Below are 141325 nucleotides of genomic sequence, written 5' to 3'. Positions count from 1 at the left end.
CAAAATGTCCCGGTGACAGGGACCTTCTCCCAAGATATGCCACCTACAACCTCATTAGGAAAAAATGTCTTTGCAGAGGGCATCGAGGTAAGGATTCCTAAGTGAGCTCATCCTGGATCACAAAGTGGATCCTAAATCCAGTCACTGTTGTCCTTCTAAAGGACAGGACGGGAGAGACAGACAGGAAGAGAGAGCATGTGAGGAGGGAGGTAGACTGGAGGGATGCAGCTACAAGGGACGGAGCAGCGGCAGCCACCAGAGGCTGAGAGGAGCTGGGCAGGCTCCACCCCAGAGCCTTTGGAAGTCCCCCAGCCCTGGCAACACCTTAATTTCAAATTCTGGGCCTCCACACTGTGAGAGATCAACGTTTCTCTGTGAGAGGAACAGTTTGTGCTGGCTGGGCAGACAGACAAGCTGGCTGTCCTGGTGTCCCAGGAGATGTCACGTGGCTAACGGCTGCTTGCCCGGCATGGGTGTCCTCAGAGCCCTGCGCGGGCGCCTGCTGCTTCCATTATTCAGCATCTTTGCATCATTCATGTGCTTTCTTCTGGGGTGACAGCCTCCGGGCGCGGTGGGGGGGGGAGCCCTCAAGCACCCTGGTTTTGAACTCTGGGCCTCCAGACTGTGGGAGGACCGATGAATACAGTCCCCAGTCTCAGAGCCTCGCCAGCCACGCATTTCCAAGGGACACAGCGCTTCCGGCACGGCACTGTCTTCTCACACGGTGGGTGTACAGGGAGCCCCTGCTGTGTGTGTGTGTGCATGTGTGTGTGTGTGCACATGAGCAGGACAGGAGCCCCTGGACAGGAGCAGAACACAGGCCTGAGATGAACCCCAAATTGCCTTTGTCTACACCTTGGCCTCTTGGTGCGCTCTCTCTCTCTCTCACTCTCTCTCGCTCTTGTTGGTTGTGGGGCTTGGACTCAGGGCTTGAGCACTGTCCCTGGCTTCTTTTTGTTCAAGGCTAGCACTCTGCCTCTTGAGCCACAGCGCCACTTCTGGCCGTTTTCCATATATGTGGTACTGGGGAATCGAACCCAGGGCTTCATGCATGCTAGGCGAGCGCTCTGCCACTAGGCCGCATTCCCAGCAGTGGTCAAGTCTTGGCCGGGCACAGTCAAGGCCCCATCAGGGAGGCCCAACGCGGCACACAGCGGCAGGCCCCGGGGGAGATGGCCTTGTGGGTGCCAGCACCCAGCCTGGCCCAGGGCGGGTTCCCGCACAGTCCCTCTCCTCGGGGGGAGGGGGAGGAGGGGGGGTGTCCCCTGCCACCCTAACCCTGCACCCCAGAAGGGGAAGGAAACATCCGCATTACAAAACACCATTCAGGGAGAAGACAAACACGCGCAGGTCCCCAGGGCGGGCTGGCGGGGACGCAGGCCTGTGCGGTCCCCTGGGACAGCCAGCTTGTCCCTGTGCCCCGCCAGAACAAACACACAGGCTCCCAGACGGGCCGCGGAGCCGCCTCCCTCCGCTCCAGCAAATGGCAGCTTGGCTGATGCCACCGGGTGAAACACCGGAGTCCCCGGTCCCCCGGGCCAGCTCCCAGCCTGCCTGCGGCGAGGCTATTTATAGGCCCAGTCGTCTCTCCGGCTCCAGGTTCAGATTGGTTTGTTTGTCCCATGCCAAGATGTCCCCGTGTGTGTGTGTGTGTGTGTGTGTGTGTGTGTGTGTGTGTGTGAGAGAGAGAGAGAGAGAGCGAGCTCTCGAGTGCCTATCTAGAATATATTCTCAACTGTACCTCTTTTCAGAGACAGACATAATGAAGCTTCTTCGATTTTTTGGCTTTTTTTTTGTTTTAGGGGAAGGGCAGTACTGAGATTTGAACCCAGGGTCTGCATTGTCAGGCAGGAGCAATACTAGAACCACACTCCTAGCCCTTACTTTTGCACTTAAAAAAAATAATTACTTTACTTTATTATTAAGGTGTTGTACAGAGAGGGACTACCATTTCCTAAGTCAAGTAAGGAGAACATTCCTTGTTTCGGACAACGCCATCCCTTCCTTTGCTCGTACCCTTCCTCCCTCCCTTTCTGCACCCCTCTTTGTCCCCCCCCCAAAAAAGAATAAAAAACATGGCTGGGAAGGTAGCTTAGCAGTAAAGTGCTTGCCTAGCATGCGTGAAGTCCTGGGTTCGATTCCTCAGCACCACACACACAGAAAAAGCCGGAAGTGGCGCTGTGGCTCAAGTGGTAGAGTGCTAGCCTTGAGCAGAAAGAAGCCAGGGACAGCGCTCAGGCCCTGAGTTCAAGCCCCTGGACTAGCAAAAAAAAGAATGAAAACCAAGTAAAAACAAATACCACCACTACCACCACCACCAGCAACAAAATACATGTTTCCATTTCCTAGAGTTTGTTTCAACAAATAGTATTGTTTTTGTTTTTTGCCGGTCCTGGGCCTTGAACTCTGGGCCTGGGCCCTGTCCCTGAGCTTCTTTTGCTCAAGGCTAGCACTCTACCACAGCACCACCTTTTTTTTTTTTTTTTTTAGTTTAATGGAGATAAATGTCTCATGGACTTTCCTGCCTGTGCTAGTTTTGAATCGAACTCCTCCGATCTCAGCCTCCTGAGTAGCTAGGATGACAGGTGTGAGCCACCCGGTGCCTGGCCATAAAGAATATATTAAATGTTCCGAGAAGTCATGCCTTTGGGCTCCTCCCTCAGGGCACGCTCCTCCGGGGTGTGTGTGTGTGTGTATGCCCGGAGTCCTGCCTCAGTGAGCATGTCCAGTTACACTGTGGATCCAGCTTCCACATACGACAGAAAACACGGGCCCCTTGCCTCTGTGGGCTTGGCTTACCTCACTTAGCACGATTTGTTCCAGGGCCATCATTTCCCCGCCAATGACAACACGTCCCCATAGTTAAAGGACAGGCCTGGCTTCCTGCCCAGGCGTGGACCTAGGCCGTGGCCCATGTGTTTTAGGTTTCCTGTCGCTGTAGCCAGCTCCCTCCAGGGAGATCCTCTTCTTCCCAGACTGTCCCGGAACCTCCATCCTCCTAATCTCAGCTCCCACAGAGCCCAGGCTACAGGTGTGAACACACTTTACCCAATCTTTAATAGGTTTGTTTTCCAGTCCTGGGGCTTGAACTCAGGGCCTGAGCACTGTCCCTGAGCTGAGCCACAGTGCCACTTCTGGCTTTTTCTGTGTATGTGGTGCTGAGGAATCCAACACAAGGCCTCATGCATGCCAGGCAAGCCCTCTACCACTAGGCCATGTTCCCAGCCCTCTTTAATAGTTCTGGAGCTCCACCTTGCTATGGAGTTAGTCCAAGGTTGTACCCAAAGTTATGTCCCAAGTCATGGACAGCTGGGCTTGAACCCAGGACCTGCCACACTCCAGGAGACTTGCCCTTAACCTCTGTGCCGGATGCCCCATTACCCACACTGGCGTTCAGCTGCTGGCAGCTTGCTCTACACGCGGTCCACAGTGGCCTCGAGGTCTTGGTTAATGAGTGAGCAGCGTGGCTAGCCCTGTGCCCACGACTCCCTACGGCGAACCCCAGGCTTGCCACCTCCAGGGTTGTCTACCCCAGTCCCTGACGTCCCGGATGTGATTGGCTCCCCTCCAGGGTGCAGTGTGCGTATCCTGCCCATCCCTCCACGACAGCCCTGCCCCGGCCTCCCCATGCCTGGGCGCCGCCGCCTGCTTTCAAGGAGCCTGCTGTCTACAATCATCCTTGGCTGTGGACAGCAAAGGATCATGGGAAACTCTCAGACTGGTACCCGAGGAGAGCCAGGGCCACCCAGCTGTCCCTGAAAACAGACTTCCAAGCTGCCTGGCGGGACAGGAGATGGGGCATCCCGAAAAGGACCACAGGAGGTGGACACGGTGCCACCCTAGGGGACCGTGTGCACAGCCTTAGACCGTGCACGGCTCCTTCCAGAAAAGACGACGAAGGAGCAGCGAATTCTGCCTGCGTAGAAGAGATGACCGAGAGAGAAATGTAAGCAGGGCTTTGCAGGGTGCGTAGGAGTTTGCTGTGCCAAGAAGGAACCCAGCACGGACAGGTGACCCCTCGGTGTGGCTCCCGGGCGCCTCTTCCCCACAGCGCCCCGGGCTCCTGCAGGCAGGCACGCGAGCCGGGCTAGCTGGTGTCCCGGCCTGGCACAGAGACACCCGGAGTCAGTATTTGCGGTAGGAATGCACGGTAGGGGGGTGGGGAGAGGTGGGAAGGAAGAGGAACGAAGGAAGGGGGGAGCGGGGAGGAGAGGACAGGAGCCACACCCAAGGAGCTGGAGGGGTGGGCGGAGGCGAGGAGGGAGGCCGAGGTGGAGTCGTGGGGGGGAGGGGGCGGGGGGAGGGGGCGGGGGGGCGGGCCGGAAGGGGCGGAGCTGCGGAGCCCCGGGCTGCTGTGGTCTGCGCGGCCCCGGTTCTCACAGGCAGAGACCTTGAAGCCAGGGGCCTGGAACAGCACGGGAAAGAGGACCCAGTGGGCAGGACTGACTGCTGCTCAGAAATGGGGACGTCGTGGGCCATTAGACTGTTATCGCTGCTGCTGCTGCTGCTTTCCCTCCCCCTCCTCCTCCCCCTCCTCCTCCCCCTCCTCCCCCTCCTCCTCCCCCTCCTCCTCCCCCCTCCTCCTCCCCCTCCTCCTCCCCCTCCTCCTCCTCCCCCTCCTCCTCCTCCCCCTCCTCCCCCCGTCCTCCCCCTCCTCCCCCTCCTCCTCCTCCTCCCCCTCCTCCCCCCTCCTCCTCCTCCTCCCCCCTCCTCCTCCTCCTCCTCCTCCTCTCCTCCTCCTCCTCCTCTTTCTTTTTCTTCTTCCTGCGTGTCAGTCCTGGGGCTTGGACTCAGGGCCTGGCCCCCGTCCCTCAGTTTCCCACTCACGGGTGGTGCTCTTCTACTGAGCCACGTCTCCACGTCTGGCTTTTTGCTGCTTGATTGGAGCTAAGAGTCTCATAGATTTCTCCTGCTTTGAATCAAGCCCTGGGATCCGGGCCTCTGGAGTAGCTGGGGTGACAGGCGTCAACCACTGGAGCCTGGCTTGTTTAATTTCTCACGTTCCTGAATCAAACACATTTGAAGGAATGTGACCTGTCTACTTGGCTGCCTTTTTTCTGTCCTTACCTGGCATTGCGGAGGGGGTGGGGGGCGGCTGGGCTCTGCCACCTGTCTCTACCTGAGGCCTCCCTCAAAACCCAGGGAGCGGGGCCCCTTCTTGACTTCCTGCCCCTTGAGGAAGGAGGGGGGGTCCTCCCTACCCAACCCTGCGGCTCGGGCTGGGGCTCCAGGTTGATGGGCTGCCGGGGGTTGCGTGGGGGGGGGCGCATATCGGGTTCTGAGTGTACAATGGGGTCCTTAGTCTCCCACCCTGCCCCCACCAGGGCCGGTGGAAGTCACAGAGATGACCCAGGCTGCTCCCTGGGGAGCAAGGCAGGTCCCTGGAGAGCCCCCCCCCCCCCCCCCCCCGTGGCTCCTGCCGGCTCCACAGTGACCCCTAGTGGCCACGGGGGGGACTGCTCCGGAGGTGCTGGGGTTGGGCCAGGCTGGTCAGGGCCAGGCTGGGGCAAGAGATGGGGTGGGGTGGGGGGCTCCCTCCATCTTACCTGAGTTTTTGCCCCACCCACTGTCCCAAGCACAGAGGTCAACTCCTGGCCTCCCCTCTGTGCTCCTTGGGGGGGATCCCAGGACATACTCCCAAGACAGGAACTCTACCCCTTGAGCTACACCTCCAGCCCTGTTTTTCTGGTACCAGGCTTTGAACTCAGGGGCTCAGAACACTCATTCACAGACAAGTCCTTCAGAGGTGCCCAAGGCTCAGAAGCATACAGACACGTGTCCAGTCTTCTGGGCCATTTGAAAGAGGATGATTTGGTCATTTTTCTCTTGCAATGTCTCAAGTGCATTCTCCTTTTCTTCTTCCTTGCGTGTGTGTGTGTGTGTGTGTGTGTGTGTGTGTTAGTAGGGTTTGAACTCAGGGCCTCACACTTGCTAAGCTGGTGCTCTACCACTTGAGCCACCTCTCTGGCCTGGCTTTTTGCTGGCTACTTTTGGAGATAAGAGTCTAGCAACTAGCCTTGAACCTGTCTTCCAGATCTTAGCCTTCAAAATAGCTAGGAATATAGGTATGAGCCACTGGGGCCTATGTATATATATATTCCCCCCTATGATACAAATAAAAGTACCACAGAGAGTTGAGAAAACTGGGACAAAAAGACACATCAGCCACCTGGGGATCTGATCAAAGCACGTGGCCCAATTTCTTAAATGGCTGCAATCCCTGAACACTTGTAAGGCTAAATTATGTGTTAAAATAGGAAAGCAGATTTCTTTTCTTTTTTTTTTTTTTGGCCAGTCCTGGGGCTTGGACTCAGGGCCTGAGCACTGTCCCTGGCTTCTTTTTGCTCAAGGCTAGCACTCTACCACTTGAGCCACAGCACCACTTCTGGCTTTTTCTGTATATGTGGTGCTGAGGAATCGAACCCAGGGCTTCATGTATACGAGGCAAGCACTCTACCGCTAGGCCATATTCCCAGCCCTACACATTTTAACTTTCACAATGATGAAAACTATCATACTATTCTACATAGCTTATGAAGTCTATGATCTTTAACAATGAAATCATTTCCTCCATTTCGGATTATATATATATATATATAACTTTCCTTTTGTTTAGTAACATCTGTTCCCTCTTTCACTCATTCCTTGGGCCTAAGTTTTAAGGCCAGCCTGGGCAGAAAAGTCTGTGAGACTCTATCTCCAATTAACCAGCAAAAAGCCAGACTAGAGATGTGGCCCAAGTGGTAGAGCACCAGTCATGAGCAAGAAAACTGAATAGGAAGCCTTGAGTCCAAACTCTGGTACTACCCAACTGCCTTTGTCAGTGATTGTTTTCTAATAGATGATATTCCTCCTCCTCCTAATAACAACAACAATAGAGCAGTTTTTCAGATGTAGTAATAGTGTTTTGATCATGTTCAGGAGCCTTTATTTTCATATATGTGCAAATACTCCCAGCTGGGCTAAAATCGTGCTGCCATCTGCGTAACCATATTACAGCATGGGGCGGTGGGGAAAGCCAGCGTAATCTGCACGAGATCTGCCCCATGTGGGTAAAGCTGTTCATTAGGTCAGTCTTCTTATATGCTTGAAAAGCTCCATAAAATAAAGTCTTGGTTTAAAAAACATGACTGAAGTTTTGAGCTTCACCTTACACTTGCTAGGCCAGGGCTCTTCCACTTGAGCCACACACCCAATCCACTGTGATTCAGTTGTTTTTCAAATAGTGTCTCGCACTTTTGCTCGGGCCAGTCTGGACCCGGTCCTCCTCCTTCTGCTTTCGGTGTGGTGGAGATGACCGATGTGCACCATTGCACCTGGGCTGAGCTGACCTCTTGGGAACGTTGTGCCTCAGGCTAGCCTAGAATTGTGATCCTCCCGTTGCTGTTTCACTAATAGCTGGATTCCAAGGTGCAAACCACTGTGCCTTGACTAAAATATAGCTTTTAAACGTTAAAAAAAAAAGGGGGGGTTATGCCAGGGCTTGGGCTGACCTTGACGTGCAGGTCAGCTCTGTGGGCTGGGAGAGAGCTCTGGAACGAGGCCAGCATTTTCCAGACCCGCCACTAGAGGGCGCCCAACACCACATTAACTAACCCAGCCCCCCCCCCCCCCACCTCCTGAGTGAGCTCTGAATTGTCAAGGTGAGGCCAATATTGCGGGAATGTGGCTGAAAATGTGCAGACAAGGGAATCAGCCTTTTTTGTGTTACTTAAAAAAAACAAAAACAAACACCTTTTAATTACTGAGTCACTTTCCAGATGTTTCTGTGGTGTTTTTCAGTCTTCCTCAGGTGAGTATGCGTGTGTGTATGTGTTGTTGAGTTTTATCTCACGTAATACATAATCCACCAGTTCGCAGCATATAATTTGATAGTGTTTGTCATATTCACAGATGTGTGAAATTACACTGCTGTTTGATCTTAGAGCATTTCAAAAAGGAATTGCAGTCCCAGCTGGGCAGTGGCTCACACCTGTAATCCTAGCAACTCAAGAAGCTAGGGTCTGAGGATCCCAGTTCAAACCCAGCCTGGGCAGAGAAGTCCATGAGACTCTTAGCCCCAGTTAAGCAGCAAAGAGCCGGAGGACTGTAATCCTAGCTACTCAGGAGGCTGAGATCTGAAGATTGCGGTTCAAAGCCAGCCCAGGCAGGAAAGTCCATGAGACTCTTATCTCCAATGAATCACAGAAAAATCTGGAAGTGGTGCTGTGGCTCAAGTGGTAGAGTGCTAGCCTTGAGCTGAAGAACTCAGAGACAGCACCCAGGCCCAGAGTTCAACCCCCAGTATCAGCACCAACACACACACACACACACACACACACACACACACACACACACACACCAGTAACAACAACAGAGATGAACACTGGTTCTGTTACCTGCGGTACCAGATGTTGTGTGTGAACATGAAATGTGTCCCTGGCTGGTGGCACTATTTTGGAGGGATTCTGGAAGCTGGAGGGAGGGGTAATTAGTTCTCTGTGCCTCGGCTACGGTGCCGGGAGGCCGATGCAGGCTTCCTGGGAAAGGTGAAACCTTGGGACTTCCGGACCAGGTGGCTTGTGGTCCGGTCGTGTCACCCTGCGGAGCCCGCAGCCACTTCCCCGCGGTGGAACCGTTTTCCGATGTGGCGAAGCCCGTCGGCTCTGGGTGAGAGGCTCTGCTGACATTTCCACGAGCCCTAGGCAGCGGGGGGCGACCAGAGCAGGTGCTCAGGACCGGCTTGGGTCTCCCCACTGCCGAGAGGCTCCAAAGGGAGGGGAAAAGCGGGCCGCGGGGTGGGGAGCAAAACGCAAGCTGGATTCAGGCTCAGACCAAACAGCACTGAGCACGGTCGGTCGTCGGGCCAGCGAGAAGTCCTTGCCCTCGGGGGGATGGACGGCTTCTTCTCCAGGAGGGGGGGATGGGCTTCTTTCCTTCTTTTTTGGCCTCCGTGTCGAGTTCCCACATAACTTTGGAGGGACTTCTGCTGAAAGAGAGCAATGAAAGCGGTGGAGGGCCCGAGGATGCTTCTAGATGAGGGGACAGCTTGGCCTGGGGGCAGACAGGAGTGTGGAAGTCTGGAGCTGGCAGGTGTTCCGGGTCCCGGAAGGAGGGTGGACTGGAGGGGAGTCCGGAGGGTGTGGGGCGGAGAGGCTGCCTGCTTAGGCGAACAATGGCCTCCTGAGGGCCGCAAATCGCCTGCTACCTGCGCGGCTCACGCAGTGCGGTGCGGGGTCAAGGACTTGGGGGGGGGGGGGGCGCCCCGGCTGGGACAGCTTGCCTTCTCTCTCCTCCCTTTCTTTCTTTTCTCCTCCCTCCCTCCCTTCCTCCCTCCCTCCCTTCTTTCTTTTCTCTCTCATTATTATTATTATTACTATTATTATTATTATTTGCTGGTCCTGGGGCTTGAACTCAGGGCCTGAGCACTGTCCCTGAGCCTCTCTGTGCTCAAGGCTAGCACTCCACCACTTGAGCCACAGCGCCACTTCAGGCTGTTTCTGTGTATGTGGTGCTGAGGACTCGAACCCAGGGCTTCATGCACGCTAGGCAAGCACTCTACCACCAGGGCACATTCCCAACCCCCCCCCTTTCTTTCTTTTTTTGGCCAGTCCTGGGCCTTGGACTCAGGGCCTGAGCACTGTCCCTGGCTTCTTTTTGCTCAAGGCTAGCACTCTGCCACTTGAGCCACAGTGCCACTTCTGGCCATTTTCTGTATATGTGGAGCTGGGGAATCGAACCCAGGGCTTCATGTATACGAGGCAAGCGCTCTTGCCACTAGGCCATATCCCCAGCCCCCCTTTCTTTCTTTTCCTCTTTCTCTCTACCTCCCTCTCTCCTTCTTTTCCTCCCTCCCTCCTTCCCTCTGTTGTTTCTTTTTCTTCCTTTCCTTCTCCAGTACTGTGGCTTGAACTCAGAGCCTGGGCACCGTCCTTTAGCTTTTGTGCCCATTCTATCGCTTGAGCCACAGCTCTACTTCCCGCTTTTTGCTGGTTAATTAGGGGTAAGGGTCCAGTGGACTTTCCTGCCCGGGCGGGGTTCAAGTTGTGACCCTCAGATCCCAGCCTCTGAAGCAGAGAGGATTTCAGGCATGAGCGACCAGCGCCTGACCTGTCCATTTGCATCGCAGGCTCTACACGTTAGTTTGGAACCACTGCTGTCGATTCCCAGCCCAGGGCACCGGGCTGTGGACGGGCGCTGGCCCAGGAGCTCAGCCAAGCCAGCAAGCCAGGAGCCGTCCGGGAGCAGATGGACAGGATTGCCGCAGTGTGCGACACCCCTAGGGACCGGACAAGCGGGGACCGGACAAGGGCTGCTTTCAGAGCCCTAGGGGTGGTCAGCCCGTGGGCTTCCGGCTTCCGGCCTCCAGCCGAGCTGAGCATCCTTGATTTGACCAGTTCTTTCCAGGCCATTTTCTTCTGCCTCCCAGGTGGCTTCGTGCCCAGGCCCGCCTTTACCTAGTCATTGTTTCTACTTGACCTGAAGAGCAGGCAGGAATGCTTCAGACCTGAGGTTCACGTTGGGACTAGAGAGAGAACTTGGGGGGCGGGAGGGGTGCCGGACTGGGGCTTGAACTCAGAGCCTCACACTCTCGCTTGGCTTTATTTCCCCTCAAGGCTGCTAGTGCGTTACCACTTGAGCCACACCTGAGCTTTTGACTAGCTACATGGGACCTAGTGTCAGGGGCTTTTCTGCCTGAGCTGCCTTTGAACCGTGGTCCTCCGATCTCAGCCTCCTGGGTAACGAGGTTAAGTGAGAGCCACTGGCACTGGACCTAGAGATGAGAGCCGTTACCCCAGGACTCGTGGGACGGGGAGACGCCCAGGCCTGAGTTGGAAGGTGGGAGACCCAGAGGAGGAAGAGGAGGAGGAAGAAGAGGGCAAGGAGACGGCGGTGGGAAGGACACACGATTCTCAGGAAGCTTCCAGAATGATGTGGGAGCCCCGAAATGGCAAAACAGCATGTGACCAGAACGCAGACCCACGGGGGCCGAGTAACAGGGGCTCAGGCAGTAAAGAGAAGCGCACCCCAGACTCCCGAGTGAGAGGAGAAGGCTCACAGAACTGAGGTCGCATGAAATGAGCCGGAAAGCAAGCAAGGGGCTGGGCCCTGGTGCCTCACACCTGCCACCCTAGGCTGAGATCTGAGGACCGTGGTTCGAAGCCAGCCAGGGCAGTAATGTCTGTGAGAATCTTCTCTCCAGTGAACCACCAGAAAGCTGCAAGTGGAGCTGTGGCTCAAGGGGTAGAGTGGCCAGCTTTGAGTAGAAAAACCTAAGGGACAGCCTCCAGGCTCTGAGTTCAAGTCCCAGTATCGGCATAAAAAAAAACAAATAGGAAACCAACAAGTGTAAGATCAATGAGTTGAATAAAGCGTTTCCCAGCTCCTCAAACGGAAAGACTATTCCTGGAAACACTAATGTCAGAGACTCGATCTCGGCTGGGAATTTCCAAGGGCTCTCAATGTTAGAGGCACTTTGGCCGCGGTCCCTGGGGGCTGTTGCTTGGGGCTGGGGCCCCTGAGAGCATGGGTAGGAGGGAAGGGATGGGGGGGTGGAGGGAGGGCAGGTCTCCGAGGACCAGGGTCCCCCACATCGGGACTGGATCTAAGCCACTCCGTCAATGGTGGGTCCGCAAGGCATCCTGGGAAAGGGAGGTGGGTTCCTGTGGCTGAAGTCTTTGGACGGAGCAGGTCCACAGCAGATCCCGGAAGGTTACACGGGACTCGGGGGAGAAGGAGCCCGCGGGCCTCAGGGTGCCCCAAAGAGACAAGCTGAGCTCCCTGACGGGTTGGGGGGTGGCCCCCCGGGGATGATCGAGAATCTTGTTTTCCTTCTGGTGGTTGTTATTGTTGTCAGCCCTGGGGCTTGAACCCAGGGCCTGGGCGCTGTCCCTGAGCTTTGTCCTCAAGGCTAGCACTCCACCACTGAAGCCACAGCTCCACGGCTGGCTTTTTGGATGCTTTATTGGAGACGAGAGTCTCACAGACTTTCTTGCGCGGGCTGGCTTCGAACCACGACCTCAGATCTCTCTCTTTTTTTTTTTTTTGGACTCTTGGACTCAGGGTCTGAGCACTGTCCCTGGCTTCCTTTTGCTCAAGGCTCTACCACTTGAGTCACAGCACCACTCTGGCCATTTTCTGTATATGTGGTGCTGGGGAATTGAACCCAGGGCCTCATGTATATGAGGCAGGCACTCTTGCCACTAGGCCATATCCCCAGCCCCACGACCTCGGCCTCCCACGTAGCTAGGATCATCGTCGGGCTTGGGCTGTCTTTTGGGAGCTGGCTCCTCCGCAGTCCTGGGGATGGCGGGTGACAGGCGGGCGGGCTGTCCCAGCTTGGCCGGTCCTCCTCTGGGGAGGAGGAGGGAGGGGCACTGCCTGGCCGGGTTCTTGTGTTTGGAGACGTGACATGGCGGCGTGGCCAGTGCCAGTCAGCTTTGGGTAAGCTGCTCAGCGCATGCTGGTGGGGAGGGAGGAGGGGAGAAAAGCCTCCTCCCCCCCCCCCCAGCGGGTGTGGGAGCCTTCCTGTGGGCCACAGCTGACAAGCCAGCAGCACCATGGCGGCCTCCACTGGGGAGGCCCCGGGGGAGGGAGGCCCTGGGGGAGGGAGGCCTGGGGGGGGAGGCCTGGGGGGGAGGGAGGCTCCTGGGGAAGGCGGTCCCAGGGGAGGGAGATGGGGGGGGAGGCAGGTCCCAGGGGAGGGAGGCCTGGGGGAGGGGAGGCAGGTCCCAGGGGAGGGAGGCCTGGTGGGGGGGGGAGGCCCCAGGGGAGGGAGGTCTGGGGGGGGAGGCAGGCCCCAGTGGAGGGAGGTCTGGGGGGAGGCAGGTCCCAGGGGAGGGAGGCCTGGTGGGGGAAGGAGACCCCAGGGGAGGGCCTTCCTCAGTGCAGGCACGGTGAGACACTGGAAGGCAGGCACTGGGCGCTCACATCTGCAATCCTAGCTACTCGGGAAGCTGAGATCGGAGGAGCTGGGTTCAAAGCCAGATCAGGCAGGAAAGGCTGTGAGACTCAGCTCCAATTAGCCACCAAGAAGCTAGACGTGGAGCAGCGGCTCAAGTGGTAGAGCGCTCGCCTTGAGAGGAAAAGGTAAGGGGCAGTGCTCAGGCTCCGAGTTCAAACTCCAGTACCAGGGCACACACACACACACACACACACACACACACACACACACGCCCCACCCCACAACATCTGTATCCTCAAATACAGGAGAGAAGGGCGGCTAGCTACGTTCCCAGATAAAGACTGTCGGTATCCATGTCAATTCTATAGCTGTGAGGAGAACTTGGGGAATGAACTCTTAAAGCTGTACCCCAAGGCATTTCCTTCTTTCATTCATTCATTTGTTCATTCATTCATTCATTCACCAACAAACAGGTTGAGGCCCAAGCACCATGTTGTCAAAAAAAAAAAAAAAAAGTGCCAGGCAGACTTTCCCCTGCGGGGTCCCGTGTGTGAGGAGACACAGACAGATCATTACAAGCGGAGGCCGAGACACACACACACACACAGCTGGGGGCGGCTGGGGGCTCCAGCTTCCAGTGGTGTCAGGTGGGCCAGGGTCAGAAGTGGGGTCTGAGGGCTGGGGATATGGCCTAGTGGCAAGAGTGCCTGACTCGTATACATGAGGCCCTGGGTTCGATTCTCCAGCACCACATATACAGAAAATGGCCAGAAGTGGCGCTGTGGCTCAAGTGGCAGAGTGCTAGCCTTGAGCAAGAAGAAGCCAGGGACAGTGCTCAGGCCCTGAGTCCAAGGCCCAGGACTGGCAAAAACAAAACAAAACAAAACAAAACAAAAGAAGTGGGGTCTGAAAGCCGTACTAGGGGCCAAGTAAGCATGGGGGGGGGGTCTGGTGGGGGTGATGGGAGCATTCGGGGCAGAGGAGACACCAGCGAAGAGTCAAAGGCAGATAGAAGAGGGGCGTGTGGGTGCGTGTATGCGTGTGTGTGTGTGTAATGGGGCCGAGGTATGACAGGAGAGACGGTGGGTACAAGATCCGATGCGAGGGAGGATGGACCCGGTTAGGAAGGCCACGGGTAATGCAGCTGTAGAGCACTGGCCTGGCAAAAGAAAAGCTCCAACTTACATCCCCAGCGCGGCACAGACGGATGGAAAGCCCCGTGTTCCTTGTGAAGAGGCTCCTTCCCCATTCCGTGGATAACGTGAAGCTGTGCGGGCGGTGAGTGAACCAGAGTCACCTTCACCCTAAACACGGACTTATCGCTTTAAATCACAGAAGCCCTGTCTTGCCTCGCTTACGTACCAAAAGACGTTATTGGCTTTCAAAGGTAAAATGTCCAAGGGCATCTGCTTCAGGTAGGGCTGGATCTAGGTGCTATCTCGGTAAGGGTGGGGCTTCACTTTGCTTTTGTCTCATTTCCAGGTAGGGAAGGTAGGAGCTGAGAGGGTGCCTCCGTGTTACAGGACTTGCCCCTGAGTTCCATCCTTGGCCACACAGATAGACACAGACTGAGACAGACAGACACACACACACACACACACTTCAAGTCTGAAAGGGGACTGCCAGTCCTCCAGCCTCCCATCCTGCTTAGTATCAAGCAAACAGGGCATGTCGCTGAACTGGGCAACTCTGGCCTTAGTCTGGGGTCACATGACGGCTTCCCAGCGGATCTGAGTGACTGTTCTGCAAGGCCTGGGACAGCTGCTGGCTCCTGGAGGCACCGGGTCAGGCAGCCTCGTGGATTGAAAGACTCAGGGCTCCACAGGCCGGTGGAGGAGCCGGGGATCCTGCCAGACAGACACGGACTCCACCCACACGAAATGGCAATACCCAGCGTGGTAGCTCCTCGGGAACAGGCACCGGCGGGTGGGCGTCTCGGGCCTGGGAGTGAGCGACGAACAGGGATGGGTGTCCTTCTGCAGGACATGAAAATGTTTCTTAAGTAGATGAAGGCAATCCTAGCTACTCAGGAGGCGGAGAGCTGAAGGTCGCAACTTGAAGCCAGACTGGTCAGAAAAGTCCCAGCGAGACTCATAAAAGGAGGGATGGACGTGTGGCTCGAGGGACTGAGCGACAGCCTTGCAGGGGAGAACCAAATGAGACTGTGCAGTCCTGAGTTCAAGCCCCAGTACTGTCACACACACGCACACACACACACACACACCATAGATGGATGTGATAGCATACATATACAATAGATGGACGTGATAGTTGCACTGAATTGTTGTTATAATCATGCTGATAAAATTATGATTATTATTTTGCAGGCCCCAGGCAAGAGCTCTGAATTGTTCATTTTAGGGTGAAGCTTTGGGTTCGATTCCTCAGGAGCTCAAGCAGTAGAGTAGCTAGCCTTGAGCACAGAGAGGGCTCAGGGACAGTGCGCAGGGCCCGAGTTCAAGCCCTAAAACCAACCAACCAAAGCCCCAAGTGACAGACGGCGGTCCCCAGCCTTGCAGGGACACTCTCTCCTCCCGGGGCCTTTCCTCTGAGTCTGTGTTCTCAGTGAGAGTTTGGAACTCTCCCTAGGTTTTCAGCCCCCGGCTGCGTGGGGGTGGGGAGCAATTCTGGGTGTGGCGTGGCCTACGGCAAGGACGTGGTGAAGTGCCAGACTTTGAAGTCAGGCCCCACTTTACCACGTGAACCCCATTTTACCACGTGAGCCCCATTTTAGAATCGAACCCTGAGCCAATCAGATTTGTACCTGTGTCCTAATCTTGCTTGCTTGAACACCTGATTGTTGTAACTTTGTTTTTGCCTTTATAAGCCCTGTGTAATCACAGCTCGGGGCTCCCTCCTAACCTCCTCTGTGTGGGTGGGTAGGACGAGGCCCGAGTTGCAGCTCGCTTAAATAAAGCCTTGCCTTGCTTTTGCATTTCGGAATGTCTGAGTCTCGGTGGTCTTCTTGGTGGTGGTCTTGCGACTTGGCACAACATTTGGGGGCTCGTCCGGGATGGCCCCAGAGACCCCCCCAAGACCCCAGACTCCGAAGGTAAGAAAATAGCGCTGTTCATTCTGTGTGTCTGTGTCTGTGTGATTTGTAGTTTTGTTTTCTGTTTTGGCCAGCCGCCTGAATCTGAACCTGTAGGTAGTGAAGGACCAGCTGGAGTGGACGTGCTCGTATGGGCAGTCCTGGAGGACTTGGGGGACGCCTCATGCCCTCCACATGGGGCTCAGGCTTCCCACTACCACCCTGAACCTGAAGGACTGGACCGGGAGGCCCTTCTAATGGGCGCCCGTCTAGTCCACTCTATATTCGGGGTTGTCTGGTCCGCTCCTACACAGGAACAGAAGAGAGAAAGCCTCAAGACTGTGTGGTCTGCCCCCTCACAGGGGCAGAAGAGACTCAGTGAGACTGTGTGGTCTGCCCTCTCACAGGGGCAGGAGAGACACAGTGAGACTGTGTGGTCTGCCCCCTCACAGGGGCAGAAGAGACTCAGTGAGACTGTGTGGTCTGCCCCCTCACAGGGGCAGGAGAGACACAGTGAGACTGTGTGGTCTGCCCCCTCACAGGGGCAGGAGAGACACAGTGAGACTGTGTGGTCTGCCCCCTCACAGGGGCAGGAGAGACACAGTCGAACCTGTGAGCCGCGGCTCCCTAAGTCTGTAAGTGTTGTCTGGTCTTTGTGCCTGTGATTATTTTTGTGTGTTTCTTTCTTGTGCTGTGCCTGACTGACAAACGGATGATGGGGAACATTCCTTCCACTCCCCTGGACTTAACTTTAGCTCACTGGAAAGATGTACAGGTGACAGCCCACAATCAGTCAATCAGTGAGAGTGGCCGCAAAAAAGAACTCTAGGGGGACCCCCACCCAGCTTTCTTAAGCAGAAAATTGGTGCGCTAAAATATTTTACGAAGACTAAAAATGTTTTACTAAAACTATCAAGCCCTGGAAAATGAGGCTGGAGAATGCTAAAATCATTTGTTAAAGGTTTTTGTCTTAAAATGTACGGCCGATGCTTATTCCGTGTGCTTTAAGATCTTTTAAATATGTATGTGTGTGTGCATGTGTGAGTGTGAACATGTTCAAGACTGCAGTATGATGCTAAACTAAGTTTAAGTTTAAATTCAAATGGTCATCAAGTTTGGGCATTACCAAATGCTTTAAAGGACTTCTCAGGGTTCTTTAATTAAAATTTTAAAAAAATCAGAGCTAAGTGTCAGAAATTTGGATTTAAAAGGATATGTATATATATATATATATATATTATACTAAACTAATGGGGATAGAAGTAAACTCTCATTAACTCTATGTATGTAGGAAGAAATGGCAAAATGGGCCAATGTTTCTCACTAATATATTGGAAAGCTGAATGGATAAGTATTTCTAATTGTAATTCTTGCATTAAGGAAAAATTCAAAGGTCTTCATGCCATGCAGTAACTGGGACTGAAGAAAAATAAAAAGAGGCTCTTTTGGGGCTGGGGATATGGCCTAGTGGCAAGAGAGCTTGCCTCGTATACATGAGGCCCTGGGTTCGATTCCCCAGCACCACATATACAGAAAATGGTCAGAAGTGGCGCTGTGGCTCAAGTGGCAGAGTGCTAGCCTTGAGCAAAAGGAAGCCAGGGACAGTGCTCAGGCCCTGAGTCCAAGGCCCAGGACTGGCAAAAAAAAAAAAAAAAAAAAAAAAGAGGCTCTTTTGAAACAAGCAGCCCGTAGGCAAAGGGCGGCACCTGGTTTCAGAATGCCTGTGAGCTTCAGTTTTTCTGATGCAGATAAAAGCTAAAATGTTGTGTTAGTGTTAAAAAGGCTTTGGAAATCAAGAATACATTTCTAGATAAGAAATTTGGAAGTAAAATTGTCCTAAATAATTATTGCAAAGTGAGAAAAGGAGAATTGTGGCTACCAAAATGTTTAATTGCCATTCCAGCTTCTTTGTAGGTTTTTTGTAACAGTTTCCAGCAGGCCCACAGAGAAGCACAGGTGATTCCTACAAGTTTGTCAAGATCTAATACTGGCCCTTAATAAGTTCCAGGTAAGAGAGCATGCTTAAAAACTACTTCTGTGTGGACCACCTTGTTGCTTCTAATTGGAGTAAAGTGGCCCCTTATAAGACTCACTGATCTGAATCTGCGGTTCGAAGCCAGCCCGGGCAAAGAAAGGTCCCTGTGAGAGACTTGTCTCTAATTAGCCAGCAGAGTGCTGGGAACGGAGTTGTGTGGAGCTCAAAGTGGTAGGGTGCTAGCCTTGAGCTGGAGAGCTGGGGGACAGCGCTAAAGCCCTGAGTCCAAGTCCAGTGGAAAGTCACTCCTCCTGGGACAAAAGTGATGGAGCAACCAGAGGCAGTAAGCCACTGCTTGGATGGCAGAGATGGTGTCAGATCCTAGAGTCACTACTGTTGGCCTTTCAAAAGTTAATCAAAGCCGGGAAGTCCTTCCAATGCCCATGTCTGTCTACTGGGCAGGAACTTGCCAGTCATCTGTGATAGTGGGTAGTAAGGGTAAGTTTGTCAAATGAGAGGATAGATTAAAATCTCAACCCCCCACATTTACTCAAAGCTCTGACTGGCAGTGAGAATTTTAAGCTGATACATCTGTTTAGGAAAGAAAGCTTGTAGACCTGAGATTGTGTCCTTATTGAGATCTGTTAAAGGCCTGCAAAGGTAACTTTTTAGGTCATCAGAGATCAGTTCCCCAACCAGTCAGGAAAATGCTTTTACAAACTAGAATGTTAAAAGGCACAAATTTGTAAACCTGAAGTCACCCATCTGGGCTTTATATTAAAAGAGAGCAAGCGTTGGCTGTCAGATGCACGTAGACTGTGCTGAAAATCCCTGTGCCTAAATCAGCCAGAAAAGTGAGAGTTCCTGGGAACAGACTTTAGTAGACCCAGGGCCATGAGCTTTGCCTCCTGTGCCCCAGTATTCCCAAGAAGGCTTGGAGTGGATAAAGAAAATTCCCATGGCCCACAAACCCCTGGACAGAGAAGGAAACAATGACTGGTGGAAAACTTGTGAAGGGAAACTTATCCTGCCACAAGGGCTGGGTAAGGGGATCCTTAAGAGAATCTGAGCTTCTCACGTGGGAACCCGAAAAATGCAGGACTTGCTCCGACACTCCAAAGTGAAAATTAGACAAGGAGATCAACTTATTGAAGATATTGTTAAAAATTGTAAGGCCTGTCAGCTCACCAACACCCCCAATCAACCAGTTACTAAAGGAGCTCGCCTCTGTGGGAATAGGCCAGGCGTGTATTGGGAAGTAGATTTCACAGAAATTACAAATATTTGCTAGTTTTTGTAGACACCTTTTCAGGATGGGTTGAAGCCTATCCAACAAAGCATGAGACTGCGAATGTAGTGGCTAAGAAGATCCTGGAAGAAATCCTACCCAGGTATGGCTTCCCATCCACCATTGGGTCGGACAACGGACCGGCCTTCATCTCAAAAGTAAGTCAGGGAATAGCCGCTGCACTGGGGACGGATTGGAAATTGCATTGTGCTTATAGACCCCAGAGTTCAGGACAGGTAGAGAAAATGAATTGGACTCTAAAAGAAACCTTAACTAAACTGGCCTTAGAGACTGGCGCAGACTGGGTGTCACTCCTTCCTTTTGCTCTGCTTAGAGTAAGAAATTCTCCCTATCAGCTTGGCTTTACTCCTTTTGAAATAATGTACGGGTACCCCCAGCCCATTATCCCTAGCCTTCAGACTGAATTGCTTGCTGATTTGGATAATGCTGAATTTTTGTGTAAACTCGATTATTTGCAGCTCGTGTACAAGAATGTGACCCCAACTTAAGGCATTATATGATTCTGCTTCTGTCCCTACCCCCCATTTATGAAGACCAGGGGACTGAAATCCTTAGAACCACGGTGGAAGGAACCCTAGACGGCATCGCCACTTGGGTTCATTGCTTCCACGCCAGGCCAGCTGACCCCTTTGCCCTGGATGATGACTACCGGGTGGAACATGGGAGGTCTCCAAGCACCCAACTCAGCCACTTCGCCTTCGCCTCAAGAAAAGAAAGTTAGACTGAATATTGTTATAATTTTCTTTTTGCCTTCTTTCCTTACTACCCTGGCTAGTGTTGATGTTATTTTGGCAGCTCACTCCAAAGTGAGGTGACCCCCTTATCTTAGGTAGTTTTGGGCTTGCTCAGGAATACGGGTATAGTCACCCGACCCTTAGAGCACAGCTGAGAAGTTTATGTATTATTTTGTTGCTTACATTTGGACACTAAACACTATACAGCTAATGGTAAGTCTGTTTAGCTGAAAGTTAATTTTCAGTTTGCAGTAATCCTGCAGTCCCTTGGTAAAGTAGACTAAGGTTATAGGTTCCTGGCTAGGTAAGGTCAACGCCCCTGAGTCAGCCTGAAGAAGTTACAGAAGATGGACGATCTGCACCCATCAGCCCCCCTTTAAAACCGAGGGACTAGAGTTGTTTTTGGGAAGATGAGGCAGGATAAACTAGAGGCATGCAAAACAGAGGTACAGAGACTGTACTTGTGAGAAATGGTGACAGGCCCTTTGGTTACTACTTTGGGCCCTATTGGCCCATGCCTTACCTCTATATCATCCCCTAGACATGCAAGCCATTGAAATGGACAGAATGGAGCTATGATTGGCTCCCAAAGTACCAAAAAGAAAATGGGGGAAATGAAGTGCCAGACTTTGAAGTCAGGCCCCACTTTACCACGTGAACCCCATTTTACCACGTGAGCCCCATTTTACCACATGAGCCCCATTTTCGAATCGAACCCTGAGCCAATCAGATTTGTACCTGTGTCCTAATCTTGCTTGCTTGAACAGCTGATTGTTGTAACCTTGTTCTTTGCCTTTATAAGCCCTGTGCAATCGCAGCTCGGGGCTTCCTCCTAACCTCTGCTGTGTGGGTGGGTAGGACGAGGCCCGAGTTGCAGCTCGCTTAAATAAAGCCTTGCCTTGCTTTTGCATTTCGGAATGTCTGAGTCTCGGTGGTCTTCTTGGTGGTGGTCTTGCGACTTGGCACAACAGTGGAAACTTCTGGGTGTTTGTCCAGTAGCAGAGTTGCGCATTTTCATGAGACCTGGTGGCCTGGGTCCCCCTGAGATGCCAGGGACGCGGGGTCCCTCGGGGATGTGGTGTGGAGGGGCTGCCGCTACTCGGGGTCCAAGCTGGCTGAGATGACTTGGACTGCTGAGTTGTCCTCCCTGCGTGGCCCCCGGTGCTGGCCTGGGCTACAGAGATGGTGAAGGGGACCCAGGCTTTGCCCTGCTCTTGGAGCCTGTGTTGGGAAGAGTCTGGAGCCTGAGCCTCCTCTGGGAACGGGGCTGGGAGCCGCTGGCTGTCCCGGGGAGGGGGTGGTGGGCATGTGTTATTCAGCCTGAGACTTTCCACTGCTCTTTGTCTCAATGGATGCTTCTGGGTGCTCAGGACAGGGCCCGGGATGTACCTGTACCAAGTCACGCGGGGTTCAGGGCCTTATTTATTTGATTATGGGTGTGAGCGTGTGTGCACACATGCAGGTGCACACATGTGCTTGCATGCACTGATACTAGGGGTAAAACCAGGACACCGTCCCTGAGCTTTTTTCCCCCTTTTTTTTGCCAGTCCTGGGGCTTGAACTCAGGGCCTGAGCACTGTCGCTGGCTTCTTTTTGCTCAAGGCTAGCACTCTGCCACTTGAGCCACAGCGCCACTATCTATGTGGTGCTGGGGAATCGAACCCAGGGCTTCATGTATACGAGGCAAGCACTCTTGCCAGTAGGCCATGTTCCCAGCCCCTCCCTGAGCTTCTGTGCTCGAGGTTCAAGCGCTCCACCACTTGAGCCACAGCGCCACTTCCGGCGTTTTACTAGTGAATGGCACAGGCTGGCTTCACGCGGTGAATCTCTGATCTCAGCCTCCTGAGCCTCTAGCGCGCATGCGTGGCTGCCCGGTGGCTACTCCTTTCTCCGCGGGGGGAACCTATGGCCCTGCACGGGACCCAGGGGTCCCAGGAGTGCCCAGCTCTCCAGCACTGGCCCTGTGTCTCCGTGGATGGAGCCCCGGAGGACAGAGCCACGGGAAGAGCAGCCGGGCGGCTGGAAAGGTCCCTGGCAGCAGGGCCGAGGGCTGAGGGCTCCTGGAGGAATGTTCACCCCTGTGAACCCCGCGAGCAGGCCAATGGCTGCCTGCTGACACACCCCACCCCAGAGGGAGGGCCGCGGTGACCTCATGCTGCTTGTCAGGGGCCCCTCCCAGCCCCGCCCAGGGCTTCAGCCTTGCCCGGAGGGAGCTGTCCTCACCCCACCTCTGCCCAGCTCCTGGACCCCCCCACACCCCGGGGCAGACCTGGGCGCCAAGGCCAGGGCTGGTTTATTATCTGGATGCTTCCAGGCAGCGCAGCGGAAACCCTAGGACGAAAACTGACTGCACATCTGGGGCAGCTGCATGAAGCGATCGCACTGGGAAAAGCTACGGAAGTCGTTCCATTCCCTCCTGCCTCTGCCTAGAAAAATAATGGCTTGCAGATGGGGAAACTGAGGCCCGCAGGCACTGAAGTCTTGCCGCACACCTTGGCATAAGAGTCTGAGGTTTCATCTTAGGCCGAGGGCTGCTCTGCTTTCTTGGAGCAGGCTTCTCATTACTAGGGCTCTGATGAACATCTCAGCTCCTGTGCCCCCTGGTTCCTGGGGGGGGGGGTTAGAGCGAACCTCCAGGCTCTGGCCCAGTACAAGGAACGTTATTAGCTTTCCTGGCTTCCTGGTGGTGCCGGGGGTCGAACCCAGGGCCTTTGCACTTGCTAGGCAAGTGCTCTACCACGGAGCTACACTCCCAGCCCCCAATGACCCAGATTTCTTTGCTTTTATCTCCAGAAAGCTGAGAGCAGTTTATCTCTGTGGGCTCCCTCCGTGCCCGTCCAACCTTCAGACATGGAGAAAACCTCCCCCTGGCGATGGATGGAGATAGTTGCCCGGTGAAAGTGGGCTGGAACTTCAGGATGGGACATTTCATACAGCCTGGATCCCAGAGCCCTCGGGGCCCCTCCAGCCCCTCACTTGTCCTTCATACCCCTGGGAGAGAGCTCCCGTCTTCAGTACAGTTGAGTCAACCCAGTCCCCAGACCTCGATCGGGATCTGGAATGTGGGCAGGGCATGTTGCAGCTCCCTAAGGCTCTTGATTATTTATTTTACCATCATAACTGGAGACCAATATTTAAACATCACCAAGGCAACAGCCCAAATCTCCCAGCCCCTGGATCCCATCCAGCCTCACACGGTCGGGCTGAGGGCAGGAGGGGTGGGAGGGGGGGAAAGCTCGGAAAATGAGTCAGCCATTCCCCACCACCTGGGAAAACACCCCCCCCCCCCCCCCCCGCTGCCGCTTCACTTACAGGCAAGCTGTTCTTGGGCTGTTAAGATGGAGGGCTTTGCATGCTAGTAGGCTCGAGTCGTGCACAGTCTCTGTGCTATTTTATTTTTATTTATTTGTTTGTCAGTGATGGGGCTTGAACTCAGGGCCTGGGCACTGTCCCTGAGCTCTTTCATTCAAGGCTAGCGCTCTACCACTTTGAGCCACAGTGCCACTTACAGCTTTCTGGTGATTCATTGGAGATAAGGAGTCTCACGGACTTTTCTGCCCCGGCTGGCTTTGAACCGTGATCCTCAGATCTCAGCCTCCTGAGTAGCTACCTGGCTTCATATTTTATTTTTGTTGTGGTGGTTAGACCCACAGCTTTTCCCAACTCTTTTAAAAATTGAAGTTTAATATACACAAAGGAAATGTACGAAGTGTTAAGGGTACAACTCACAAACTATGAATTTGCCCAACAGACAGCCCCTGGCCAGTCAGTGCAAGGGCCGGCGCAGGAGCAGCCTCAACAGCCTGGCTTGGCGCTTCGTGACACTGAAGCGGGCGCTCCATCCTCCGTGGGTTGAAAGCAATGGCGTTTCCAGCTCGAGCCCCTCATCTCAAGCCCTCAAGCTTAGGGACACGGGATATGCAGAAGAAGCACTTTCTGACTGGAACCCGTAGGCCAGGTGGGGGACACAACTTCAGCGGATATCTGGAATGGAGGGGGCAGCATCCAACCTGGAAAAATCCTCGTGACTTCTGCCCGTAGCTTGGGCTTCCTTTATCCCGGTCCACCTGTGCCGGGCTGGGGAGAAAGGAGCAAGGCAGAATCGGCCACAAACCCGAGTGGGAGTGTCTTTGGACCCTGAGGCCCTCAGGAGCTCCTGCTTCTCCGGGCAAGATGCTGGGGGCACCCCACCTTCTCTTTGTTGCTCTCTTTCTGTCTCTCTGTTTTGTGCTGGTGCTAGAGCTTGAACTCAGGGCCCGGGCGCTGTCCCTGAGCTTTTTTCTGCTCAAGGCTAGCGCTCTACCACTTTGAGCCACAGCGCCACTTGCAGTTTTCTGGTGGTTTATTGGAGATGAGAGTCTCATGGCATTTCCTGCCCCGGCTGGCTTCGAATCGTGATCCTCAGGTCTCAGCCTCCTGAGTAGCAAGGATCACATGTAGGAGCCATTGACACTGGGCTGAGTTTTTGTTTTGTTTTGAGTTTCCAAGGCTGGTGCTCTACTCCTTGAGCCACAGCTCTACTTCCAGCTTTTTCCATGGTTGATTGACGATAAAAGATTCATGGACGTGCCTGCCTCGTCCGGCGATCCTCAGGTCTCAGCCTCCTGCGTAGGTTAAGATGACAGGCGTGAGACACCGCCCCCTGCTGAGTTGTTCTTTTTTTTTTTTTTTGGCCAGTCCTGGGCCTTGAACTCAGGGCCTGAGCACTGTCCCTGGCTTCTTTTTGCTCAAGGCTAGCACTCTGCCACTTGAGCCACAGCGCCACTTCTGGCTGTTTTCTGTATATGTGGTGCTGGGGAATCGAACCCAGGGCCTCATGTATACGAGGCAAGCACTTGCCACTAGGCCATATTCCCAGCCCCTGCTGAGTTGTTCTTGCTTTGATGTTTCACTGGCTCAGGGCAGGACTCGGGCATCTGGGGTACAAGGTGTCCCTGCATCCCTGGCAAGGCCTGGCTGCTGGGATGTGATTCTTGGGGCTCATGACTCTCATTGTGTAGACTGGCTTTTAAAATCTCCAATCCATCACCGGCTGTTGCTTCTTAAGATGAGCCATTGACTTGATAGACAAAATGGAAGACACAAAAGCCATGTAAGACGTAAGTTTCTATGATTAGCATTATTATAATTATTGTATGTGGCTATTGGGGCTTGAACTCAGGACCTCTACTCAGTGGCTCTTGCTTGGCTATCTTGCTCATGGCTAGTGCTTCACCCTTGAAACATGCCTCTAGCTCAGCATTTGGCTGGTTCCTTGGAGATAGCGACTCATAGACTTTTCTACCTGGAGCCAAGCCTTGAACTGTGTCTTCGAGGTCTCAGCCTCTTAAGTATCTAGAACAGGCCTGAGCCACCAGTACTTGGCTTTATTACTACCATGACTACTGCTACTACTACTACTTTTATTATCTTTGAGGGATACATACTACCTTTCAAAAAGTGTAAGCAGGACAAATCTAAAAGAGGAACAGTCATGTGGAAGTTCGTATGCGTTCACCCCAATGTGTGTGTGCCGGTTGTGAGGCTTTAACTCAAGACCTGGGCTCTGTCCCTGAGGTTTTTTGCTGAAGGCTGGTATTCCACCACTTGAGCCACAGCTCCACTTCCAGCTTTTTGCTGATGAATTGGAGACAAGAGTCTCACGGACTTTCCTGCCTGTGCTGGCTTCAAACTGTGATCCTCAGATCTCAGGCTCTTGAGCAGCTTGGCTGACAGGTAGGAGCCAATGGAACCCGGCTATATGCTCACTTATTTCTGTACTTACTCTACTCAGGCTTCATGGTAACAATTATCGCAGATACCGCCTTCTGCAGTCCCCTTGCTCTGCCCTGGGCTCATCTTGAGGACTCTGAACTTCTACTGGCCATGAACTTCCCGCCTCTCGGAAGTTTGCTTGGACTCTGTCTGTGTGGCTTTAGCCCACGTGTAAAAAGCAGACATCTCTATCCATTACTGCAAGGTCTTTGTACAGGGCTCCAAACACCGAGGCCTTGTTCTGAAGATTTTTCTATTTGACCTCTTTTGGTTGCTTTTATCTTTTTAAAATTCATCAATTCATTTTCCTATCATATGCACGTGTGTGTGTGTGTGTGTATGTGTGCACGTGCATGCCAATCCTGGGGCTTGAACTCAGGGCCTGGGCACTGTCCCTGAGATTTTTTGCTGAAGGTTAGTGCTCTACCACTTGAGCCAGCTTTTGGTTAATTGAGATAAGAGTCTCACAGACTTTGGATTTTCCTGCCTGGGCTGGTTTTAACCTGTGGTCCTTAGATTGTAGCCTCCTAAGTAGCCAGGATTATAGGCGTGAGCCGCCAGCACCTGGCTATGCTGTTTGTGTTCTTGATGATGGGCATTCTGACTAGAGTGACATGGAATCCCAGTGCTGTTTTGCATTTCCTTTATGGCCAAGGATGTTGAGCATTTCTTCATGTACTTATTGGCCATTTTTACTACTTCTGCTGAGATGGATTTATGTAGCTCCTTTGGCCCATTCATTAATTAGGCTGTTGAATCTTTGAGGGCTTAATTTCTTTTTTTAGCTCCTTGTCAATTCTGGTTATGAGATGCTTGTCAGATATGTTTTCTGTTTTGTTTTGTTTTTTGCCAGTCCTGGGGCTTGAACTCGGGGCCTGAGCACTGTCCCTGGCTTCTTTTTGCTCAAGGCTAGCACTCTGCCACTTGAGCCACAGCACCACTTCTGGCCTTTTCTACATATGTGGCGCTGAGGAATCGAACCCAGGGCCTCATGCATATGAGGCGAGTGCTCTACCACTAGGCCACATCCCCAGCCCCGATGATTGTCAGATATACACCAGCAATGACCCTCCATCCCGCAGGCTGCCTGCCTTTGCGGCTTCGTGACTGTCCCATGCTTGGCTTTTCCTCCTTGGAGGGAGAGAGCAGGCTCCGGTAGGAGCTGGATTCGAGAATAACACAAGTGACAGCAGGCCGGGTCCCCCCCTCAGTCCACACCACACCACCTCCATCCGCTTGGCCCGCCCTCTAAGCACTGCACCCTTGTGTCCTGAGTCCTGAGGAGGAGGCGGACGGTCCCGGCCAGGGAGAGGAGGCGGCCCTCGGCCCTCTCCCGGCTTCAGTGTCTCAGGCCTGGGCTCCTCATCCTTCCGTCTTCTCCCCAGGGAACCCTCTCAGGACCCAGGGGAGTGAGCGGCTTTACTTGGCCAGCCAAGGTTACTTCCAGGTTCATAAGCAAGCCACGCCGCCCCTTGGGAGTCTTGGTGCCTCCTATTCCAGAGCGATGGCTACGGTTGCTGGTTCCTCCCTCCTCCGCTCTGCCTCAGTGGCCACCCTCTGTGCCCCCCCCCGCCATGGACCCACACGGGCCCCCAAACAGGTCTTCCTGCTAGGTGGCATGGACACGCGAAGCAAGGAGAGTGGGGTGGGGTGTCCAGCTAGGATGGTATTGATCTGGGCTTCTTCCAGAACACACGGGCGTGGCACCAGTGACATTCACAGTGACAGTCACAGGCGGACACCGAGGGAGAACCCTGGGCACCAGGATTTATGAGCAGCACTGTAGTTGCTGCTAGGCAAGCCTTACTCTCTTTCCCCTTTCCTTCCCTCCTTCTTCTCCCTTTCCCCCCCTTTTTTTAATAAGCTTGACTGCATATTTCCTCTAAACCAAACCATCTGTTTACTAGCTTTTATAAGCAGTCATAAAGACAGCTTTGGGTCCAAGGCCACACCGAGCCACAGGGCCTTTTCTTTTTCTTTTTTTTGCCAGTCCTGGGCCTTGAACTCGGGGCCTGAGCACTGTCCCTGGCTTCCTTTTGCTCTGCCACTTGAGTCACAGCGCCACGTCTGGCCGTTTTCTGTATATGTGGTGCTGGGGAATCGAACCTGGGGCTTCATGTATGCGAGGCGAGCGCTCTTGCCTCTAGGCCACACCCCCAGCCCCGCACAGGGCCTTTTCTGGCTGGCCTGGAGCAGGTCCCCTTGGAGAGGCGTGGCGGGGCTGCGGCCTCGGAGTCACCTGCTCGAGGTGGCCCGGCGCCCGCTGGCTCGGGAGGGCTTGGGAACGAAGCTTGAGAGGTGCTCACTGTGAGGGAATGCGCTGAGCCGGGAGGACGGGGCGAGCCCGGGAAAACAATCTCACAACAATGCCGAGTGCCTAGGTGACAGGCAGAAAAAAAGCACAAGACTGAGGCGGCTGCTTGGGAACAGATTTCCTCATCCCCTTCCAGAGTCTTAGTAATCCGAGCAGCAGTGAGTGGAACATGGACTCGGGGAAGTATGGAAAGTCACATCACCATGTGCTGTGCACGGTCTCCATCATCGGCTCGCTCGGTTCCCCTGTCACCTCATCATGATCACAGACGTGCGGGGCCATCTGGCAGCAGGGTGCCCGCCGCAGCTCAGGTCCCCGCCGAGGGTCCCGGGCGGTCACTGTGCTCAGCACGCAGAGCTCGCCTCTTGCCCCAGAAGGAAGCGGGAGATGGCGTTGCCAGTGACTTCTGAGTCACCCGCCAGGCAGGCCAGAGGCTCACGCGAACCTTGCCTTTGCTTCTGCATTTGGATTCTGTTTCATTTGGGGGTGAAGGAGGGCAGGAAGCAGGAAGGTGAGGGGCCCCGTGAGACGGGTTTGCGTGAAACTGGTGGGGCTCCCAGGCTGTAGGGTTTTTTGGTGCTAACCTCCTCCCCCCAGATCCCCAAGCAAACTGGAGCGAGGTGGCCATTCTGGTGGGGGGGGATGTTCACAGCGTGAGGAAAACCCCCGAGCTCAGTCAACAGCTCGTGGTCGGGCTGTCTTCCCAGCTACTTCAAGAGGCTGGGATCTGAGGTTCAGGGTTCAAGGCCAGTCTGGGCAGGAAAGTCCATGAGACTCTTATTGCAAATAGCTGGAAATGAAGGTGTGGCTTAAGTGGTAGAATGTCAGCTGAGGGAAAGTGCCCAGGCCCTGAGTTCAAGCCCCAGTACTGGCACAGCAACCTGACCGGAGTTGATTCAGGCGAGGGGCGGATTGGGGGTTTGGAGGCTGCCCGGGAAGTGAGCAGGAGTCGGGCGCAGGGGCCCTGAGTGGGTCACAGGTACCAAAGGGCCTGGAGAAGAGGCTCCCCTCCCCCCTCCCCTCCCCCCCGCCCCGCCAGGCAGGGCAATAGCAGTTGGCTGATTTTTAAAGGAATTCTTTGCAAAAGCTCCCCGATTCTGAAGTGCTGGCTCACACAAAGCACACCCAGTGCCGGCCACACACACACACACACACACACACACACACACACACACACACGTGCTCGCCCAGTCAGTCCTCACACAGCCGTTCGGTGGCCGCTGCCTGGGGTTCGAGGCTCGCACAGCCTGCCGCCGTCCCGGCTCGTGGTGCGCTTCCAAGGACAAGAAGCAGATGCATGTTTTTGAGACCGATTGCAGAGTCCGTCCTCACAAGCAGTGTGAACAGCGCGTCCCGAGCTGCTGTGTTTGTCCGTTAACTTGGGAGCTGTAGACACAACACGGCCAGGATGTCAGCTACAGCGGACGGAGCTCAGCAGACATCGTGCTCAGCGGAAGACTCCGGGCGCCAAGGCCGCGTGTTGGCTGAGTCGAGGCGCGTGAAATGTCCAGAGTAGGCAACTTCATAGGGACAGAAAGAAGATCGTGGCTGACAGGGACCAGCTTAGGGCAAGGTGGAGAGTGAACGTTCATGGGGTTTCTTTTCTTTTGTGTAATGCGTTCCAGTAATGGGGCTTGAACTCAGGGCCTCTTGCTCTTGCTGATCTTTTCTGCCCAGGGCTGGCACTTTACCATTTGGGCCATACCTCCACTTTACTGGCTATAAAATTTTTTTAAAATTAATTTTATTAACTATTTGTCAAACCCAGGGCCTCATGAATACTAGGCAAGCACTCTACCACTAAGCCAGATTCCCATCTTAACCTCTGGCTTTTTGTTGGTTAATTGGAGATGAGAGGTTTCTGCAATTGTCTGCCTGGGCTGGCTTTGAACTGTGATCCTCAGAGTGCAGCCTGTTGAGTAGCTAGGGTGACAGGAGGGAGGCACGGTGCTGGCCCTTGTCGGTTCTGGCTACTGCAAGTCCCAGGTCAAGGCTGTTGCAGGTCCTTCAGCTTGTAAGCGGGTTTTCTCCTGATGTCTTCACGTGGTCGGCAGCCCAATCTCTGCTAACGACACCAATATGAGGGGTTAGGGCCCAATAATAAGCTCATTTTTAACTTATTTACCTCAGTCTCAAAAGCAGTCCTATGCTTCCAGCACTTTTCTGCAGATGAAGTTGTCAGCCACAACCATTCTGTGTGGTCAAGTTCACATGGAATTTTAGAAAAAAGCTGAGCTATGGTGGCTCATGCCTGTAATCAGGAGGCTGAGAACTGAGGATCTCGGTTCAAAGCCAGCCTGGGAAAGACAGTCTGTGTGAGACTCTTCTCTAATTACCCACCAGAAAACTAGAAGTGGCACTGTGGCTCGAAGTGGTAGAGGGCTAGCCTTGAGCTGAAGAGCTCCGGGACAGCGCCCCATGAGAGATGATTTTTGTTTTTAAAGAAAATACAAAACACCAATTTACAGCAACAGGAAACAGATTGTGGTTGCCTGGGCTGGGAAGCAGACAGGGTGGAGAGAGGATCTCAGGAGGTTGAGGACATTTTAGAGAATGATAAGTTCCTTGTCCTGACTGTGGAGCTAGGCTGGGAATATGGCCTAGTGGTGAGGTGCTCGCCTCGTATCCATGAAGCCCTGGGTTCGATTCCTCACCACCACATATATAGAAAGGAGCCAGAAGCGGCGCTGTGGCTCAAGTGGCAGAGTGCTAGCCTTGAGCAAAAAGAAGCCAGGGACAGTGCTCAGGCCCTGAGTCCACGCCCCAGGGCTGGCAACAAAAACAAAACAAATAAACTGACTGTGGCGCTGTTTGCACAGGTATATATGTATGTCAGAAGTTATCAACAGAGCCAGGCTGAGATCTGAAGATCACAGTTTGAAGCCAGCTGAGGCATGAAAGTCTGTGAGACTCCTGTCTCCAATTAACCAGCAGGAAGATGCAAGAGGAGTTGTGGCTCAAGTGGTAGAGTATCAGCCTTGGATGAAAAAACTAAGGGATCGCGCCCAGGCCCTGAGTTAAAGTCCCAGTACTCGTACAAAAGAAAGGAAGGAGGAAAGGAAGGAAGGGAGAAAGGGAGGAAGAAGGAGGCAGAGAGAAAGGAGGGAAGGAAGAAGGAAAGAAAGACAAAGAAAGAAGAAAGCTGTGCACCTTGGGCTGTGGTGGGCAGGAGCTGGCGGGTGGAGTTGGTCCTGCTCCCGCCAGGGGGCGCCACACGCCTCCTTTAGTGCCGTCCTGGCGTCTCCAAATTCCAGAGGCCCGTGACCGGGATAGGATGCGCCTTCCAGCCATGGTTCTCCCTCACAGCCTCACCTCGAACTCCTCCTCCTATCCCAGTTCCCTGCTGGCATCCCTATGAATTTATGAGGGGGAAAATGGCTGCTCTTTGCTCTCGATTTGCCGCTGGGAGCTGTCATCCTGGCTCCTCAGGGAGCTGAGATGTGAAGATGATTCTAAACCAAGCCCGGGCAGAAGAGTTTCTGAGACTCTCATCTCCAGTTAACCACCGAGAAAACCGGAAGTAGAGTCGTGGCTCAAGTGGTAGAGAGCCGGCCTTGAGCAAAAAAGCCGAGGAGCGCAGGTCCCGAGTTCAAGTCCCAGTGCTGGCACAGTTTGGTCTTTACAAGGACAGCCTGGGTGGCGGTGGGGGGTGGGGGGAGGGGGAATCTGGACAAGGAGCCGCGCATTTGTTTCTAAGCCTTGCTCCACACCTCTGCCCGCGGATGACAGGAGCTCGCTGACCTCTGAGACTCTGAGGTACCACCGAGTCCTCACGACCCTAGAAAGTCGGTTGCTGGGCGCCCCTGGCTGCTCAGAGGCGGCTCCGGTTCCTTGCAGGTCTCTGAGTCTGGCTTAGCCCTTTGTCCTGGGGTCACCGCTGCCCCAGATGGCACTGTCTCTATGTGCTTGTGTCCCTTGGCCTCCTTTCTGCAAGTTTTGACACCAGTTGGACACGATTTCCACAGCAGGAATTTCACATGAGTGGGACGGCAGGATGACAGGAGGCAGAGCTGGAGGCCGAGACAGCCAAGGAGGCCAGCCTTGCTCTCAAAGGAGGCCAGCCTTGCTCTCAGGGCTGTGCCCACCGCAGCCTGGCTTTTCCAACCCTTTTTGAAGAGTACTGAGTTCAGCTAGTGCATGACCTTCAGATCTGACCACCGCACGTGTGTGTGTGTGTGTGTGTGTGTGTGTGTAACTATACAAGTCCATCTTCCTGATGGTGACCTTGGAGGCCTGGTCTCTGTGTCCTTCTTTCTTCAGCTTCCTCCTCTGATGTCGCGTCCCGGCCCATGACAGATTCTTCCATGTTCCCAGAATGCACCAGCAAGTCTGCCAAACTTCCACCCCCCCCCCCTTTTCCATGCCCTCTGTCTCTCTCCCAGATCTCTCCTGGTCACCCCTTAGTGACAGGTGAGCTTCAGTCTCGCATCTCACCGTGACCACTCCTTCCCTCTTTTTTGTGGGGAATGGGGTATTGGAGCTTGAACTCAGGACCTGGGCACTTTCCCTTAGCTTTTTCACTCAAGGCTAGTGCTCTACCACTTGAGCCAGAACCCTACTTCTCACTTTTTCCTCGTTAATTGCAAATATGTGTCTCTCAGACTTTCCTGATTAGGCTGGCTTTGAACTCAGATCTCAACCTCTTGAGTAGCTAGGATTACAGGCATGAGCCATCAGTACCTGGTCACTGCTTCTGTCTTGATCTCCTACCTTTCCATGGGCCCCAGACCCCACTTTTTGTCATGCTGGTGCTTCCCACATTATTCCTCCTATAACAGCCTTCAGTGGTGGATGGATGGGTGGATGGGTGGGTAGATGGATGGATGGGTGGATGGATGGGTGGATGGGTGGGTAGATAGATGGGCGAATGGATGGGTGGATGGGTGAATAGATGGATAAATGGATGGGTGGATTGATGGACCAATGGGTGGATGGCTTGGTGGGTGGATGGATGGGTGGGTGGGTGGGTGGATGGATGGATGGGTGGATGGGTGAGTGGATGGGTGGATGAATGGGTGGGTGGGTGGATGGATGGGTGGATGGGTTTGTGGGTGGGTAGATGGATGGATGGGTGGGTGGGTGGGTGGATGGATGGGTGGGTGGTGTGGATGAATGGGTGGATGGGTGAATGGATGGGTGGACAGATGGGTGAATGGATGGGCGGGCAGGTGGATGGATGGGTGGGGGGGGTGGGTGGGGGGGTGGATGGGTGGATGAATGGGTGGGTGGGTAGATGGATGGGTGGGTGGGTGGGGTGGGTGGGTGGGTGGGGTGGGGTGGGTGGGTGCTCCCTGATGTGGCTCCTCCTGGTCTTCACAGGCTCAAGCAGGGCCTGGTCGTGTTGGCCTCCGGGTGCGCACAGTGCGCAGCCCTCCACTGGCATCTGCTAAACAGAACTGTCTGGGGGGAATTGTCTGTGAGGAATGCGGGGTCCTCTCCCCAGCGGTGGGGGGACGGGGGCATCAGGCTGCCTGCAGCCTCCCTTCTGGCCAATTTCCCCAGTGCTCCAACACAAACAGCGCCCTGGGCCGCATCAGAAAGCAGCTGCTTGCGCTGGCTTCCCGGCCACGCACCCGCATGAAAAATAAATCCCGCCTGCCCCTTGGCGCCCGGGCCTGGGGGAAGTTGGAAAAGGAGCCCCAAGCCGCCATGTGGGCAGGGAAGGGAGGGTTGCCCAACTCCGCTGGTTCGCTCCCCGCGGGTGAAGGAAACCCCCGTAGTATTCCTTGGGAATTTGGCAGAGACAGATGACCATCACCCCTCTGCTTCCTGTGGCTTTCTCCACACTGTCTGGAAGAGTCTGTAGGGGGCTGGGGGAGAGGGGCAAGATAGAAAAGAACCTCTTTTTGCACACACTTAGAATCATTAGCTGGTAGCCGTGGCTCACACCTGTAACCCTAGCTACTCAAGAGGCTGAGATCCGAGGATTGCAGTTCAAAGCCAGCCCAGGCAGGCAAGTCCATGAGACTCTTATCTTCAATTAACCACCAAAAAGCTAGAAAGTAGAGCTGTGGTTCAAGTGGCAAAACGCCGGCCATCAGTGGGAAAAAAGCTAAGGGGTAGCACCCAGGCCCCGAGTACCAGCAGAAAAGAAAAAAAATATGAAAAGTCATGTCGTCTCGTCCTGTGGGATTTGAAGCTACTTTGCAGATTTAATAAATCCAAGGCCTAAATTCCAAATAGTGTGAGAAGTGGAGAGGACGATGGAAGGGGGGAATGATGGAAGGGGGGACGATGGAGGGGGGATGATGGAAGGGGGGAATGATGGAAGGGAGGACTGATGGAAGGGAGGGACGATGGAAGGGGGAATGATGGAAGGGAGGGACGATGGAAGGGGAAAATGATGGAAGGGGGGACGATGGAAGGGGGGAATGATGGAAGGGGGGACGATGGAAGGGGGACGATGGAAGGGGGAATGATGGAAGGGGGGACGATGGAAGGGGGAATGATGGAAGGGAGGACGATGGAAGGGAGGGACGATGGAAGGGGGCAATGATGGAAGGGGGATCGACGGAAGGGGGGGACGATGGAGGGGGGACGATGGAAGGGGGGACGCTGGAAGGGGTGGTGTTGCTCAACATGCATTGCACTCACAGCCGGACTCATGGAATTATAGCCTCTTTGCACAACTACTTCATAATAAAGTAAAACAGCTTGAAAACAAAACATAAAAGACACGAAGTTGAGGAATCTCTCCTAAGTGTCTTAGTCACTCTTTGCTCTTTGCTACGACATGGTCACGCTTCCATCATGTTCATTATTCTTTCCTAATTCAAATAAATCCTGGGTGTATACCAATTACCAAAAAGATAATAAAAGCTGTTTCTGCAGGGTCCAAGACTTCACTAAGAGCAGAGGCGAGCCTGTCTGTCTGCCCTCATTGTGTGCATGTCCGTCTACCTGCACTGTGTGCATGTCTGTCTGCACTGTGCGCATGTCTGTCTGTACTGTGCGCATGTCTGTCTGCACTGTGCGCATGTCTGTCTGTACTGTGCGCATGTCTGTCTGCCCCCATTGTGCGCATGTCTGTCTGCCCGCATTGTGCACATGCCTGTCTGCCCGCCCTGTGCGCATGCCTGTCTGCCCGCACCGTGCGCATGTCTGTCTGCCCGCATGTGCACGTCTGTCTGCCCGCATTGTGCGCGTCTGTCTGCCCCCATTGTGCGCATGTCTGTCTGCCCGCATTGTGCGCATGTCTGTCTGCCCGCACCGTGCGCATGTCTGTCTGCCGGCCCTGTGCGCATGTCTGTCTGCCCGCACCGTGCGCATGTCTGTCTGCCCCCATTGTGCGCATGTCTGTCTGCCCGCATTGTGCGCATGTCTGTCTGCCGGCCCTGTGCGCATGTCTGTCTGCCCCCATTGTGCTCATGTCTGTCTGCCCGCCCTGTGCGCATGTCCTGTCTGCCGACCCTGTGCGCATGTCTGTCTGCCGGCCCTGTACGCATGTCTGTCTGCCCGCACCGTGCGCATGTCTGTCTGCCCCCATTGTGCGCATGTCTGTCTGCCCCATTGTGCGCATGTCTGTCTGCCCCCATTGTGCGCATGTCTGTCTGCCCGCACCGTGCGCATGTCTGTCTGCCGGCCCTGTGCGCATGTCCTGTCTGCCGCACCGTGCGCATGTCTGTCTGCCGGCCCTGTGCGCATGTCTGTCTGCTGGCCCTGTGCGCATGTCTGTCTGCCGGCCCTGTGCGCATGTCTGTCTGCCGGCCCTGTGCGCATGTCTGTCTGCCGGCCCTGTGCGCATGTCTGTCTGCCCGGCCCTGTGCGCATGTCTGTCTGCCCCCATTGTGCGCATGTCTGTCTGCCGGCCCTGTGCGCATGTCTGTCTGCCCGCACTGTGCGCATGCCTTTCTGCCCCCATTGTGCCATGTCTGTCTGCCCGCCCTGTGAGCATGCCTGTCTGCCCGCACCGTGCGCATGCCTGTCTGCCGGCCCTTTGCGCATGTCTGTCTGCCGGCCCTGTGCGCATGTCTGTCTGCCCGCACTGTGCGCATGCCTGTCTGCCCGCACCGTGCGCATGTCTGTCTGTCCGCCCTCTGCGCATGCCTGGTGCATGCCTGTCTGCCGCACCATGCGCAGGCCTGTCTGCCCCCATTGTGCTGCACGTCTGTGCCCTCAGCCATTCTCTGCAGTCGCGCTGCAGTCACCTTGGGCTCCAGGAATGACAGTGTGATGGGTAACATCTTTTTTTTTTTTGTTTTGCCAGCCCTGGGTCTTGAACTCAGGGCCTAGGCGCTGTCCCTGAGCTTTTTCACTCAAGGCTAGCGCTGTACCATTTTGAGCCACTGCCCCTCTTTTGGTTTTCTGGTGGTTCATTGGAGAGAGCCTCACGGACTTTCCCGCCCTGGCTGGCTTTAAACCGTGATCCTCAGATCTCAGCCTCCGAGTAGCCAGGATGACAGGCGTGAGCCACCAGCTAAAGATGGTTTCTTATTTTTGTTGCTGAATTTAGTTTTGTTTCTTTTCTTTGTGTCTTCGTTTTCTGTGAAGCTCAGGGACAGCCCCAGGCCCTGAGTGTAAGCCCCATGACTGACAGAACAATTTTACCCCTTCCAAAAAAGGACTGAAATAATGATCCACCAGGCCATACTTAGACCCGGGCTGTTTAATAATTATGCATGTTCTTCTCTCTCCTGGCCCATCCCTTTGTCTAAAAACTTAAAGCTCAGCCAGGTACCAGTAGCTCATGCCTGTAATCCCAGATATTCAGAAGGCTGAGATTGGAGGTTTGAGGTTCAAAGCTAGCCCAGGCAGAAAAGTCCATGAGACTCTTATCTTTAACTAACAAAAAGCTGGAAGTGGAGTTGTGGCTGAAATGATAGAGTGCTAACCTTGAGCAAAATATTTTCAAGGACAGCCTTCAAGACCTGAGTTCAAGTCCCAAGACTGGCACAACAAACACTCCCCCTCACATAGACACCTGAAACAAAACTCCTTAAAGGGGTGGGGGGGGGGGACTGGGAATATGGCCTAGTGGCAAGAGTGCTTGCCTCGTATACATGAAGCCCTGGGTTCGATTCCCCAGCACCACGTATACAGAAAATGGCCAGACGTGGCAGTGCTGTGGCTCAAGTGGCAGAGTGCTAGCCTTGAGCAAGAAGAAGCCAGGGACAGTGCTCAGGCCTTGAGTCCAAGGCCCAGGACTGGCAATAAATTAATAAATAAATAAAATAAAAAACAAACAAAACCACAACTCCCTAAAGGTCATATCTGTACCTGGAGGACGGACAGCTAAAGACAGGCTGAAGTGCTGTCTTTTGTGGAGATAAATTTCCTTTCTCTGCCCTTCACCATGTTTCTTTGTCATAGAAGGGTGAGTGGCAAGAACTCATATATGGGGGGCTGGGAATATGGCCTAGTGGCAAGAGCACTTGTCTCGTATACATGAAGCCCTGGGTTCGATTCCCCAGCACCACATATACAGAAAATGGCCAGAAGTGGCGCTGTGGCTCACGTGGCAGAGTGCTAGCCTTGAGCAAAAAGAAGCCAGGGACAGTGCTCAGGCCCTGAGTTCAAGGTCCAGGACTGGCAAAAAAAAAAAAAAAAAAACCCCTCATATATGGAACTCCAATCTTTCGGCCCGGAATCTAAAACTTCAGTATCAATAGCATTTTTTTTTTTGTTTGTTTGCCTGTTCTGTGGCTTGAACTCAGGGCCTGGGCATTGTCCCTGAGCTTATTTTTGCTCAAGGATAGCTACTCTACCACTTGAGCCACAGCGCCACTTCTGACTTTTTCTGTGTTTTCTCTTTTTCTGTGGTACTGAGGAATCGAACCCAGGGCTTCATGCATGCTAGGCAAGCCCTCTACCACTAAGCCACATTCCTCCAATAACATGTGTTTTAATGAGCTCACAAGGCTTTCCTGACTTGGGAGAGACTCAAGGTCCAGTGAAAATCACAAACCCAGGATGAGGCAGGCAGGGTTGGAGGGAAACTCTCTTCTTTGTTTTTTTGCTTGATTGTTTTTGAGATTAAATCTCACTGTGTTGCCCAAGGTGGTATCAAACTCCTAGGCCCAAGCAATCCTAGGTTGAGTATGGTAGCACATGCCTGTAATCCCAGCATTGTAGAAGCTAATGAAGGAGTTAAAGGCCAAGCCGGGCTACATAAAGACTTTATCTAAAAAAAATTAAATGAAAAGTGTGTGTGTGTGTGTGTGTGTGTGTGTATGTGTGTGTATGTCCTGTGTCCAACAGCAGGAAGCATAGATGTAACGCTGTGCCCAGGTAAATGGTCCTTTTCCTTCTCCAGGGCCGGGGCCACATTCCTTGGGGTCCTGGTTCCCCCAGCACCCAGGAGCCCCCTCCCACAGCCTGTGACTTTCCAGGAGTTCCTAGATGACAAAAAGCCCCCACGTCACTTCAGGAGACCACCGTGACAGGAACTCTCCAAAGCTGAAGAGCTTTCGCGTGAGCTCAGGGGGTTGCTAGCCAGCCCCCTGTGGGGGTCTCGTGTGGGGGTGGGGTGCTCTGGGGGCTCCCCTGCGGCCCCCCGGGGTGGGGGGCGGGGACTTCCTCTCCCGGCCTGCACCAGCCTGCACACCACAGGCGCCCGTGGCCGCATCCTCACCGTCCTGCAGCCTTTGGCCCAGAGCCTGTTTCTTCTTTACGACTCCTTGGGCACTTAGTTGTGTTGCAAGTGGTAGAGCAATGGCTTGGTATTTGAGGTTCTGGGTTCAATGCCCAGTACTACCAGGAAAAAAAAATAGATTTACAAAAGATTTCTTCTGTTATTATAAAGGTGATATATAGAGGGATAACAATTATATAAGTCAGGCAATGAGTACATTTTTGTTTTGTGGACAGTGTCACCCCAAATTAGATTTCTTCTTCTTCTTCCTCCTTCTGTGGTTTTGCCAGTCCTGGGGCTTGGACTCAGGGCCTGAGCACTGTCCCTGGCTTCTTTTTGCTCAAGGCCAGCACTCTGCCACTTGAGCCACAGCGCCACTTCTGGCCATTTTCTGTATATGTGGTGCTGGGGAATCGAACCCAGGGCCTCATGTATATGAGGCAGGCACTCTTGCCACTAGGCCATATCCTCAGCCCTGGCTTAGGCTTCTTGAGTATGCGACATGATAGACACTAGTTGTCTTGTCCCCAAGCTCTTGGGCGTGCCTGTCATTTTTCTCAGTAGTGCCCTCCCATCATCTTATGAGGTGGGGTAGGTGTGGGGGTGATCAGATGTGCCACCACTCTCTAGAGAAACCAGCTGTGAACATCCACGCCTCCCCCTCAACCTAGCTCCCTCCATGCTGCAGGTGGAATCCTCAGACAGCTCTTTGCAGGCCTGGCTGAACTGACCTAGCACCTAACCTGGGCGTCATCAACACCTACTGGTTCCTTCCAGGCAACCACTGGTTGCCTCAGCATCTTTGCCACAATTCAAATTAAAACAACAACAACAACAAACATTTGTTCTATTTATATTCACTGAGGGTAGTAAGCCACCAATGGGCTTATTAGGATGTAACCCACTGGTAAACGAAGGGAAACCACTTAAAGAAGTAGAATTAGAGACAGGAATGAGAGATGGACATTTGAATGACAGTACCATTGGGGTGTGTGTGTGTGTGTGTGTGTGTGTGTGTGTGTGTGTGTGTGTGTGTGTGCAAGTCTATCCTGGAGCTTGAGCTCAGTGCTTGGACTCTATTCCTGAACTTTGATGCTTAAGGCTCTACCACTTGAGCCCTAGCTCTGCTTCTAGCTTTTTGGTGGTTAATTAGAGATGAGTTTCACAGACTTTCCTGCCTGGCATGAGCCAATGACACCTGGCCGCCATTGCTTTTATAAAGCTATTTCTTGCCAGGGCAGGAAAGTCTGTGAGAAGCTTATCTACAATTAACCATCAGAAAACTGGAAGTGGCGCTGTGGCTGAAGTGGTAGAGCACTACTAGCCTTGAGCTGAAGAGCTCAGGGACAGTGCCCAGGCCCAGAGTTCAAGCCCCACAACTAGAAAAAAAAAGCTATTTGCTGTGGGGGAGAGGGATGGAAGAGGTAATACTGACTGAAGGGCCACGTACAACTATTAAAATAAAAGATAAAGAGGAAAACAAGTAAGCTATTTGTTGGACATAACTTAGGTCTGCAGGCAAGTGAGCTCACTAAGGTCCCACTTCTAATGGGACATGCTATTTTTTTTTTTACCAAATCCTGGGGTTGACCAGTTGATGGCATCATCTGTGAAGGAGAGAGGATATTCTGAGCATGCACAGCAACTTCCAGATGCCCAGTGAGTAAGCAGCGCCTCTTCCTTGGCTAGAGCAATGAGTGAAAGGAGGTGGAGTTGGAGGGGGAAGGGGAAGACCTCACATTTGGCAGGCTTTGGCATAGGAAAGCATCTGCCCCTCCCTGAAATGTGCACAGAAACATATATTATGTTCTGATCTGCGGTTGAGTCATTGGCCAGGAGACTAGACTCTTCTATGAAACTCAGGTCACTGACTTGAACTCATTAGCCTTGGGTAAGTCAGGTGTTCTCTGTGCCTCAGTTTACTTGTTACCACCAAAGAGGTTTCAGTGGCCTTCATATTACAACAGCCTTCATCTCAGTAGGGCTTGTATAGAAGCTGTTCTATTTACATATTATTACTTTTCTTGGCAGTACTAGGGTTTGAATTTAGAGCCTCACAGTTGCCAGGTAGGTGCTCTACCATTTGAACCACACCCTTGTCCTCTTCTTTGCTTTCATTATTTTATAGACAGGATCTCATGACTTCTGCCTGGTTAACTTGGACTGTGATTCTCCTATCTACATCACCCTCTTAGGTGGGACTGCAGATATACACCACCACACTTGGCTTTCCTGTTTAGAAGTGTGTGTGACATCTTGCTTACTTTTTGTCTGGGTTGGCCTTGACCCTTGACCTTTCCACCTCTGCCTTCTGCGTAGCAGGGATGATAAGTGTGAGCCACAGAATTTGGCCTCTTTATTGTATTACAATACTCATTATTACAATACTCATTATTAATAAACTTATGTGCCCCATTAAAAATCTAGCTTATTAAAAATATATGGCTGTGGGGCTGGGGATATGGCCTAGTGGCAAGAGCGCTTGCCTTTTATACTTGAAGCCCTGGGTTCGATTCCCCAGCACCACATATACAGAAAATGGCCAGAAGTGGCGCTGTGACTCAAGTGGCAGAGTGCTAGCCTTGAGCAAAAAGAAGCCAGGGACAGTGCTCAGGCCCTGAGTCCAAGCCCCAGGACTGGCAAAAAAAAAAAAAATATATATATATATGTATATATGTATGTATGTATGTATGTATATGGCTGGGCTGGGAATATGGCCTAGTGGCAAGAGTGCTTGCCTCCAACACATGAAACTCTCGGTTCGATTCCCCAGCACCACATATATGGAAAACGGCCAGAAGTGGCGCTGTGGCTCAGGTGGCAGAGTGCTAGCCTTGAGCAAAAAGAAGCCAGGGATGGTGCTCAGGCCCTGAGTCCAAGGCCCAGGACTGGCCAAAAAACAAAAGCAAAAAACAAAATAAAAATATATGGCTACATCTAGACAAGGGACTATTATTCAGTGCTTAAAATTAAAAAGAAGAAATTAAATTTAAAGAAGAAACTAAAATTAAAAAGAAGAACTGGGGCTGGGGATATGGTCTAGTGGCAAGAGTGCTTGCCCATATACATGAGGCCCTGGGTTCAATTCCCTAGCACCACATATACAGAAAATGGCCAGAAGTGGCGCTGTGGCTCAAGTGGCAGAGTGCTAGCCTTGAGCAAGAAGAAGCCAGGGACAGTGCTCAGGCCCTGAGTCCAAGGCCCAGGACTGGAAAAAAAAAAAAAAAAAGAACCGAGTTGATCAGGAGGAAAGGTGCATATCACTCAGTGAAAAGCCAATTTACCCAAGTGTGGAGTGGCTATGCCCTGTGACCATAATTCTACCACGTTCTGGAACAGCAAAAAAGACCAGTGGTAGCTGGGGTGGGAGCAGTGAATTGCTGGGGTCCTGAACGGTCAAGGGCAGATTCACATCACCATTCATCGGCCAGGACGCAGCCAGCGCAGGGCACGGGGTAGAGGCCCTCCCGTGGCCTCCATCTCCGTGGGAGGCGTGCGCGGAAACAGAATTCCTTATTGTCTCCGTTTTGGCTGTGACGTGAAATGGCCCTAAAAGATGTGCTTACATTCCTAATGCGTGTGGGGATGAAGACACCTTAGCGAGGCAGCGGCATGCATTTATGTATTCTTAGAAGTTTGCCTTTGTCGTTCCCACCTTATACGGACAAACTCTGTGGGTGTGGGGGCTGGGTGGGCGGGGGGGGGGCACAGGTGTCTCAGCTGACCTGGCCTTCCCTGGCCGCCAGCGAGGTGGCTCGCATGCCGAACCTTAGACATGGGCAGTGTTATTTAGTCTAGAAACGCGCAGAGGAAATATCCACTTACATGCGAAAAACCTCTGGAATGTCTCTGCTCCTCGCTGTCCAATGTCCCCGGCTCTGCGAGACCACCGAGCACAGCGCCTGGGAACAATGGGGCCTTGTCCGGGGCTGATCACGCCGGCCGGGCGGGGTGCGAGCCCCTGTCGCCCTGGGGCAGCGGTGTGATGGCGTGCCCCGCGCCTGGGCCCAGCAGCGAGGAAAGCCAGCCCTGCAGCCCACCGCGCGGCTCCCCGTTACACAGCGGCCCATTCCCACCACTGATTTAGGACAACTCTTATTTCAGTACAGGGACTGGGCCTTGAACTCAGGGCCTCTCGCTTAGCTTTTTTAAAGTTCAAGGCTGGCACTCTGGGGCTGGGATTATGGCCTAGCAGCAAGAGTGTTCGCCTCGTATACATGAAGCCCTGGGTTCGATTCCCCAGCACCACATATATGGAAAACGGCCAGAAGGGGCGCTGTGGCTCAAGTGGCAGAGTGCTAGCCTGGAGCAAAAAGAAGCCAGGGACAGTGCTCAGGCCCTGAGTTCAAGGCCCAGGACTGGCAAAAAAAAAACAAAGAGGCTGGCACTCTCCCGCCTGAGCCACACCTCCACTTGTTTCTTGTCTGTTCACTGGAGAAAAGAATCTCTTGGCTTTGTCGGCTGAGGCTGGCTTTGACCTGAGATCCCCCGATCTTTGCTTCCTGGGTGGCTGGGATTGCAAGTGTGAGTCACGGTGCCCAGCGTGGTTCAGTGGGTACGGCTGCACATTCCCCACTTCCTGCCTCTCCCCAGAGGCCACAAGGGGTAACGGGCCTGAGTTATTTTGAGTAGGCACCCTGGAACCCGGAGGCACTTGAGGGTAGGTGACCCCCTCTCCCTGAGGGGGAGGGAGGTGCTCAGCGCTCCCAGCCCCTCTGCCCTGACCCCAGCACCATTTCCAAGGCCACAGTCGGTCCCGTGAGCCCAGACTGCACCAGAGACAACGCGCTCCCAGCAAGTCCTGCAAACGCTGTTCTCTCCTGGCCTGCTCGCTGGGGTCCACCGGCGGAGCGCGGAAAGGAAGACGAGGACGGACCCCAGGGCGAGAGGCGCCACTGGCAAACACCACATCCTCACGCGCCAGGTGTGCGGGCTTTAAATAGAAACCTGCTCGCACTGCACTCCGAGGAGCGGCAGCTGCCACTTTGAGGGCCTGCTTCTCTTCAGAAGACTAACATTTAACTTCCAGACAATTCCAGGATGTCTGAGCATCCATCCCACGAGTTCATGGGAGCTCACAGCCCTGTGGCCTGGTCCATCCACGCAGCTCCCATTTCCAGCTGAGAAGCGTATTTTCTAAGCTCTACGTGGGAGCCTTCTCAACACACACACACACACACACACACACACACACACACACACGCTCATACAAGGGAATTGTATAACATTAAGTCCTTAAAAATATAGGAACTCTGGCTTCAAAAGGCTGCATGGGCAAATAACAGACTCCTTGATTTACACTCTCTTTGCTTATAGCTGGATTCTGTAACTGGGCTGGGCTCAAGCTCAGAAAAGCGAGCTCACCAGGCATAATCAAGTGTTTACCCAAGCCACGGCTAGGCTGGCTGCCTTTCTGATGTGGAAATATTTTCCCTTCAAATGGGAAAAGACACCTTTGGGGGTCCCTCACCCAGCCCACAAAAAAAACTTTTTCATGGTCCCCCTATTTCAACTAATAGCTGGGTGAAGTCATTTTTGTCCCAGCTATGATGAGAATTATGAATAGGAGGATCACAGTGTAGGCTGGTCTTGACAAACATTGAGACCCTAGCGCAAAAACCAGAACATGACTTAAACAGTCAAACACCACGCCAGGTGCTGGTGGCTCCTGCCTGTAATCCTAGCTACTCAGGAAGCTAAGATCTGAAGACTGCAGTTCAAAGCCAGCCAGGACGAGAAAGTCTGTGAGAATCTTATTTACAATTAACCATCAGAAAACTGGAAGTGGCGCCGTGGCTTAAAGTGGTAGAGTACTGGTCTTGAGCAAAAGAGCTAAGTTACAAGTGCCCAGGCGCTGAGTTCAAGCCCCATGAACACACACACACCTGTTTAGCCAGTGCAAAGCCCTGAGTTCAAACCCTAGTACTGTCCAAACTAAAAATAAAACCTAAAGGGTGGGTCTGGCTACCATCGATTTCAGAACAAAGGTCAGCATTCCTCAGGGGCCAGAGCAGGGCCCAGTGTGCAGTCCAGCGCCAAACCGCTTTCCTCGGCCCCCAGTGCCCTCCCTGTAGGAGACCCCGACATGCTTCACCTGCTCCTTCTGCCCCTGAGCCACCTGTGGCCTGCCATTCCCTCTGCGGCCTGCGGTGTGCAGCACAGTACAGCCATGTCATCTCATGACTTCAGTCTTTTTTCTTGAAGACACTTCTGGCTGTATTTGAAGCTGGGGCTCCATCTGAGTGTGCTTGGAGTTGCTGTAATAAAACACTCGTGCCTGGGCAGCTGAAAGGAACATCCATCCATCTCATAGATCTGGAGGCTGGGCAGCTCCAAGCTCCAAGTGTCTGCGCCTGAGGAGGGCCTTCTTCTGTTTCCACCAACAGCCGTGGGTCTCGCTGGCCGGCCTCAGGCCCACGCGGGGACCTGGCTGTCATGCTGATTTGTCCCCGTGGAAGAAGGGAGTGTTGAAAGTCTGTTGCGGCTCATTGAAGGGCCCTCTATTTGGATCTTTTCCTCCTGTTCCTAATTCTCCCCTGCTTCAGATATTATTCCCCCGCACTTTTCTATTGGGCTCCAAACGAGGTGGCTCTCAGCCTCCTCCCATCCTACCACGTGCCTGTGGCTCACCTCTGTAATCCTAGCTACTCAAGAGGCTGAGATCTGAGGACTGTGGTTGGAAGCCAGCCTGAGGGGGAAAAGAGTCCATGAGATTCCAACTAACTTACCCAAAAGCCACAAGTGGAGCTGTGACTCAAGTGGTAAGAGTGCCAGCCTTGGGCAAAGAAGCTCAGGGACAGTGCCAAGTCCCTGAGTTCAGGCCCCAGGTCGGGCAGTTTCCGGAGAGCAGAGAGCCATTGTAGATGCCCCTCACCCCTGCCCGTGACCACTGGGCCCTGCTCAGGACTCAGAGTCACTGTCACAAAGACTCGGCCCTGCCTGCCCCCCTGCCGTCTGCCCTTCTTCATCTTCCCGGTGAACTCAGACATGGCTCTGCACATGTTTACCCGTGGAAAGGGTGTTGAGAGCCCTTGTGGGTTTTTGTTTGCGTGCGCGGGGCCGGGCGGGCTGGCCGGGACACTGTGGCCGGTGGGGCATCCTCACCTTTGGAGGCGGCGCCAGGACACTCTGAGTCACCCTCATACCACCCAGGCAGAGCCATCCTGGAATAAATAATTCAAAGGAAAACAAGCCTACCCTGTTTCCTGGCAGTTGTGCGGGCGCAGCAGCTCATGGGGGTGGGGGGGGGAGGGCGGCCCGGGAGCGAGGTGGGGGCAGCTCGCAGGAGAAACTGCTGCGCTGTGGGAAATGTGGACATGATCTCATCGTGCCAGAGATGCAGCGTGGCGAGCTCTGTATTTACCGGGAACAGGGAGGCGGGGGCCCCAAAACACCAAGGGGCAGGGGGAGTGGCTGACCTGGGGGAGCAGCAAAACCAGGTGCCCTGGAGGTCACCCCCAAGGACTGGCTCATTCGTGCAGTAAACAAGGCATGGGATCACGGGGCCTCTCTGAGGCCCTGAGACCTCAGGAAGAACAGGCTGGAGAGGTGGCTGGGAAGGGAGGGCGGGAGCTCCCGCACATTTTGGTGTGAAGAGTTGAACTTGGGGACCTGCGCGTGGGCCCCGGCCTGGCGGCCTTGGTGGCTCGTCCAGGGGCCGCTGGTCCCTGCACTCAGCTTGCCAGGCTGTGGCCAGGGCTGTCTCATGACACAATCCCACTTGGGGTCCCGGGTCCTGGGGATTGAACGTCACAGACACCCACTTGGGGTTACTCAGACCACTTCCTGGTGTCCATCCCCTCTCTCTTCCCCAAGTGGCTGGCTCCGGAGAGGAGAGGCCGAGCTTGGACTGCTGGTAACCGAGCCCGCTGTTTGAGATGCTGGTCATCATTTTGGGGGAGAAAGTTTCCACATATCCCTTTATCCTCATTTACATAAAACCTAGCGGATAATGGCCACTCACAACCCGAGCCTCGAAGCCAGATGGTCTGAGCTCCAACCTTTGCAGGTCACCTCCTCGCTCCTTGGTACCTCAATTGGCTCATCTAGGGGGAAAAAAAAAAGCAGAATGAAAAGATCACCTACTTTTTGGAATGGTGTGAGGACTAAAGGGGTAATTTTTAGATGTACTTGAAGCTGTGCAGGCACGTGGGAGTCTTAACCTTTGTGGTCCTCTGTTGATGCTCCTATCACAAAATACCAGTGACTGGGAAATATATAAACTATAGAAGTGACCTCTCAGATCAAGACACTAGTATCTAGTGAGGGTTCCTTCCCTCCTTCCTCCCTCCCTCCTTCCCTCCCTCCCTCTCCCCCTTCCTTCTTTCCTTTTGTGGGGCTGCTTGGGTTTGAACTCAAGGCCTTGCATTTGCTAGGCAAGCACTCTGCCAGTTAAGCCTTGCCTCTATCCTTTTTTGCTTTTCGGTTATTTTTTTCAGAGTCTCAAGTTTTCCCACAGGGTTGGCCTCCTATTCAGGGGCCTCTTGCCTAACTGGGACAGTCATGTACTAGCAAACCTGGCTTACTGATTTAGATAGGCATGTCTTTTCAAACCTTGATCCTTCTGATCTCAGTCTCCCTGAATAGCTGAGATTCCAGGTCAGATGTTGCAACCTTGCTTGACAGAAGGCCAGGTGGAAGACCTGGAAAGAGGTAGGAATTCACTCTAGCCTTTGATAAGGGCTCCCAATCCCTGGGTATAGCTATCTCAAGACTTAATCACTTCCCAAGGGTCTCACTTCTCAATAGGGATTAAGTGCAGAATGAGATTGAGAGGAAATGGCATTTATGCAAACCTGGGTGGCCTTTCTTATCTGCCACTCTCACCTTTAACCTGCATAAGCAGGAACTGGAGACAGAGAAAGGAAAGGCCGTGGACATCATTATTGCTAAACTTAGAAGATGTGAATCAATAACAGCCTTCCAGGCACTGAGACAAGAAGCCCAGGGACCAGTTAACCCTGTGTCAGTGTCAGTATGTCTCTAAGCCAGCAACCTGCTTCCTCTTGCAGTGTGCTGATCTGCCACGTGAACTTAGTGTTTTCTGTTCCTTTCCTGGACTGGTCTCCTCTGCTTGATTGAGGTAGCTCAAAGGCACTGACATCATGGGCTATCATTTCATTTGTATCAGGAGAGGAAGATTCCAGAGGTCCCACTGTAGGGCCACTGAAACTGTTTTGACTTGAGAGGTTTCCATTTGCAGACTCACAAAGACCTTTCCTTCCCTCCAGGCAGAGCCATTCTCTCCATTCGCTTTCCACGCTGACCCTGCTGGCCACCCAACTCTCCTGCCCCCTCCTTTAGCCCCCGGCCTTGCTTAGAAGGGAGGAGGCATTCTGGGGACTTGGATCTGAACCAGAGCTGAGCCAGCAGCTCCTCGGAGCCCCAGCAGGGGGCGCTGGGCATCTCTGATGTCCCAGAGTGCATTGAGGGATCTTGAAGAATCAAAGCCAATGCTTAAAAAAAAAAAAAGTATGAACTCATGAATTGGGCAAAATGAAGACCAATGAGCTTAGTGCTGATCCTGAGCAAAATTCTGGCGCAGTTAATCAAGTATACCTGGCTTGTCAATGAAGAGGAAAGGGTGACTGGGCAGGTACTGATGGCTCACATTTGTAATCCTACTTACTCAGGATGCTGAGTTCTGAGGACTGCAGTTCAAAGCCAGTCCAGGCTGGAAAGTCCCCTGACACTCTTATCTCTCATCTCCAATTAACTTGCAAAAAGCTTGGAGAAGAACTATGGCTCAAGTGGTAGAGCACTAATCTTGAGTGAAAAAGCTAAGGATAACACCAAGACCTTGAGTTCAAGCCCTAGTACCAACACACACACACACACACACACACACATACACACACACACTCCAGAAAGAACAAAGGGTGACTATAGGATTAATAACTCTCAGAGGCTATCTTTGATGGTTTCATTAGATGTAGTAAATGGGGAAAACGCCTGCCATAGAGCCATGACTTCTGACAATAACTTGACCATTTCTCAGAAGGCTACACATCTATGGAAGATGACAACACTTGTTCAAAACGATACAGTTAATTAGGGACAGGGCTGGAGTCTGTGTGCAGGCTCTGGGTCCCAGCTCATCGTCCCTCCCTCAAGGGGACTCCCAAGCAAGATGAGGGTTGGATTCTAACAGCAGACAGGCCAGTGTCATCCCAAGGCACTCTTTGCTGGCATGCCAAGAAACTCTGTTCTTGGCCTTAAATTCTTTCACATTTATCAACAACTTGGATAAGGCCAAAGATAAGTGCTTATCAACTCTGCAAATAACACCAGACGAGGTTGCAGAGCTAATATGTTAGAAACTGCAGGATCAGGATCCAAAATTATCTCAACAGGAAGGAATGATTGGCTGGATCCAACAAGATAAAACTTAACAGGAATCCATGTAAGATCCGGCAAAAAGTGTAGGATGGGGTAGAGAAACATGCTCAATCTTATCCGTAATCAAAGAAATGCAAATGAAAGCAACCATGAGATAATCATTTCCCCCTATCAGATTGGCAATGATTAAAAGACTAAAAATCCCCCAAGACTAGTGGCTTAAGTTCTCTTAGAAATTGCTTGTGGGCGTATAAACAAGAATATCTTTCTTGGAGGGTAATTGAGAAATGTATAGCAATAGCTATCAAATGCACCATTTATCGCAGACGGTTCACTTCTAGAAAGGCATCCAAAGACAAGTAGGAGATTTATGCACTAGGATATTCATAAAAAGCACCACTAGAAAAAGAAAACTTCTCTTTTTGGAGGGAGAAAGGAGGCATTCAATTTGGACTAAGAGTCCTGAAGAAGCACTAGGTAGCTATGGTCACATATTTGACATCAGAAACGAATCAGGATCAGTGTGGTTCCAGAAGGCTACATTTACAAGAGCAGCCTGTGTTGTAAGAAAACTTACTAAATCTTTTCTTTCTTCCTTCCTTTTTATTTTTATTTTTTTGTGCCAGTACCAGGGACTTGAGGTCAGTGGGGGAGAATGATGAAAGGGGTGACATTAATCAAGATACATTGTACTCATAAACGGACATGTTGAATCAAAACCCCTTTGTACAACTACTTTGTAGTTGAACTCTCTTTGTACAACTACTTCAATAAAAATAAATACAAATTAATTAACTAAAAGAACACAAAACCAAAACATTGGGACTTACAATAGAGAGACTTGACTTAATAATACAAAGCAGATTCTACCAGCTCATTCCGTCTGAAATCGGGAGGGACTGCCAGGAACATTCCTCTGTCAACCCCGTTGGGGAAACATAGTCAGAGGGGTCACTAACCATTGGGCTGTAATACTTATTATTTTGTGCTGGTACTGAGACACGAATTCAGGGTCTCGTACGCTCGCTTTCCTTTTCTACTCAAGGCTGGAGTTTTACCACGTGAGCCATAGCTCTACTTCCAGCTTTTTGATTAATTGGAGCTAAGGCTAACTTCAAACTGTGAATCTCAGTTCTCAGCCTCCTGGGTAGCTACAATATAGGCATGGGCCACCAGCGCCAAGTTGTGTTGGCAATCCTTTAAAGAGCTCTATTGCAAGAGAGACACTGTGTGTGGCTATACAGTTCCCACACAATTGCAAAACTCTGCAGCCTGAGGTAGCCTCCTTCTAACCCATTTCTGACAGAGTAATTTTTTTCACGAGGCAGGCTTGCCACACTGATCTAAATGACAGCCCTGAGTAACTTTTTCATAAGTCTGCAAATGTGTACAATTTTTTTTGGAGAATGTTACCCCTTCTTTTACTTTCCCCAGTTTGGGGTTGTTTTTTGTTTTCTTTTTTTCCTTCATGCTCCTCCTGGGGCTTGAACTCAGGGCCTGGATGCTGCCTTGAGCCTCTTTATGCTCAAGGCTAGTGCTCTACTTTTCTATGATTTCTTGGAGCTAAGACTCTCACGGACTTTCCTACCCAGGCTGATTTGGAACTGGGTTCCTCAGATCTCAGCCTCCTGTAGCTAGGATTACAGGCATGAGCCACCAGCACCTGGCTGGTTTTTCCCTCTGCTCCCTGCCCACAAGTTGCATAATTATCTACACAGTGTAGACTGAATGCTATAACTACATTTGTTCACCCTTCCTCCCTCCCTTTCTGCGTGCCCTCCTTTACTGCCCCTAAGAGCCCCAAAGGAAAACCAAACAACAACAAATCCCATGCTAGCCCATGTAACTTCTAAAGCTCAGCATCATTTGCTCCCTACCCAACCCTCAGCATGCCTCATCGCATGCCCTCACGGGGACCTCCCATTGCTTCTAAGTTGGCTCACCCCTTCCGGCCATGGCATTTCCGTGCCTAGTGTCTCCTCTTGGATCTAAACTGTGATGAACTCAATTGTGGTCTCTCGGGGGCTGGGAATATGGCCTAGTGGCAAGAGTGCTTGCCTCAACCGTGGTCTCTCTCTCCACCAAACTCATAGATTAGAGCCCTACTCCTCAGTACAAAGGAAATTAACTATTTAGGGACAGGGCCTTTAACAAGGTCATTCATGTTAAAATAAGGTCATTAAACTGGGTAGTGTTACATGCCCATAGTCCCAGCCACTCAGGAGGCTGAGGCAGGCAGATTACTTGGACCCAGGAGTTCAAGATCAGCCCAGGAAACAGCAAGAGAGAATATCATTGTGTCATCCCAAGAGAGGACACCAGCTAGGTGATGGTGGCTCACGCCTGTAATCCCAGCTACTCAAGAGGCTTTGATGTGAGGATCAAAGTTCAAAGCCAGCCCTGGCTGAAAAAAAATCTAGGACTTTTATCTCTAATCCAAGTAACCAGCAAAAATCCACAAGTAGGGCTGTGGTTCAGGGACAGAGTGCCAGCCTTGAGTGAAAAAGCTTGTGGAAAGAGGAAAGAGAGAGTCAGGGAGGGAGAGGGGGACAGAGAAAGGGAGGGAGAGCTTACTCTGGTTGGTGATATGTAGGAACTGGGGACATAGCAATGACAGACAAACCTTGCCTTAGTGCGGAGAGCGATATCAAACAGCATAAGCAATTATAAAGATGTGTGTGGTGACACACTTTTGCAGTCTTGGCCCTTAGGGGGCTGTGGCAGGAGGAGCTTGAGTTTGAGGCTATCCTATGCTATCTATTATGTTCTAGATCAGCCTGGCCTACATAATGAGTTCTAGGCTAACTTGGGCTAAAGAGGAGATGCTGTTTTTTAAAAAAAGTAAATTGTGTATTATTTATATATGTAACATATTTCACATGTGTAACTGACAGTCAAGCCTAGCGTAATGAACTCTGTGTATATGACCGTGGTTCCAGAAGATCTGATTGCCTAGTTATGTCGCAGCCATTTTTAGATTGTGTACACAGACTGGTTAACATTTGAGTAATGACAAAATTGCCTAATGGGAAGTGGCGCTGTGGCTCAAAGTGCTGGAGTGCTAGCCTTGGGCAAAAAGAGCTCAGGGACAGCCCTCAGACCCTGAGCTCAAGCCCCATGGCTGACAAAACAAAACAAAACTGCCTAATGATGCGTTCAGCTATTAGGACTACAAGCTTCATCTAGTGACATGTAAAGTCCATCCCTGGGAGGGCTCCAGGCCCATGCAGACACCTCCCACCTGTTTAAGTCTCTGCCCAGGACCTGTATTACCTTCCTTGGTAACTGGCACACCTGGAGGCAGTTACCTCCCCCTTCTCTAAGGTCACATCCAATCCACCTGGCCATATCCCCTGCCTTTCCCTATATAATCTGGCTCAACACGAGTCTCCACTCTCTTTCCTTTTCTCTCTTGCCCCCTGGTCACAGTAACATTTTGGCCTTCAGTCAGAGTGAGATGAGAGCGTTTAGAAGGTTTTACACAGAAGAAACACAAGATTTCTCCCCCTAACCTCACCCTCACCCCCCACCTTGATATACTAGGGATTGAACTCAGAGCACCCAGCTTGCCAGTCAAGTATTTTATCACCAGAACCACTTCTCTAGTCTTTTTGTTTTTGCCCGTGAGGGACTCAAAATTCAATCCTATCAATGGCTCTCAAGGAGCTGGAATTAAAGGTGTTTAGTCCCACCCACCCCCTCCAGCCATGATATCAATCTTAATGGAATTACTTAGGTTAAATAAACAAAGACTGGTAAGAAGAGGGGATCTGTAAAAAAAAAGCTCAAGGACCACTTAGGAAGCAATTACAGTTATCTAGGAATGGAAAGAGATAATGAGAGGTTGATCTAAGATGGTATCTGGAGTGGTTGGATTATATATGCTGAAGATCAACCTTGCAGCTATTGCTCAACTACAGAGCTATACCCCAACCCCTAATTGTGGCTATATGTAGAAGAAAAGGCCACTAGGATTTGCTTCCAGATGAGATATGGGATAAAAGTGCAATCCAGGTTTGGGCTTTGAGAACCTGGAAGGCTGGAGCTCCTTGATGTGAGGTGAGGAATAGTACCAGGCTGGAGGTTTACCGATGGGGTCATCAGGGCATCTTCAAAACCTAGAGAGGAGATTAAGATCATCCGGAGATTAAGAGAAAAGAGAGAGGTCCAAGAATCCAGGGCTTTCGAAGGCACAGGAAACAGTGGAGCGAGTAAGATGGAGAAAGAGGGGCCAGGGATGGAGGAAGACAATCAAATATGTGGGACCCCAAAAGCCAAGTAAGGAAAGTTTCCTGGACGAGAGAGTGATGTCTCTCTCTGGTAGCCCACATAAGAGGATGACAGGGGAGACATGGGGAACTTGAGAGTGAAAAGAACCTAGGAGAGAGGTGAACATCTTTCAAGGAGTTACCATAGTCACAAAAGATGGGATGGTAGGTAGAGTCATGAAAGGACTTTTTTGGGGGAGAAACCACATATCTCTGTGCTGATGGGAAAAATCAGGATGAAGACATTATCACTCAAAAAAAGTTAAGCCAGGGCTGGGAAGGTGGTTTAGCGGTAGAGTGTTTGCCAAGCACGCACGAAGCCCGGGGTTCGATTCCTCAGCACCACATACACAGAAAAGGCCAGAAGTGGCGCTGTGTCTCTAGAGGTAGAAAAGAGAAGCCAGGGACAGTGCCCGGGCCCTGAGTTCAAGTCCAAGGACTGGCAAAAAGAAAAGAAAAGGAAAAGTTAAGCCACCCCTCCCCCGGCCTTCGCGCCCCACAGGTGTTTAAGTGATAACCTAATCGCACGGGGCCCGCCTGTCCTTCGCGGGTTCCCACCTAGGGAAGCGGGAAATTCTGCTTTAATGCGCTCTCCTGATACTTGAGGAAGGTCATATTGGTTTTGGGGGGTCTGGGGTTCGTGGGACTCACCCAACCCGGGAGCCTCAGGGAGCCCAGGAAGCCCGGGGCACCCGCGGAGAAGGGGGCGCGGCGGGTTCTCCCGCGCGCTTTCGGAAAACTCCCTGTCAGCTGACCAGTTTTCCTCCAATCACGTCTCGAAGCTGGACGCGACGCGTCGTCGCCCGGGCAACAGCTCGTCAGTCCAGGGTTCGGCGCTCGGAACCGCGGGGGACGCGCTCGGATGACGTCACGGCCCCGCGGCGCGGCTTCAGCAGACCCTCCGCTCCGCAGCCCCGCAGGTACGAAATAGAGCACGGCCTCGGGCGCCGCGCATGCGCCCGCCGAGTCCCGCCCGCCGAGTCCGCCGCGCACGTGGGGCTTCTGGCTCCCCCCCCCCCCACCTAGGTGGGTTACAGGTGGGGCCCGCCCTCGCGGCGGAGCCTTTAATCCTAGCCCGGGGAAGTCAGCGGAGGCGCGGCGGGTTCCGTCTGGCTTTCTCTGAGCCGCCTCGCGGGCGGGTATCCGTGCAGACAATGCGATTGTCTCCTCCCTCGCCTGGCGTTGCACCCCGAAGGCGGCCAGCCGGCCGCTGTGAGCATGCTGAGTGTGCACTCAGCCAGCCCATCTGAACTGGCACCCCACGGGCCTGTGCACTGAGGAAAGCAGCAGCCAGGGTTCCTTCCACGCAGGACCTGAGAACACGGCTGGGAGTGCCAGGACGTGGGCTGTGTGTGGTCCTGGGGCTTGAACAGAATGCCCGGGCACTGTCTCTGAGCTTTTTGCTCAAGGCTAGTCGTGCTCTGCCAATTGGGCCACAGCTCCACCACCAGCTTTTTGGTGGTTAGTTGAAGGTAAGAGTTTCACCCACTTTCCTGCCTGGGCTGTCTTCGAACTGTGTTCCCCAGAGCTCAGCCTCCCGAGTAACTAGGATTACAGATGTGAGCCATCAGTGCCACAGCTAATTGAGCTTTTACCTGCTAGGACCTGCAATGTCTGCTGACTGGTGCTTTCTGCCTTCTAGAGGCTTAGCCAGGATCCAGACAGTTGACCTTGCTAAGTAAATGACCTCCAGGAAAATGAATTATCACTATTCTAACGCTCAGAATTCCTTTACTCAACTATTTTTTCTGCGCTGGACACTATCTTCCTGGGGTTTCTCCAAGAAAGATGGCATAGATTCTGCTATAAATAAATGTCACATTGCACGGATTGATTCAAGAAACTGTTTAGTAGCAGTCTGCTACAGTTCATTGAAGGAGTAAAGTATAATTTACTGTCTAGCAGCATGCCAGGAGTCCATCTAAATTTGAGTCTTAGCCCTACTTCTTACTTGCTGAGTGATTTTTAGGTGAGGTACAAACCCTCTGCATTGATTTCATGATTCATAAAAAAATAGACTTAGCCAGGTACCAGTGGCTCACGCCTGTAATCCTAGCTACTCAGGAAGCTAAGATCTGAGGATCTCGGTTCAAAGCCAGCCAGGGCAGGAATGTCCGCGAGACTCTTATCTCCAATAAACTCCTCAGAAAAACCCAGAAATGGCACTGTGGCTCAAGTGGTAGAGCACTAGCCTTGAGCACAAAGAGGCTCAGGGACAGCACCCAGGCCCAGAATTTAAGCCCTAGGACAGGCAAAAAAAAAAAAAAAAAAAAGACTTAATGGTGACATTACCCCCAAAGAAATGTACTTATTAACCTAACTTACAAAATACTAACCCTTCTGTACATCACTTTAATTATAACCACATTTTTTTTTTCCAGTCCTGGGGCTTGAACTCAAGGCCTGGGAGCTGTTCCTGCCACAGTGCCACTTTTGGCTTTTTTTTTTAATGGGAGACGAGCGTCTCACAGGGACTTTTCTGCCTGGGCTGAATCTCCATCCTCAGATCAGATCTCAGCCTCCTAAGTAGCTAGGATTACAGGTGTGAGCCACAGGCACCCAGCTCACTTTTTTGTTTGTTTGTTTGTTTTTTGTTTTTTGCCAGTCCTGGGCCTTAGACTCAGGGCCTGAGCACTGTCCCTGGCTTCTTTTTGCTCAAGGCTAGCACTCTGCCACTTGAGCCACAGCGCCCCCTCTGGCCATTTTCTGTATATGTGGTGCTGGGGAATTGAACCCAGGGCCTCATGTGAATAGGAGGCAAGCACTCTTGCCACCAGGCCATATCCCCAGCCCTCACTTTTTTTTTTTTTAAATGGACTTAATGTTACCTCCTAAAGGTAATATGAAACATCAGTGTGTGGTGTCTTTTCTTCCCACTTGCTGGCATTTCTCCCCTTCAGAAGCCTGGGAAAGGGGATGTTTGTCACCAACAAGGTCTATTTCTCAGCCCTCACACTCAGGCCACTATGACCCAAGTGATAACAGCCCCCCCTGACCAGCACGTGGCCTCAGCACTCACCCACAGATTCTCTTCAAATTGATGGTAGAGCAGCTCATCTCAGATGGCTGCATTTTGTGGGTCTGTACACTGCGGCCAAGTTCTGTTTAAACCGAGTCCTCCCACCTCAGCCCCAGACAACTGCTCTAAAACCATCGAAGTGCAGAAGGAAACGAGCGCTCTTCCTTCGATGGCATGCTGACTTGCAGCTAGCTCTGGGCTGGGTGTTGGAGGGTGGCCTGGAGCCTGGGTCAGACAGTGCCTGGGTTCTGTCTACGAAGCGGCCATGCACTGTAAGCATTGGGAAGCCAGTGTCTGGCTTCCTTGTCACTATGAGGTCTGTGGTTTCCAACCCTGTCTGCAGTCTGAGTCCCAGTAACCAACAGCAGGAGAGAAAACAGACATGAACACAGGGAGCCACACACAGGCCCCCAGACTTGCATGGTCTTCGCAGGAAGTGGAGCACCAGATGTTCTGGGTTTCCTGTTCGATGCTTCCACAGCTGGTCGAGTCTGTGGCTGTGGTTTGTCTGTCTCAAGCTCATGTGAAAGACAAAAGCTGGGCTAACGGGAAACCTCTTCTCCTGCCCCCCCCCACACACTTACCGCCCTCCTCTCCCTCCCCACAGCTCTGACAGATCAGTTACACAGAAATCTGGCAGGTCAGAAATTTCCTGAACAATTCAGAGCTAGATTTTCCTAGGAAGAGACCAAATCCCCCTGTCTCAGAGAAGCAGCCCACAGGCTCATGGCCCTCACAGGACCTGGGGACAAGGGACACATCTCCAAATATGCCATTCATCTATTCTGAACAGAAGGAACTAGAAGCCACATTCGAATGCACAGCTTGGGATGGAGTTGCTGCTCAAAAACAGTGAGGTCAGGAGTGGTGGCCCACATCCAGCATTTGGGAGGCTAAGGCAAATGGATCACTTGAGCCTGGGAGTTTAATGCCAGCCTCAGAAACATAGTGAGACTCGCTCCCCCCCCAATCTCCAGAATAAAGGCACTCAGCATAATGAAGGAATAGATGAGGAACGGGAAACTGTTTCTCTGTGGGTTGGGTCTAAAAGCCCCAGCTTACCCTCTCTTTCCATATGAGGTTTGGGATGTGAACAGAGAAGGGTTTGAAGCAATTCTGTGCTGCTGGTTTCTATGTGCCTGGACCTAGTGTCTCCATCTGTAAAACACACGCTAATCCCTACTTCATTCACAGAGGTACCACGGCCCCTGAGGATGGGATCCCAAACATGGAGGTACATGACAGAGTCCTGCCCATAGTAACTGCTCAACAAATGCTGGTCCCTTTTCTTCTTGCAACACTGCAGCTTATTTAAGGAGATGGACTACAAAGCAAGCAAAATAAGCTGGGAGCTGGTGGCTTACACCTGTAGTGCCACTTACTTAGGAGGCAGAGATCTGAGTTTGAAGTTATCCTGGAAAGCGCTTGAGACTTTTTTGTTGTTGTGGGTTGGTTATGGGGCTTGAACCCAGGGCCTGAGCGCTGTCCTTGAGCTCTTCAGTTCAAGGCTAGTGCTCTACCACTTTGAGGCACAGCTCCACTTCTGACATTCAGGTGGTTAATTGGAGATAAGAGTTTCATGGACTTTCCTGCCTGGGCAGATCTCAGCTTCCTAAATAGCCAGGATTACAGGGTGAGCCACCAGTGCCTGGTGTCCTTGAGATCTTTGTTTAGAGACAGAGTTTTCTACCTTGTATTCCAGACTGGCCTGGAACTCATTATCCTCCTGCATCTGCCTTCCAAGATACTGACATATACAACACCCCGTTGAAGACTCTTGGTCTAGATTTCCAACTTCAGCACAAAGGCTGATGGCTTGTAGAGGGAAAAGGAAGAAAAGCTCTTGGCTTGAGTTCTTCTTACATACTACATCCTGAGATGCTCAACTTTTCCTCTGTCTAGTGGGGTAGCATTGTATTTTTCTGAGTGTGTGTGTGTGTGTGTGTGTGTGTGTGTGTGTGTGTTTACCCTCAAGGCATGGAGAGCAAAGCAATCTGCTTCAAGCAGCCAGCTTTCCAGCTGTCTGGTCCCCTTACCCCCACCAAGATGGCAGACGCATTTCCCAGAAGGCCAGGAAGGGCTTCAGTGGCTCTGAAACCCCTTGGGGCCAGGACAAGAGGTTGCTATAGCCAAGATGGAGCAGGTTGGGCTGCACATCGACCAATGCACCCCATCTGACTGACATTGTGTAAATACCTTCAAAAATGGAGAATGCTGGACTGGACCCTGGTCACTGGGAACAGCATTGTTTTCTGGAGCACGCAGCTTGGGAATTTTGCCTTAAGAAATCTTTCATTCCTAGAGTGTTGGTGGAAAAACAAAGCAAAACAAAACAAAAAACCAACGGCCCTTATTTGTTTAACCTCGAATCAAGCCACAGTCCCCATTTCTGGGCTGCTTGGAAAGGGTTGTTTAAAAAAAACAACACAAAAACAGCTGAATAAGCCGAAAGGCTCTGGTCCAGTTGCTGGAAAGGGTTTGCAGCAAGCAGCAGGCTCAGGAAGTTCTTTCCTTTTCCATCGAAGGTGACTGGCTGGGGTTGGGGCTGGGGACCGGGTTGCTGGAAGGAGGTGTGTTGTCAGGCATGAGCTAAGCCTGGCCTCTCCCTGTAGAGGGCTTTCACGTCGGCTGGCGAGGCTGGCAGTGTTAAGGAGGCAGGGGAGCCCTGGGCACCTCTTTTATTTCTGCTTGGCTAGCTTCCACTTCACCTATTTTGCTAAGAGAACATCTCTTCTTCATCCACTGGCTTAGATGGGGCTGACTCAAGGTTTGTGGGAGCATTTTACAGCAGGCTCCGTCCATTTCCACGGTGCGACTACCTGTCCTCGTGCCCTGTTGGAGGTGGGAAGACTCAGACCTCACAGCACTGGTGTGGGCTCTCATTCATCTAGGAATGGGTTCATCACCCAAAGGAGCCCCATTCAGACCCTTCCAGCTGTCAGAGAGCACTGAATAGATAGACTGTTTCTCTGAGCCTTTCAGCAACGATCTCACTGGCTATAGAGAGGGAATTTAGTGCAGATAAATGTAAGGCCCACCCCTGGGAGGGCCCCAGGCAGATGCCCCCCCACTTGTTTAAGTCTGCGCCCAGTACCAGTGTTAGCTAGGTAACTGGCACACGCCCTCCTGGGGGTAGACCTTACAGCATGTACGACCACAGTATAGTTTACCTACAAATGCTGCATCCAAGCCAGGCGCTGGTAGCTTACACCTGTAAGCCTAGCTACCCAAGAGGCTGAGAACTGGGGATCCCAGTTCAAAGCTAGCCTGAGCAGGAAAGTTCATGAGACTCTCTTATATTTAATTAACCACCAGAAAACTGGAAGTGGCGCTATGGCTCCAAGTGGTAGAGCGCTATAACCTTGAGCAAAATCGCTCAGGGACAGTGTCATTCCCCCCCCCCCCCCCCGATTCCTACCTGCTCAAAAAAGAAAAAGCTGTGTCCCTTATGAGTTGTAATAGGCTTCATTATGGGTGGACCCATGTTTTTAATTCCTGGCATTTCTTTTTGTTTTGTTTTGTTTGTTTTTGCCAGTCCTGGGCCTTGGACTCAGGGCCTGAGCACTGTCCCTGGCTTCCTTTTGCTCAAGGCTAGCACTCTGCCACTTGAGCCACAGCGCCACTTCTGGCCGTTTTCTCTATATGTGCTGCTGGGGAATCGAACCCAGGGCCTCATGTATACGAGGCAGGCACTCTTGCCACTAGGCCATATCCCCAGCCCCAATTCCTGGCATTTTCTTATTAGCTGTTGGCAGGAATTCACACTTAGATAGGCAAAGAAGCAGGACTTTTTCCTGTCAGTTGTGGGGCGTAAACTCTGGGCTTGGGCGCTGTCCCTGAGCTCTTCAGCTCAAGGCTAGTGCTCTACCACTTGAACCACAGCACACTTCTGGTTTCCTAGTGGTAATTGGAGATAAGAGTCTCACGGCCTTTCCTGCCTGGGCTGGCTTAGAACCACGATGCTCAGATCTCAGCCTCCTGAGTAACTAGGATGACAGGCGTGAGCCACTAGTACCAGCAGAAGGAGGACTCTTGATTTGTGTAAACTAGGAAGTCTAGGACTATACCAGCTTTGAGTATCGCTGGACTCAGGAGGTCAACTAATACCATGGGTTCTTTCTTGTAAGGTCTACCCCCAGGAGGGCTCCATGCAGATGCCCCCCACCTGTTTAAGTCTGCGCCCAGTTAGTTAGGTAACTGGCACACCTGGAGGCAGCCACCTCCCCCTTCTCTGAGGTCACATCCAATCCACCCAGCCACACCTCCTGCCTGGCCATATAACCCGGCTCAACAAGAGTCCTCTCTCTCTTTCCCTTTCTCTCTTTCCTTTTTTCCTTTCTCTCTTTGTCTTCTTCCTTCCCCTCTGTCTCCTGCAGCTCCATCTTGTGTGGGCTGGCAGTTTGCTCTCTTCTCTGCCTCAACCATGTGGTGGGTTTCCTTTCTGGCCAAGCTCACACATGCCTGCAGGCTTAGCCATTGGGAGGATGAGGTAGAAGGGTCATTTGAGCTTTAGAGTTTGAGTCCAGTCTGGGTGACATAGCTAGACCCTCTAGCAAATCATCTCCCCCGGAAACACCCTCAAAGCAAAAAGCTCATATGGATAGCATGAGCTGAAGGGGTTTTTCTTTGTTTGTGTGCTGGTGTTGGGTCTTGAATTGAGGGTCTGGGCACTGTCCTTTAGCTTTTACGCTCAAAGCTGGTGCTCTACCACTTGAGCCACAGCTCTACTTCCAGTGTTTTGTTGGTTCATTGGAAATAAGAGTCCCAGCTTTGAACTGAGGTTCTTTCTAGCAGCCCGCATCTGTGTGAGACCTGCAGAGTTGACCTTCATTGCCGAGAACACTGCCACGGTGGAGAGAAGGAATGTGGCAGATAAAAAACCAGAGTTACCTTGAGCTATCTTGAGTCCTTTTTAATGATCATTTACTATCTGACCCAACATCCTCCAGTCTGTTAGATAAAACTTCTGGAACCCAAGGCTAAGCCTGACAGACCCCTGGCCTCCACCACCCCTGCCCTGCCTCTCCACCCCAGAGTTGGAACTGGGGACCGTGCGTACTCTCTTCTGATCTGTAAGTGTGAACGTTCAAGGAATCACTTCCAGGCTGGAAGGTGCCACTTGGGGACCCCGAGTCTGGGCTCCTGGGTGGGAGGCACCACATTTGGCTAGATTGAATGGTCCTCCCTTCCTCCCTCCCTTCCTTTTTCCCTCCCTCTCTCCCTCCCTCCCTGCCATTTGCTTTGTGCTAGCACTAGAGCTGTCCCTTAATACACCCCCGCCTCCACCAAGGCCACAGCTCCACTTTCCACTTGGTGGTGATTAATTGGAGGTGAGTGTCATGGACTCTCCCGCCCATCCTCAGGTCTCAGCCTCCTGAGTTGCTGGGATTACAGGGTTGAGTGCTCTTGGAGCGCAGGGACGGAGGCTCAGAGTCCATTCTCATAGGCAGGAGCGAGGGCTGGCACTGGGAATGGAACCTTGCCCTCCCTCTTGGCTTCTGTCTCTAAGCCACCCAGCACCAGGCTCCCCGGGAGAGGCACAGAGTTGGTGTAGGGCCCCTCGTTGGCAAAGAGAGATGAGGTGAGGTGGGCCCCAGGGCCTTCGCATTTGGCACTGGGCAGAAGCAACTTGTGGTGGACCACCCTCCATGGTGTGCATACGAGTAAGGCCATGCTGAGCGACTGCAGTGTGAGTGTGAGTGTGTGTGAGTGTGTAGAGTGCTGCTCCTGTGTGTGTGTGTGGGGGGGGGCTGCCTCTGCGCTGGGCAGGATGTGCTTGTCCCCCATCGGGCGCTGCCTTCCCCGGGCGGGGACAGGATGCTGTATGTGGTCTCCACAGAAAAATGGGGGGAGAGGGGATGGAAGGGACCCAGGCCTGAGGAGGACATGGGGGCGGGAAAGAAGAGCCCCAAAGGGTTGGGGGTGGGACTGGAGAGCCCAGGCACTGGGGCAAACTTTGGAAGTGCTCCAAGATGAAGAATAAGAGCAGGAAGTGTGCCAGGTGCTGGTGGCTCACGCCTGTAATCCCAGCGACTCGGGAGGCTGAGATCGGAGGCCCAAACCCAGCCTGGACAGGAAAGTCCATGAGACTCTTATCTCCAATAAACTACTCAGAGGAAAAAAACAGAGCTGGCGCTGTGGCTCAAGTAGTAGATCACTAGCCTTGAGCAAAAAGAAGCTCAGGGACGCCACCCAGGCCCAGAGTTCAAACTCCACGACTGGCGAAAGAAAGAAAGAAAGAAAGAAAGAAAGAAAGAAAGAAAGAAAGAAAGAAAGAAAGAAAGAAAGAAAGAAAGAAAGAAAGAAAGAAAGAAAGAAAGAAAAAGAAAGAAAGAAAGAAAGAAAGAAAGAAAGAAAGAAAGAAAGAAAGAAAGAAAGAAAGAAAGAGAATAGGAAGCACTTAGCCTCTAGTCCTAGGATGTCAGGTCTAGGGAGGAGGTAAACAGGCATTGCCGGAAATTCACTCACTCACTGAGGCTCACGCTGTTTAGTTCTTTCTCTCCACCTAATAAAGAATCATGAGGCAGGAGAAGTGGACGTGGACTCCAAGTTTATTCGAAATAAAGACTAAGATGCCAGAGGAAACTGAGGGAGGCCTCTTGGCTATCAGAAGGTTGCTATAAGCCCCCAACCTAGTCACCGGATTGGGAAGAACATCTCTTGTCCACCTGCTTCCCAAGCTAGGAAGAGGAGGAGGAGGAGACATTTTTTTTTTTAACAGATCTGACAATTTTTTTGGTCATATAAAAAGTTTTTGTTGATATAAATATAAAATAACATGATGAGCTGAGTGCCAGGGGCTCACGCCTGTCATCCTAGCTACTCAGGAGGCTGAGATCTGAGGATTGTGGTTCAAAGCCAGTCCAGGCAGTAAAGTCCGAGAGACTCTTATCTCCAATGGACCACCTGGAAACTGGAAGTGGAGAAAGTGGTAGGGTTGCTAGCCTTGAGCAGGAACAGTGCCCAGGCCCTGAATTCAAACCCCAAGGGTAAATAAATAAATAAATAAATAATGATTGTGCATTAAAAAATAACAATCCTGCACCCAGAAGCCTGCCCTCAAGAAACCCTGAAGAGAACCCGGCAACAAGGTCATGGTTCACAGGTCCGTGGATGAGTTCCATGTTTCCTTTCTACTTTTCTGTAATAAGCACAAATAATTCGTATCAAGATTAATTGTACTTTAAAAATATCTTCTTTTTTCTTATCTTGAAGGTCATATTTTTTGGTAAAACAATATGAATAAGAAAATAAACATGTTAACATTTTATGTATTTCCTTCCAGTCCTTTCTCCACGCATTTTTCTACATTTATAAATAGACGCTCGTTTTGACTAGGGAAGAAAAATCCCAAGGAATTTGGGAGGCATTCTCCCTGACTCAGAGATCACGGTTCTTTGGAGGCTCCTACAGCTCTGGGAAGAGTCAGGCCTCTAGCCGAGGCAAGCTGAGGCTTGCTTAGGACGTTGGCCTTTAGGAGACCCCAGCCTCCATGCCTGGGAATGGGCCGTCTCCTCTTGCCACCTCAAGCAACTGATTGGCTGATTACTCCTGAGTATCTGCCCATTAAGAGACCTTCCCATCCAATGGATTTGTTCCTTGTGGGTCCTAGTATGGGATTTTCCATCAGGGCTTACTAGGCTGGCCAATCGATGTCAGGTTGGGCCTTGAGGCCTGCTGGGACTGGCCAGCTCTGGTGGGGTCAGTGCTGTTAGCTTCTGCCAATCTTCTGGCACTATTGGAATGGCTCTTGCGGGGCTCATTTGCCCTGTGTAGGCCTGCCAGCCCAGACCCCAGGCCCGGGAATGTCTGCCTTGCCTTTCCTAGGAAATGCCTTGTTCTGGGGTTGGGGAGGTGACCCCAGGAGCCTCAGGAGTATCTGTTGACTGTCAGTCTGGGGCTCTTCCCACCAGACCCTCACTGCTGTGATTCAGACCCAGCCTCCCCCAGCACTCTGATTACCACAGCTGTGTCTTCCTTGGTCAGAGGTGACCATGAGTCAGGAATCACCCCTGTCTGGAGCTGATGTTCTTCTGTAAAGAACAGGTTAGGATGGCCAGGCCCTCCTTGCTGGGTCAGTGAGGACAGGGATCAGGACCAGGCCAGGAGGGAATAGACGGGGCTGGGTTCCAGGGACAGCCATTGAGTCTGCCCAGCACACAGGGGCCATTTTGTAGCATTTGTAGGCTGGACACTCACTCTCCCTCCCCCCCCACCCCCTGGGAGACAGCACAGAATGCTGACCAAGGTTTGGTTTTGTTTTATGTCCGTACTGGTACTTGAACTCAGTACCTCTTACTCTTGCTTGGCTTTTTCTGCTCTAGGCTGACATTGGAGAGAAGAGTTTCATGGATTGTCTGCTTAGATGGGCTTCAAATCTTGATCCTTAGGTCTTTTTTTTTTTTTTTTTTTTTTTGCCAGTGTGGGGTTTGAACTCAGGGCCTGAGCACTGTCCCTGGCTTCCTTTTGCTCAAGGCTAGCACTCTGCCACTTGAGCCACAGTGCCACTTGCTTTTTCTATATATGTGGTGCTGAGGAATCGAACCCAGGGCTTCATGTATACAAGGCAAGCACTCTTGCCACTAGGCCATATTCCCAGCCCGATCCTTAGATCTTATCCTCCAGGGTAGAGTAGCTAGGATTAGATGTGAGCCATCAACACTCATTCCCCACCCCCACCCCCAATTCCAAGCTTGTCAATCATTGTCTGTTGCTCTATCATGGACTGCAGCGATTGGTTTAGGAATGAGCAAGTGACTCAAGCTGACCAATCAGAATATTCCTAGGCATCTTTGCCCAAGTTGCTGGGGATTGCTGAGCTGGAAGTATGGGAAGCTTTGAGTTCCTGATGACTTTCCCAGTGTGCTGATAGATAAGGCTGTATGTGATAGCTGTAGATGAAGACCTGATGCTGCCATGCCAAATGTGGATCTTTAGGGCCCTGGAGCACGTCATCTGGGAACTCTTCTGATAGAAGCTAATGGTTTCCCCTACCCTTGTGCCGGCATGAGGAGTTGGGCTTCTGGAACTAAGTACATGACAACCCAACGAGTTTATTGCCAACCCTCAAGTAGCTATGGCTTGAGTGTTCTCTAGGGAAACCGGCTAAAGTTGATTTTTTAAAATAATCGTTCCTTGGGCTGGGAATATGGCCTAGTGGTAAAGTGCTCGCCTCGTAAAATATCATTCCTTGATTTCAAGATTATGTCTGCACTTAGGATCCTTTCATCCCCCCAACACATTCAGACTTGCATAGTAACACGCATCTTTGTGCCTGAAGTTGGAGCAATAGACACAATAATGACCCTTCAAAGATGTTCATATCCTGCTGGGCACCAGGGGCGCAGGCCTGTGATTCTAGCTATTCAGGAAGCTGGGATCTGAGGACCAGGGTGTGAAGCCAGCCCTGGTAGGAAAGTCTATGAGGTTCATATCCAATTAACCAGCAAAAAGCAGGCAGTAGAGCAGTGGCTCAAGTGGTAGAGAGCGACCCTTAAACAAAACAGCTCAAGGATAATACCCAGGCCCAACCCTCTACAGTACTGATTTTTTTTTTTTTAAGTTGAAGAAAAAGGATGACAGCAATGCTGTATGCTCATGGCTGCCATTTCCTTGTATAATAAAATGTGTTGTCTAAGATGGAGCATTTGAGAAAATAATACTTCTTTTTTCTGCCAGTACCGGGACTTGAACTCAGGGCCTTAGTTTTTTTCACCCGAGGCTGGCCCTCTATCACTTGAGTGGAAATACATTTCATGGATTCGTCTGCTTAGGCTGACTTTCAACCCTGATCCTCAGATCTCAGCCTACAGAGTCGCTAGGATTACATGTGTGCTTTTTGGAGATAAGAGTCCAATGGCCTTTTCTGCCCAGGCTGGCTTTGTACCCGGATCCTCGGATCTCCGCCTTCTGTGTAGCTAGACTTACAGGCATGGACCGCTGGCTTGAGAAAATGCCTCTCGCTTTACCGCTCAGTCTGTGCCATGGAAAGTATGAAGCAGCAAAGGAGAAAAGACCGCTTGTCTTCACCTTGCTTGTGTGTCTGTGTGCCCTATGGGCTGGCCTTTCCTAACGTGGAGGGACAGGGGACAGATCCCAGCCTGGGCGGCGTGGGAAGGTCAGGGTTCATGTGGGACGCCTTTCTGGCCCATCCCATTGCCCCAGTGGCTGTGAACGCTCCTAGGACCGAGCGCTGCTTTCTGGGTTGTCGGCTTACTGGGGTCGTCCCCTCCCCCGGCTCTCTCATGGCTCGGGGGCGCACACTGTGGCTGGAATAACAACGGGGATTTGGAGGGGCAGGAAGGCCCTAACGGCCCTGCGAGACAGAGAGGTCACTCGGTGTCACTTATATTTATTGACACAGCCATGACTGTGCCTGGGACAGCTGTGAATCAGAGGCACTGCCGGGAAAAGCATTCAAAGGCCAGACAGATGTACACAGTCTGACCTACGCCTGTGGACCCTGCCTAGCTCCTGGTACCCGCCCCGCCCCCCTGGGCGTGTAGTAACGCATGTACACGTGCAGGTGAGCAGGACAAGCTGTCTGCCTGTACCGTGTGGTGTGCAGCACACAGCAGCCCAACCTTCTGTGTGACACGCAGGCCCTGCTCACGGACTTAGCATTGTTTGGGCACTAAGGCTCAGGCACTGGCTACTTGGTGGCCCGCTTCTCTGTTCCTCTTTGACTTTGGTATGCAGACAGTCTCTCTGAGTTTGGGGGAGACTATTCTGCCCACAGGCTCCAATAGAAATCGCTGCTCTCTAAGTCAGCCTGGCAGGGAGGCAGCCCTGAATGGGTCGGCAAGGTGCAGTGCCTCTAGTTTCCAGGCCAGGATGGAACTCCAGGCCTGGTAACAAGACTAGCTACTGTCCCGGGCATTGGGGGGCCCCAGAGCATCCCCCTTCTCCATCTGGGGGCCCCTATTGCTGGGAGGCCCTGTGCTGGCTGCTCTGTAAACCTCGCTTTGGCCCCCAGCCCCTTTGGCCCCGTGAAGAATCCTGGCCTCTAATGAGAACTGGCAGGCCTGGCCCATGGCCTCCCTGGGCCTGGACTGGTTTTGGCTGCCATCAAAGTTGTAAGGTCTTTCCTGGGCATTCCTGAGGGCAGCAGCTTGCAGGAGCCTCCGACGTGAGTCACGTCTCCTGGCCCAGGGCTGGGCAGGTGAGGCTGAAGTGTTCAGGGTACAGAGCCTAAGGCTCCTGTTGCAGGGCTGGCTCTCCTGGCTACTGCTGGAGGAAGGAGACGCAGGGCCAGAGGCCTGGCCGCCGTCCTGGGCTCTCCAGCATCCTCCACCACTTCCTGCAACATCAGTCTACCCTATTGGTCCCCAGGGAGCCCCCCCCCCCAGGGGACCCATGGGCTCCTGCTGCAGCCCCCGCAGTTCTGCAGCGCGCCCCTTCCCTTAGCATCATCTGGCACTGGAAGGAGGGAGCCTGGCCCAGGGACCTGAGGTCTCAACTTCCTCCCAAAGGATCACCGGGAGCTGGCATGGCTTGGCCAGGGATGTCTCTGGCTAGGTGGCCTGGGCTGGTTCCAGGGTACGTGCCCACTTCTGGCCAAGCCCTGGCGGGGTTGCTACTTGGAGAAGGTGTTCGTGGCTGGGCTGGCCAAGGACTCACGTGGGATCTCTGAGGGCCACTAGCCCAGGAATAGTACGTAGCAGCGTCGCTGATGCTTTCAAGAGAGGCGTGTTTCTTCTGTCCTGAGCTTTGGCGCATGGGTGGTGGGGTTCCCTGGTGGGAAGCAGAGGCAAGGGCTGTCAGCTGAGATCAGGACTTCAAAGGGCTCCCCGGACCCCCTGCTCAGGCCCCCAACTGCCAGTGGGCAGCTGACAAAACAGGGCTGAGCTTGCTTAAAGCATCAAATAACAAACAAGGGCAATTTGCAAGCTGAGGCAGCGCGCAGCTCCAGTGGGAGCTCCCAGGATTGGGGGGGCTGGGGTGGCCTCAGGTGGGCAGGCACAGGCAGAGTCTGTATCAGGGGCTCCCCAGGGCAGAGCCGGACACCGTCCCCATAGCCGTGGCTGTGCTTCGGTTGCCTTTCCCAGCTCCTGCCTGTGACCCAAGGTCCTCAATTGTCAGGTGCCCTGTGTGCAGCCTGCGGGGCAAAGTGAGGGCCACGCTACGCTCTGTATGGCAAGGAAGAGACTTGTGCTTAAGCCCCAGCTCTGTGCCGGCCTTTGGGAGGGAATGAAGAAGGCCGCTGCGTGTGGGTAGAAGAAAGAGTGGGGGGTGGAGGGAATATTTGGGGTGTACATTGCTTGTGATGAGCTGGAGACAGGCAGCCCTTGGGGGGGGGGATGGGAGAGGGCAGCCAGTGTGTTCAGAGAGTAAGGTCTTGGGTGAGCTGTACGCCTGTAAAGGAGGGAGGGCTGAGGAGATGAAGTAGAATCTGGGCTGAGACTCCTCCTCTGCCTTCCCTCACCTCCCAAGCCCAGCTGTCCCCCATCCGTGCCCGCAAAAGCCCCCCCCCCCCGCCCCAAACCTGCCTCCTGGCCTCCAACATTCCTATGTGACTCAGGAGGGTGGAGAGGCATTCGGGAAGCTTCTCAGCATCCTCTGTTGTCCCCTCCCTGGCTGCTGGCCAGCATCCCCCCCCCCACTTTTCTAGGGGACCCAGATGGCCAGCCAGCCTCCTCAGGCCTGCAGGGCACACGGGTCTGCACCTCGCTTCCATTCAGGAAAAACCTGGCGGGCTCCACTCAGGAAAGCGCTCGCTTTGTCAAGGGCGTGGCCCCAGGGGCCGGCTCATGGCCCACGAGACTCGGGCTCCTCTGGGAGGAAGGGACAGCAGAGTGGCGACCAAACCTCGGGGGTGGGGGGGCTCCGTTCACTGCAGGCCAGTTCCCCAGGGCTCAGAGAGCCTCCCAGGATTGGGGGACCCCGGGGGGGGGCAAGCCCCTGCCCTGGGCTTTTGTGGGGCACCAGGGGGCACAGAGCAGTTGGCTTCACACTGCCAGACATCCTGTTGGGGCAGCTTCTTTCTTGTCTTCTTCGGGCCATTGTCAGAGCATTGCAGGATGGGCACGGCGGGGCTCGCTTTGTCAGCACGCACCCCTGCTTGTCAGCACCCCCACCCTCCGAGGAAGGAAGCTAGGATCCTCCTGCCCTGGGATGCAGCACCTGCCATTCTTCTCTTGTCCGTGGGGCCTAGTCCCTCCCTCCCAGTGATGCCTTCTGTCCCCTGCTTGCATCATCCTATGGCATCCTGGAGATCCGGGGCAAAGACCTGCAAAGACACCCCGTCCCCTTGCCTGGCCTCTGGGTTGCGTTGTCCTCTGGGGAGAGCTCGCTGTGAGTCTGGATTGGGTGCCCGGCCTCTCGTGCACAGGTCAAGGGTCAGCGTCACTGTCAGCTTACCAGGGCCTCCAACTCAGGGCAACAACAGGCCATCCGAAAGAGTTAGGGCTGGATCTTAAGCACCTTTGCTGAAAAGGGGACTGATTGTAGGGGACCCAGTAGATAGGATAATGTCCCCCGAAAATGTCATGCCCTTCAGACCCTGAGGCAGGGTGATCTTTTTTTTTTAAATTTTTTTTATTATTAATTGAACATAAATTTTTTTTTACAAGGTGTTGTGCAAAGAGGGTGCAGTTACATAGTAGGGCAGTGTGTACATTTCTTGTGATATCTTACAACCTGTTTTTCCATCCCTTGTCTAGGTCAGGTAGACCCATATGCAATATACAATGTATCAAGCACGTATACAGTGTTCACAGACTTGGTCTCTACTGTCTCTCCATCTCCCTTTGTTAACAGTCATATATCAGGGAGATCATGCCCCTTTGTTTTCTGTGTTCTAGGCTTGTCTCACTCAACATTATTTGTTCGAGTTCTGACCATTTGGCAGGGTGATCTTTACATGGTCAGGAGGCTTTGAAAGTTTGACTAAGTGGAGAATTATCCAGGACCTTTACAAGGGACAGGCCTGGCTTTCCCTGTAACACCACTGTGGACCCTGAAAAGGGAGGGTCAGAGATAAAGACACACACACACACACACACACACACACACACACACACACAGAAGATGCTAGCAATGAACACAGAGACAGAGAGAAACAGAGTCAGAGAGACACAGAAAAAGATGGTGACAGAGAAAAAGAGAAGAGAAATAGGAGAATGTACACACAGAGGCAGGAGAGAGGGGAGAGAGAGAGAGAGAGAGAGAGATTTGGAGATGTTTCTGTCTTTGGAATAGATGACCCAATTTTAATCTAGTCTAACATATTCAACTACCCTACTGTGTTCTATCTAACCTCACTGAGGAGGAGAGCTCAGCTCATAGACCATGGATGCTTCCATCTTCATTTTCCTTAAATACATCCTTCCTTGGGCTCTGGAAATGATGAAACCACTACTGGTTTCTGCAGCAATGACTTCCTCCTCTTTCCCTCACTGCCACTAGCTTCGTTAGAAATGACTAGTGAAGTAATTACTATCTTGGCACACTTCTGTTAGACTTTCAGCATGTTTCTGTTTCCTTACTGAGAGACATTTGAGAGGGGGGGGGGGAAAGATATGGAATTTTATTTTATTGTAAAAGACTAAAGATGTTACTTTCTTCTGGCTTGGACAGTGGAGGAAGGGGCCCCGAGCCCAGGGATGCAGGAGGCTTCTTGGGGAAATAAAAAATCAAGGAAGCAGAGTATCAGGCCTACTTTGGGCCCCAGCCATGTTAATGTTTGTTGGGGTGACTATCAATTATTGTAGGGCTCCCTAAACGGTTTTAAATCATGAAAATCTGATCAAGCTCTGTGTGTGTGTGTGTGTGTGTTCCATCTATTATGTGACTGCATAGAAAATTCTGGAGTCCTGAGAGTGGGCACACTAGTCTGTTCCTGGTCTCCCGGGACGAGGGAGGAGGGCAGAAGTCTCTGTGTTCCGTACTTGATGGAGGAGCTGGCAAGGGCTGGAAGGGAAACCTTGCACCTTAGCTTTGGCCTTCCCGCTGGGAGCGCAGCCTCCCGAGGCGGGGGAACCCTTTTCTGGCATTTTCTGGCAGCAGCAGCAGGAGATCGCGCAGGCTGGGAATGCCCAGTGGGGCGTGGCTGAGAGGGACTGGGCCGACGTGACAGGGGTCCCCGTCACTGGCAGGATGGCCACAGAAGTGGGGACCATTCTAGCACATTCCCCCATGGGCCCTTAACCCATCCTTTCCCCATGTCTGGGCCACTTCCTGTGCTGTGAACAGGAAGTTCTGATGGAATCAGAAGCAAGATGGTTCTCCAGGTCGGCAGGGAGCCAGCAAAGCCCCCCCTCCCCCCCTTCCCCATGGATTTGGGAATCCTGCCTGCTGGGTCCTAGCTCCAAGATGGCCGCGGGGCCAGGCTCTGTCCTTAGACGTCGCCCCTGCCTCCTGTCTGGCCCACTGTGTCCTGCCAGGGTGGCAGCTGCTCTGACGCTGCCCTTGTGGCGCTCGGCTTCCTCGAGGGCGGCTTGTTCTCGAGGCGTGAGCGGCGGGGGGGGGCTCGGGTGCTCGGCCGGCACACGCGCGCACACGCGTGCACACGAGCGCACACGCGCCAGCCGTGCCAGGCGCCGCAGGGCGCGGAGGGGGGCAGCTCGGCGCGGCTCTGTCTGTCTGCGTGTCGTCCTGCCGCTGCCGGCCGAGGCCACGGGCCTCGGCGCTCTGTGCGGGGTCTGACCTTCGAAGGCCGTGGGCACTGGTAGAGACGGGACGCTGCCTTGCCGGTCAAATCAGCCTTTCAGGACTCCAGGCGCGGGCCTTGGCTCCTTTCCTGTTGTAAAAACACAAATGTGAGTTTAAAATGTCTAGCAGCTTTTCTTACTCTTCCCTTCTGCTTCTGCCTAGTCCCTTTGGTGCGTTTGGGGGGACAGGAGCATGACAAATCACCTGTTGTGAGGGGCCCATCTAAAGTCTCTTCTCACTGGCAATCTCCTCCACCTTTCCCATGATCCCCTGTGTCTGGTTGCGGGGGCACTGACCCTGCCACCAGTGTGCCCTTGTCCCTTGGGCCCTCCTGGATGACATCTGTCATATTAAATAGCGTTTGTTTGTCCCTGGCTGGCCCCCATCTCTGCCTGACTCTCCCCGCTGCCCTCAACAAGTCTGGTGTGCGAGCAAAAGCCCATGACTGATTTTCCTCTCGCGTTTTCAGGTCTCCTGGGTTCCGTGACTCATGAGCCTCCCGGGCTGCTGTAGCTCCCATTCCTGTAGCCAAGACCAAAGGAAGCACCTGGCGTGAGGCTGGACCACAGTCCAGCTGGGCCGCCCTATTAGGTCAGGGCTCACCAGGCCTGATGGTTGAAGTATCTGTGTGCTGTGAAGAGGGTGTCATTTGGGGTCACAGGAAGAAAGCCATTGGCCTGCCTCCTTTTTCCCCTCATCCATCGTGGGGCTTGACCTCAGGGCCTGGGTGCTGCCTCTGGGCTTTTTTGCTCAAGGGTAGCGCTCTACCATGTGGAGCCACAGTCCCACTTGCATCTTCTGGTGGTTCATTGGAGTAAGACTTTCCTGCTCGGGCTGGCTTGGAACTGCGATCCTCAGATCCCAGCCTCCTAAGTAGCCAGGAGAACAGGCGCGAGCCGCTAGCACTGGCCACCAGCCCTCTTCTTACAGCAGCGTCTCTTCTTATTCCCTGCTGTCTGTGGAAGAGGAGAGGGGGGAAGGGAGAGGAGAAATCCCGCCCCTCTGCCTGGTATGGAAGGGAGCGGCTTAAATATTTCAACATGGAGGTGTCCTTTAGACCAAATAGGTCAACAGAGGTCCCCACAGAAAGATCTAGCGGGAGAGACCAGAGCATCGTGGGTGTGTCATGTCCTTGTGTTATCTGTCTGCTGGCCCGTCACCCCCTTATCCTGTGGCTTGCTTCCCCAGAGCTCTTGGGGGAAGCCATCCCCCAATCCCGACATAGAAAGTGCGCTTCAGCACTGGGCTGGGAGCCTGGGGTCTGGAGGTCACTGGAGACACGTCATCTCCAGGCGACATGTCAGCCCCTCCCCCCATCCCACCTTCCCTTTCCCATTACAGCCTCACTCAGCAGGGGCCACCTGAAAGAATCCTCTTGGTGCTCTGCGAATCCATTGCTCTCTCTGCGCCTCCCACCAGACCCTAGGAGAGGCCATAATGCAGACCCCACGGGGGGGGGGGGGGGCGGCCTTTACTTCCCAAGACTCAATCTTATGAGCCTGGAGGAAAGCACTGGGGGTGGGGGTGGGGGATGGACAGGCCCTGAGCCAGTAGGGACCGGACCCAGTGAGCTAGTGAAGGATGCTCCCCCTTTCTCTCCAGTTTGGGGTCTGGAATCTGTGGCCTCTCCACCCCAGCCCCAACCGGCAACTAGAGGGCCGGTGGCTGACTTTGGAGTTCAGAGTTGAAGTACTGACTGAATCCAGGACCACGGGCATGGCCACCTCGAGCCTCTGAGGTCAACTGTGCCAGCCCTGGGCCTCTTCCCTCCCTCCTGCGGGTCCCATGCGCTCTGCCAGGCTCTGGGTGCAGGGCAGGGGGCAGGGGCAGGCACGGGCATAATCTAGGGGAGCCCTGTCATAGCTAGTTTGCTGAGAGCCTGCTCCCCGGGCTCCAATGAGAGCTGGAACACAAAGCTATTTTTATTTATGATGGTGTCCGGGGCCAGCCTCTGTCTAGACAGCTGGTTATCATTCGAGGCCATCCTGGAATGCGCAGCCCCGTTTATTGAGAACAGAGGACAGTGTGCAGATTAAGCTCGTAAAAACAAGCTGGCAGCTGCCTCGGAGAGATGAGACCAAGGCGACCTGGGCGGGTGGTGGGCATGGGATATTTTCAGAGAAAACAGGAGAGCCGGAGGGAGCCCTGGCGGCCGGGGAGGCCCCTGGAGGCTGGGGCCACCTGGTCTGCACCGGGCCTTCTAGAACGGCTGGCTGCCCGGGACTGGGAGCAAGTGAAAGCAGCCACCGTGCGTCCAGAGGCCCTGTCCCTGGGCTTCTCCCCAAGGCAGAGTCCGGGCTTCTGGGCTCCCCGGGAAAGCGTCGTAGCTTGTGCACCCCGGTGGCTGGTGCTCAGACTTGTGTGTTTGCTTATTTGATTTATTTGGGGGTTTGTTGGCTCCATCAGGCCCCAGATAGGTATCAAGAAGTCATCATGTGCTAGACAGCGGCTTGGTCTTTGAGAAGCTTCCAGATGGACGGAGGTGAGACAGACAGACACGAACACTCAGACTGGGGGCCAAGTGAAACGCCGAGACCCCACGGAGTCTGCGTTGTGGGAGTCCCCGCCCTGCCACTGTGCGCATGCCCACCCCCACCCGGGGCCCTCGGTCCCCCCAGAGCCTGGGCTCGTTCACGGGGCCGCGCCCCTCACCGGGTGCTGAGCATCTCTCCCAGATGGCTTTGCTCTCGGGGTCTGGAAGCCTGAGGGCCGTAGAGACTTGGGGTCTCCCTTCTTCCCTTGGAGGTCCTGGGAGGCAGGCAGGGAGTCTGCGTCCTAGGCGGGAGCCCCGTGGACTTGGGGTTCGCCCTGCTGTTCCTGTCTGGGTGCCCCAAGCCCGAGTCCTTTCATGGGGTGGATAATTGAGGCCAAAGGAGACGTGGAGCGTGCTGATGGCGGTCACTGCCGGGCGCTAGCAAGCTTCCTTCCAGCTCAGGGTGCTCGCAAACTGCACAAAGGTGGAGGAAGAGGTTTGGGAGAAGTTTCTCGATCCGTGGTACGTACCCACGTGAGCTCCGGTTCCTCCTCCCCCCCCCCCCCCCCCGTGAGCTTCTACTCAGTCGTCAAAACCCCTCGGGGTATCCATGTCCTCATGGTATGCAGAGTCCTTCCTCAGGGTCGCTCCACCTGGCAGCCCTGCAGGGACGGGCGAGGCCAGGCTCCTGCCCCTGGTCCCCTGCAGCAGCGTCAGCCCTGCCGTGCGCCCGCCTGGGGAGGGCCTAGACGCTGCCATCACGTCGGGACCCATAGCACAGGCTGCAGGGAGAGGACGAGCCGCTCAGGGAACGTGGGAGTCGGGGCCGGACGGGCTCGCCGAAGGCAGGTCCTCAGAGCTGCCTAGCATGCTAGCCGGGGAGTCTCCTCTCGCCCCCCAGGGCTGAGGGCAGGGGCCCCCACTTGCAGCCCTGTAGGGGCTCATCTCTGGGGAGGGAGAGCCAACTGCTACCTGACAGGCAGAGGGTGTCTTGGTTCCTGCTGGGCCGTGCAGGAGACCGGGCAGCCACGGTCCAGATTGCTGGACAGACGGGGTGCTCCCGGATGAATCCCGCGCCCCGCCCGCCTCCCGCGCTCCGCCCTTCCCCGTCACCCACTCTGCTCGACAGCAGACTTTCTGAGAAAACCATTCCCAACGGCCTCAGGAGCCCCACCTCACGCCTTCCTCCACAGCCGCCCCTGCAAGGGGGCGGGGCTGAGCAACACCCCCAAACCCAGTGCACCCCAACAGTCTCAGCTGGAGAACCCCTGGCCATGTTGACAGGGCTGGCTGGGCCCACACGGGTCCTGCTGGTATACCTCTATCTTCTGGGACTTCCCTGGTTCCCAAGGAACTTTCCAGAAGCCCTAGGCTGAGCTGTAGTCCCAGCCCTCCTGTGGCCTTCCATGGGCCTGTGTGTGTGTGTGTGTGTGTGTGTGTGTGTGTGTGTGTGTGTATGTGTGTGTGTGCGCGCACGCACTCCAAGCCTTGGGGTTTGAACTCAGGGCCTGGACGCTGTCCCTGAGCTTTTCTGCTCAAGGCTAGTGCTCTACCACTTGAGCCACAGTTCCACTTCTGGCCTTTGGGCGGTTCATTAGAAAGAAGTCTGACAGACTTTTGTGCCCGGGTTGGCTTTGAACTGTGATCCTCCTGAGTAGCTAGGAGTACAGACTTGAGCCAGCAGCACCCAGCTCAAAGGTGGTTTGAAAATGGCAGCGTGATGTGGCCAAAGGGAACGGAGCGGGAGGGGCGGGCATGGGGGGAGCTCTGGGAACCAGGCCCCTGCTCTGGCTTTGCTTGAGGCTGCTCAGGCTCTGAGAGAGCGCGAGCGGGCCCGTGGGTCTGTGCCAGGGTCCCGAACCCGCGGGGGCAAGCCAATCCAGCGGGAGGCGACTGAGCACCAGTAAGCAAGTTGTAAAAGCCAGCTCAGACACAACATCTGGCAGCTGCTTCAAATAGTTCTCTGTCTGCAGTTGGAGCTGCTCTCGGCCTCCTGTAAATCAAACCATGTGCACAGAGGAGCCCTGTGCCGGAGACCCAGGCACCCTGGCCTGGCCGGGGCCCAAGCGCACCCCCCCTTCCCCAGAGCTTTAAATAGCCCAAGGCTCACATTCCATGTCCTTGTAGGATCAACTCGCCACAGCTCACAGGAGAAACGACGTGATGTCCTCGCTAGGTCTCTATCCAGTGACCTCCGGTGCGTTAGCCGGGAGCTGGAGCCGTGGGGATGGTCAGGGCCCTGTGTATCGAGTCCTCGCTGAGCCGGGTGCTTGTCATCCTACTCGGGAGGCTGACGTGTGAGGATCCTAGCTCTGGGAAACTCTAATCGCCAAATAACCAGCAAAAAGCTGGAAGTGGAGGTATGGCTTCAGTGGTAAGAGCTCCAGCCCCGAGCGAACAAGCCAAGCACGAGTGGGCTGTGCTTTGTACCTGGATCATTTAGTAAATTCTCCAGCCCCCCCAGGGGAGGGGACTGGGGCAGAGATGTGAGGACAAGGTTGGACAGTAGTCTAGAAGGGTCCGTGTCCTGATGGGGCACGTGTAGGGCTCACCTGCGTTGAGGGAAAGCTAAGGGCCTTTTGATAAGATTATCCTGGATGATCTGGGTAGGGCCTCCATCTAATGCCAAGAGGGTAGGTAGCCCTCCATGAAGACAGGCAGGAGCCACCAGTGCCAGGAGCCACCAGGACCCCTAGAGGCTCCGGAGGAAGGGTGGCCCTGCGCAGCCCTGGTGCCCTGGGCTGTGGCAGAGTGAGTGTGTCATTGTATGTCACCCAGGAAGTGAATGTAACGCGCAACATGGCGGATCAGCGAGGTCAAGCCAGGCCTCCTTGCTCTTACCTGCCCTCTGCCATTGGCAGGCTGGTTTGTAGAACCGGAGTCTCATTTCCATCCGGAAGGACAGGGGGACCGCGCAAACCTGCAAAGATGCCGTCCTGGGGAAGTCCTGGGGGTCCTGCTGAGCTCAGCAGGCACGTGCGCATGTGCACACACACACACACACACACACACACACACACACACACACACACACACACACACACGGGACTCCCGCGCTCTGAGGAGGGCAGGGAGGCAACCGCTGATTTCGATGTCGTCAGTGCACTCTAGACATTGGCTCGCGAACCCCTAAACCTTCCTAGGAAATAAGAAAAGGGCCAGGCACAAAGGGCCACGCTCAGAACGGACAAATTCTCCGCAGCAGAAAGTCACTCTGTGTTTGCCAGGGGCTGCACCCAGGGGCGGCGGGAGCCCCGGGGACGGACTCCCTTTTGGAACTCGATGGAGGGGAGACGCGCATGACGTTGTGAATGTGTCCAAATGGATGCAAGTTTGTACATCTTATTTCAGTCGTACTGGGGTTTGGACTCGGGCCTTGGTGCTTTCTGGACAAGCACTGTACGATGTGAACTGGTTTATCTTTCAGATAGGGTCTCACATTTCTGCCTGGGGGCTGGATTCAGAGACTCTTCCTGAGTAGCTAGGCTTACAGCTGTGTACCACCGCGCCCAGCATAGTGATTGAGAGACGGTCTCAGTAACTTTTTGTTTAGGTTGGCCTAGAGCTGCTCTCCTTCTGATTTCCACTTGTGAAGCAGCTGGAATGATATGCGTTCGAACCCTGCTCCTAGCACTTAAGTATGTACTATAAAATGGTGAATTTCATATCATAGGAACTTCACCTTCATTGTAACTAAAAGGGCAGCTTCAGAGTAGACTTCCTAGCTGGCACGGACTGCCTGGTCCATGGCTTCAGGATCTGACAATGTGTCCAGCTTGTGGTCCATCTTTCTAGGAACTCATCTCCTTGGGGAAACTGAGGCTAAGGGGAAGTGCCCCGGGCTGTCTGTACTTCCCTCCATCCCACTCTTTGTTCCTAAGGCCAGTGCTTTTGTGCCCAGTCAGATGCTGGCATTGTGCCAATGACCCAGCCACTCCGGGGCTCTGAGACCCTGACAGCCACAGCTGGCTGAGCTGGGCCACATTGGCCTTTCCAGCATCTTCTTCCTCAAAGCCTTTCCAGGCCTTAGCTCCCTGCAGGTCTCTAAAGGAAAGAGGGGCCTATCCAGGTGCACCTAATTCCAGGACCCTGAAGAACCCCCAGAGCAATGGGAAAATGCAGATTCCCAGGCCCCACTTAGGGTCTATCAGGCTTCCTGAGATTCTGCTTTATCCCCAAGTTCCATTGGTGCTTTTAGACACGGGGGCAGCCGTGACCCACAGACAAAGCCCCCACCTGGGTCCTTCGCCCATAGGCCATTACAAGTCACCTCCTGAGTGACACAAGCAGGTCCCGCCTCAGACACCATCGGGGGGAAGGGAGGAAGAAAACTAGCTCACAGAGGAGACCTGGAAGGGGGCTGGGACCAGGAGAGAGACCCAGAGGTCAGAGGTCAGAAGTCAGAGCCACTTTTGAACCAGGCAGTCCTCGGCTTGGGTTTTCTACTGAGAACCTTCTCTCTGCCTAGAAACTCACGATCAGACCAGTAGTGACAGTAGCTGTTTTTCTGTGGCCTGGGAAGAAAGGTCCAGAGAAAAGTTCCTTTTCTGTTTTCTTACAAAGAAATGAAACAAAAAACAAACCAGAGTCTAGAAGAAGATCCCACTTTGGAGGCCCAAGGACCAGGAGGATGGGCAGCCCAAGTCCTGGCTTCCAGGAGTTTCTCAGTCCCGAGAAGCCCTAGGAGAGCTTTGAGCGGCTTCCTCTGGCTGGCTCGCTCAGCCAGGACGTCATTTGCTCATGATTTCCTCCCTGGTTACCATAGCCTTCCAGAAAACACAGCAACCTCCTGGCTCCGGGCAGCTCTGTAGTTCAAATATTCCTTGTAGCTGGAGTCCAACCATGTTTGGGTGTCTGGATTGGAGCATGAACTAATTGCTCTGTCCTCGGCCCCCTCCCCAGCTCCCCACTGCATAGTTTATGGTTCAGTGAAGTCCCGCCGAAGAGCAGGAGGATGGAGGCCGAGGCCTCTTCCCATCTATGGCCAATCCCCACAGTCGCTACCTGCTGCAAGGCAGGGGATTAATTACCCTCACATGCGCCAAGTCTGCACAGATGGTTTTATTAATACTGCGCCCTTCAACACAAACCCTGCTCCCCCAGAAGTCTCTGGCAGTACAAAGGCCCTCATTTTCCCCCAGCCTCCCCTGCCGCCCCTTCAAAGGAGCCAGCGTTCCAACTGCAACCCAGACATGAACTCCAACCTAAAAATAATTCGAGACCACCCTTTCCTCCACCCGCGTCCGGGGTAGGCATCTAAGGCATCCTTCCCCCCCCCCAACACCCACTGGAGCTGGGGGACCACCTGGGGGAAAAGAACATTTATCAAGGAGCCGCTTTAGGAAGGCTTGGCCCACCTTCAAACACTAACCTCCAACTCTGCAAGTGCCATTTTCCAGAGGTGCATCAGGTAGTTTTTATTTTTTATTTTTTTGGCAGTAGTAAGGTTTGGGCCTAGAGACTCATGCTCACTGTTCAGGTGCTCTACCACTTCAGCCACGCCATCAGCTTTTTTTTGGGGGGGGTGGGGGGGCTGGTACCAGGGCCTCACGTTCCCCCTTGGCTTTTTGCTCAAAGCTGGTGCTCTGCTACGTGGGCCGGATCTTCACTCCAGCTTTTTGCTGAGCGTCTCACGGATGTTTCTGTCTGGGCTGACTCTGAGCCTCAGATCTCGGCTTCCTGATTAGCTTGGATTACAGGCGTGAGCCACAGGTGCCCGGCACCGCCATCTTAGGCAGTAGCTGTGTTGTTCTGGCCTCCGACCCTCATGCTCAGATAGGCAGGGCCACAGATCTATGCCTAGTTACTTATTGAGATAAGGCCTTGATAGCTTTTTTGCCTAATCTGACCCTGAGCCTTGATCGTCTCGATCTCTGCCTTCTGAGAAGCTGGGATTACCGATGTGAGCCACAATGCTCAGCTGTGCGTGAGTTTTCAAAGCATCTGGTGACACATTTACTTAACCTCAGTCCCCCTTGTTACTTGCTTACTACATAGACACATTCATGAACGCGGTGTCACCGAGGCTTGTCCAAGGCCACGGTGTCAATATTTGAACCCAGCTCTGACTCAGGAGTCCATGTGTTTGAGCCCAGGCCAACTTACATCACACTGAAATCATTCCCTTTACTCAGCACCTCTTGGAGGCAAAGAGCTGATGCAGTCACCAATGGGCTGTCACAGTCCCTCAGGGATTGGGTCACCTATGGGGGGGGGGTGTATGGTGGGGTGGGGGTCACAGATCCCTGGGCCTGGCCCCAGAATGCTGGTTCTGGAGGCTCAGGAAGGGCCTGGAATCTACATGTTAAAGAACACCTCCTGGGGACCCCCAGAGCCAGGGTCTGAGGATGCCCACCTGCAGGAACTCAGAGAGAGAGAGCTAGCGCACGCTGGTCCTGGGAGCCGGAGGTCCTCAGGATAGGAGCTCCTCACTGGGGTTTGAACTCGGGACCTCACCTTCTCACCTGGCTTTTCCCCTCAAGGCCGGTGCTCTTAGCAGTTGAACCCCACCTTCGCTTCCGTCTTTTTGCTGGTTAGTTGGGGAGAGCAACGTCATGACCTTTTCTGCCTGGACTGACTTTGAACTGCGGTCCCCAGAGCTCAGCCTTGTGAGGCACTGGGATTGTAGCTGTGCGCTGCCAGCACCCAGGCCCACACAAGCTTTTGAATGGGGCCCGCGGCTGGTGGTCACGAGGGTATAAACCGTGTTCTGTTAGGCTCGGCGCTCCCCTCCCCTCAGGCACAAAGAAAGGACTCCAAAGTGCTTTCATATTTTAACAAACTTTCCTTTATTAGGTGACTATTATGAACCATCATAAAATAGAACGGGAGTTTCAAAACTGTACATGCCACAAGGCTCTGGGCTTGGGAAGGAGGGCGGGGTTGAGGACCCCCAGGAGGCTGGGGGGTGCAGGGAGAGCCTAGTGATTCACCAGCTCCCACGGGGGCAGTGGGGTCCAGGTGACAAGTGGGGGGGTCTAGACAAGTAGACCCCTGCTCTTGTGCAACATTTGCTAGAACGCGACCCACCCTGAAAGTGGAGCAAGGGGAATGATCTTCAAGAGTCTCGCGGGAAAGGTCTCCTGCCCCAAGGGGGAAAAAACCCCACCCCGCGAAGGGGCAGCACCCATTCCTCACCCAGTCTTGGCACCCATTGTGTGCTTTAAAACATATACTTCACTGGAAGAAATTTCTTTTTAACGGTACCCTACAGCAGCTGCTTAAAACATAATCTTATGGACAAATATATATGTATATATATTAAACATTTTAAACACATAAAGACATCTATTGTACCTGTGCAGGAATGAACAGACCTCAGATTCTAAGAGAGCTGATTTCAAGATAAAAGAACTGGCGGGGGCCGTGGCAGGTGCTGAGTGCTACCTGGGGGCTGCTGGGGCCTGGGGTCCCCCCACCCCGGAGGCCCTGGGGATGATGAGCTGGGGGCGCTGGCTGCTGTAAGGCTCAGCTCTGGTCTCCCCTGTGCACGCGGGGCCTGGCGTCGAGAGCCCTGAGATCCACTCCTTTCTCTCCCTTTCTCCGCCCGATATTCGGGGCCCAGAGCTTCTGCGGCCGCCCTGGGAAACTCAGCGGGAAACGCAGATGGGAATTGAAACTCACACCCAAAACACCAACACCAAACAAACGAACGAACGAACAACAGGAAACCAACCTACCGAGGACGAAGGAAACTCCCACGTGTGCAAGGACGCATGAACCCCGGAGCGAAGTGGCTACCCCGGGACCCCGGGAACCCGCACGGCCGGCACGGGAGCTGGGCGACAGCCCCCGGAAAGTAGGCGAGGGGTGCACACAAAGTCACCCCGTGCCCGCGTGCAGGCGGGACCCCGGGAAAGACAGGTGCGGCCCACGAGCCCTGGGAGGAGGCAGAAAGCAACAGAACACTCCGAGGGGAGGAGGCTGAACGAGAGTTTTCCTTTCTAAATGGAATAAATAAATGGCCTTTGTTATTGTTAAGAGAATAAATACAGGGTATGGGGCATGGGCGGCCGGGGTCCGAGCTGGGTGCTACCCCCCTGGGGCTCGGTCCTGGCATCTACCGGGCAGGCCCCCTGAGCCTCACCTGCAGCCTGGCCTCCGCCCTTCCCACCCCTGGGATTGCTGTCAAGCTCTGGAACCTTCCACTGGCCCCATCACCTTAGGAGCCCCGTCCCCAGGGGACGCCAGTACTCAAAGCAGCCGGCCCCTCCCAAGAGCAGACTGCGCCCAGGGAGGCTTTCGTAGGAGTTTATTCTCCGTGTGGTTGGCGGAGGGGCCGGGGCTCGCCCCTGGGGAAGGAGCAGGGCCCCGCGTCCGGGCCCCAGGCCTGGGGCAGAGGCGGCGGGGAGGAGGAGGGGGGCGCAGGCTGCTTCTGCCAGGGCGGCGGCGGGCGTCCATGCCAGGGGCAGGGCGGGCGGGGCCCGGCGAGCTGGCCCGGCGGCTGCGGGGCGGTGGCGTCCGGCGCGTCACTGGTACAGGAGGTAGGCCTTGAGGGAGGCGGGCAGCGGCAGCGTGGGGATGGCGCCCAGGCGCTCCTTCCCCAGCGCCAGGCGCACCGAGCGGCGGCACAGGTCCATGAGCGGCAGCGGCTCGGCTGGAAACCAGGAGAGACGGGAGAGAATGTCAGCTCAGGTCAAGGAGGGTTCCAGAACAAGCAGCACGCAGCAGGTGCACAGGATACCCTGGGCTCGTGGGGATCTGAGCAGGTGATTACGACATGCCGTTTTCTTTGGGCTTTACGCGGACAGTGGCACCCACAGAGCAGCTCCTCTGGGATGCAAAGCCTGGCTAACCTCCTGCCATCTCTGACTGACTGACTGGCTGACTGGTTTTCTGAACTGGTACTAAGGCTTGAACTCAGAGCCCCCTTCACTTTTTCTGCGCAAATCTGGTGCTCTACCACTGAAGCGACAACTCCCAACGCTTTGCTGGTTAACGGGAGGTCAGAACTTCCTGCTCGATTTCAGTGTCCTGAGCGGCTGGGAGGACAGGGCTCGCCCCGGGCACCTGCTTCCTCTCTGCAGTGGGCGTCACGAGTGACAGCACAATCCGAGATGCCACCGCCGCCATCTCCCCGTTACCACTTGAGCCATGCCCCTAGGCCCATCAGGTGGCACTCTGTGGGGTGTGTGTGTGTGTGTGTGTGTGTGTGTGTGTGTGTGTGTGTGCACGCTCGCGTCTGCACGCACACACCCACAGACATGCATTCCAGTCCTGGGGCTTGAACTCAGGGCCTGGGCTCTGTCCCTTAACTTTTTCACTCAAGGCTGGCACTGAACCACTTGAGCCAGCTTTTGGTCATTTATTACGGTTGGCCCAGGGAAGAATCTATCATCCTTCTTCTTCTTCCACCAGACACTGACCTCACCTACCCAAATGACTCCTGGCGAGGACCGAGCGCCTCGGTGAAGGGATGCATGCAGGTCGGTGGGGGCAAGGGAAAATGTCACATCAGGAAGTCACCCTGGTGCAGCAATGCTCACGCTGCTCACCCTTCACGCTCCCCTGGCAGCTCAGTGTTCACGACCTGTCACCATTGGTCCTTCTGGAAGCGCTTCCAGAAGCTGCCTCGGCCTCCGCCTGAGCTTCCTGACCTCTCACGGGGCTGGATCTCGCCCTGCCTGGCCCTTCCCATACTCTGGTGGTCACATGCAGGGTGACACCTTCCTATTTTATTTTATTATTCTATTTTTCTTTTTTCTTTTTTTTTTGGCCAGTCCTGGGCCTTGAACTCAGGGCCTGAGCACTGACTCTGGCTTCTTTTTGCTCAAGGCTAGCACTCTGCCACTTGAGCCACAGAGCCACTTCTGGCCGTTTTCTGTATATGTGGTGCTGGGGAATTGAACCCAGGGCCTCATGTATAAGAGGCACTAGGCCATATCCCCAGCCCTATTATTCTATTTTTCTATCGTTCATTCTTATGGTGCTGGGGAGGGAGCCCGGTACTTCGTGCGCGTGAGCTAAGTGCTGGGTAAGTGCTCTTCCCCTAAGCCTGTCGTGGTCACGGGTTTTTAAATGTCACCTGTATGTAGATGACCCCTGGCCCGTGTACCAGATTCCAGGCTTTCCAGCCCCACTCTCACACATGGAAGCAAGCATCTCAACCGACTTCCACCCTTCAACCTGCTCCTTCCTCTGGCTTCCTCATCTCATCTCGCCAGACACAGCCCCCACCTTCCACTTTCACGGACCTAACGCTGCAGTCCTCTCCATGACTCCTTCTCCTGTCCTCTGTGATCCACTGATGGCATGTTCCAGAACCTGGCCGCTTCCCACCACCTCTGCGGCTCTCACCCTGGACCAAGCCTTCTCATCTCTCACTTGGACAACTGTCATGGTGGCTACTATTTCCCAACCATCAGCAAAGGGTCCTTCTAAGGCCTGCGCCACCCCCTCAGTAAGGACGCTGGTGGTGGGCGTCCCTGCGGTGGGTTGATGACAGAACACCCTCAAATGGCCCACTCAGCATCCCTGGACCCGGCCATCTGTGGCCTCAGGGGGGTCCCCCAAAGTCATCCGTACCTGAGTAGCACTGAGAGAGTGGAGAAGCCCAATGGGGAAGGCAGCAAAGGATTCAAGTGGGGAGGGCGAGGGTTCTCATCCCTGACCAGGAGTGTCCTAACACTTCCAGTCTCTGTCCAGATTCCCAACACTTAAAGACACAGTTTGCAACAACTTCTTCCCACTTGCAACCCTCCACCCAAATCGTGTAGGATTTTCCAAGCACGAACAATGGGAAACACATTCAACCTCCAGCCAGGATGCAGAGTGAGGCAGCATCACCTCCTGGGCCACGGGCCTACACCTCTCGCACGGCGTGGGCAGAACTTGTACTTGAGAGGCTGCCCTCCCAAGGGTAGACAGGTCCCAGGTCCCTCCCACTGCGCAGAGTCTGTATTAGAGCTGGGATGCACCAAACAGTCATGCAAACTTGCAGCGCTCATGAGGCTATCAGCAGGCGGACGTTCCCAGACAGACAACACTGGGCCACTCTAGTTGGACACTGGTGGACCCAACCTGTAGTCCTAGCTACTGAGATGGCCGAGATCTGAAAGTCAAGGTTGGAAGCCAGACTGGGCAGAAAGATCCAAGAAACTCCATAACCAATTAACCAGCGAAATGTAAGACTGGGGTCAAGGCTCAAGTTATGGAATACCGTCCATGAAAAACAAAAAAGTCTGGCGGGACCCTGAGGCCAAGCCCCCAGTACTGGTGCAAAACAGCCAGGTACCAGTGCTCACACCTATAATCCTACTGAGGAAGGAGGCTGAGATCTGCGGATTGCGGTTCGAAGCCAGCCTGGGCAGACAAATCCAAGAGACTCTCATCTCCAATTAACTTGCAAAATGCTGAAAATGGAGGTGTGGTTCAAGTGGTAGAGTACCAGCCTTGAGTGAGAAAGCCAAGCAAGAGCACAAGACCCTGAGTTTAAGTTCCAGGACCAGGACACACAAAAGAGACAGACAGACAGACAGACAGACACACACACACACACACACACACAGAGCAATGGTCTAGGCCGGTCAAGGCCACTCAGCCTGGTGATCCTGTCATCTGTCTTCACAGAAGGCTGTCGATGTCCCTGAGTTACTCAGCAGGCAGGGCCCGGCGCCAGGTTCCCCGCCAGCCTCCATGCTGGGGAGCAGGGTTCAAAGCCCTCATCCCCCACCTAACAGCCCGTCCTTGTGCAGGGTGAATTTGGTGACGGGCTTACGCCATTTATTTCTGTCACCTGAGGAGATGGACTCGCAGAACTTGCTGTGCTAGTTCCTCAGTCTGGGACTGGGTGACTTCCTCGGGGAGGCTGCCTGCGGCGTGCACGCCTAGCTGCCTCTGCCAGAAGCCCCATGGCCGCGGGGCCCTGGCTGCACGGGGAGAACCACGCAGCCTGAGGACCCTGCACTGCAAATGTCCCATCTGGCTGTCAGCTCACTGTTAGCCCCTAGCAAAGCCCGAGGGAAGGATGGAGAGAAACCAGCCAGGAGGGCTTCCAAAGAGAAAGACAGAGGCTTCACTCACGCCTGACCATCCTGGATGCGCCAGTAGTTTTTCCGAAGAGTGCACTGACGCCTCTTCAACAATCTCCCAACATTGTGACTAAACAAGCCCCTTCCAGGGTCATGTCCAACCCCAGGAAATAGCCAAATCTGAGCAAAGGGGGTCTAGAACTGGACAACTGCAGGTCAAAGCTGGAGGTGGGTCAATCAGAAAGAAACAAAGCACTCATTCATCCCTCCATTCATCCATTCATCCACTCAACCATCACGGACCGATCCATCCATCTATCCACCACCCACCCACCCACTCCATGTACCATCCATCCAGTCACTTATCATCTGTCCATTCATCCACCATCCAGCCATTATCGATTCACTCCTCCATCGCTCTCCTATCCCTTCATTCACCCAACCTCTCATTCTACCCACCATCTTCCAGCCAGCATCCTTCCACCCAGCCAGGTCCAGGAGGGTGGGCTTACAGTCATCAGTCACCCTCTCATTCCCCCTTCCGTGCATTCATCCAGCCAGCCATCACCCGGTCACCTAGGAGACACTGGTCAGGTAATCTAGAAGACGTCAGCCATTCCTCATTTAACCAGATGAAGGCAAGAGTGGCCTTTGCATATACTGGCACACCTATTTAAAGACAGTTTGGGTCCAGCGACTGCGTAATCTTTTGGCCCACTTGCACGGAGCTGGGTGGCGGGTACTGACTTAGACGCGGCGGGGAACACTTACGATCCAGTCCATTCAAGTAGCGCATGCGGATCTCGCAGTGGCCCCAGACGGCGCTTACTACAGGATACAGTTTTTTGCCTTTGAGCCCGCGAAAAGCCACTCCCATGTACTGTCCGTCCACAATGAAGCTCAGAGTGCCATCGTCCATGTCCAGGGCCACGAGGAAGGAGTCGGGCACAATGAACGTCTCATCCGGCTCCAGAAAGGCCGGGTAGGTTTTGCTTGGCTGGTTCTTGCCATCATGGTAGAGCCGGTTGCGCCCCAAGTCCCAGCCCCAGGACTCGTGGTTATTGCCCACAAGGGTGGTGTACCCCACCGAGTGCAAGGGGGCATCGGCCGTGGCCACGCCCACCACCGCATGCGTGCCTCGTTGCCTCATGGCCCACGTGATCTGCCACACATGCAGCCCGCAGGTGTACCCCACTTTGCCCCTGATGGCGTCCGTGCTCTGGGCCACCGGATGCCGGTGGAAGATGAGCTTGTCGTCCTCCTTCACGAAGACGTTGAGCGAGCGGTCGTTGTTGTTCCACGAGTGGAGCAGCTGTATGTCGTAGGACACGGGGGGCATGTCCAGCAGCAGGTCCAGTCGGGTGGGCTTGCAGTAATCCAGCCCCTGCAGCTTCTGCTTCAGGGGTCGGTAGGTGGGGTCCCGCATGTCCACAGTCTTGATTCCTCCGGTGACCTTCTGACCCATATTTACCTCGGCTTCACCTTCTCACCGACTCCCAAGGCAAACTCATCAATCTCGGGGCCGGGGCTGCAGCTTTCTGATCGGGGCCAGGCAGGATTCCTCGGGAAGGTTGCTAGGAGACCTTGCACGTTGTGGAGCACTCAGTATTGCCTAACGCATGGAAAGAGAAACAGGAGGCTGTGTGAGCAGGGGCGGAGGACGAGGGGGAAGGCTGGGGAGGAATGCGGGCTCCCCACCCAGCGGCCTGGCGTGGGGCAGGCGGGAGCCCTGGCGCGGGTGCCCCGTCCCCACGGCTGTGCTGTCGCGAAGCGGAGGGACCGTCTGCTCATGGTCTCCGTGGAGAAGTGGGGGCCACGCAGTGGATGCCCACAGCTACCTCGTCAGGGCGTCATCGGGCGGGAGGCCGGGGTGGCCCAGGGCCGGCGCCCAGCCACGAGCAGCAGGCAGCTTTGAGGCCAGGATGGAGAGAAGCAGAGGAGGGAGGTGGGACCCCACACAGCCGCCGGGTCTGAGGTGCTTCACCCCAGCTCCCGCTCCCGCACAGCCACCTGACAGAGGCCATCAAGTCACCCGGGGCGGGCGGGGCGCCGAGGCCTCCGCGGCTCTCCTGCCTGGACTGCCACAGCTCTTCTTCCCGTTTCCCGGGGGTTAAGTGGAGATAAAGAGTCTCACGGACTTTCCTCCCAGAGCTGGCTTTGAACCGCGATCCTCAGATCTCAGCCTCCTTAGTAGCTAGGATGACAGGCGTGAGCCACCCGCCCCTGGGTCCACTGTGGCATGGGGACTAAGATTTTCCCCAGCATTCCCAAGCGCCCGCCGGGTCATCTGCAACACGAGAGTCGTCTGTGCGTCACACTCTTATCTACGATCACACGGGGGCGACGCTCCGAGCCGGCCTGGCACACTGGCATTTTACTTTTGCCCTTATGTTCTGACAGTGTGTTCAGCCGGTGCACAGACATCCCAGCCACCTGGTCTTCCTGCTTGCCACACCTGGCACCATGGTTGAATGCCACCTTCTGGCCATGCGCCAAGTGCCTGGAAGCCGGCCCAGCTGGAGCAGGGTCGCGTTAAGGTCTCTCCTGTGCTAGGGCTGGGCGAACTCGTTCTGGGCACGGCCAAGTGACAACGGCTCTGCTAGAGGTAAATCAATGGGTGTGCTGTGTTCCAGCTACACTTCAGGAAAACAGACCGTGGGCGGGGCCTGGCCCAGGGGCCTAGTGTGCCGGCCCCTGCTCTAAACCTGTGCAAAGTCCCTGGACACGGGTGCAGGGCGTCGCTACAGGCGCTGAGGCCAAGTGACCGGCAGGGCCACAGGTGGGCGGCGCGGATCCTGTGAACACCGAGAGAGACGGGCCTCACTGGGCTACGAGGGCACCGGGCACCACGACAGGGGCTGCTCGGGGTTACCCCCTTCCCGGCTGTTCCGGGGGGGAAACGCTGAAGCCTAGGCCTTGTAGGAACGTCCGGGTCAGGGTGACGGCGTGAGCACACGCCTGTCTCCGGGCAGGAGAACACGGGCCGCAGAGGTGTGACTGGAGAGCTGTATGCCGCGAGAGGACGGGGAGGGCCTGCCTCCGCCACGGTCGCCAGCCACCACCCGCATGTGGGCTTCACATACAGCGTACGCCCGTGTGCACGGCGCACGCGCGTGCTGCACGCACAGAGCGGTGGCAGCAGTGGCTTCCTTGGCTAAGGAGCAGGGCGGAGGCGCGGCGGTGGGGCGGCTCCCTCGCCAGCAGCTTCCGCCCCCTTCCCGCAGCAGGCCCGGCGTGCCACCCGGACGCAGCGGGGGTGAGGGGGACCCCAACGCCGAAGGCAAGCTGAGGACACACGGTGAGACAGAGGCGGGACGCCGAGGCACGACGCTCACACGCAAGCCCTCCCCACCCCCGCCAGTGCCACGCACAGGCCTGGCCGGCATCCATCAAGCAAAACCTTTCCACCCAGGGTGGCTGGCAGCTGCTCGGAGCCGGAGCTGTGTGGGCCCCGCGGCACTTCCGGTGGACACCTGGCCTTGGAGAGGATGCGCGCCCAGTCTGCCCCCGCTGCTGCTGCTGAGCGTCCTCGCGGGGGGTCCCGTCCAGAGCCCAGCACTGCCGTCCAGGAGGGAGGCCAGCCGGAGAGGTTTGCTGGGAACACAGGGGCTGGGGCAGCCAGGCCACGCGCCATCGCTCCCCACTAGTGTGGGGAGTCAAATACACTCCAAGTTGCCACACGATGAGCACCTGGGGCCATGGCTCTCACCCCTGCTTGGCACGACCTGAGGTAGATCACCCATCCTTCAGGGATGCTCTCTACCCGCGAGGGGCGGGAGACACAACCCGGCCCACGTGGGGGGACGCCAGTCACTGCACGAGCCACGGGGGAGAGGAAGTTGGTAGGACCGAACCGGCGAGGGCGGAGGGCAGCTGGAGGCGCGCAGGGTTAAGGAATCGAGGAGTGGAAGGGCTGAGGGTCGGGCGCCTCCTGCACAGGTAGTTACAGGGCGTGTCCAGAGCCAGGCCCCTGGGCACACAGGGGCAAGGTGGCGGTCCCCTACCCGCATGACCAGCGGCCTGGGCCTGCACCAGGGCCCAGGGGTGAGTCTCAGCCAGAACCTCACTGCCACGAGGCAGAGAGCAGCTCTCAGGAGAACCAGCAGTAACGTAAAGCAAAACCACGAGCACAGCGCAATCCCCTGTCCCCAGAGCAGACTAAAAAGCTTCTCTCTGTCCATGTTTAATGATAGACACAAAGGCCCGGAAGACTCCACACCGCGACTCTCCCTGCAATTAATCCTGGGAGGGGACGACAGGAGACAGCTGCACTCAAGCACACTGTGTGTGTGCTGGTCCTCAGGTTTGAAGCAGGGCCGGACACTGTCCCTGAACGTTTTTGCTCAAGGCTGGTGCTCTACCCCTTTAGCCACAGCTCCACTTCTGGCTTTTTGGTGGTCAATTGGAGCCTCATGGATTTTCCTGTCCCCGCTGGCTTTGAACCATGATCCTCAGATCATAGCCTTCTGGGTAGCTAGTAACACAGGCTACAAGATGAGCTACATATGAGCCATGAGATCCTGGCTGAAACGTGTGTGTGTGTGTGTGTGTGTGTGTGTGTCTAGGTACTGTACTTGAGCTTTTTTGCTCAAGGCTAGCACTGTACTACTTGAGCCACAGCTCCACTTCTAGCCTTTTCTGAGTAGTTTATTGGAGATAAGAGTCTCACAGACTTTCCTGCGCAGGCTGGCTTCAAACCATGATCCTTAGAAATTAGCCTCCTGAGCAGTTAGGATGACAGGTGTGAGCCACCACAGACCAGCTATAGCAAAGCCTTTTTTTTTTTTAATAGCAGATCTTTCTATTGTAGATTCCCAGGAAACCAATTCACAGCTAATTTTCTCCAGGTGCAACACGACATAATGATAATTTTGCACCATCAAACAACCAAGTATAGCAAAGCTTTTTCAAAAAGCCTATGTGTGTCTGGTGCCTGGGGCTCATGCCTGTAATCCTAGCTACTCAGAGACTGAGATCTGAGGATCATGATTACTACTACTAGCCCAGGCAGGAACGTCCATGAGACTCTTATCGCCAATGAGCTGGCAAAAAGCCAGAAGTGGTGATGTGCCTCAAGCGGTAGAGCGCCAGCCTTGAATGAGAAAGCTAAGCAAGAGTGTGAAGCTGAGTTCAAGCCCCTGTAGGAGCATACACACCTATACACATGCACACATACACAGTGGAACGTGACGCCTACCACTGCCACCAAGACTTCCAACTGTGCTGCTTCTAAATCACTCGTTTACCCAGGAAAGGTCAGGGCAGCTGTCTATTGCCACAAGCCCCACACAGCTGCCCCATCCCACCACCCAGCCTGGTGGGCTGTAGCTCAACTCTGTGCCTGGCCAGGGCCTGGAGCGGCTGACCGGCCCTAGGGAAGGGAGGGCGACAAGCCTTTCAGCACGGGGCTCGGCTGGCCTGCCTGCAGCCCTGCGGCCTCCCTCCAGGGAAAGCCCTACCTCCCCTTTCTCCAAAGTGCTCTCCTGGGTGTGTTAGCCCTGTGCAGCTCGTGCCTACGGTTGGAGACAGCACCGGGGCACCCAGAAGATGGGTGGCGGGGGACGCCCCGAGTGGCAGCTGTGTGCCCACCTCCTCGGCTCGGCTCCCCTCAGCGCCTCCGACCCCTGAACAGCAAAACCATTGTTTTGCTACAAGACCAAGAAAGACTAAAATTCAGGATGTGGAACAAGGTGACCTATTTATAAAGCCTCCTTTCACCTGCAGATCAAACAGCCTCCCTCCCCACCCCTCCCAACACACACATCAGTGGTTACAACCTGGGATTTTGCAAGAGAAACACGCCCCTAGCTGTCTGCTATTCTACCGCCCCTCTGGATCACTGGCTAATTAGGGTTCCCGGCTGCGGAAATGCGGCTGGCGGGGCTAAGGTGCCACCACCCTCCGGACCATATGGTAGCGATGCCATATGGTAGCGATCTCTCCCGCCAATTGCCCCTTAAGGAGTACTCTACAAGCATATAACATCTCTGCCCCTGGACACACCAGAAAGCATTGGACCATTCTGGAAAGTTCTGACAAACAGTTCTGGAGAGACAATTCCCACACAGTCCACAGCGCTAACCTCTGACTTCAAAAGACCAAAACTGCACCTGCCACACACACCTACAGCAGGACGGAAATTACTCACTCACTTTCAGAAAGGGCTTACATCAGTTGAGCGGTGCCCCTGGGAAACCAGAGTGCTATTCATACAGAGACTGGAAATTAAAACACACAGTCAGGGCTGCAGCCTAGTTAGAGCAGTGACGAGGAGCCCCGGGCTGAAGGGTCCCGAGAGACACAGTGGGATGTCACCTTCAGAGGCAGTGAGGACACAGATCCCGCATGGCTAGGGCACCTGGTCCACGCAGAAGCCGGGGACCCCAAAGAACAGAAGGAGCAAGGCAGGGGAGAGCGGTTCGTGGTCATCACCCTACGTTAGAGGAAGAAGGGTGGCGATCATGATTTCAGGATAAAATTTATAGCTAGAACTCCTGACAACGGGAAGAGATGGGACAAGGATGGGAGGGGTGGCACTGATGTACTGGCTCACGCCTGCAATCCTAGCCACTCGGGAGGCTGAGATCTGAGGATGGCGGTTCAAAGCCAGCCCGGGCAGGAAAGTCAATGAGACTCTTATCTTCAATTAACCTGGAAGTGGCACGGTGTCTCAAAGTGGAAGAGCCTAGCCTTGAGGAAAAAGAGCTCAGGGGCAGTGCCCAGGCCCAGAGTTCAAGTCCCACGACTGACAAAAAAAAACCCCAAACATTCCGTTCCTTCAGCCCTTCCTGTCCCCTTCAGTGCCGGGGGACACGTGAAGGCAGAGCACCTGAATGCTAAGTTCACGCAAGCACTCAGCTGGGAATCTCGAAGGCAGGCCCAGGCCCTTGGCTCATTTGCTAAGAAGGCATCTGGAAGCAGGAGAAATGGGAAATGCAGGAAGACAGGAAGGCCCTGGACAGCCCCATATGCTCGCAACACCCAAATCCAGTCATATAAAGCCCCGAGGTCAACAGCAGAAGTCCCTAGAACACCCACGGGGGCCCTAGACCCCTCCCTGGGACCATGTCAGAGGTACAGATTTTTGGCTCCACAACCCTTCTGAACCAGAAACTTGGGGTAGGCCCTTTAGGGGTTTAGGAGGTGCTACGGTTTGAGAAATCACAGATCTAAAAGAATTATTTACATTTTACAATGTTCACATTTTAGGGCGGAATGTGGCTTAGTGGTAGAGTGCTTGCTTAGCATGCACGAAGCCCTGGGTTCGATTCCTCAGTACCACAGGAAAAGCTGGAAATGGTGCTGTGGCCCAGGTGGTAGAGTGCCAGCAAAAGAAGAGTGCTAGCCTTGAGCAAAAGAAGGTCAGGGGCAGTGCTCAGGCTCTGAGCTCAAGCCCCAGGACTGGCAAAAATAAAATAAAATTCACATTGAGAATCTGCAAAAGTCTTACTCCGTGTGTGTGTGTGTATGTGTGTGTGTAATTAACTGGCGTTAAGTGTGTTGTAGACTTTCCTGCCTGGGCCGGCTCTGAACTGTGATCCTTAGATCTCAGCCTCCTGAGTGGCTAGGAGTACAGGCGTGAGCCACCAGCGCCCGACGAGGCAGTTTGTTTTTTAACTTCTTATTCTATCTTGATATGAACTATTTCCAATGCTACACTCGCCATAAGAACTCTCAATACAGAAATGTATGAAGTACAAAGGGTTCCTCCTTCCTTTTAGACTGTTCTGGGGCACATACACAGATACAAGGACCGTCACTTCTGGCCAAGGGTCACAACACAACAAAACAGCCCTTTGTGTGCTATCAGTCTTTCGGTGACACGTCCCTACAGGACACCTGAGCCCTCTGCCTGGGACGACAGCCACGGGTGGTTTAAGCATTTCCTCCACAGCCAGGTGACTTCATTCGGCTCCCCATTCACCCTCAAAACCTTGGCTCTCAGGGTTCCCCGTCCACTGACGTCTCCTATAAACGAACATCCACACAGCCAACGCGCTTACCCCCGGGCTTTCTGGTCTTGGCGACTGTCGGCGGCAGGCTGGGCCCAGGTGCGTGGCGCGTCGAGCGGACCTCAGTGGGCCGGCCGCCAATGGCGCTGGGAAAGGTTCTAAGAGGAATCAACGCTGCGTGGACTCTGCGACCCAGTCGCCTTTCCCTGGCTGGGATTCCACAGGAGAGAGGTAAATCCGGGGGCCTCACGGGCAGCTGGGAACAACAGCCTGCAGGAACTTCCTCGTGGACGTTCCAGGCCTTCCTCTTGCAAGCCCGTCAGCCTAGAAAGTCCTCAGTACTCTAGAGGGGAGGACTCTGAGCTTGCTCAGAGTCACTGGCCCCACATACGTCTAGGCAAGATTCCGGCGGCACCAGCTTGTCTCATGCAGGAGAAAGCAAGTGACCTCTGGCCAGCACATGGATGGCACATTCCCCAGCTTGCAAAAATAATTGCTAATGGGAAGATTCACTGTACAAGAAGCAAGCCAAGGCGGGTGTGGTAATCCATACCTGTAACCCCAGTACTACATAGTGACAGCTTTCCTCAAAAAAATAAACCATAAGGGGCTGGGAAGGTGGCTTAGTGGTAGAGCGCTCGCCTAGCATGCATGAAGCCCTGGGTTTGATTCCTCAGCACCACATACACAGAAAAGGCCAACAATGGAGCTGTGACTCAAGTGGTAGAGTGCTAGCCTTGAGCAAAAGAAGCTCAGGGACAGCACCCAGGCCCTGAGTTCAAGCCCAGGACTGGCAAAAGAACAATAAAAAAATCCCCATAGCTAAACATAGAACTAACGTATGATCCATCCATATCACTCTTGGTCCAGAACATTACAAGTCATGTTGGTTACGAAAAAGACACTTGCACATCCGTGCTCACTGCTGCATCATTCAAAGCAGCCGAGATATGGAAACAACCCAGGCGCCCTACAGGAGATGAGAGGATCAAGAAAATGGGGTGCCTATACACAATGGAACAGTTGCCATTTATGGGGAAATTGATGAACCAAGAACAACTCACGTTAAGTGTGGTAAGTGAAGCTCAGAGAGACAAATGGCGCATGTTGCCTCTCATATGTATAAGCTAGATCTAAAACACAAGTGGACACGACAGCTTAGGTGGGGCTCTATACATTCACACGTGAACAGACCCAAGGAGGATGGACGGACAGCCTTAGGGAGGAACCCACAGGTGGACCGCCTCTGAACATCAACAGTGACATTCATCAAGACCAATTCCAAGAAGTGGACACATGCTTTGTTTTGTTCTGTCTTTTTTTTTGGGGGGGGGGAGAGGGTGGGGAGCACAGGAATGGAGGGAAGAAGAGTGAGCAAATGCAGTCACAATATTCATTACATACTATGTAAAACACACATTATTTAACTCGGGGTAGGGACGGGAGGAGAAAACGGGAGAAAGCAAAGGAAAGGGTGGCATTGCCCAGGAAGCATTGGTCATGATTTGACTTACGAAATTGTAACCCTTCTGCACAACTCCTTAAAGTGACAAGAGAACACACGCAACAGCACAGAAAAGCCACCATGTGCAGGTAGAGGGAGAAAGGAGCACAGAACAAAAACGCTCCGCACTAGCCTGGCAGTCCAGTCTCGGGCGCCTCCCCACGCCGTTTCCCCGCCACATGTAGTGGAAATGCCCACTCACAGGTGGACACACAAGAAGCCAGCTGGGAGGCGCACCCACGATGGGGCAGTACTCAGCCAGAAAAAAGGAAGCTCTTGCTCTTGCCCTAACGTGGATGGACTGAACGCTTTCCACTACGGCAGGGAAGCCAGACACAGGGGCCCGAGGGGGCGTGGAGCGCGGCGGCCAGATACTAGTGAGCTGCCCTCTCCTTACACAGGCAGGCGTGCGGTGTGAGTTTCGCCTCGGTAACGGAGGAGCGCCCACCTGTCCCGCGCCCTCGGGGACGGGGCGGCTGTGAGGAGGCGCAGAGCTCAGAGGGGCTGCTGGCTCGCCAGGACTAACGGCGTTCAGAGGCGGAGTTGAGAGCCTCAGGCCGCGCGGGCAGGGCCTCCGCCCTCCTCCCCGTCCTCTTCTGCAGAGGGAGAAGCGCGGGGCGGGGGCGTGGCAGCCCCGAGTCCGCAGCGGCACCTGTAGATGGAGTTTCTCTGGAGGAATCTGGCGTGTGGGCCTGCATCGCGTGCCTGTGCCCGAGCTGCCAGGGGGAGGGGGAGGGGAGGGGGAGGGAGAGGGGAGGGGGAGGGCGAGGCCCACCTGAGCCTCGCTGGCGGGAGAGGAGATGTCAGGACAGACCGTGTCCACTGCAGGGCCAGGCAGCGCGGGCCACACCCTAGGCTGCTTGCGGCGACAGGAAAGCATCCCGCCGCGCAGCTCCGCGATGGCACGGCCCGGCTCCCGGCCTCGCCCCCAGCCAGGGGGTCCTGGGCTGAGACACAGTTGGAGGGGACTTGTCACCGCATGCAAAGGACGGATGGATGCAGCCCCAGGATTCCCCCTCCCCTCAGCCGGGCTGGGCCTCCCTCGTGTGCAACACCGGCACGCTGCCTGAGCCACACTCACTGGAGGGAGACCCAGCCACCGAGGGCGCGCGACACCTCTCAGCTCTAGACGGGGGTGACCTGGGGAAGTTTCCTCCCCTCGCTGAGCCTCAGGTGCCTCAGCCACTGAAGTGGGGGTGATGGTGGCTCGCCTCACGGCTTTGTTTTAATGGATCCCAGGAGACACTTAGCAGTCAATGAACAGACACCACTTGCGATGTGTTCATCGTTGGGTTGTGCAAGGAGCACAGAGGAGGGAAAGACAGGAGGGAAGGAAGCAGGGAGGTCTTCTGGGGTGGGGTCTCTGGGTGTCCCCCAGGGTCTGCCCCACCTGCACCCCCAAGGCCAGGGAGGAAGGGACTGAGCACCTGGACACCTCCGGAAAGCAACTTGCCTGGGAGACACCTCTGTTCCATTTCTCACGTCTTGAGAACGTGGGGAGGAAGGGGGGAAGTGGAAAAAGGGAAATTGGCTTGCTGTCCATTGAATGGGCCAGTCCAGGAGGCAATCACGGCCAAGAGAGGAAGCGACGGTAAGCCCACAGTCAGCCACTTGAGTGTGACCTGCACCCCACGGCCCTGGTCCATGAGAGGTACAGGCAAGTGTGAGCTTCACGTGCTTGCCTTTGCAACACTGGGGCGGGGGGGGGGGGGCGGTGCTGAGTACAAAAGGAATTTCCTGAGCAGGCTAGATTCCCAGGAAATGAGAACAGTGCTTCCAGAAGCATCCCTGTGTCCCTGTGCCCTGTCCCTGCCAGCTCCACACCCAGGTGCAGGGGACCCCTCCCCCCCGGCCCCCGCTGCAGCCTTCCCGCCTGGGCACACGTTTCTGCTGGACTCGATCCCGGCGCCCGCTCTCCCACCAAACACAGAACACGCCGACCAGCCCCGATGCCGTCCTTTCCCTGCTCATATCAAAAGCGCCTCTTTCTGCTGAGGCAGCGAGACCTGCCAACAAAACAGCCGCTGGGACCCACGTTTTCGCAACACAACGCGCTGACAGTGAATCACGGAGGTTTGATGAGATCGGCAGCTGGACCGGGGGCAGAGCCCGGGCCAAAGTCACACGGCGGGGCTCTGGGGTCCCGTGCTCTGCCGCTCCGAGCCCCACATGGAAAGCCAGACAGGATGGAGACCCTGACGGCCTCTTTAGGACTTGGGATCCAGGTGCCCAGCACGCCCAGCGCCCGTGCCCGGTAGTGACACCCATGGGCGCCCACGGTACAGAGGTGGCCTGGGAGTTTTGTGGAATTAAAGTCTCAGGTGACCTGTGGGCTGTGCATGTGAGTCCCTCCCTGGGGATCCTGAGACGTGGAGGACACCCAATGCCTCAGGAGGAAGGCAGGTGGAGACCCCCACCCCCCCAAGCTGGTCCTGAGACGTGGAGGACACCCAATGCCTCAGGAGGAAGGCAGGTGGAGACCCCCACCCCCAAGCTGGTCCTGAAGTACAACAGACCGGGCGGCCAGAGGAGGCAGGCCCTGTCCCAGGTTAGGGCTCCTGGCCTACAGAGGGTCTGGGTGGGCACAGCGACGTCACCCAGAGGCCCCCCTCCACTCACCTTCCAAGCTCCACTGAGTCTCTCCGCGTCCTCTACTTCCCGAGATATTCCTTAGACCAGCTTGCCAGCATTCCCTCCAGGACACACCTGCTTACACAGCGTTCTCCGCACCCAGACCTCCCCATGCCCCCTCACAGAGCCTCATCTCCATGGCTGCCTCCTAGCCGGCTCCTCCTCCAAACTGCCCCCCAACATTACCTCCGGGGCCTAGTTCCGCTGGAACTGAGGCCAGTGGTTAGTCACCGCCCCAAATTCTGGCTGACACCTACAAGCCTGCTCAAGACCCAAACACATTCAACCAGTGGCCTCACAGTCTCCCAGACACCTACCAGAGGATCCAGAGTTCTGGAATGTTCTGGCAAGTGCCTTGGGAAAGAGCCAGGAGAAGAGCCCATGGGTCCTTCCCGCTGGGAGAGAATGGAAGCGGAACGAAGGCAGTTGTAGCATCTGGGCAGGGCCTTGTGCTGGTGGCGGCCCTCCGGGATCCTCGGGCCGCCCTGCCGGGGCCGCTGGATCTGCCCTGGCCCGAGTGGGTTCCACCGTCACCAAGGGGAGGCGGCCCTTGGTTACCGCGGGCCGAACACAGAAGGCAAAACAAACACTGGAGGCCGGGCAGGCCCGCTCCTCACTGCTGGGAGCGATTACGGCTGATCCGCCCAGGAGTTTTAAAAGCCCTCCAGGAGTAGGAGGCGAGTGTGTAACTTGTTCCCTTCTTGTATCACTGTACCCTTCCCAGGACCTGGAGACCCCCCCCCCCCCCCGCAGCCAGGCCCCTCAGGAAAGGAGGGAAAGCCGGGCCTGTGCGGGACGCCGGCACAGCCGTGTCGTGAGGTACCCGCCGGGGCCGTGATGTGTGTGTGTGTGGAGGGGTGTCACCTTAGAGTGGTCCTAGGGCTTTAAAAATATAAATGACTGTCAGGCGCCAGGGGCTCGGGCCTGTAACTCTAGCTACTCAGCAGGCTGAGATCTGAGGATCGCAGTTTGAAGCCAGCCTAGGCAGCAAAGTCCATGAAACTCTTCTCCAATAAACTACCAAAAAACCCCCCAAAACCTGGGAGTACAACTGCGGCTTGAGTGGTAGAGTGCTAGCCTTGAGCACAGCCGTACCAGGATGGCATTCTGCCTCACTGAAATACGGGGGCCCTCCTGCCTTCATCTCCACTCCTCTCAGAGTGGCCCCAAGCCCCAGCTCCTCCGGCCCTCCATCTTGACCCAGCGGCAGAAGGGGGAAGGCTGGGTAGTGGGGGTGACGGGGCGTGGAGGTTCGGGTCCTCAGGGTGACATGCCGGGAATTCAAAGGGCACATTTCTAGTCAGGAAGTGCTAGAGACCCCCCCCCCCCCCGCCATTTTGCCCTGAGTGGGTAGAAAATTTTCTTCGAAAGCAGGCAATAAATACCATGATGCAGAATTAGACACAGGGCCTGGAGCCAGACGGCCGCTGGGGAATGGGACCGCCACCGGGGCTCTTCCCAGCAGGGACCCGATGGGGCGGGACACCAGAGAGCTTCCTCCCCGGTGCAGCCCACCTTGCTTTCCAATGGGAACCTGAAGGTGCTGGAAAGGGAGAGCAAATGTTCCCCCTTCCCAGAGTGCCTACAGTCCCACTACCAGGTGATGAGGAGGGGGGCAGATCCAGAAACATGGCAATCCGTGCCCTTTTGGTGTTTCAAAGTGGCGAGCTGTCAGTTGGTGGGACACAGTCCCCAAATATGTCCCTGAGTGACACTGGAAGACACACCTCTTCCTTTGCTCCTCTCCCTTCCTCTTTCCTTGTCTTTCCCACCCCTCCCCACTCTCCCTCCCTCCTTCCCTGTATTCTTGCTTTCTTCAGGCTTCCATTCTGTCTTCCTTTTTTTCCATTTCTATGTTGATCCCAGTGAAATAGACGGAAACCCCACAAAGGTACAGCTAGAAAATATTTTTTAGGCTCACAGAAACTTTAAGTGAATCGACAACCCACTAAATGGCACTTCAACATGGGAGCATGAGAACGCCTTGCTCATTTTTTACCTACAAAAATGAGGAAGAGGGGCTGGGAATATGGCCTAGTGGCTAGAGTGCTTGCCGCCTATACATGAAGCCCTGGGTTCGATTCCCCAGCACCACATATACAGAAAACGGCCAGAAGTGGCGCTGTGGCTCAAGTGGCAGAGTGCTAGCCTTGAGCAAAAAGAAGCCAGGGACAGCGCTCAGGCCCTGAGTCCAAGCAAAAAAAAAAAGAGGAAGATAAATAAATAGCTACCCTGGGGGTCCAAATCCTCCAGGAGTCCGACAGCTCGCAGCTCAGGGCAGGTTTTCCATCGATGCCTGATGCCCACACAGCTGCATGGGCGAGCCCTGCTGAGCGTGCACGGGACAATGTAAAGGCGGGCCCTCAGTAGCCGTGACAACCAGTTGTCAGGCCTCCACACACGATCCCGTACTGTCACCGCTGAGAGAGGGACCCAATCACCACGGCACCGCTCGCAGGCAGAGCCGTCTGAGGAGCCGTCCCCCGGTGAACGTGCTTCCGTTTGTGCTGAGGATGGCCGGATGGCCCTGCCTCCAAAACCTCAAGCCAGAAGGACCACGGGATCCAGCGACCCGGCTTAGAAAGCAGCATCCCGAGCGGGCGTGCGACACGCGCGTTCCCGGGGCCCACGGCGGAGGCCCCCCAGGGGAGGGTGCGGACGGACTTACAACCCACAGAACTCAGACTCCAGACGGAGGAGGCCATTCGGATGCGTGGCTGCTGCTCGGGGCGCCAGGCCTATGTGAGAAGAGTCAGGAGGACCCAAGTGCTGCACGCCCCACTCGGATGGAGTCTCTAATGCGGTCACCTGCGTGGAGACGGACAGTAGGATGGGGTGGCCGGGGCTGGAAGAGGGGAAGTCAGTGCTGAATGGAGACAGAGTTCCAGCTGGCAAAAATGAGAGAAAGTTCTGGAAGTGGGATGTTGCGGAGGGCTGTCTACCACTCGGAATGTACTCATTCCACTGTGTAGCCTTAAAAATGGTTAAAAAAAAAAAAAGTCAGTTTTATGTCCGGGATACTTGCTATAATAAGATTTCTAGCCACTCAGCCGGCTGAGAGCTGAGGATGGCAGTTCAAGGCCGGAACAGGCAGACAAATCAAATCCAAGAGATTTCCATCTCCAACTAACCAGCAAAAAGCCAGAAGTGGAGGTGCGGATCAAGTGGTAGAGCGCCAGTCTTGAGCAAGAACGGCCAAGCACGACAGGAAGGCCTGAGTTCCAGCCTCAGCACGGGCACACAAAAAATAAACACTTTATTGATTTGAAAATAAGAGCAAGAAAAACCCGAGACATACAATAAGTAATAAAAGAGCAAATACTGCCCGAAACGGCTAAGAAGTGTGGCGGGCCACCCCTGCCGGGGCCCCTCTGCCTCGTTACGCTGACCGGAGGCCCAGGTCCCCCTCCCACTGGGCTGCCTTCCCGGCAGCCCTGCCGCAGAGGACATTTGGCCCAGCGGGGAGGAGGTCGCCGTGTACTTGGCCTCTTTGCAACCGCTCTTCCTTTCTGCAGGAAGGGGAGCCAGGCAGTCCCCACCCCCAGGCCGCATCTGCTTCCAGGCCCCGCTGGCGGAGGCCTGGGAAGCGGGGCGCATGCTCGGGAGCGCACCCTGCAGGTGCCTTCCGCACTGACTTGGAGACGGAACGGGCAGGGGGAAGTTGGCTCCATAAGGCAGGTCAGACGCACGGAGGACCAAGCCCCAAAGGCTGAGAAGCTAGGACCCCCCTTCGTTCCATAGTCTCGGGGCTCCTCTGGGGGCAGACACTGAACCGGGTGGCCCGTGGGACTCGCTGAGGAAGGCCTTCAGCTCTTGCTGGCGTCTAACGTGCCCACAAGGACAGCTCAGCTCGGTTGGTATTTGCTGGTAAAGGAGCATTAAAGTCACATCTGAGAAACAGAGCCCAGGAGGGACCCAGACCACCCTGTGTCCTGCTGCCCTCTCCTGCTGCCATTCCGGTGGCCTCTGACCCCATCTATGCATGCTAGCTGCAGAGCCAGCGGACTCAGGCCCAGCTCCTGCAGGGAAAGTGCTCTTCCAACGTCATGAATTCCTAATCGATAAATTGACCAGGCCTAAAAAAAGTTCCCTCTGTCCACAACTGCATCTGACAACTGTGCCCACACCAATCAGATTCTAGTTCTCAGCCACAAAGTCTCCCGGCTCCTTTGCCCAGGTGGCTCCAAGGAGCATTTTGTCTCAAACTTGCTGCCACCCCCTCCTCCCCCTCTCCAAACAGCATGGATCTCAAGGTAACTTTGCGGTGGCCTCTCTTGGCCTCTACACATCTGCCAGCTTTTGTCCTCAACCTCCCCACCATCCACATCCAAAACCTCACCTCCCTGGTCCTCCGCTTCTCCGTGGCCTTCATGAACAGCAAGCACAGACTTTTCTGCCCGGGCTGACTTTGAACCACCATCCTCAGATCTCAGCCTCCTGAGTAGCTAGCCATCGGTACCCAGCTTAGGTTTATAGTATATTAATCTTGGGCACGTACCCAGAATGTTACAAGTCAGGATACCATAAAGACACTTGCACATCCATGTTCATTGTTGGCCTATTCACGATGGCCAAATTATGAAAACAGCCCATACACAATGGAATTTTACTCATCCATTAGAAAGAATAAGATTATGTCATTTGCAGGGAAATGGATGGACGTAGAACAAATCATGTTAAGTGAGGTAAGCCAAGCTCAAAGAGATAAACAACATGTTTTTTCTCATATGTGGAAGCTAGATCTAAAATATAACTGGACGTGATGAAAAACAAAGTATCTTAAAACAACAAGAAGCCTGGTGGAGTGGCCCAAATGATGGGAGTATATACCTAGCAAGTGTAAGGTCCTGCGTCTAAACTCCATTACTGCCCCCAAACAACAAGCACAACAACCCAAAACTCGAGGAAGAATTGTCACAAGATGCAACAATTCTCCTCTGGGTATTTCCAGAGAACTGCCAGGCGAGTGTGAAAGAGAGTGTCACACACCCATGGTCACGGCATTATTCATCAGAGCCCAAAGGTGCAAACCACCCAAGTGTCAACAGAAGAATGACTAAAGAGTTAAACGTGTTGTGTACACACAACTGAATCTGAGTCAGCCTTATAAAGGAAAGATTTTTCTGGCATACAACAAGAATGGACCTGGAGCTGGGTGCAGGTGGTTCACATCTGTCACCCTAGCTACTCAGGAGGCTGAGATCTGAGGATCAGGGTTCAAAGCCAGTGGGGGCAGCAAAGTCCATGAGACTCCTATCTCCAATTAACCACCAGAAAACCAGAAGTGGAGCTGTGGCTCAAAGTGGTAGCTTTGAGCAAAAGAACTCAGGGGCAGTGCCAAGGCCCTGAGTTCAAGCCCCCCTCCCCAACAACAACAACAAAATAATGAACCTTGAAGACACCATGGTAGGGAAGAAGGCCAGTCCCCAAAGGCCAAGTGTGACTGCTCCTGAGGTCCTGAGCCCTGAGAACAGCAGCAGAGGAAGGGTGCCAGGCGCTGAGGGTAAAGAATGGAAGCTGTTCATGGAGACAGAATTTCAGCTTTGCAAGATGAAGGTTGTGGAAATGTTACTCAGTGTGGGTGTACTTAACACGGCTGAATGGCACACTTGACATGGTTATGCTGGGAAAATTTATTTAGGTGCATGTTGCCACAATCTTTACAAAAAGGATGAAGAATGTATGCCAGGTTTGGAATGAGAAAGAAAAGAAAGGGGCAGACAGAAGGTAGAAGGCACGATAGGCAAACACAAAACACACCCTCAGATGCAACTATAGTGACCTTGATGTGACAGAATTCGGGGAGCTCTGAACCTCTTTATATTTACATGTTATCAATAGTTCCACATTACATGTAAGTATTTGCATATCACAATCACCTAGATTCCTCACAATGATCATGAATTATCACGTTATGAGAGACAATTACACACAGGAAAGTAGAAAGACTGAAATCCTGGGTTTTTGCAGGCAGAGCTGGTAACTGTTAGTGCTAAAGACGTGCACCTCCTGCAAGCATCAGGAGAAGAGCTTGTGCACACAGCCTCTTTGATCATTTTCATCCTGACATTCCTGTTGTCTTGAGACAGTGCCAAAGGCGGTCCCCACTCCGTCCCTGACCTGCTGCATTCGACAAAGGCCTTCTCAACTCTAGAGACAATTGTGGTGGCCACACTGGGGGCAGGGGCTGCAAGTGTCACCTAGTCACTGTCATGTAGCGCCAGGACCAGCCTGGGCCAGCCCAGCACTGAACACTCACTCCTCAGCTTGGCCCAGGACCCACACCTGGGGCTCCGGCGGCTCCCAGCTCTCCAGCCAGGACAGAGATCGCCGAGTGGGAACTCAGCACGGATCCTATGCTGTTGCTGGCCTCCCGTGTCACCCTAAAGGAGACGCCTGCCTCCTGGAGCCCAAGGTTCCCTAGCTACATAATGAAAGGTCAAGGGAAGTCACCCTGGAGAAATGCTGTATCCTCTCCTAGAGAGTCACCAAGCCCAACAGCATCTTAAAGGCCCCGAGAAGTCCCGCAGGGCGGAAGCTTCCGGTTCTGTTTTCAGCAGTTCCCAGACTGGAGGAGAACGGTCTTTTTGAAGCCCTCTTCTCACGACATCCAGAGGGATGCCAGTTCGAGGACCTCCAAACCTTGTTGGCTTCACTGCTCTGGGCTTCTGGGAAGTGGGCCTACCTTTCCCCTTCCCGACTCCCTTTGCAGCCCCGTCTACATTGCTCTGAAGATGGCGCACATGCGCTGCAGAGCCCTGGGCTCTGCGATGTGGCAGGCTATCCATCGCCTGCTTCCCACAGCCTCTCCCAGGGCAGACCTGACCACGGCACCCCAAGATGAGTCCACAGGAGGGAAAGCGGCTGGCTCCCCGCCTCACAGGGGCCTGTCCTTTAGACCAGGGCTGGGCAGACGATGGCCTGGGGGCTAAACCTGGACCACTGTCTGGTTTTGTAAAGAAGGTGTCGCGGCGACATGACCAGGCTTGACTGTCGCCGTCTCGTCAGGGCTGTTTCCACGCAGCAGAGCCGTGCAGCGGCAGGGGCGCCGTGTGCCCCCACAAAGTGCAAGTCTTGACTGTCTGGCACCGAGTCTGCAAAGCAGAGCTGAGACCTCAGGGCTTCCCTCTCCCATCTTCTGCTGCCAGGCTCAGAGCAGAGGACCAGCGGCTCCCAGAGGGACGGCAGAGGCCCCTGCGGTGCCAACCCGCACACACCCTCCCCCCTCCTCCATCTGCTCGGGGCACACTCCGCCCAGCCTTCTAGGACCCTCAGGCCCTCAGGGACCCCCACTTCCTCCCCAGTCCAGGCCTCATTCACACAATATCCTTGCATTGATCAGCAATCCACTTTTAAACACATTACCCCCCAAAAGACATAGATTGATGCATACTTTAAACTCACGATAATGCTGTGGCAATAGATTCTATAGGTCATGAAACACACACACACACACACACACACACACACACACACACACACACACACACATCTAAAAACCAGAAATTAAACTGGAGGAAATAGAAATGAATAGAAATGAAGCTAGCCACTCTGGAGGCTAACCACGCACACAGAATCACCCCCTCCCTTCAAGTCACTCGAGTGGACACCCGTCCCCTGCGTGTGGCCAGAGGAGGTGGGGGGGGGGGTGTCTCAGGGACCCAGGTGCCTGGAGACCTAGGGGTTCAGGCAGGAAAGGAAGGCTCAGGGACCCCCTAGAGACGGCGCCGGCTGCTCCCAGGGTGTATCCAGGGGGATTTTTGTGTTTTGACTCAGAGGCACGAAGCCTTTCCCATTAAGCCGAGATAGACTAAACTGTGGAAGGAGGAAAGCCCCTGGGGAGCGGGGCCGGCCGCTCTGCCAGCCTGCTGCGTCTCCAGGGACTGGGAGAAGGGCTCCTCTGGGAAAGTGGACGGGGCAGCCACAGCAGGGCCTGTGGGTGTCCCCGTTTCTCCGGGTTCTCTAACCAGGCTTCTGCTCCTGAACTGGGCCCACGCAGATGCCAGCCAGCCACCCATCCACCAGGGACCTGGCGACCCTAGCCAGGCCTACGTTCATGTCCAATATGGTCATACCTCGAGCCCATGCAAGGGGCAGCTAGGATGGCGGCATGGTTGCCAATCTCAAGTGTCAGGGGGCACTGCTGGGCTCCAAGTGCTCCCACACGGCTGAGTCTGTGCGACCCTGGAATACAGAGCCAACATGAACCAAACACCAGTGGCTCACACCTGCAATCCTAGCGACTCGGGAGGCTGACATCTGTGCATCTGGGTTCAAGACCAGGCAGAAAAGTCCCTGAAACTCAAAACAGCCAGCAAAGGGCCAGGCTAGAGAGGACGCTCAGGTGGTAGAGGACCAAAGTGAGCAAGCCCAGGCCACGCCACAGGAGGGCACACGGCAGCCACAGGGGCTCCCTGGGGGGGCCCTCTCCTGGGGGTCAGCCCGGCCTCCACAGGGCCTCGTCGCGGGCTCATCCAGATCACGTCCTGTCCCTGCCACCACCCAGGAGCCTCCCGTGACACCGTCCGTCAGGTGCCTACGACATACCAGGCACAGCTCGGAGACCATGAGGGTCCCGCTTCCCCTCCAGCCACCACATCGGATCCCTCCCCAGCTGCCCCGTCCAGTGCTCTCCCCCCCAAGCCCAGCTCTGTGTTGATCACTGAGCGACCTGCCTCCCACCCGCGCCCCTCCCCCATCCTGCACCAGAAGAGCGGCTGCTCGAGCAGACCCGTCCTGCTCCAGGCCACGGCCCTGTGCCTGACACGCAGTGGAACCGGATCAGCGCTGCCGCATGGGTGCGGGGCTCTTCCTGTCTCATGCTACCAGATTCCACAGAAATGGTGCTCCTCGGGGTGGGGGCAAGACCTGGAGCGGCCCCAGTTACACCACCTTGAAACAGCGCTGGCCAGGCACTCATCTGTCCATCCCCCACCTGCTATGGAACCTTCCTCCATCCAATCTGAAGTTCCCCTGCCCCAGACCTGACCAGCAGACCCCTCATTCCTGGAGGACTCAGCCCCACGCAGCCCAGACTCTGGGAGGGAGGGCTTGTCCATTCCCAGAGGCAGCGAGCAGCTTCTGCCCCTCTCTTGACACGATGCCAGGAGCGAAGGCACCGGTTCAGGCCCTGGGGGCTGCGGAGGGACCCTTCAGGGGACCCAGACCCACTGAAGGAGCAGGGGCACACCCGTGCAGATCTTCTGTCCCTACAGGCCAGCAAGGCACTGCCCTCCCCGATGAGGCTGCCCACTGGCACACACTGGCTCCCAGACACCAGCCCCGGAGCCCCCCAGTCAGTTCTCCAAGAAAGAATGTGTCTGCTCTGAATCCAACCACACAGGCCCCTGGCACAGAGGACAGACTTGTCCCAAATGTGACCGCCCGGCCAGTGCCGGCTCTAAGCACTCAGGGGTCACGGCGCATCATGGCTCCTAAGCCATCAGGCCCGCCCTTCCCAGAGTCTGGGTGCCAGGAGACGCTGGCTGGCTGCTGTCTCCCACCAGGAGCCACACACAACGTTCCCTTTATGGGAACAGACAGGCCAGGCACTGGCAGACCCGGCTCGGGGAAAGCCAGGTTTGGACTTTCTCCAAGGACACAGCAGGCCTCTGTCTTAATTCTCGACTGTCCCCACCTGGCCAGCGTCCGCAGCGGGCACAGATGGAGGACCCCCAAGTCCTACAAAGCAAGCCTTCTATGGCTGGCCACAGACGCCACAGACCCATCAAGGCAGCGTCAGCCTGGGTGCGGGATGCCCCTCACTGTCCATCAGAAGCGCATGGAGAGCCGGGCACGGTGGTACCAGCCATGCCGGTGGGCCTAGGTGCTACAGATTCCGTCCTGCCCACCTGGGGCCCATCCTGGCTGCACCAGATGCCGACTTGCTGGCTGAGAAAAATGTGGACAATTGATTTTTTTTCTTTTGTGCCAGTACTAAGCCTAGGCCCTGTCTCTTAGTGTTTTTGCTTAAGGTGGGCAGGCTACCGCTTGAGCCAAAGCTCCGCTTCTGGCTTTGGGGTGGTTAATTGGAGGTAAGTGATGCATGGACTTTCCTGCCTAAGGTGGCTTCGAACTAAGATCCTCAGATCTCAGCGTCTTGAGTAGCTAGGATTACAGGCGTGAGCCACTGGCGCCCAGCTGAGATAAGCTGACAGAAATTTCTGAGGGTGCCCAGCTCACATTTCTGATGCCAGAAATGGCAAGCTCAACACAGATATGCAAAAAAGATTACGAACAACAACAAAAAGCTGGAAAAGAAGGACGGCCGAGAAAACCTAGGCATCGTGACACAAAAGGAGCCACCAGAGTTGGAGGAGGAATCCACCGCTGGGCCTCCGGCAGCCACGGAGTGGCCGGAGCCAGGACCTGTGAGTAATCTCCTCTTTGGAGTCTGTCCCCTGGGCTGGGAAGAAGGATTCGGAGTGGGGGTAGGGGTGGGTGCATGGTTCCAAGCAGGGTTCGCGCCATCTGTGGGCCATGGTGTGGAAGTTGGGTCTTCAACCCCCTGGAGCCCCAGGAGCCCCAGCACTGGTGTGTGGACGTGAGGTGGCTGAGACCTGGAAAGTCACGTGAAGGACCTGCACAGGCCATTTCTCGAGACTCGGCCCATCTGTGCCTGCAGAGCAAGGGCAGCCACACGTGAGCAGACCGGCCTCCTCTGCTCGCTCACGTCTTGATTCTGTGAGAGTTAAAAAGGCCCCTTTAAGCCATCCTGATGAGACGGGGCTTAAGGCGGCAAGGGGCCGGCCCGCCCGCTGGCATTTAGGGTCTTTCTGGTCCCCAGGTTCGGTGACGCGCATCTTCTGCGATTGCCTGAGCACTCTGCCAGCAGGCCTCACGGCGAGTCGGAGGAGAACTGGGAAGCCCCAGTGACCCGTGGACGCTGGGGGGGGTGGCCGCAGGCTGCCAGCTGCCCTCTCCGTGGCTCCGCAGGAACCTGTCTGCTTCACCCAGGCACTTGAAACCGCCAGGCCCGCCAGGGTACTTCACAGGACCGGAAAAGGTCACACGCTCTGACAGAGGCCCTAAGGATGGATTTCCCCTTTCCAATAGGGCAGGGGGAGGAGGGGCTGAGGGAAGGCCCATCTGGAGGACGATGGCTGAAGCGGCTAAGTCCTCGAAGGCCAGAGCTGGGAAGAAGGGACCACCTGGCCCCCTACTGCCAGCATCAAAGCGCGATGGCCAGACACTGTCACCACAGGGAAAGGTCACATCTGGGTCAGTGCTGGCGGCGCGGAAGGGAGTGACCTATTTCCAACGCCCAGTCAGGAACCTCCCTGCAGACCCAGACATCTGACACAGCCAGACAACAAAGGGAAGGGGGATAGGAAGAGCATCAGGAAGGGCAGGGTGGGGCTCGAGGGGCTGAGAGTGTCTGGTGACCTCACCGTTATTTCCCTCTGTGACACCGACTTCTGCCTTCCTTGGTCCCCAGAGTGGCTGAGGTCCAACACAGCTTATGAACCAGTCCCTCTACACCTGGCACCTGTGTGCTGGCTCTTCTGGCCCGCCAAAATACTTGGCCGATCTCAGCCACAGGGGAACCCGCAGGCGGTCCTGGCCTCCTGGGAATCTGGCCCCGCAGTGGTGCCCCTTCTCAGAAGGCTCTGAAGGAAACACGTCACCTGGAGCCACCTCTTCAGAGACACCAATGCTTGATCAGCCACCGCCAAGTTAAGATTTTAAATCCCATTTGCCAAAAAGCTCCAGTCACAATACACCTCCGGCAGGTGCATGAGTACTTTTCCAGACAGGAAGAACAATCAAGAATCTGCTGGAAACTTGCAAAAATGAGAGCCTGGCACAAGCTTTGGAATTGTCAGCCCTGGGTTCAAATCTCAGCTCTCACCCAGACTCAGCTACGACTGGCGATTTTCTAGGCCTCAGTTTCCCCATTTGCAGACAGAGGATCATAGCCCCGTGACAATGTTATCCACGCATCCCTGCACCTGGTAAACATGGAGTGCCGGCTAAGCTAGAGGGATGGGCCCGGGACATAGAAAGCCCAGGTGAGCAGGGCTCTCGGGGCTGGGCGGTTAACACAGGGTGGGCTGAGTGCCTTACAAGAGCATCAGAGTCACCTGCACATCGTGCCAGTGACCCTCACAGCTACGCCCTTGTGTTAAACAGATGTCATGGCCTCCCCTGCCTCAGTCAGCACTGAGCTCTGGCACTGAGAACAGTGCCAAGCCCTGCATAAATGGCATCTACTGGGATGAATCCTGCTGCTAGGACTCGTTTTTGTCAGCCTTCCTCTGCCCACAAAGTGACACAGAAGACTCCAATAAAGAATGTTTCCCATGACCTTGGCAGTGCCCTTGCCCAGCCAGAATCCTCTGTTCCTCACAGACCCAGTCACAAAATTTACATCTTAGCACCTCTGCCATCGGCTTGGTCCAAGAGTCAATGGACCTTATAGTGGTCAATGACAGCACGGGAGAAACGGCAACTTCACCCCCAGCGGTCTTCAGTGTGAAGCAACAGGGAGATGAGCGAGCCATTCCGCATCTGTTTTGTTGTTGGCTTTGTGTCGATACCAGAGCTTGAACTCAGAGCCTTGTGTCCTTGCTTAGCTTTTTTCACTCAAGGCTGACACTCTACCACTTGAGCCACAGCTCCACTTCCGGCCTGCTGGTTAACTGGAGATAGAGTCTCATGGACTTTCCTCCCTGCTGCCCATTAGCTTCCTCTTACCCCTTCTCCATGCACCCCTGCAGAACTAATCACAGACTCTTCTCCTGCACTGGCTCCGCGGTGGGTTTCGAGGAGGCCTTCTAAGATCTGCGCTCCCGCAGAATGGAGGCCACCCCGTACCACACGGAATATTTGGAATTCCACGGCACACTTACCTCCCTCGTGGAGTTCCTGCTTCACCCTTGGTGGACCACTAACCCAGAAACTCGACACTCACAAGGGCGGGCTGAGCCCCAGGAATGCGAGATGAGGCCCCCACCAGCAACTGCAGACTAAACCGAGGAAGGCTCAAGAGCTTTTCTCACCTTGGTGTTTTCAGAGAAACTTGTTTTGTTTTGTTGAGGGTGCCAGGGGAAGCTTGAAAGGAAATAGGACTATTTCCAGCATCTGTAATTACTGCGCTGTCTCTTACCAGAGCCCGCAGCAAAGTCTCCCCCCTAGCCATGGCCTGAAGAGCCCAAGTTAGAAACTAGGGAATCGGAGGTGCCAACAGGTGGAGAAAAGCCAGATGGCCTGTTTTTAGAGGTTGGGGGGGGGGGGGGCAGCGGTCTTTCCCTGGAGCCTGGGAGGGCCAGAGAAAAAGACACACACACACACACACTGTGCACACTGACGCATGCACACACACACACTGTGCACACTGACGCATGCACACACACACACATACACACACACTGTGCACACCGATGTAAGGACTCCCTTGGGCCTCTAGGGCTTCCCAGTGATGGGGAGATGGAGCCAGCCGGCTCTGCGCGTTCCCGGGAGAGGAGGAAAGTCCTCTGGGTGTTAAGCCATCTGCTCCGCCAGCTGAGCAGGTGGACACGGACAACACACGGGGTCAGTGTGGGCCCAAGAGACAATGACGGCTAATCATGGCCTCTGGTCTGACTTTTTCTAGCCGAGAGCCCAAGTCTAGAACAATGCTTGCCCTCAGTAGCTATCTGCACATAATTAGAGGAGGAAGTTTCAGCTGTGCAAAGAAACTAGTGGGGACTGGAGACAGAAACCCACAGCAAGCACCGGACCCCTGAGCTGAGGGGGAGAAGAGGCGACGTCTAGCCTGAGCTTGCAAAGGGTCCCCTCCTCCCCGCTGGGAGAGGGCACAGGCCGGCAGCTGGCTCAGGCCCGGGGCGGGAACGGGAGGAGGCAGGGAGCTGGCTTCCGGCCTGACCCCTGGGTGGAGGGCTAGGGAAGCCAAGGAGGAGTTCTCTCCAAGCCCCCGGTGCCTGTCTCCTCACCCGCTCGCCTCTGGGGGAGGGGCCCCGAGGGACAGCGGGACCGGCGGGGCAGGGGGAGTCCAGCCCCAGCCCTGGAGAGGAGGCCGGGCCAGGCCGCAGCCCTGGGCTGGGCGCCCATCAGAGCCCCTCTGCCCCAGTCATCCTGGGTGACAACTGCCAGGTCAGGGGGCTGTCCTCCCGAGCTGGCGAGTGCCCGGGGACGTGGGCAGAGCGACCGCAGCCCTGAACACACAGAAGAGCAATTCCCCGGGCAACCGTCGTCCATGAGGCACCCGCCGCACACCTGTCTGCCCCATGACCTCACGCCCGGTCTACAGACGTGGAAACGAAGGCTCAGGGAGACGAAGGAACCTGGCCAGGACCCAAGTCAGAAGCCAGAGTCAGCGCCCACGACCTGTACCAGACACGAGCCTGGGAGCAGGGCGGCCTCGGGACAGATGAGCATGGCGGGAGGCCGCGTGGGTCCTCAGGGAGAGCACAGTCCCTGTCCCCTGCCCGCTCCCCAGGCAGCCTGGCGACCCTGCCAGGAGAGGGGGAGCAAGAAGGCCGTGGCCAGAGAGAAGCACGCGGCGCGCGGGGGTCCGGGTGGGCGCGGAGCGGCGGGGGGAGGGTCCACGGCTGCCTGCCTGGCCGAGACCGGGGGCACGGTGGCCTCCGGGCGCCACGTCCAGCTCAGCCCTCACCCGCCACTAGCCAGAGCCCAAGGCCCCGCCCACACTGGCCACAGGAAACGGCGGCTCTCCAGGCTGAACTTCCCAGAACAATCATGCACTTCCCCAACCTGCCCGGAAAGGAGGAAGGCGCACAGCTGCTTCCTGCCCCCACCTGGCTCGTCCCAGCCCGCCCCTGTCCACACCGCTTCCTCTGGCTCCTGGGAACTGTCAGGCCGAGCTGGGACACGGTGGCCCTTCACACACACGGAGGACAAATCGAAGGTCAAAGAAGAAGCAGCAACTCCCATCCAGCCACCGGTTCATCAGCAGGGCTTAGAGACTGTCTTTTCCCACCGGGTGGCCTGAAAATCCCCCCCCCACCCCATCCCTCCATTTGTCTGTCTGTCTGTCTGTCTGTCTGTCTCTCTCTCTCTCACACACACACACACACACACACACACACACAACTTCCACATACCTGGAAACATTGATTTTGATGGTATTTATTAGACTCGATGACTCCAGGTCCCAGCTCAGCTCTTGGTGGCTTCCTTCCTTCATCCCTCCTTCTCTCCTTCCGTCCCTCCCTCCCCATCTTCCCTTCCCTTTCGACTTCTCACACGTCCTGAATCCCTCGGCTCCACAAGGTCTGCCCAGATTCACCTGCTTGGTAAACCTTGGGCCCCATGGAAATCCCAGGCAGCCCTGCTTGGCCTTCGCTGCCTCTCCACCCCCCCCCCCCCCCCCCGCAGCCCCGGGTGATGATTTGGAAGTTAACTGCCGGATGGCACCTGAAGCAAACCCTCAAAGGCAGACCGGGGGCCTGAAATGTACCTGCTTTCTTTCCCCCAGGAGTCCCAGATCCCAGAAAGCACAAGAAAAGCAACACGCAGCTTACCTATGCTACCTCATCCCATGGGGTCCTCATACCCTCAGTCAGCAGGGGGAAACTGAGGCTCGGAAAGGCTAAACAACACACCAATTTGAGGAGGCAGGAAGTATCCGTGCTGGAGGGCAGCCACCACCCCCTCTGATTCGCAGCTCCCACTTGCAGACTAAACACGACTGCCCGGGGTGGCGGCGGTCTCCCGGGACCAGACCGCCTCTGCCATGCTACAGGAGAGCCGCCTCCTCCTCAGAGGTCACGCCACAGCCGGCCTGCGTCTAAACGTACGGGCTCCAGGGCGCCCAAATGCTCCTGCTCTCCCCTCTAACAGATCAGAGTCTTTGCCACAACTGGCACCCATCACCCCTGGTGCAGGCGTATACACACCCCTGTGCCTACCCTTCCCGCCCCCCCCCGCCCCCGCAGAGCCACCTCTCCCGCCTCCCCAGCGGGATCTAAGAAGCCCGGGCACGCGGCTGGGACGGCTGGGTCCCCAGGGGGTGGGTGCCGTCTCACCTGGCGGCGTCCTCGAGGCTCGGCTCCCCTCCCCCTGCGCGGGCCCCGGGCCGGCCACCGGGGAGGCCGGCTCTCCGCAGCCCCTCCTCTGACCTCCGGCACCTGGTCGGGCTTGTAAATGACTAAGCGATTTCTCCCCGAGCGGAGCGGAGTGCCAAGAGGCCGTGCTGGCTGCACAACGGTCCCAGGATGCCCGGGGCCGCACGCGTGGAACCCGCAATTAGTGAGCCCTCTTCTTGGGAAAGGACACCCCTCCAGGTGTGGTTTTGTTTTGTTTTCCCCTTAAATGAAACAAATCCACCCACGTAGTTACTGGAAGCACAAGTGTGTGAAACTGAGCCCTTTGCAGAGACTTAGCGTGCAGCCTGGCGGGGAGGGCGGGGAGGGCGGGAGGGCGGGGAGGGCTCTCCTAGGGGGAGCGTGGGGCGGCCCTGTGCCTCTCCGGCGACCTGGGGCCCGGCCTGCTCCACCTGCGCACCCAGGGCGGCCGATGCGGGCAGTGGATCTATTTGGGGGTGGGCTGTGCTCTGAGGTCAAGTTCGTGGGCACTGGATGCGACGTGCAATGCAGTGCAGTGCACCACAGAGCAATCAGACCCCACCAAAGGAGTGCAGCCTGTCTGGGCCTCAGTTTCCCCATCTGCAAAAGGGGTGGGCCAAACCCAACAGTGTGTGTGTGGTCCCCAGAGCCCTGAGGATGGACAAGAGCTGCTCCGTGCTGGCGATCCCCAAGCACGGGCCCAAGGCAGGAGAGGGAGGGAGGCGTGGGTCTCAGGGCCCTGAACCTCGGCGCCAGCTTGACTCTCATTCCCGTGGAACCAGCCCCGTACTTCACCTCCAGCACCGCCAGGTAAGGTGTGCAGGGGCTGGGCCGGGGCTGGGCCAATGGCCAGCAGGAGCGGGAGGCCCCCGCCTCCCTGGGCCAGAGCTGGTGACCCTGCCCGGCTTCTTGGTCTCGCCTTTCGTCTTGAGAGAGGGTAGATTCATCCACGTTTCATTTTCAACCAGTGCACGATTGTGACTTTAAAAACAAACAACCCACTGAATTTAATTGCCAACTTTTTAAAGCCAGGATTCTTAGAGGAGGGAGACAAAGGTCACAAGGGCCAGTGAGCCACAATGTCTCAGGGCCACCCCGGTACGATAAGTGGGTTCTGCTTTGCCGCACGCAGTCCCCTCCCCTGCCCTACAGCCTTCCTTCCTGGCCCCTGCGGCCTGGACAATTTGTGATTCACTTCAACACCCTAATTTTATTTAGGAGCACGGGTCTCAGCCACTGGCCCCTCGAAATGGCCACAGGAAGCGTCCCTCGGGAAGGTAATTAAAGCCTGACACTTAAGGCTGAAGTTTCCTAGAGAAAAATGAGGCCATGTAAAAAGACCGATGCCCAGCCTCGCTGAGGGAAAACCAGGGGTAACGCTCTTGTTTTCTCAAAGTCTTTCAATTTCCTAGACAACAGAGCAAGGGCCAGGACCCTGGCTCTCTGTCCCCCATCCCTCTTCCTCTCTGAACCCCATCCCTCTTCCTCTCTGAACCCCATCCCTCCTCCTCTCCGTCCCCCCATCCCTCCTCCTCTCCTGGGTAGGAGCCTGGACAGCATCTCCCAGGCTGGCTTGGCTCTGGCCAGGCGAAAGGCAGGCAGCAGGGGCAGATGGGTGAATGGCAGCCCCAAGTTCATCTTCCCATCTAGGACAGCTTTGGGGAGCCCTTGGCTTCCCTGGCCAGCCAGCTGTTCTGTATTTGTATATTCTGTAAGCGGGTTCCGTGGGGCACGGCCAGGGGTGGGCACCGCCCAGCAGTGGCACTGAGAACATCCAAGAGGCACTTGCAGAAATTTCCAGTTGTCTATGTCCTGAAGGGAAAAGTATGAGACTTACGGTCTCCATTTCTTTCTTTTTGGGGGGGGGGGGCGGGGAATAAAACTGGGGCTCCTCCTCAGGCCTCACAGTTACGAGGCTGTCTTCTACTTCAGCCACATCCCTCACCCTTTCGTGCTTTATTTCTCAGATAAGGTCTCACGCTTTCTGCCAGGGATGGGGTGTGTGTGTGTGTGTGTGTGTGTGTGTGTGTGTGTGTGTGTGTGTGTGTGTGTGTGTGTGTGACAGACACAGTCTATGAGCTTCCTTTTCTGGATTATACTCCTCACTATCATACTCAGCTTGTTGGGTGGGATGGGGTCTTGCTTTCAACCCAGACTAGCCTCGAACCACAATCCTCCTGATCTCTGCCTCTGGCCGGCTGGAATTGCAGCACCTGACACAGCACTCGCACTGGGCATGCCTGAACTCCCAAGATGCAACACTGCAGGGACATTCTCTCACCACCTCTCCATCACCCTCCCGTGCCAGATGAAGACTCCCCTCGCTCGGAACGTCCTCCCCGCACGGCAGCCCAGACGCACCCCAGCCCCAGGCCAGGGCCGCGAGGCCCTGTAGAGACGGCGGCCTTCTGGTCTGTTCCGGCTCCCGGGTGGAGGGGCTGTCCGCAGGGGCACCCAGCCTGACCGGTGGGTGGTGTGCCCCGGGCCGGCCATCTGACTGACGGTAGCTTTTTAGCTGTACTTCTCTCATCTGAAAAATGGACTACATTTATTTGAGCCGGTCCTGGGCAGCAGGTGGGGTCGATGGTGGGGGGGGAGGTCTGGGCGGCCAGGCACACCCCATCGCTCCAGCGAGGGAGCCCCTGGCCTCCACACCGTGCTGGGTGTGAACCGCGTGAATACACATCCTGTGCCAACCTCCCCCACACAGAACCAAGCACCGCCCGCCCCGGGCCCAGCAGCCCGCAGGCCCTGCTTCGTCTTACAAGGTCCAGAGAGAAGCAGCCATTGGCCTCCTGACTAGAGCTTTCTCCTCCTCAGCTTGTCTGCCTCTCAAGACTCAGTGACTGGAAAGTGGAGGCCAGAGGCTCCCATCTGTAATCCTAGCTACTCAGGACACAGCCAGCCCAGGCCAATCAATCCATGCGACGCTGACCTCCAAATAACCAGCGGAAACCCAGAGTGGCCCAACTGGTAGAGTACCAGCCATACGCAAAAAAAGCAAAGCAAGAATGCAAGTTTCAGGGTTTGAGACTCAGTACTGGTTAATAATAATAGACTTAATGACAGAAATAATAGCTTAAGACAGAAAACAGCACTTTTTTTTTTTTCTCTTTAAGCATTGCTACTTTACCTGGCTACGGCTGAAGCACAATCTAGGACTCCAGAGAAGGTGACCCCAGGAAGTAAATGGAGGGCATACCCCACGTCCCCAAACACGGTGGATAAAGCCAGTCTCATTCCTGACACCCAGACACCCAGCCCCTCACAGAGCCAGCCTGGATGCTGTCTGCTTGCCCCTGGTCTCATCTGCTCTAATCTAGTCCTGACAGTTACCAGATGCATTTTTTTTTCCAGTCCTGGGAACTCACAGCCTGGGCGCTGTCCCTGACCTTCTTTTGCTCAAGGCTCTCTCACCTGAGCCACAGTGCCACTTTCAGATTTTTCCAGATTTATGTGGTACTGAGGAATCAAACCCAGGGCTTCATGCATGCTAGGCAAGCACTCTACCACTAGGCCGCATTCCCAGGCCTACCTGATGCATTTTGAGGAGAGATCAGAGGCAGAGAGGCTGAGAGAAAACCATTTGCACTTAGCCTTTAGGGTAGTGGTCTCGATCTTTGCGTTGGGACAACAGTACTGGGGACTGAGCTAAAGACCAGGCACTTGCTAGGCAAGTGCTCTGCCATTTGATCTACACCTCCAATCCTTTCATTTTCTTGTTTTTCAGTTAAGATCTCTTACTCTCACCCAGCCTCAGACTTCGATCCCCCTACTTTTGCCTCCTTTGAACTACTGTATATTCAGCAGTTCAAACTACTCCACTCAGCCGGGCACTGGTGGCTCACGCCTGTAATCCTAGCTACTCAGGAGGCTAAAACCTAAGGATCACGGTTCAAAGCCAACACAGGCTTAGAAAAGTCTGTGAGACTCTTCTCTCCAATTAACCACCAGAAAACCAAAGTGGAGCTGTGGCTCAAGCCTTGAGCTGAAGAGCTCAGGGACAGCACCCAGGCTCAGAGTTCAAGCCCCATGACCAACCCAAAACAAAAAGCTACTCTCCTCTAAAATTCAGTCTTGCATAGAATGTTACCACTCAACTTCCAAAAAAGTCCAAACTGAGGGCTAGGAATGTAGCCTAGTGGTAGAGTGCTCGCCTTGTATACATGAAGCCCTCTGTCTGATTCCTCAGCACCACATATATAGAAAAAGCCAGAAGTGGCGCTGTGGCTCACGTGGTACAGTGCTAGCCTTGAGCAAAAAGAAGCCAGGGACAGTGTTCAGGTCCTGAGTGATTCCTCTGGTTCGAACGGCTCTGAGGTCTTACAGGAAATTGGGGACAAGAGTGCAAATGAGCCAGCTTTCATAAACATCTCAAGTACAAGAGCCCCAGCTGACCTTTCCTGGGATTCTAATGTTATTCCTAAACCTGACAGCACTTTCCGAAAAGAGGGTGTGTGGTGCACATCAAACAGATGAAGAACCAAGCAGGAATTGCTGATGCTGGGCCATCGGGGATTAGAAGTCGAGGTATCAGACTCTTCTACTGTCTGTGTTTGAAATTTCCATAATAAAAATACATAAACCAAACCTTAACTCTGGTGAGATGTTAGCAGGAGAAAGAAACCCAGCCATGGCAAGGATCAGTGACAAGACGAGGTGAGACATGGTCCCTGGGCTGGCCCTGTCCAGGCCACATCCTCCCTCCAGACATACACGAAACCCTCCCCATCTTGCCCCTGCTGCCCTCCCCCACCCCCAAATGCTCCCCTGCTTCCCTTCTCCCCAGCACCCCGGCCCATGCCCAGGACATTCTGGGCACCCCTGTCATGGGAGATGGGCCTGTCTCTCCCAATGCACAGATGCCTTCTGGTAGCAAGAGCCCTGCACTGTTTGTATCTTCTGCGGGCTCACAGGTGAATGCCGGAAAGAGTGAATCCGTGTCACCAGGACGAGCCGGCTGCCTGGGAGAATGATGGAGGGGTGACTCTGATCAAGATTTATTTTTTGAAGAAAGAAGTGTCTGGGCAGCGGGGACAAATCATCCATGAGCTCTGCTGAGCCGTTCTCCAATGGGCTTCTGGAGAGGCCTAGGAAAGAGGGGGGCATGAGAAAACGGGGACAGAGGCGTGAACCAAACCTGGGAGATCTGGGAATGGAGGCTGGTCCGTGGCTGGCTGGTGGTCAGCATTACTCTTCGTGTCCCGGATTGGGGGCCAGAGCCATGGTGCCCCCACTGAAATCTGGGCTGTAGGCCTCCCTAGCTCCACAAGCAAGCAGCCTTACCTCACCTGCCATCGCGGCGAAGCCCATGTCTACTCCCAGAGCTCGCAAAGCCCATCTTGAAAAACACCTCCAAGATGCCAGGTGCTGGTGGCGCACGCCTGTAATCCTAGCTACTCAGGAGGCTGAGAGCTAAAGACTGTGGCTCAAGGCCAGTCCAGGCAGGAAAGTCTGTGAGACTCTTATCTCTAATTCACCCCCAGAAAGCTCACTCGCTGCTGTGGCTCAAAGTGGTAGAATGCTAGCCTTGAGTAGAAAAGCTCAGGGACAGCTGCCAGGCCCTGACTTCAAGCCCCATGACCAACCAAAAACAAAAAACCCAAACCCTCGGAGGCACAAAACAAAGCCACTTGCAACTTTGAGCAACTATAATAAAACAAAAACAAAACAAAAACAGAAACCAAGTGAGCTTTGACAGCTGAATGGGTGGGCAAAATGGCACACCGTACAGTGGAATTTCAGCCCTACAGAGGTAATTCTGGCGCAGGCTACAATATAGATGGATGCTGAGGAGGTTATGCTGAGACAAACCCGTCACCAAGGGGCAGGTGCAGCACAGTTCTGCTTAACGGAGGCACCAGAGCAAGCCAATCCATAACCACAGACAGAATGGGGGCACTGGGAACACTGGTGGTCACTGGGGACTGAGCGTCATTTCGGGAGGGACAGAAATGCTGGAGATGGAAGGCAGGGATGGTTCACAGCGATGTGAATGAGCCTAATGTGACCGAGTTATAACCTGTTTGTACTTTACCACGATGTTAAAAAGAGACAGAATCACGACGCTGTAAACCGCGAGAAGCCTTCCCAGACACGCTGGGCCACCCTGGCACCAGGTATCAGATGATCATCAAAAGTGGCCACCCAAGGAGGCCCAGGCAGCAAGACATCAAAGGTCCCCTTCCCAGACCCAAAGGTGAGCACCAACATGGCTTCACCCAGGGCTGCCAGCGGCAGCATCAGTGGCTTGGTAAGCAAGACACCAACTGGCGTACTTGCCTTCTCTTCCCAGCCTCCTAAATAAACTTGACACATTCCCCCGTCTCAGGAGTTTGGTCATAGCAGCAGAAAATGCATGAAGACACCATCCCTGTGTATTTTTGCTCCGTCTGGGCCCCTAGGTGATTGGATGGTGCCTGACCACATTGAGGGATGATCTCCTACCAGCAGAACCCCCAATTCATACCCCAAGGTGGTGCAATCATTCCTTCCAAATGCCATGACATGGGTTTCAGTTATAGCACCAGAGAGACCGGCGCAGGGCCCTGTGAGCATTGAGAATGATGGATGTTTTACCAGATAGCTAGGTGTCCCTCAATCCAGTCAGTTGACACCCCAAATCAACCCTCACAGACCTCCCTTTGTCAGTTGGGCACCCATACACATCTCCTGATCCTGCCTCCAAGACAATACCAAGACCAAGATCAATGCAGTATCCTACCTGCAACAGAGACACCCTAGTCCCTTACCCAGAAGGAGGCAATGTCCCCGAGTGCTGTTTGCTCTCTTCTCAGATTCTGTAACTGAAACACCATGGTGCAGAAGTAATAATGATTGGTTAAGTACTGGTGACTCATGCCTATTATCCTAGCTACTCAGGAGGCTGAGATCTAAGGATTGCGGTTTAAAGCCAGCTCAGTCAGAAAAGTCCATGAAACTCTTATCTCCAATTAACCACCAAGATGTGGTAGTGTGGTTCAAGTGGTAGAGCACCAACCTTGAGGAAAAAGCAAGAGTCAAGATGTCGAGTTTAAGCCCCGGTATTGGAGCACACACACCATAATAATGATTAAATCCGGATGTAAATCTACCATGTTTTGCATGGTAAGGAAAAAGAGGCAAGAAAACAAAGGTATCTGCTTACTATATGCATAGATTCCCCAAAAGACATTCTCCATGAACTAGGAAGAGCCCATCACAATCACAGTCCTGGTTTCTATAACTGTTCATGCAGATGGAGCTGGGATTCACAAATCCCTTCCACCTACTCTATCCCCATCTCAGCAAATGGTGGTTTGTTGCCAGGGGGTCTGGCCCATTCACAGTGCTGCCTGGATTGGCTGACCTTGATCTTGGGTCATGGCAAGGCTGAGCTGCCCTGAGGACACCTCTGTATGTGTTATGCCCTCCCTCGTCTGCACTGTGGGGTGCTGGAACCCTGGATCACGCACCCCAGCCAGCACCTCGCTCTCCTCTTAGCCTGCTGACTCTGGAGGCATGTGCATTCCCAAGTGACTGAGTGGCTGGACACTTCAATGGACTCGTCGCTATGGCTCCAGGTAGAAACACTGCTCACTGCCCCTGTTCCCTGCCTCCCCCACCCCCACCCCCAACAAGACCTCTAGTCCGGCAGAGCAGAAAACAGGAGCACACATTTTGCTTCTGGTTGAGCGGCACTGTTCCCATGTCCACCCTTGCTTCTTGGCCCATGATTCCTGGCTATAGAAGGAAAGTATCATATCTACCCGAGAGGGAGCATAGGCAGCCTTCTCCAGAGCCGCACCCCAAGCCAGCCAAGAGACAGCTACCTCGCTGGCACTGTAACCATGTCTTCAACATTGCACCATTCTACCAAACAAGCTGGTAGGCTAGCAAGCATGGCGGGGGGCAGGCAAGCCCAGTGGATGCCCTGGGCGTGAGCCCATCGCCGCGCTTCTTTGGGTGTGAAGTTGAGTTCCTTGTCAGAAGCAGTGCTGTGTGGAATTCCGCGAAGGAAATGGGGGGGGGGGGGCGCGTTCTGGAATCCACAGATGGTACTTATGGCAGAAACCTTGTGTGCAGGGAAGACAAACCCATCTCCAGAGCAAGTATCTGTGCCAGGAAAGACAAAGTGCTGTCCCTGACATGACAGGCATGGTCGGCGGAGCCAACCTGCCCGCCAGGTGACTGCCTCGTCATCCCAGAGTTGATCCGCTTGGTGCTGGTTTCTGCTCAGCCACGGCTTTAGCCAGAACATCCTTGGTGAGTGGAAGTCCATACCTTTTAGCACAACTTCCCTGCCTACCACCAGGGCCACTTAGGTCCTGAGTCCACTGGGGATGACAAAGGTAGCTGGAGACAGAGTCCAATGGGTATCCACAGAGGGGTCACGCTAGCCCCGTGATTACAGAGGTCACCCTCTGATGGGCATTCACAGGGGATACAAATGTCATCCTGTCCTTTGTCCACTCAGAGAGGTCTAAGTGCAAACCTCGTCCCCAAAGGTCATTGCAACAGATTCTCCTATGCCACTCCTTCCAAGTCAAGCCATTAGCAAAGGCCCCCAAGTCAGCATATAACATGCATCTGGCCACTTCTCCACTGCTGATGACAGGAAACTTGGCCTGGCCCCTACAGGAGCAGGGTAGGAGACAGAGGTGGGAGGAACTATGGATGTTTAGGTCACCTCTTCATGGAACTTGAACCTTTAGGACCCGCTCAGCCTGATCATGGCACTCTCCTTCCACGTGATAAGGTAGGGAGTGCTGTTGTACGCACCCAACTTTATGGCTTTGTGGGGCAGGCAACAACACCCCGGTAACATGGGCAGCTCCGGTCAAAGGCTCACGTTCCAGTTCCGGTCTGGCGTGCCAAAAGGTGTCTCTCAAAGGGAGAGTAGTTATTGGAGGTTCTGGCTGAGCCTTGCTCCCAAATCCCAGCGCCCTGAGCTATGATTCACTTATGGAGACTGCCAAGGGCTCCAAACAGCATCTGCCACTTCAGGAGCCATTGGAGCTCCTGCCGTGATCTAAGAGGCAGAGACCCTGCACAGCAGCCTGGACCCATTGCAGAGACTTCTCCTATTCTAGGCCACACTCGGACCTTGCACATTTGGGGGGTCACTAAGCAGTTGCGCCAGAGCAACAGTCAAGTGAGGGGCCTTTAAAGTCCACTAGCATTAGCACTATCATTCTCCAGGGTGGCTGCATGCTGTGGACAGGCCAAGTGGGGTGTGGTAGGAAACCCCACTCCTGGCATCTTTCATACCCTTGAGGGGACACAAATCTCTGCCATCCCGTGAAATCACGCAGTATCGTCTCTGGTTCACAATATTCCCAGTAGAGGCTACTCCTTTTCCTTAGCTGCCACAGCAGACCTAACTCCACACACCAGGGAGCCAGTGTGAGAATTCTGTCAGCTGCTGGCTACGTGTACTCGTCACGCTTCCTGGACTAGAGAAAGAACCTCAGGATTTGTGTGGGGAGCGTGAGACCTATTGTGAGTTGGACCTGATTTAAAATGCCACTGGTCACGTGACCTCCATCAGCACCTCTCTAATCAGAAGTCCACCGTGACATTTCTGGTCTCCTGGAATCAATGCCAGCTCAGATCTGGATCCCAGCAGTCCCAGAAGGTCTGATTATTTCCCTATCCCCAGTGCGCTCACCCTGATCAAAGGCCGTAAGACCCTTCGGAGAAGGCTGATGGGAAGATTTATTATCGATTTATTAGTGTACTTGGGTCCCCATGTAGAGGGGCACAGCCTTTCCTCATTTAGAAGTCCAGAGCCTACTCAGTGGCTCAGGCCTGGAAGTGTGTGTGTGTGTGTGTGTGTGTGTGTGTGTGTGTGTGTGTGTGTGTGTCCTGAGCCTTGAACTCAGAGCATGGGCTCTGTCCCTGAGTTTTTTTGCTCAAGGCTAACACTCTACCACTTGTGCTATTCCTCCACTTCTGGCTTTTTGGGGTGCTTAACTGGAGGTAAGAGTCTCATGAACTTTCCTGTCCAGGCTGGCTTCAAACCCCAATCCCTGGATCTCATCCTCCTGAGCCATTGGGATTATGGGTATGAGCCACCAGCACCCGGCTAGTCTCTGCTATTACGATTTACGTGAGATTTCAGTCCGCTAGAGGTCTTATGCAGCTTGTCAAGAAGGTAGCTCGCTTTCCGTCCACCTCACTTCTAGGAGCACAATGATTAACTCACCAGCACCCTAGTCTGCAAAAGCCAGACGGCCCTGATTGCTGCTTTGCTTCTGCTGCGCATTACAGTAATTACTAATTACGTCTACCTTGCCTTTGGAGGTAGAGTGCTGCTGCGTGGCCCCATCACCCCAGGACCCAATTATTCCCACTGCGTTCCCATGTTCTAAGTGGCTGCAGTTCTAGGGGAGGAACAATCACAGAGCTCTTCAAGGGTGCAGCAACTCCCCTCAGATCCCTTTCCCAGGACTGCTGGAAGTGTCTTGAAGTCCCGCCCACTGTGTGGCTGGGTTCAGTGACAAGCCCACTCAAGCATTCCAATCTCCCTCAGCCTGTGAATCCCTTCCTCCTCCAACCCAGGGAGCTTCTGCATTTTTACTTCACTCCTGCAAGCCAGCCTCCCTCTCCCCGCCCCCTCCCCCCGCCCCCAGTGCTGGGGTCTTGAACTCAGGGGTTTGTGCTTGCTAAGCAGACATTCTACCACCACTTGAGCCATGCAACCACCCCTTTTTGTGTTAGCTGTTCATGAATAGTCTTGTGCTTTCGCTTAAGTTGATCCAGACCATAATCCTATCTAAGCCTCACATGTAGCAAAGATATAAGCACGTGTGCTACCATCCTAGCTTATTACTGGAATTATTATCACCGACTTTTTGCCTAGGTTAACCTAGAACTAAGACCATCCTAATCTCCACCACCCAAGTAGCTGGGATTACAGGTGTGACCCACCCACCTAGCACGAGCCAGATTTTGGTCCACATGTCAGTTAACAAGCCCACCAAATGACCAGACTCTTTCCTAACTCTCTGAACTGCAACATAAATGGGAGAATTTCCATGTCCACAAATCCCCCCCCCCCATATCCCTCCCCATCGACTCCCAGGTCTCTGCTGTGGGAATCACAGAGCTCATGAGTTCTTCTCGAGTGTGGGGCACCTCTTTGGGGGTCACTGAAAATACTTTGCTCCTTGTAGAGGGGGTGACCAGGTCACATGGGTGGAAACTGCAGGTGCCCCCAGAACACAGATGCTTATTTAACAATCACACTGGCCCCCAAATAGCCAGCCACTGAGGGCAGCTACTCCCGGCTGATCTGGCCAGGTGGAGTTCACATCACAGGTAGGTCCTTCCAAACCTGGATGTTAAGAGGTCTACTCTCCGTCCGTTGCAAGTGTGGGGTCCCTTCATTTTCTAAGAGGTGCCTTGGTGCAGTAGAGGCTTCCAGAACCTTCCATCCCCAGCAGAGTCAAGCGTGCTAGGCTGGGGTTGAGCTCTGGTCCACAGTGTATTGACAGACCACTTCCTGGTGCCCACACCCACATTGCCCAAGGCCCAGATCTGGACGGCAGGCAGGGCCGGCCCTGGCCCTGGCAGGTTCTCCTGTCCAACCTCCGGCGAGGCCCGGGGAGCCCAAGCCCGCTGCCGATGAGGTCTCTCTCACCATGCATGGACTCATAATTCTTAATGTTGGGCAATGAACAGAATGTCACAACAAAACAAGCAGGAAGCTTCCCAAAGGCGCCAGGGAGTTGCAACAAGATCTCCTCCGTGGGGCTGGGAACATGGCCTAGTGGCAAGAGTGCTTGCCTCGTATACATGAAGCCCTGGGTTGGATTCCTCAGCACCACATATATAGAAAAGGCCAGAAGTGGCGCTGTGGCTCAAGTGGCAGAGTGCTAGCCTTGAGCAAAAGAAGCCAGGGACAGTGCTCAGGCCCTGAGTCCAAGGCCAGGACGGGGGGGGGGGGGGGAAGATCTCCAAGAGCCACTGGTGTGCACGGTCCTCCCTCATCAGCATGACGTCGACCTCGCCTCCAAGGAGGAAAGGCCTTGCTCACCTCTCCCATGCCCCAACCCAGAGCAACAGGCAACCCCTGTGGAACCAAAGTTTTGTGTTTGTTTGTTTTAAAGAAAACTGATCTTCTTACATGGAAAATAAAGTTATCAATTTAAACCTTGGTACATTTTATAAAAACAAGAGGTAATGTTGTAATAAAACAGCCGCAGCCTCAGCTGGCAACATACTTGGAACAAAAGTTTAAGCCACTGGGTGCTTGATAAAAGATGGCTTGCATCTGTCATTGTAGCTACTCAGGAGGCTGGGATCTGACAGCCACAGTTCTAAGCCAACCTGGGTAGGAAAATCTGAGAAATTCTTAGCTCTAACCAGCAAAAAGCCAGAAGTAGAGGTATGGCTCAATCAATACACCTAGAGTCCTGAAGCTAAGGGAGAGTACAAGGCATTCAAGCCCTGGTACTTACTTTTACACACACACACACACACACACACACTTAGATCTGGTACTAGAACCTTCCATAAAACTGGTCTGTACCATGACCATGATCAGAGCACACACTGAACTCTCAGTCACACATGGCTAGCACCTGGCCTCGAGCAGAGCTTCGCCAGGCGGGTTGGGAAGGGGAGAGCGCGGCTGAGCGAGCTCCCACGGAGAGCCCTGCGAGCGAGATCTCACCTGGTGGGAGGGGGTGGCTGGCTCTGCTCCTCGGGGCAGATGGAGACACCCGAGCCTGCCCTTAGGCTTTTGTCTGATACAGCTCAGAACAAAAGATAAATCGATTCAGGCACAAGAGCCACCTCCTATTTCTTGAGAAGAATTAGTGCCCACTTGCCAGACTAAACTCGTGAACGCCCTAGGAATCAGAGGATTTGCAAAATGCATCAGAGGCAAGTTTCCATCCAGGTGCAGGTGCACCGCAGAGCACACCCCACACACATCAGCCGCACGAGCCACTCGCTGGCCCCCGCAAGCAGGGAAAAATCAGACATCTGTGCTGACTCCAAGGGAAAGAGTTTTATGCAGCAGCCCTGGGGAGCCCTGGTGCACTGGAGCAGCCCAAGGAATGCGGCCTCGCCTAGATCCAAAGTGACATCACTGGGGCCCTAGGCAGGACCTGTCCTTCCTAAGACCCTGGAAGGCACTGGTCTCGTGGCAGCCTGCCCCTAGCTTGTTCCCCGCTGTGGCTCAAGGCACTACTGCTTCTAGGCAGGCAGAGCAAGACGCTTGAGCCAGGCCTTGGTGGCTCACACCTGTAATCCTAGCTACTTAGGCTGAGATCTGATTGCAGTTCAAAGCCAGCCCGGGCAGAAATGTTTGTAAGCTTCTTATCTCCGGTTATTCAGCAAAAAGCTGGAAGTGGAAGTGCATGTAGCTCAAGTGGTGCAGTGCAAACAGGCCAAGTGCGAGCTGAGGCCCTAAGTTCAAGTCCTACTACTGGCACAAAATAAAAAAGGAAAGTGTGGGAATGTCCCAGCCTGCCTAGAAAGTGCAAGGCCTTGAGTTCAAACCCCAACATCACTGAAAAAGAAAAAAGAAAACCTTGTCAAAGTGTTACATCTCCTATGCACACACACTCTACCTGCTAGGTAAAGTACTCCTGGCAGGATAAAAAAAAAAAGCAGAGAGGAAGAGAAGGAGAAGAAGAGCTTCGAATGAGCTAATCCAGCCCATCACTTTGCAGCTGCCTGGCCCGTGACCTTAGGGCCAGGGCTAGTAACCAACAGCACCAGCCAGGGCTTGTGGGTCTTGGTCCACAGCCCTGTCTGTGCAGTTTGAGTAAGTCACACACCGTCTTTGGGCCTCTGCTGAGACAGGAAGAGAAGGCCTAGCTAGATGCCCAGACCCTTCCCTGACTCCTAATTCCTTTCCATCTATGCAACCAAATGCTTCATCTAGTGCCTCTCAGAGCTGGTGCTTAGGAAGGTTTGAGAAGTCAGAAGCCAGCCCTGCTCCCTTCCTGGCTTTCCGCTCTCCACAACCAGGGGATGAAAGCCTCTTCCAGCACACACACACACACACACACACACACACACACACACTCACACACACACCCCAAAAATCCTTCCAGGGACACCAAGCCTTAGTCACAGGGACGTTTCTCTCACCAAGAACACCTGTTAAAACTCAGCTCATGAGCAGTTTCTGATGCTACTGGCTGGAGAGTTTAATTAAATATTACTCACTCAGGAAGCAGCCCCTGCCAACTCACCACCAAACTGAAGTTCGTTTTCAAAGAAAAAGAGAAAGAAGGAGAGGAGCCTGCCCGCCCCCCCCCCCTCCCCTTGGCTGGCACTGCAGGGGCTTCCCTGGGCGGTCATGGCTGGCTGTCCGGCACAGCCCGCCCCCCCCTTCCAGAAACAAGCAAGAGCCCCCAGTTAACACTAACAGCAAACACAATGAAGTCACACACGCGCACAAACACACCCCAAAAGTAGTCACAGACCCACACACATTTGCACAGACACACTCGGGCATGCATCCACTACTCAATACAACTCTCTCTCTCTCTCTCACACACACACACACACACACACACACACACACACACACACACAACTTCCGGGCAGCATCCTCAAGGGCACATTTGCCTCCATCCACTCCATCTTGAGCAGGACGGCGGTCCCCGGGACCCGCACACACCCAGGCTCCGGCTGCCCCGTCCTGCGATCCCACCCACGGGCGCCGGTTTTTCCGTTTTCACCGATCCCCTCGCAGGACCCTCGCCTCTTCCCCCCGCTCCGTTGCCGGGAGAAGCCGGCTGGGCGGGTGGCGCCGCCGGCCGTGTCTCCCGGGGCTCCGGGGAAGGTGCTGCGGGCCGGGCCGGCGGGGACCCGGGGGCCGGGCGGGCCGCGCGGCCAGCCCGGTCCAGACTAGCGGAAAAGCGAAACTAACTGGGCCGGGCCCGGTCCGCCAGCCAGGGCTGCGGGGCCGGAGTCCGCCCCCGCCGCGGCGGCCCCGGACGGCCTCGGGACGCGGGTCCGGGCGCTGGGCACCGGGAGGTCCGGCCGCGCACCCCAGGCCTCCCGCTCGGTCTGCGGCGGCCGAGGCTCAGCCCTGGAGGCGAGGCACCGCCGGGACCCGGGCCGGGACCGGGCCCGGGGCCGGGACCCCGCCGGCGTCGCCCCGCAGGTGAGACCCGCCATCGACGCGGCGGCGCTGGGCGGCGCCCGGCCCCCCTCCCGGGACTCGAACCTCCGCGGAGCGGCCGCGGCCCCCCGGGCTCCGCCCCGCGCCCACCACCCGCTCGGTGCGCGCCCGCCGCGGCGCCCTCGCGTCCGCCTCCACCCCGGCCCCCCACGCCGGGCCGCGCGCGCCCACCCACCGGGTCCGGGTCCTCGGTGTCCCGCGCTGCCTACCGCGCCCGGGGAGGCCGTCGCCCTCCGAGACCCTGAAGGTTCTGGGCGCCCGGGCCGCGCCCACCGCAGGGAGCGAAGTCGCCTCCTCCCCGCGGCCCCGGCGCCAGCGCCTGGAGCCTGGCAGCTGCTGCGAGCGCGCGGGCCGCCCGAGCGCGACTTCACTGCGGGGAAGGAAAGGCAACGGACGGCTTTAAAGTGAAAAAAGCCAAACGCGCCGGGGGCGGGCCCGCCCCGCCCCCGACCACGCCCCCCGGGGCCAGCCGGCCCCGCCCCTCTCCTGCCCCACGCAGGCCCCGCCCACGGGCGTTCAGCGTGGCTGCGGGCGTCCGGGCCCCGCCTCCCGGCCCCGCCCCGCCCCCGGCCACGGCCACCGAGGCCAGCCGGCCCCGCCCCCCTCCTGCCCCACGCAGGCCCCGCCCACGGGCGTTCAGCGTGGCTGCGGGCGTCCGGGCCCCGCCTCCCGGCCCGGCCCCGCCCCCGGCCACCGAGGCCAGCCGGCCCCGCCCCTCTCCTGCCCCACGCAGGCCCCGCCCACGGGCGTTCAGCGTGGCTGCGGGCGTCCGGGCCCCGCCTCCCGGCCCGGCCCCGCCCCCCCGGCCCCGGTGTGGCAGCCGCGGCCTGGGCGTGGCCAGCCCCAAGCCTCCGCCCCGCTGGAGGCGCCTAGGGGCCAGGCCGGGCCTAAGACCTAGCTAGCAACCAGGGGGGGGATCGAGCCTCACTCATTTAGACAACGTAGGGAGCCGATGGGAAATCCCACCGTTTAGTGCTCTGTAATGCTGAGGGACAAGAGACCCGTATGTAAGCTGATAGGTGCCCACAGATAATGGGGTCCCAGGTCTCGGGGACCCCCAGGGCGCCCCCTCCCCCGCACCCGAGCATCCAGGACGGCCCAGGCTTAAGGATGTCTGCACTCCTTGAGAGGAGTGTGTGTGTGTGCGCGTGTGTGGAGAGAGAGAGAGAGAGAGAGAGAGAGAGAGAGAGAGAGAGAGGGGGCAGAGACAGGGTTCATCTTGCTGTGTCGCCCAGGCTTGCGATTTGCAATCTTCCTGCCTCCGTCTCCCCAGTGCTGGGATCACGGGCTTTTATCACCAAACCAGGCTTAGAAATTGGGTGAATGAATGAATGAATGAATGAATGAACAGCTGCCAGGAAGGGTCCCAGCTCCGGGTGTTCTGCGGTTCTGACTTATGAAAGGAGTTTTCTAGCCCCTTCCTACCAGAGCAGTCCCTTAGGACTAAGGAGATTTTATATATATTTAAAGACACCTGCTGTTGAAAGAGTAAAATCCCCTTCTCTTTCCTACCACCCACTGTGTGTCGTCTCCACTCATCTTTACTATAAGCTGTGAGGGCTGGGCAGACACCCTACGCTCTTCGGAAAGATGAAACGGTCACTGCCTGAAGGCTGATGAACCCGGAGCCCAGCTGGCTGTTTGACATGAATGTCTGACGTCTTTTCACATCGCTGTACCGCACAGTGCTTGCCTTTCGTTCTCAATCCAGGATAAGGCAGATGCTTCCGGGACAGCTGTGGACACTCAGGACACAGACCTGAGTGCAGGCCGACCTCCCCTGTGACATTCGAGACCCAAAGGGCAGCCTCGCTGGCAAGCCAGGGCTGCTCTGAACTCTGACTTCCTCTGGGCCTTTGGCAATTAGAGAGCAGTTACGGTATTGGGTGACATGTGGGTTGTTTCAGGGCAGAGCAAGCACAGGTCATGATTAGAGTGGGTAGGAACTGTTCACTTGGGGTTCAAGACCCCACCTTTGATAGGAGGGCCCTGACAGAGACAGTTCCCAATTAAAAGACGCTGACTCCTCCAGCACCTTCAACATTCATCTTGAACTCTCAGTCCTGATCTAGTCCGGTCTCTAAGTCCTGCTGGCCCCAATTTCCAGAGGCATCTATAGGACGTGAGATGTCCCCTTCTCCAGAGCCCCAGGCATGTGGGCTGGCTGTTGGGGAGCTGACACCCCAGCAGTGACAGCTATGGCTCACACGACAGTTGGGCAATCAATCCTGAAGGCCACATTAGGCATAAACTCATATCACTGCTGATACTATTGTTTGTTAAAAAAGATACATAATCTTACAGTAGTGTAACGTCAGCTGATAAACACTGTTTTAACATCAGCGGGTAAACACTGGAAGCCTGACTCAGCTCTGAAACCAAGGCTGTGCGGCCCACAAGGGCCCACAAGGGTGACTAGGAGGGCAGTGGCTCTGGGCTCCCAGATACCCATCCCTACTCTACCCTCTTCTTCTGCAGTGATGCAGTCGATCGTATTTACTCACTTCCTTAATTTGACTCACAAAAAATGATAAGAATAAATGATTAGGGAGCCTATTAACATAAACTCCTTTTCTTCTTATCTAGAATAGACATCTTGGATACGATGTGACCCTTAGGGCAGAATTCTGCCGCCCTCACAGGATTAGGGGCTCACTTCTTTCCTGAGACATGTTTGCTCGTGGGAGTGAATGATTAGAGAATTTGGAACTAGATAAGCATAATACAAACACCAAGTCTGCCATTCCCATGCTGTGTAATCTTTTTTACTTTTTTGCTGGTCCTGGGGCTTGAACTCAGGGCCTGAGCACTGTCCCTGAGCCTCTTTCTGCTCAAGGCTAGCACTCTACCACTTGAACCACAGCACCACTTCTGGCCTTTTCTGAATAGTTTATTGGAGGTAAGAGACTCCTGGACTTTCCTGCCTGTTTTGGCTTTGAACCATGATCTTTAGATCTCAATTTTTTTGGGGGGGGGCCAGTCCTGGGCCTTAAACTCAGGGCCTGAGCACTGTCCCTGGCTTCTTTTTGCTCAAGGCTAGCACTCTGCCACTTGAGCCACAGCGCCACTTCTGGCCTTTTCTATATATGTGGTGCTGAGGAATCAAGCACTCTTGCCACTAGACCATATGCCCAGCCCCAGATCTCAACTTCTTGAGTAGCTTGGATTGTAGTCATGAGCCACACTGGTTCCCAAATCTTTAAAAAAAAAAAAAAAAAAAGGTACTTAGCCTATAGAGACTCCATTTCTTTATCTATAGAATTGTTCTGCATGTTTCCCAAGGTTTGGATGAGGAAAGGTTGACGATCATTCGATACAACAGTAATTGAACACAAAATGTTCAGGGCATTGTGTGTTAGAATGAAATCAGAGGGTTCTGAGGAGTTACGACAAGTTCCACAATAAAGAAAGGAAGGAATATGGGAGCACATTAATACGATATAAGTCCATTATACATCTCTAGCATAAGATGTATCTACCTCACGAAGTAAGACTGAAGTAGAGAAACTCTTCTCTTACAGCTTTCGATTTCCTAGTAGTCATAAATTCGAGTGCCGATTCATTTTGTAGATTTGAATGGTATGGTTTACACTGGATCACATGTTATGAGACAGTGACTCCTGCTGGCCATGTGTGAGATTGCAGTACAGCTCAATCGGACATTGTTAACCGTAAATGAGATTGGGTGGCTTTTGACCTGAGACTTGGGTAGTTACCAGGCTTGGAAAGAGTTTCTATGGCTTTAAGAAGAAATTTATAGAGAGATAATCTTGTGAAAGTAACTACAAAGTTCTTTAAAAACATTTCCAGTGACAGAATAATGAGCAAGTTATGATCGTGGTGCCTATCTTAGGCCTTTAGTAGACATTTTCATTAGTCATTCAAGATATTTTCACTATGGGACAACATCTTGAATAGTATAATAAAATTCTTTTAAAATAATACACAACTGTAATCCCAGCTACTACAGAGGTGGCTGCCTGGAAGGTAACAGTTTGAGACCAGCCTGGGGGGGGTGGGGGGTTTGCAGGACCCCATCTCAACCAGAGACTCGACATGGTGGTTCATGCCTGTGATCCTAGCTGAGGGAGGCATAGAAAAGAGGCTCATAGTTTGGGGATGCCCTGGGGGAAAACTTGAGATCCTATCTGAAAAACAACTAAAACAAAAAGGAAGAAGAAAAAGAAGGAGGAGGAAGAGGAAGAGGAAGTGGAGGAGGGAAAGCCCTCTTAAAGCACTTATGCCTTTGGTTTCCATTAAGTACTAAGGAGCTTGAGGAGTATGTATTGTGCAGTTCTGCATACTGGAACGTAGTAAACAAACAGACCAAGGTTCTGGCCTTAAAGAATTGCCATCTCAGTGACAGACTGTTGACAAGCCATAAATGGGGTCATTTCAGACAAAATGGGGAGAATAAAGGATCGTTGTACATATGTTTGCTCTGTGGTCTCTAGGGGGTTGGAAGAAAATAACCTAGTTTTGGTTCAGAACGTTAAGACACTATATAAAGAATCTAGAAAGGTCGCTGTTCTGTCCCAAGTAACAGGCCATTCACCTCCAATACTCAGAGGCTCGTTCCCCCTACCACAGCCCACCACAGGAGGGTTTGCTATGCTTGGTCCAGAGCCCCAGGTCCAGCCTCGGGGCTCCACCCACATCTTACCCCGGACCCAGCGGCATCATTAGTCCAGAAAGCATCTGTTGACATGCGCCGGCTCTGTGCAGGGAGCTTCCCGGTGCTTGTCCCAAACTCAGCAGGACTGAATTTGGAGAATGAGACTAAATAACTCCCATTCTGCCTTGTGAAAGAGCACAAAGCATTCGTCCTGCCATCCTTTACACAGAGCCTAGAACATTCTGGATGGGAACTTGGTGATGGCGTTTGGTGGAAGGGATCTCTTTTTCCTGGGGCGTGCCCTCAGTCTTTGCCTCCACGGGAGATATGGGTGGAGGAAGAAAGAATTAAGGGTCCCAAATTCATTGGATGAATGTAACTTCTGTGTGTCTGTGTGTGTGAGCGAGTGAGCGTGCGTGCACACACATGCACACATGTGCCAGTACTGGTGCTTGAACTCAGGGCTTGGGAACTGTCCTTAGCTTTTTGGATATAAACTGGTGCTCTACCCCCTTGAGCCATATCTCTGTTTCCAATGTTTTGCTGGTTCATTGGATTTAAGAGTCTCGTGGGCTTTCCTACCCAGGCTGGCTTTGAACTATGATCCAGTGCCCAGCCACACTTTGCAAAGCTTACATTTGCTGATGTGCCAAGGGCTCTGCTCTGTGTCTCAGCCATGCATTCACACGCAAGCCACTGTGCTCACACGGGGCTGGGAATGTCTCCATTTCATGATGAGAACCTGGGACATTAAGGTGATTGAGTAGCCAGGAAGGGGCAGAGCTTGCACTTGAACCCAGAGACATTCCAAAGCCTGAGCTGCCCATGTTAGAATGGCTGTGATCCCAGAGTGCCAGGGACCCACCTGAGCCCCATGGCAGAGCCAAGGGCCGCCTTCCCAGGGCCCAGAAGAACAATAAGCAAGCAGGAGACCTGAGCAAGCCTGGGCCCTGCCCGGCCACACGGTGAGGAAGGGAGGAGACTCCACCCCAAGGAGTGGCTGTGCGGGGTGGCAAGGAGGAAGGTGCGTGCCAGAGGGCCTTTGTGTTTCTTTGATTTGTTTGTTGGTTTTGTGCCAGTGCTGGGGCTTGAACCCAGGGCCCGGGTATTATCCCTGGGCCTTTGTGCTTACGGTTGCTGTTCCACCACATGAGCCACAGAGCCCTTCCAGCTCTTCAGTGGTGATTTGGAGATGAGTCTCCCAGCCCGTCCCGCGCGACTGGAAGGGGGTCCTCCCACCGCACTCCCCAGCAGCTAGGATGGCAGGACCTGGGGGCCCAGGACAGGCCACAGAGGGCAGCAATGAAATCCTGGAAAAGGCCATGCCAGGCAGCCCCACTGGTGATCCTACTGGTGGTCCCGGAGATAGACTCAGACACGCCATGCTCTCCTCCAGCCAGCCCCTCCCCCACACCATCCCCCCTCCACGCCATCCCCTCCCCCACGCCACACCCCTCCATGCCATCCCCCCCATGCCATCCCCTCCCCCACTCGATACCCCCCCTCCACGCCACCCCCCTCCACACCGTCGCCCCCTCTACGCCATCCCCTCCCCCCTCCATCCCCCCTCCACGCCATCCCCCCACGCAATCCCCTCCCCCACTCAATACCTCCCTCCACGCATCCCCCCTCCACGCCATCCCCTCCCCCACGCCATCCCCTCCCCCACGCCATCCCCTCCCCCACCGCACCCCCCTCCACGCATCCCTCCCTCCACTCCATCCCCTCCCCCACGCCATCCCCCCTCCATGCCATCCCCTCCCCCACGCCATCCCCCCTCCATGCCATCCCCGCCCCCACACCATCCCCTCCCCCACACCATCCCTCCCTCCACTCCATCCCCTCCCCACGCCATCCCCCCTCCATGCCATCCCTCCCTCCACTCCATCCCCTCCCCCACGCCATCCCCTCCCCCACGCCATCCCCTCCCCCACACCATCCCCTCCCCCACGCCATCCCCTCCCCCACGCCATCCCCTCCTCTCACTCCCGCACCGCATGCCATGGTCTCTGCCCTCATTACATCAGCCCCGCCGGGCAGGCAGCGTGCGGGCCAGCCCTGGTTACAGTTCACCCAGGACCTCAAAGGCAGGGCCAGCGTGTCCCTGCACCCCCCTACACCCCAGCAGTGACCTGCGCTCCCCTTCTCCTTGTGTGGAAAGAACTGCGTGTTCTCACATTCTAGAAGTTACTTTACAGGCCTCCTTCCCAGCGGCGGGCAGGAGGGGCTGGCGTGTCCCCCTGCCCTACTGGAACCCAGGCTACGCAGCCCCCGAATCTCAGAGTTATCTGATGCCAGCACCCAGGGGTGGGGGGGGGGGAGCACTCAGAGATGCTCATGATGGACAAATAGAGAAACTGAGGCATGCAGAACTAAATGGCTCGCTCAAGGCTCAGGGCTTTAGTATCGAATTCCAAGACTGGAAACAGAAATGTTTGTAAAACTCTCTCGGTGCTACTGACTCCACGCAAACTCAGGAACACACTGGGAAGCCATCTCCTTCCAGGGTTCAGCCCCCTAGGAGTCTGGGAAAGTGAGAGAGCGAGCGAGAGCGAGAGAGCGAGAGCGAGAGCGAGAGCGAGAGAGCGAGAGCGAGAGCGAGAGCGAGAGCAGTTACCAGGGCTTGAGCTCAGGGCCTTGTACCTCAAGTTGGCTTTTTTGCTCGGTGTAGATCCTGTCACTTGAGCCCCAGCTCTACTTCTGGCTTTCTGCTGGCTCATTGGAGATGACCCGGGCTGGCTTCAAACGAGTTTCCTGATCTCAAGAAGGAGGCCTGTTTTGTGGGGCTTGAACTCGGGTCCTGGGCGCCATCCTTGAGCTCTTTTGTGCAAGGCTAGCGCTCTACCACTTTGAACCACAGCGCCACTTCCGGCTTTTGAGTGATTAGTTGGAGAGCACCCTTGATGCTGAAGTTCAGGACCCCCTGGGGCCCTCATTAGCACCCCCATGTGGGCCCCAGAGGTGGGCTATGGGGCTAATACCACGGGAGCAAACCTTTAGAAGACTGCCCGTCAGTCATTCCGTGCAGGGCCTCACCTGGATTTGCATCATCTCTCCTCAGGCTTGGGTTCCACTCAGCAGGAAAATCGCTGCGGGTCTTCACCCTCAGAACGCCCATCACTTCAGTAAGTGAGGCCTGCCAGACTTTTCTAGTACCCAGTCATTGTGTTCCCTTTGTCACAAAGAAGTCTTCCGTGGGTAGGCACCTTCGGATGACGCAAACAGCCTATTCCTATTCCGATGTTTCTTTCCCTGTGTGTTTCCTCCCTTGAGCTCAGCACCCACCGAGTCTACCCAAGATCCCAGGAGCCGGGGAGGCAGAGACTTGGAGTGGAGCGAGGCCACTCCCTTCCAGTGAAAGAAAGCACCCCAGTCAATATTTCAGGTGCCAGCTGAGAAGCTGCTTCCTGGGCCGAAGGTCTGTGGTGTGGTCGGGTGGTGGCTGACCCTGTTGGCAGCAAGGACAGAGAGAAAGAGGAGGGGGAGGGGAGGAGAGGGAGAGGGAGGAGGAGGAGGAGGAGGAGGAGGAGGAGGAGGAGGAGGAGGAGGAGGAGGAGGAGGAGGAGGAGGAGGAGGAGGAGGAGGGATGTCTGGGCCTCATCTCCTTGGGCAGGCTCAGGAGAGATGCTGACATCTGGTTTTTTCCTGCTCAGAGGGTGGGTTTGCTTGGCATTCTAGAACCTTTCAGGAAATAATGGCAATGGGACCCAAGCTGCTCTGGCCCCTGGGTTTCACTCCCACCGGGACCACCAGGCACTGGTACTGGGCAGGCGTGGCTGACCTCCATCCGGGGCTGCAGGACACTCCTGGGAGCCCCTGGGACCAGGGCCCAGAGCCAGGGCCAGCTCGGGCATGCCAAGCTGGGCTCCCCGGCCTGGGCCTTGCCCAGCCTCTGTGCCCAACTCCATGATGGGGTACAGGGGCCTTCTGGGACCCCAATTGGGAAGACCCACCCCCCGGGCTCTGAGCAGCTCAAGAGCCCATAGGAGCCACGGCAAAGGACCTCAGAGAAGCTGTGCCTTTATTAGAAGCTCTGGTAGCGGGGGGGGGGGGGGGGGGATGCCACTGTGGCCGGGAATGGCCACCTAGGCAATGCTGGTGCGGAAGGCCAGGCTGGGCAGGCCTGGGGCCGGCCACCTCCACAGTGAACAGAGCACTCTGAGGCAGCTCTGAGCTTTCAAAGGGCTTCCATCTTTCCAGAGAGATCCCCTGTGTCTAGGAACCCTGGGAAGTTAGCCCCACCTGGGCTGCCGGGACCCAGAGGTCACTCCAACCGAGTCCAGCAGCCTGAAGACAGTGAGCCCAGCCCCGGGGGGCAGAGCTGGTCCACGTCCACAGCAGAGCGCCAGCCGGGAGCCCCACGCAGGTCCTCCTCTGCCTTGCTTCCGGGTTGATCTGAGCACCAAGCATAGCTCGTGGCCAGCACCCAGTAGCTACTTCATAGCTTCATGTAGGGCGGTATGAAAGTAGCCCATAGCACTTACTGACCCCTGGTGTGTGTGTGTGTGTACGCGCGTGTATGCACGTGTATGGGCACATGGCAGTACTGGGCTTGAATTTATAGCCTCGTAGTCTCGCTTAAGCTTTTACACTCAAGGCTAGTGCTCTATCACTTGAGCCACAGCTCTGCTTTTGGCTTTTTGCTGGTTAAGCGGCGAGAAGAGTCTCAGATTTGTCTACCCAAGCTGGCTTTGAACTGGCATCCTCAGATCCCAGCCTCCTAAATAGTTGGGGTTACAGGTGTGAGCCACTGGCGCCCGACTCTGAACTCTTAAATCAAGCCCCCTCCCCAGCTTGATGGAGACCCTTCCCCCTCACCATCCCCCCCAATAGAAGCACCCAGAGCCCCAAGGTGCCCCGGCCTGAGCCGAGGGCGGGATCTGGAAAGCAGGGCTGACTGGCCCGGCTCACGGAGGGAAAAGCAGAGCGCCCAGCAGGGAAATTCCCCCGGATCACTCACCCCAAGCAGCAGGGCTGGGATTTGAACTCAGATCCTTGTGACTCCAGAGTGCAACTCATGAACTCAGAAGGTGTCCCCTCCTCCCGGGTGTCCCCCACAGGCCAGTGCAGTGGGCCCGGGTCCTCGCTCCCAGAATCCTCCAGGCGGGGCGCAAAGTGCTGAGAAGACCCAGGGAAAGAAAGCTGGCCAGGGAGTTCACAGGACCCCATCTCAATGGGAAGAAGTGAGGTGCAGGGGTGCATGCCTGTCACCCCAGCCATGGCAGGAAGCCCCCCCCCATAGGCAGATCATGATCTAGGCACTATCATGATAGCCAAAGCAGGAACGTCTGTGAGACACTTACCCCCACTTAACCACCACAAAGCTACACATGGAGCTGTGGTTCAAGTGGTAGAGCACCAGCCTAGGGTGGTGAATCTAAGGGATAGTACCTAGGCCCTGAGTTCAAGTCCCAGTACTGGCACTAACAAAGAAAAAGAAAAGCTTTCTTTTCTTGGAACACAGAATAGCAACCGCCTTTCTGTATTTTATCAACCAGCCTGCTCTCACTCGTGCGGACTGGGAGACATTTAGCAAAGGCATGGCCCTCAGGTGCTTTCCCGTCAGCCCATGCGGCGGATACAGTCGGTCCAGGCCCAGCACGAGCCCCACTCCGACCCCAGCCCCTTCCAGCGATGGCTTCTGAATCTGGCCTCGCTGGAGGAAGCGACAAGGCTGCTGTCAGCGTGGTGACCCGCTGGGCCCGCGGCGTCCTCCAGGACACCCCACGCGGGCAGAGCCGTGGCGCCGCCGCCCCCTCTTCCTCTGGCGTCTTGGGCCATGGAGATGTTGGAAGCCGTTCCCGACCATCTTTCCTTCCGGGAGAAGACAGTCCACGGACAGCAGGAGGATTGCCAAAGGAGATACAGGGCCCGGGGGACATCTGACTTCCAATAAACAGCAACCAGCTCTCAGCAAGGAGCCCACAAAGATGTCCTAGTGTAAGCGAGTTCCAAAGCTTGCCTGGGACTCACAGTCACATTTGAGTTCTTCTTTATCTGCAATGTATATTTTAACTGGGCACCCTCAAGATGCATTGGCAAAATCTGGCGACTCTGGTGTAAAGACCTGAACTCAAAGTTGTGGCCTCATTTCCTCAACCCAGCCTTGCCAGGGCCATCTTGGCTCCAGCCCTGGCCTCTCCACACAGAGGAGCCAGGGAAATACCCCAAAAAAACAACCTCGGGGCTGGGAATGTGGCTTAGTGGTAGAGTGCTTCCAGCATGCACGAAGCCCTGGGTTCGATTCCTTGGCACCACATAAACAGAAAAAGCCGGAAGTGGCGCTGTGGCTCAAGTGGCAGAGTGTTAGCCTTGAGCAAAAAAGCTCGGGGACAGTGCCCAGGCCCTGAGTCCAAGGCCCAGGACCGGGGGTGGGGGGATGGGGGGGTGGAAACCTACTTTATCTGTCTCTTGCAACCAAAGGAATCCTGGATAATTCAACAAATGGTGGTGAACACTCAGGCACAGCACCCAGTAAGCCTCAGGCTGTCTGCGGCCTTGTCTCAGGCAGGTGAGTGAAAGCCGAGAAGGGAAGGGAGAGCCCAGCCTCGCTCTCTGATTGGGTCAGCCGGCCAGGCCTGCTGACCCCCGGGCTGGAGACAGCCTTCCAGGTCAGCTATTTCTACCAGCGTCTCCAGTGTTGTTTCCACAGCTCTTCTTCTCCTCTCCTTTCATCAGGCCATGTTTGTCAAGATCTGCAGTTCCTGAAGGAGATGGTTCCATTTGAGCCATAAGAAAAGCAAGCTGTAGAGGAGTTTGTTACCCTCTGGCCCAATAGACTCCTGACCTGGGACAAGAGAAGGCACTGGTGAGTGGCCTCCTCAGGCCCCCTTCTCTTGGGGCCTTTCCCAGAGACTGACAAAGCTGCTAGCGGTCTCCACGATGAGGCACAGAGGTGTTAACTCGCTTAAGCACCTGTGACAGTGAGAGGCCTGCAGCCACGTTGGAAGGGGCTCTGGGGCCCCCTGGCCCCTGTATCCTGGGGCTCTTGGAGATCCTGGGGGCCCTGCCCTCCTCCACGAGGAAGGTCAGGGATCAAGAAGCTGCTCACAGCTCCAGGCTGCCTCCCCCTCAGGTCTGAGTCCCTGGAGCCCCTGGGACCGGCCACCCTGACGGCCCAGCCCGAGCCGGACACGAAGCCTTCCGTCAGAACCTTCCAGAATGCACATTCAGGCTC

The 141325-nt window shown here is 54.7% G+C and overlaps 1 protein-coding gene across 6 annotated transcripts; it reads right to left on the bottom strand.

Annotated features, from left to right (window-relative positions):
• Positions 1-68010: 68010 nt before the first annotated feature.
• On the bottom strand, positions 68011-129898 carry Spsb1 (splA/ryanodine receptor domain and SOCS box containing 1). Of its 6 annotated transcripts, XR_007211503.1 has the most exons (5): positions 129743-129898; positions 87060-87900; positions 81446-82915; positions 69927-69929; positions 68011-68023 (listed from the first exon to the last, which is right to left on the bottom strand). XR_007211503.1 is itself a non-coding variant. In XM_048350189.1 (3 exons), exons 2-3 carry the CDS (start codon positions 87751-87753, stop codon positions 82788-82790), a joined length of 822 nt encoding a protein of 273 aa, XP_048206146.1. In that variant the 5' UTR covers positions 87754-87900; positions 129743-129898; the 3' UTR covers positions 81089-82787. The 6 variants fall into 6 exon arrangements, 5 of the variants coding, with proteins under 5 accessions (XP_048206146.1, XP_048206147.1, XP_048206149.1 ...); XM_048350189.1 differs by lacking the exons at positions 68011-68023; positions 69927-69929 and having other exon boundaries at positions 81089-82915; XM_048350190.1 differs by lacking the exons at positions 68011-68023; positions 69927-69929 and having other exon boundaries at positions 81089-82915; positions 129709-129753.
• Positions 129899-141325: the final 11427 nt, after the last annotated feature.

The sequence above is a fragment of the Perognathus longimembris genome, chromosome 7, assembly GCF_023159225.1.
Source record: "Perognathus longimembris pacificus isolate PPM17 chromosome 7, ASM2315922v1, whole genome shotgun sequence".
Classification (NCBI taxonomy): domain Eukaryota; kingdom Metazoa; phylum Chordata; class Mammalia; order Rodentia; family Heteromyidae; genus Perognathus; species Perognathus longimembris.
The sequence above is the reverse complement of the archived record's forward strand: the minus strand, read 5'-3'. Positions and strand labels throughout refer to the sequence as shown.

What these genes read in the sequence shown, in the direction of transcription:
- Spsb1 (XM_048350189.1), bottom strand. Translation starts at nt 87,753, where the DNA reads ATGGGTCAGAAGGTCACCGGAGGAATCAAGACTGTGGACATGCGGGAC. An exon ending in CTACTTGAATGGACTGGATC is followed by an intron (nt 82,916 to 87,059) that starts GTAAGTGTTCCC and finishes CCTGGTTTCCAG; the next exon opens with CCGAGCCGCTGCCGCTCATG.